This window comes from Mobula hypostoma, chromosome 11 (genome assembly GCF_963921235.1).
Source record: "Mobula hypostoma chromosome 11, sMobHyp1.1, whole genome shotgun sequence".
NCBI lineage: Eukaryota > Metazoa > Chordata > Chondrichthyes > Myliobatiformes > Myliobatidae > Mobula > Mobula hypostoma.
This window is the reverse complement of record NC_086107.1, coordinates 42,163,947-42,291,146: the sequence shown is the minus strand read 5'-3', so window position 1 is coordinate 42,291,146 and position 127,200 is coordinate 42,163,947. Positions and strand designations below refer to the sequence as shown.

Sequence of the window (127,200 nt, the reverse complement as noted above, 5' to 3'; positions counted from 1 at the left end):
GGTAAAAATAGCAAACCTTTCCCTGAAGGTTAACAGTGAACCAGATAAGTTTTAATGACAAATTTAAAAACTTCACAATTTGAATGTTAATAAATTTTCATTACAGAAACTATTTCATCAAATCCCAGTATACACAGTGAAATATAGGAAGCTTGCATTTTGATATTCCAATAAAAATATCCATATGGTCATTAGTTTCAGTCGTATTTTCCAAGTTCTTGTCCATTCTTTTCAGTGAAATTTTGACCCTTAGATTTATTTTGATTTTGTTCACAGTAGTGGTGTTGCCCTTGCAATAGGCTGCAAACCTGCCTTTTCTTCTAGAGTGTTTTGAATGCATTTCCATGACACTCTCTGCTCACAACCCTTACTTTACCCTGCTCATTTATTTTTCTCGTCTGCCCGCAAGTTCCAACCTGCTCTTCTCCCAAATCTTTAAATGTACTTTCCATCCTATCTTTAATAGATGCCTCGTCTTCCAATGCTCAGCTATTAATTTCTTGAGGTCTTCTCAATGGAAATGTTTGCTTTTCAGTGATATACTATTTAATGTCTACATTTCAATTTCCTTCACTACAGCACAGCTTTGAAATGTACATCAACATTTGTGGCATTCCTGAATTGACACACCAGATTAATGAAATGCAAAAAAAAAATTACTATTGCTTTCTGATATGGATCTGACCTCACTTAGCAACCTTTGATAATACCTTTTATCAGGTACTTCCAGTTGACTTTTGCATCACATTATCCTGAATTCCTAGAGGAAGGAACTGGATAGGTTATAAAGACAGGCTGGCAGCTAAATATAGCATCACAAATTGCATGCTGGTATGATCAATATTACAGAAGATCTGAAATAGATTTACAATTATAGCCTATACGTTAATGGCTATAACTTCTTTTAAGTAATCCTCAACTGAAAAAGATGTTGACTAACCACGAATTGCCAATGGTCTGTGCTTCACTCCGAATTGGTTAGTTTTACATTATATTGCACCCACATGAACAAAGATTTGTAATCAATGATAAACGTAAAAGAGTGCTGTAGCCTCATCTAAAGTGCATGCAGAGATTCAGTACTAAGAATTTACAAGGTTTTGCAGGGAGGGCACTATATTTGCAAGTTCAAACTTGTATGATGCATCTGAATGACTTTTAGGCAAATTAGGCCATTCTTGCACTAGAATGTCTCGTCTGAGACTAAAATATAATATTGCTCATCAATGCACTGAGGTATTGATCTATTTTTTTTCTGGATTTGTGAAGCCAAATACAAGTTATTAGGTCATTTTAAGAGTGTTGGATCCAAGAAAAATAAATGATGTTTGTTCCAACTATATGAAAGAGGAGAGGTTATGTTCATTATAACTGATCAATTTGAATGAAATGTAAATAGATGAATAAGGAGAGAGGAGAGAAAACAAAAAAAAACTGCAAATACCCAACAGGTTAGAGAGAAGCCATGAAGGGTAAAATTGAGTTAATGTTGCAGGTTGATGATGTTTCTTCCAGTTCTGACAACTTAGCTGGTTAGCTGAAATAATTGAATTTGTTGTTTAGTCCAGAGAGCTGTAATATGCCACAGTTACCTCAATTATGCCTCCTGTCACCATACTTCCTGAAACCATTCTACAAAATTTCCATTTGTAATATTTTACTTTTTCAGTAACTGGATTTTCTCCATTTCAGTTATGGTGTTATCATCTGTTCTAATTACTACATTTCTGTTTTGTGTGCCTTTCTTCCTGCACAAAGCAATTACAAGGTTCCTCTGGTTCTCAACTTTCACCCCACCAGCTTTCTTCATAACATCCATTTAGGGAATAGAACAGAGGTAAGTTCAAGTTTTTTGCCATTCAAATGAAACAACGCCTCTCTGGACGAAAGTACACAACACAAAGTAATATCACCACAAACAATTTAATAAATAAAAAGGTGCATCTACGACAGTATAACACTACTGGTGCTTCATTTTTGATGAGATCTGGGTGGGGACGTGGAGTTCAGTTGTCCCACGGCCTGTGGGAAGAAGCATTGTCCCATTTTAACCATCCTTATCCTGAAGCTATGGTACCTCCTGCATCATGGTAGGGGTCAAAGAGATCGTTGGACAGATGGGAGGGCCCTTCGTATGTGGTGTGCTGATAAATATCTTGGATGGGGGAAGAGAGACCCTGATGCACTTCTTGCAATCTTTTGTAGGGTCTTGGAGTAAGATGCCTTGGGATTCCTGTACAAATGGTGATGCAGCTGGTCAGTGCAATCTCATTGGTGTTCCTGTAAAAATTAGTTAGAATTGGAGGGGGTAGAGAGAGAACTTTCCTTTCGGAAAGTGGAGACGCTGCTGTGCTTTCTTGACTAAAGAGGTGGTGTTGAGGGACCAAGTGAGATCATTTGTTACATGTGCTCTTAACTCCATGTGGAAGCAGTTTATGTGCAATAAGGACTGCACTTGTCTAAAGTCCACAATCACCCCTGTAGTCTTGCCAACGTTAAGACTCCAGTTGTTAACCTCACACCATCCTACCTGCCGCTTCATCTCCTGGGGGAGGTGCTGGTGCTCAGCATCATGGAGCTAAGGATGTTGCTGCCAACATGGACTGACTGGTCTTTCTGTCAAGAGGTTCAAGATCAACTTATAGAGAGAGGTGTTGAGACACAACGAGGACAGTTTACCCACTGGCTTCTGAGTGATGATCATATTAAACACCGAGCTGGTCAGTAAACAGCATCATGGTGAATTAATTCCAGGTGGGACAGGACAGAGTGGAGTGTGGAGGCTATGACATCACCAGTAGACTGATCTGAGCAATAAGTGAAGCAGGAAGATGGGATTTAATGTGCTCCAGTGTAGCAGGAATTTGGGATTTAATGTGTTCCATAACCAGTCGCTCAAAGCACTTTATTATTGAGGTCAGTGCCTCTGGACTGTAGTCGTTAAGGCAGGTTACCATTGCCCTCTTGGGCACCAGGATAATGATGACTGCCTTAAGTCCTGCAGGACAGTGGGCTGTTCCAGAGAGATGGTGAAGGTGTCTGTTTGAACCTCTCTTAACTTGACTGTACAGCCCTTCTGCACATGACCAGATATGTTAACAGGCCCTGCAGCTTTACGTGAGTTGGACCTGGCTAGGGTCTTGCTCACGTCAACTGTGGCTAGCCAGAGTGTCTGCACCTCAGGGCCCTTCCTCACCAGCACATCACTCCATGCATGAAGTGTATGGTTATGCACTTTGGGAAAAGGAATAACGACACAGACTAGTTTCTAAATGGGGAGAAAATTCAGAAATTGGAAGTACAAAGAATCTGGGAGTCCTAGTGGAGGATTCTCAAAGGTAACTTGCAGGTTGAGTAGCTAGTTAAGGAAGGCAAATGCACGGTCAGTATTCATTTCAAGTGGATTTAAATATAAAAGCAAAAATGTAAGGGAGGTTAATGAGAACGATACCAGGGAAGAAAGTGTTAGCATACAAGGAGCATTTAACGGCTCTGGGCCTGCACTAGCTGGAATTTAGAAGGATGAAGGGTAACCTCATTAAAAACTACTGTATAATGAAAGGCCTGGAGAGAGTGGCCATGGAGAAGATGTTTTCAGTAGTGGGGAAAGTCTAGGGCACAGCCTCAGTAAAATAACATCTGTTTAGAACAGAGATGAGGAGAAATTTCTTCAGCCAGAGAGCGGTGAATCTGGAATTCATTGCCATAGATGTAGGTAGGCTAAGTTATTTGGTATGTTTAAAATGGAAATTGATAGTTTCTTGAATAGTAAGGGTGTCAGGAGTTATGGAGAGAAGGCAGGAAATGGGGTTGAGGGTGAAAATAAATCTGCCATGTATGCAATACTCCAGGTGTGGCCTAACCAGAGTGCTATAAAATTGCAAATAACTTATTGACTTTTGAACTCAGTGCCTCGACTGATAAAAGCAAGTATTCCATAAGCCTTCTTCTTTCTTTCTTTCTTTTCTTTCTTTTTAAATCTTTATATTGAGTAAGTATACAAAAAAGGTAAGCCATATAAACATTAATACAATGTTAAAGTATAATAAAATTCCAAAAGATAACAATACCAAAAAGAAAATACTACAAACAATGTAATTTAAGCATAAGAAACCAAGATAACATAATAGTATACTAGATTTTATATATATCAATGGAAAAAAAGAAAAAAAAAACCCCCAAAAAAACCCACCGTGCAGCTAACTAAAAGCAAAGCAAAGCAAAGGGCTAACTTGAAACCAAACAGAGTTAAACTTAAAATCACGTCCTCAATCCCGACCTCCATTAAAACAGTGAAAAAAAAACAAGAAGGGTAAATATTACATTAAATGAAAATATCGAATAAAAGGTCCCCAAATCTGTTCAAATTTAAATGAAGAATCATAAAGGTTACTTCTAATTTTCTCCAAATTCAAACATAAAATCGTCTGAGAAAACCAAAAAAGGTAGTTGGAGCATTAAGCTCTTTCCAATGTTGTAAAATACATCTTTTCGCCATTAAAGTAAGAAATGCAATCATTCTACGGGCTGAAGGGGAAAGATTACTAGAAATTTTAGGTAGTCCAAAGATAGCAGTAATAGGGTGAGGAGAGATGAGGAGAAATTTCTTCAGCCAGAGAGCGGTGAATCTGGAATTCATTGCCATAGATGTAGGTAGGCTAAGTTATTTGGTATGTTTAAAATGGAAATTGATAGTTTCTTGAATAGTAAGGGTGTCAGGAGTTATGGAGAGAAGGCAGGAAATGGGGTTGAGGGTGAAAATAAATCTGCCATGTATGCAATACTCCAGGTGTGGCCTAACCAGAGTGCTATAAAATTGCAAATAACTTATTGACTTTTGAACTCAGTGCCTCGACTGATAAAAGCAAGTATTCCATAAGCCTTCTTAACCACCCTATTGACCGGTGTAGCCACTTTCAAGGAGCGACGAACTTGGATCCCAAGATTTCTCTGCTTAGTAACACTTTTAATGGTCTTGCCTTTAACAGTGTACTGTCTCCTTGCATTTGCCCTACCAAGGTGTAACATTTCACATTTATCTGTGTAAAGCTCCATCTCCCATTTCTTTGACCATATCTGCAACTGACCTATATCACGTTGTATTCTTTGCCTATCTTCTACACTATCCACAACTCCTCCAATCTTGGTATTATCCACAAACATACTAAAACACCCATCTACATTTTCATCCAGGTCATTTCCCTCCAAATGACATGAAACTCACTGGTCTACAGTTTCCAGAATTTTCCCTTATTCCCTTCTTAAAAAGACATGCAAAATTAGCCACTTGCAGTCCTCCGGGACCTTGCCTGTGCCTAGAAAAGACATGAACATACTGGTTGTAGCCCTAGCAAAACTCAATAACCTGGGGTAAATTCCATCAGGCCCTGCGGACACATCTACCTTAATACTCATTAGAAGACCCAACACTTCCTCCTCTTTGATCTCTCAACACCCTAACACATTTATGCACTCAGCACTTATCTCCTGGTCTTCCACATCCTTTTCCTTAGTAAATACTGAAGTATAATACCCATTAAGGACATCACTCTCATTCTCCACATCCAAGCAAATTTTCTGTTCATTATCCATGAGTGGTCCTACCCTCTCCCCAGTTATCCTCTTGATGTATGTATAGAAAGCCTCAGGATTCACCTTAATCCTACTTTCCAAGGACTTTTCATGGCCTCTCCTGGCTTTCCTAATTCCCTTCTTGAGTTCTTTTCTGGTTTCTTTATAATCCTCATGTGCCCTGTTTGATCCCAGCTTCCAAAGCTTTACACACTTTTCCTTTTTCTTCTTGACTAAATTCATCATCTCTCTGGACATTCAACATTCTCTTATCTTTCCATCCCTGTCCTTCCTTCTAACAGGACCATACCTCTCCTGTACTTTGTGCAATTAATCTTTAAACACCCTCCAAATGTCTGATGTGGACTTGCCAGTAAAAAAAGATGTTTCCAAATAACTCTTCTTAGTTCCTGTCCAATGCCCTTGTAATTGTCCCTACTCCAATTTAAGTCTCCTTTAAGGATCATACCTGTCTTTAGCTATAGCTATCCTAAAAATTAAGGAGTTGTGGTCACTGTTCCCTAGCTGCTCAACCACTGAATGGTTGTGGAGACAGATATGGTACACTCTTAGAATGGTACACAGATGTACAGGTAATGGAAGTGTGTGTGTGTATATATATAGTCAGCAGGTGGGGTTAGCTCCACTGGGCATTTGATTACTAATGTAATTAGTCTGGCACAACATTGTGAGCCAAATGGGCTGTTCCTGTGCTGTACTGTTTCATGTTCTACTTCTCATGAATTTGTTTTTTACATTATTTCTCTTAAATTTGGTTTGCCCAGTTTATATGCAGATTGAAGCCCTCCCCTTAATAGTTTTACTCTTGTCACTTCATTTCCTGATTAATACGACACCCTACATTATCTAGACAAGTTCAGTCAATGTTCTTTGTTTTCTGCTGTTCCTTAGCTCTACCCAAATGGATTTTGTGGATTAATTTTCACTAACTTTATCTCATTCTCTACTGTTCCTCTTCCAGTCTGCCCATCCTAGAATTTAAAACATGTTGGAACATTTAATTCCCAATCTTAGTTGTTTTATAATCATGCCTCCATGACAATAGATCAGATCTTGTTTATTCTATTTCTGGCATTAGTTTGTCTAATTTGTTAAAAAATGTGTATATTTGGATAAAGAACTTCTAGTTTTGTTCTGTCATCATTTTTCTTTTCAAATTCTGAATACATGGAATTGAATTTGTTGACAGGCCTGCACTTCATTTCCTCTCACCAAAACCCAGTCCCCAAGTACATAATTTTAAGGCATATCTGCATGTGAATTTGATTCACAAGATGAAAGACTTCAGCATGTTTGAGCAGGAAGATCCTTCTTTCGCTTGCATTGGTGCTAATGCCCCATGAATTGAGACCCATTCTTCCCGCCACTCCGACCCAGTCCTCGATGGAGTAGGATTTGGAGAAACCTAACCATGTGTCAGTGGCCAGGCTGCTGCTGCTGCTGCCACTGCCAGAGAAGCGCTAAAACTTTTGCAGAAAACCTAGTTCTCCACTCTGGTGTGTTGTGCATTGGCAGGGCTGCCTCAATGCATGTAGACTCCCGAACAAGTCATTGGCAACTATGGCTCAGCTCACTTAACTATTGCTGGAGCTGATTTTCAAAGTTCAAAATAAATTTATTAACAAGCCACATATATGTCACCATTTACAACCAGCAGATGCATTTTCTTGTGGGCATACTCAATGTGTCCTCTTGTCCTAGACTTCCTCACCATGGGAAACATCCTTTCCCCCATCTACTCTGTCTAGGCCTTTCAACATTCAAAAGGTTTCAATGAGATCCCTCACTCATCCTTTTAAATTCCAGCAAGTACAGACCCAGAGCTATCAAACATCCCTCATATGATAACCATTTCTTTCCTGGAATCATACTTGTGAACCTCCTCTGAAACCTCTCCAATGCCAGCACATCCTTTCTTAAATAGGGAGCCCAAAACTGTTCACAATACTCAAGGTGAGGCCTCATCAGTGCCTTACAAAGCCTCGACATCACATCCCTACTCTTATGTTCTCGACCTCTTGAAATGAATGCGAACATTGCATTTGCCTTCCTCACCACCAACTCAACCTGCAGATTAAACTTTAGGATGTTCTGCGCAAGGACTCCCAAATCCCTTTGCATCTCAGATATTTGGATTTTCTCCCCGTTTAGAAAATAGTCTGTACATTTACTTCTTCTACCAAAGTGCATGACCGTGCATTTTCCAATATTGTATTTCTTTGCCACTCTCTTGCCCATTTTCCTAATCTAAGTCCTTCTGCAGCCTACCTGTTTCCTCAACACTACCTGCCCCTCCACCAATCTTCGTATCATCTGCAAACTTGGTAAGAAGACCAACTATTCCATTATTTAAATCATTGATAAACTACATAAAAAGAAGCGGACCCAACACTGACCCCTGCAAAACACCACACGCTGACAGCTAACCAGAAAGGGATCCTTTTATTCTCACTCACCAACTCCTACCAATCAGCTAATGCTCTGACCATGCTAGTAACTTTCCTGTAATACCACGGGCTCTTAACTCGGTAAGCAGCCGTATGTGGGGCACCTTGTCAAAGGCCTTCTGTAAGTCCAGAAATAGAACATGCACTGCATCCCCTTTATCCATCCAGAATAGAATCAAAATCAGGTTTATTATCACCGGCATATGACATGAAATTTGTTAACTTAGCAGCAGCAGTTCAATGCAATGTATAATCTAGAAAAGAAAATAATAATAATAATAATAAACAAGTAAATCAATTACAGTATACGTACATTGAATAGATTTTTAAAAAGTGCAAAAAGCAGAAATACTGTACATTAAAAAATGTGATGTAGTGTCCAAAGATTCAATGTCCATTCAAGAATCAGATGGCAGAGGGGAAGAAGCTGTTCCTGAATTGCTGAGTGTGTGCCTTCAGGCTTCTGTATCTCCTACCTGATGGTAACAGTGAGAAAAGGACATGCCCTGGGTGCTGGACGTCCTTAATAATGGACTCTGCCTTTCTGAGACACCGCTCCCTGAAGATGTCCTGGGTACTTTGTAGGTTAGTACCCAAGATGGAGCTGCTGAGATTTACAACCCTCTGCAGCTTCTTTCGGTCCTGTGCAGTAGCCGCCCCATACCAGACAGTGATAGAAACATAGAAACATAGAAAATAGGTGCAGGAGTAGGCCATTCGGCCCTTCGAGCCTGCACCGCCATTTATTATGATCGTGGCTGATCATCCAACTCAGAACCCCGCCCCAGCCTTCCCTCCATACCCACTGACCCCCGTAGCCAGAAGGGCCATATCTAACTCCCTCTTAAATATAGCCAATGAACTGGCCTCAACAGTTTCCTGTGGCAGAGACTTCCACAGATTCACCACTCTCTGTGTGAAGAAGTTTTTCCTAATCTCGGTCCGAAAAGGCTTCCCCTCTATCCTCAAACTGTGGCCCCTTGTTCTGGACTTCCCCAACATCGGGAACAATCTTCCTGCATCTAGCCTGTCCAATCCCTTTAGGATCTTATACGTTTCAATCAGATCCCCCCTCAATCTTCTAAATTCCAACGAGTACAAGCCCAGTTCATCCAGTCATTCTTCATATGGAAGTCCTGCCATCCCAGGAATCAATCTGGTGAACCTTCTTTGTACTCCCTCTATGGCAAAGATGTCTTTCCTCAGATTAGGGGACCAAAACTGCACACAATACTCCAGGTGTGGTCTCACCAAGGCCTTGTACAACTGCAGTAGTACCTCCCTGCTCCTGTACTCGAATCCTCTCGCTATAAATGCCAGCATACCATTCGCCTTTTTCACCGCCTGCTGTACCTGCATGCCCACTTTCAATGACTGGTGTATAATGACACCCAGGTCTCGTTGCACCTCCCCTTTTCCTAATCGGCCACCATTCAGATAATAATCTGTTTTCCTATTTTTGCCACCAAAGTGGATAACTTCACATTTATCCACATTAAATTGCATCTGCCATGAATTTGCCCACTCACCCAACCTATCCAAGTCACCCTGCATCCTCTTAGCATCCTCCTCACAGCTAACACTGCCACCCAGCTTCGTGTCATCTGCAAACTTGGAGATGCTGCATTTAATTCCCTCATCCAAGTCATTAATATATATTGTAAACAACTGGGGTCCCAGCACTGAGCCTTGCGGTACCCCACTAGTCATCGCCTGCCATTCTGAAAAGGTCCCTTCTGATGCAGCCTGTCAGAATGCTCTCCACAGAACTATAGAAGTTTTTGAGTGTATTTGTTGACATATCAAATCCCTTCAAACTCCTAATAAAGTATAGCTGCTGCCTTGCCTTCTTTATAACTACATCAATATGTTGGAACCAGGTTAGATCCTCAGAGATCTTGACACCAAGGAACTTGAAACTGCTCACTCTCTCCACTTCTGATCCCTCTATGAAGATTGGCATATGTTCGTTCGTCTTACCCTTCCTGAAGCCCACAATCAGCTCTTTCGTCTTACTGATGCTGAGTGCCAGGTTGTTGCTGTGGCACCACTCCACTGGTTGGCATATCTCACTCCTGTACGCCCTCTCGTCACCCCGAGATTCTACCAACAATGGTTGTATCGTCAACAAATTTAGAGATGGTATTTGAGCTATGCCTAGCCGCACCGTCATGTGTATATAGAATGTAGAACAGCAGGCAAAGCACACACCCCTGAGGTGCACCAGTGTTGATCATCAGTGAGGAGGATATGTTATCACTAATCTGCAGAGTTAGTGGTCTTCCGGTTAGGAAGTCGAGGATCCAATTGCAGAGGGAGGTACTGAGGGCCCCCTCTTGTATCATACTTGTGATCTCCGCAAAGAATTCCAACAGGTTCAGCAGGCAAGATTTTCCCTTAAGGAAACCAAGTTGTCATTGTCCTATCCTGGCCTGTGTCACCAAGTACTCCATAACCTCATCCTTAACAATAGACTCCAACATCTTCCCAACTACTGGGGTCAGCCTAACTGGTTAATAATTTCCTTTCTGCTGTTTCACTCCTTTCTTAAAGAGTGGAGTGACATTTGCAATTTTCCATTCCTCTGGAACCGTGCCAGATTCCAATGTTTCTTGAAAGATCATTACTAATGCCTCCACAATCTCTACTGCTACCTCTTTCAGAACCCTAGGGTGTAGTTCATCTGGTCTGGGTGACTTATGTTCCCTTAGGTCTTTCAGCTTTTTGAGCACCTTCTGCCTTGAAATATTAACTTACTCACTTCTCTTCCCTCACGCTCTTTAACAACTGGCATACTGCTAGTGCCTTCCATAGTGAGGACTGATGCAAAATACTCATTTAGTTCATTTGCCATCTCTTTGTCCCCTGTTATTATTTCTCCGGCCTCATTTTCTAGCGGTCCTATATCCACCCTCATCTCTCTTTTATTTTTACACACTTGAAAAAGCTTTTTCTATCCACCTTGATATTGTTTTCTAGCTTGCTTTCATAGTTCATTAGGAGGGAAAAGATAATTCTTTTAGTTGCTCTCTGTAGGTTTTTAAAAGCTTCCCAATCCTCTATATACCTACTAATTTTTGCTTTGTTGTATGCCCTCTCTTTTGCTTTTACATTACCTTCAAGTTCCCTCATCAGCCACAGTTGTACTCTTTTGCCATTTGAGTATTTCTTTGTTTTTGGAATATATCTATCCTGCACTTTTCTCATTTTCCCCAGAAACACAAGCCATTGCTACTCTGTTGTCATCCCTGCCAGCATCTCTTTCCAACTTACTTTGGCCAACTCCGCTCTCATACCTCTGTAATTTCATTCACTCCACTGAAATACTGCTACGTCAGACTTTACTTTCTCCTTATCAAATTTCAAGTTGAACTCAATCATATTGTGATCACTGCTTCCTAAGGATTCCTTTACCCTATGCTCCCTAATTGCCTCTGGTTCATCATGTAACACTCAATCCAGTATAGCTGATCCCCCGGTAGGCTTATCAACAAACTGCTCTAAAAAGCCGTCTCGTAGGCATTCAACAATTCACTCTCTTGGGATCCATTTCCAACCTGATTTTCCCAATTGACCTGCACGTCGAAATCTCCCAAAAGTATCATAACATTGCTTTTTTGACACATCTTTTCTATTTTCAGTTGTAATCTGTAGCCCACATCCCAGCTACTGTTTGGAGGCCTGTATATAGCTGCCATCAGGGTCCTTTCAACCTTGCAGTTTCTTAACTCAACCCACAAGGATTCAACATCTTCCAATCCTATGTCACATCTTTCTACTGATTTGATGCCATTCTTTACCAACAGAGGCACATGATCCCCTCTGCCTACCTTCCTATCCCACTGATACAACGTGTAACCTTGGACATTCAGCTCCCAACTACAACTATCCTTCAGCCACAATTCAGTGATGGCCACAACATCATATCCGACAATCTGTAAAACTGCAACAAGATCATCCACCTTATTTCTGACACTCCATGCATTGAGGTGTAACATTTTGCGTACTGTATTTGCTACCCTTTTTGAATTTGCATCCCTAATGCACTGATACTCACCCTGCTAGCTGCAATTATGACCTATCATCTGCCTGCCCTTCCTGACAGTCTGACTGCATGCTATCTTTGCTTTTTTACCATCCTCCTATCCTGAGTTCCTTTACTGAGGTTCCCATCCCCCTACCAAATTTAGCTTAAGCCCTGCCTGTGAGAATATTGGTCACCCCCGGGTTCAGGTGCAATCTGTCTTCTCCCCCAGAAGAGATCCCAATGATCCCAAAAAGCTGAAGCCCTGCTTCTCAGCTTCTCAGCCAAATCATCCTGTTTCTACCCTCACTGGCATGTGGTACAAATGGCAATTCAGAAATTACTACCCTGGGGGTCCTACTGCTCAGCTTTTTGCCTAGCTCTCTAAATTCTCTCTTCAGGACCTCTTTGTTTTTTCTTCCTATGTCAGTGATACCAATATGCACCAAGATATCTGACTGCTCTCCTTCCCTGTCCAAAATGCTGTGGATGCAATCTGAGACGTCCCTGATCCTGGCATCTGGGAGGCAATGTACCCTCCGGGTGTCCGGCTCATGTCCACAGGATCCTCTGACTATTGAGCCCCCTATCACAAGTGCTCCACTCTTCTCCCTCTTCCCCTTCCGCACCACTGACTCATGCTCAGTGCCAGCAAACTGGTTTCCGCGGCAGTACCCTGGAAGGTCAACCCCCACAACAGTATCCAAAACCGTATACTCATTATTGAGGGGAATGGCCACAGGGGTACTCTGTGCTAACTGCCAATTCACTATCCCATTCCTTCTCCTGATAGTCACCCAGCTACCTGCCTCCTGCAACTTAGGGGCGACTACCTCCCCTGTAACTCCAATCAGTGTTCTCTTCACTCTCCCATGCAAGACGATGGTCATCCAGCTGTTGCTCCAGATCCCTAACAGTTCAATGATGGAGCAAGTGAAGTTATCTCCTTTGGCTCTAGAGTTTGATGGTTGAGTGGTAATAACCGTTCCTGAAACTAGTGGTCTGAGTCCTGATAGAAGCAGCGAGAAGAGAAAATCTGCAGATGCTGGATATCCGAACAACACACACAAAATTCTGGAGGAACTCAACAGGTCAGGCAGCATCTATGGAAGAAAGTACAGCTGACGTTTCAGGCCGAAATCCTTTGGCAAGACTGGAGAAAAAAAAAAGATGAGTAGTAGCTTTGAAAGGTGAGGGGAGGGAAGACAGAAGTGCCAGGTGACAGGTGAAACTTGGAGGGGGAGGGATGAAGCCGAGAGCTAGGAAGTTGATTGGTGAAAGAGACAGAAGGCCATGGAAGAAAGGAGGGGTGGAGGAGCATCATAGGGAAGTGATGGGCAGGCAAGGAGATAACATGAGAGAGGGACAAGGGGATGGGAAATGGTGAAGGGTGGGGTGGAGGCCTTATTGGAAGTTTAAGAAACCAATGTTCATGCCATCAGGTTGAAGGCTATCCAAACGGAATATAAGATGTTGTTCCTCCAACCTAAGGGTGGCCTTATCCCGACAGTGGAGGAGGCCATGGATGGACAGATCGGAATGGGAATGAGAGGTGGAATTAAAATGGGTGACCACTGGGAGATCCCCCACGTTCTGGCAGATGGAGCACAGATGCTCGGCGAGTGGTCTCCCAATCTACGTCAAGTCTCACCAATATACAAAAGGCCACATCAGGAGCGTGAACACAGCAACAAAAGGCCACACCATGACACCCGATGTAGATTGGGAGACCACTTCCCCAAGCATTTATGCTCTGTCCGCCAGAACAAACAGGATCTCCCAGTGGCCACCCATTTTGATTCCACTTCTCTCTCCACTCCCCCCACCTTTCAAATCTACTCCTCAGCATTTGTTTCCCTCCAGTCCTGCCAAAGGGTTTTGGTCTGAAACGTTGACTGTATTTTTTTTCATAGATGCTGTTGACCAGAGATCATGTCCTGGGTGGTGGGGGTCACTGATGATGAATGCTGCTTTCCTGCAACAACGCTTCATGTCCATATGCTCAATGACGGGGATGGCTTTACCTGTGATTGACTGGGCAGTAATGACTACTTTTGTGGGAGTTTCTGTTCAAGGACATTGGTGTTTCCATACCAGGTTGTGATGCAGCCAGTCAATATACTCTCCACCACACATCTAGAGAAGTTTGTCAAAGTTTTAGACATCTTGCTGAATCTCTGCAAACTCCTAATGAACTGGAGGCTCTGCTGTGCTTTCTTCATAATCACACCTGCAGGACAGGTCCTCCAAAATGATAACACCAAAGAATTTAAAGATGCTCACTCTCTGCACCTCTGATTTTCTGATGACAACTGGCTCATGGACCTCTGTTTTCCTCCTCCTGCAGTCAATAATCAGCTCCTCGGTCTTGCTGACATTGAGTAAGCAGTTGTTGTTATGGCACCACTCAGCCAGATCAGAATCAGGATCAAGCTTAATATCATTGACATATGTACTGAAATTTGTTAACTGAGCATTAGCAGTACAATGCAATACATGATAATTTAGGAAAAAAATAAGTAAATCAATTACAGTAAGTATGTGTGTATTAAATAGTTAAAAATAGTGCAAAAACAGAAATAATAAAAGTGAGATAGTGTTCATGCGTTCAATGTCCATTTAGGAATCAGGTGGCAGAAGGGAAGAAACTGTTCCTGAATCACCGAGTGTGTGCCTTCAGGCTTCTGTATCTCCTTCTTGATGATAACAATGAGAAGAGGGCATGTCCTGGGTGATAGGGGTCCTTAATAATCGACACCGCCTTCCTGAGACATTACATCTTGAAGATCTCTTGGATACTACAGAAGTTAGTATCCAAGATGGAGCTAACTAATTTTACAACTTTCTGTAGCTTTCAATCCTGTTCAGTAGCACCCACACCCCTCCATACCAGACAGCGATGCAGCCTGGCAGAATGCTCTCCACTGTACATCTGTAGAAGATTTTGAGTGCCTTAGGTGACAAACCAAATCTCCTCAAACTAGCTGCTGTCCTGCCTCCTTTATAGCTGCAGTGATATGTTGGGACCAGGTTAGATCCTCAGAGATCTTGACACCCTGGAAGTTGAAATTGCTCACTCTTTCCTCTTCTGATGCCTCTATGAGGATTAGTTTGTGTTCCCTCACCTACCTCTTCTGAAGTCCACAGTCAGCTCGTTGGTCTTACTGACATTGAGAGCAAGGTTGCTGCTGCAACACTACTCAGCTAGTTGATATATCTCGTTCTGGAACGCCCCCTTGTCTCTATCTGAGGTTCTGCTAGTAACGGTTGGATCAGCAAATTTTTAGATGGCACTTGAGCTATGCCTAGCCATACATTTATGGATATAGAGCGAGTAGAGCAGTGGGCTAAGCACACATCCCTGAGGTGTGTCAATGTTGATCCTCAGTGAGGAGGAATTATTGTGGTCTTCCGATTAGGAAGTTGAGGGTCTAATTGCAGAGGGAGGTACAAAGACCCAGGTTCTGTACCTCATCGATCAGGGCTGTTGGAATGATTGTGTTAAATGCTGAGCTATTGTTTTTTGAATAGCATTCTGACACAGGTGTTTGTATTTGATCTAAAGAATGATGTGAAGAGCCATTGAGATACTCCTGTCGTAGACCTATTGTGGCATTAGGCAAATTGCAGTGAGTCCAGGTCCTTGCTGAGGCAGGAGTTGATTCTGGCCATGACCAACCTCTCAAAGTATTTAATTATCATAAATGTGAGTCCTACTCGACGATAGTCATTAAGGCAGCTCACACTACTCTTCTTGGACACTGGTACAATTGTTGCCCTTTTGAAGTGGGTGAAAACTTCTGACTGTCACAATGAAAGGTTGAGAATGTCCTTGAATACACCCGCCAGTTGGTTGTCACAAGGTTTCAGAGCCTTACCTGGTACTCCATCGGGGCCTGCTGTCTTACAAGGAGTTTACCCTCCTGCAAGACAGCCTGACGTTGGCTTCTGAGACAGATATCACAGGGTCACTGGCAGCAGCAGGGATCTTCACGGCTGTAGTTATCTTCTCCCTTTCAAAGCGGGCGTAAAAGGCGTTGAGCTCAGCTGGTAGTGAAGCATTGCTGCCATTCATGCCATGGGTTTCGCTTTGTAAGAAGTAATGTCCTGCAAACCCTGCCACAGTTGACATGCATCCAACCTTGCTCAGATTGGTTCTTTGCTCCTGAAATAGCCCTCTGCAAGTCGTACCTGTTTTTCTTGTACAAGCCTGTGTTGCCAGACTTAAATGCCACAGATTTAACCCTTGGCAGATGACGAACCTCCTGGTTCATCCATGGCTTTTGGTTTGGGAATATACATAAAGTTTTCATAGGCGTACACTCATCCACACAGGTCTTAATGAAGTTGGTACCAACTGCAGCATACTCGTCCAGATATGATAAAGAATCCCTGAATACTGTCCAGTCCACCGATTCAAAGTGCTCCTGTGCTTCCCTTGTCCATATCTTCCTGGGTCTCACTACTGGTGCTGCAGTCTTCAGTCTGTGCCTATACTCAGAGAGTCAAAGTACAGCCAGGGGATCAGACTTTCCAAGGTATGGCCGTGGAATAGCGTGGTAAGCACTCTTGATCTTAGTGGTCCAGTGTGTTGTTCCCTCTGGTACTACAAGTGATTTCTTGATGATAATTGTTTAGTGACTTTTTCAGGCTGGCCTGGTTAAAAATCCCCCAAAATGATGGTGAAGGCGTCGGGGTGTGTTATTTCTTGCATGTTGCTCACATCGCTTACATCATCTGGAGCCTGTTTGACATTGGCCTCAGGTGTTGGTTATCTGTCGTTTCTGACGATGACATAACCTGTGCGGAAGGAGTTTTATAGTGAAAAAGCCATTGCACTGGGGCAGTTCCACTCCCTCGGCCTCAAAAACCTTGGTCCGATGGTACAAAAAAAACATCACGACTAAAGACTTCCTCGGCTGTAGTGGATTACCATGATGCCTTCTGAGCCTTGTCATGCCTTTCACGCTCCATGAAGTGTGGGAGCACCACCTTCTTGGCCATTGCATCTTGCAGTTGGTCTCATCTGCCGAATTTACGGGAACTGACTTTGCATGTTGGGATAAGGATATCCTTATCTCACCGGGGTTGGAGGTTCCCAACTACCCTCACCTGGTTTAGCCCGCCTGTCGAAACAGTGTACTGGGATGTGGCCACTGTCGCATGCAAACAGTTACTCGGAGACACAGGTGAGAGCTGGGTGGCACGTGGGAGCCAAAGGTGCATGAGCACAGAGTACGTCAAGCCCACCACCAGAGGTGGTGCTCCTCCCATACATCGCTACCAAAAAGATAAATGTAATCTCCCGCGACAGGAAAAATGGATGGAAATTAAATGCAACAAAAACAGGGACATCCTGGAGGAAAACCTGATGCAGTCTGCAAGAGAACTGCAACTTGGGAGAAGATCTGTTTTCCAGCAAGACAATGACCCCAACCCATAAAGACAAAGCTACACAAGAAAAGCTTAAAAGGTAAAGGAAACAAGTAGGGTAGTTATGGAAAGTATGACAATTAAAGAAAAGCAAGTACTGACTCTTTTAAGGAATATAAAAGTGGATAGGTCTCCGGGTCCAGACAAGATATTCCCTAGGACTTTGAGGGAAGTTAGTGTAGAAACAACAGGGGCTCTGACAGAAATATTTCAAATGTCATTAGAAACGGGAATGGTGCCGGAGGATTGGTGTATTGCTCATGTGGTTCCATTGTTTAAAAAGGTTTCTAAGAGTAAACCTGGCAATTGTCGGCTTGTGAGTTTGACGTCAGTGGTGGGTAAATTGATGGAAAGTATTCTTAGAATGGTATATATAATTTTCTGGATAGATAGGGTCTGATTAGGAATAGTCAACATGGATTTGTGTGTGGAAGGTCATGTTTGACAAATCTTATGGAATTTTTTGATGAGGTTACTAAGAAAGTTGACAAGGGTAAAGCGGTGGATGTTGTCTATATGGACTTCAGTAAGGCCTTTGACAAGGTTCCACACGGAAGCTTAGTTAGGAAGGTTCAATCGTTAGGCATTAATATGGAAGTAGTAAAATCGATTCAGCAGTGGCTAGATGGGAAATGCCAGAGAGTAGTGGTGGATAACTGTGTCAGATTGGAGGACGGTCTGTAGTGGTGTGCCTCAAGGATCTGTACTGGGTCCAATGTTGTTTGTAATATATATTAATGACCTAGATGATGGGGTGGTAAATTGGATTAGTAAGTATGCAGATGATACTAAGATAGGTGGTGTTGTGGATTATGAGGTAGGTTTTCAAAACTTGCAGAGAGATTTAGGACAGTTAGAAGAGTGCGCTGAAAGATGGCAGATGGAGTTTAATGCTGACAATCCAACTGAGAATTTGTGGCTAGACTTGAAAAGGGCTGTTCGCTCACAAACCCCATGCAATCTGACAGAGCTTGAGCAGTTTTATAAAGAGGAATGGGAAAAAATTGCAGTGTCCAGATGTGTAAAGCTGATGGAGACCTATCCACACAGACTCAAGACTGTAATTGCTGCCAAAGGTGCATCTACTAAATACTGACTTGAAGGGCTGAGTAGTTATACAATCAATTATTTTGTAATTAATAATTGTAATAATATCGTATTTGTGAAGTAGGATGCCGTGCACAATCCTGATTTGATAGAGACAGACGTGAAGAAGCACGGAGGAATATCTGGAGAAACTTCTGAAATGCCTGCCTCGCTGCCACTGCTACTGTACGATCGAGAATCTCCAGAGAGAAGGCCCCAAATCCTCGGCCTTGCCTATTGCCAGGGCCGGCGTCAAAGCACTCGGCAGAGATGGTGCTTGTTGCATCGGTGTCGGAGAGCGGTCGGAGGCTCGGAGTTTTCAGACGGACTCGGAGTCGGACTGTGGTCGGATGCTTCTGGGATGCTGCATCGGCAAGTTTGCGGTGCTGGAGGTTTACCGTCTGCGTGAGATGACGGGACCTTCGACAGACTTTGAGATTTTACCGTGCCCATGGTCTGTTCTTATCAAATTACGGTATTGCTTCGCACTATTGTAACTATATGTTATAATTATGTGGTTTTTGTCAGTTTTTCAGTCTTGGTTTGTCATGTGTTTTCTGTGATATCATTCTGGAAAAACATTGTATCATTTCTTAATGCATGCATTACTAAATGACAATAAAAGAGGATTGCATGTCTTCATAATCTAATCTGATCTAATCTAATAAATTTCAACCAATTTGTAGAAATTCATTTTTACTTTGACACAACAGAGTCTTTTCTGCTGAGCAGTGTCAAAAAAGCCAAATTAAATCTGTTGTGATTCAATGTCATAAAACATGAAAACCTCCAAGAAGGTAGGATAAAAATTTTTATAGGCATTGTATTCATAAGCTAATAAGATAGATGGAGGAATATACAGCTCCAAGTGTGTTCTAGGCCAGATCTAATGTGACTGATCTAAACCAATAGCTGTACAGAATATTTTTTTAAATTAACTGAAAAATCACAAAAAGCAAAGGCAGCAACCAATTATTCCCTCTGGCCTTTCAATTTGATATGCATCAGATAATTGAATTGAGAGTGCCTCATATTATGTGCTCCAAGTGATTTATTTCAGCCTCCCACGCTTCTTTGTGTTGTAAAAGGTTAAAAAAACAAGAAATACAAGGAGTATTGCTCAACAATGGTTAGGCAGTCAAAGAGGAATGATCAATGGTTCTTGACTGAAGAAGGTACTAACTGAAAAAGGTTAATCCTGGAACAAACACAGATTTATGCTAAATGTTTGCTGCTTTTATTTAGTTTCAGAACACTGATAGCACTGGCAAAGCCAGTTAATAATGACATCTCAACTTGTGGCCATGTGGCCAAGTGGTTAAGGCATTGGCCTAGCGACCTAAGGGTCGTGAGTTCGAGCCCCAACCGAGGGAATGTGTTGTCACTTAATCACACATTGCTCTGCCACGACACTGGTGCCAAGCTGTATGGGTCCTAATGCCTTTCCCTTGGACAACATTGGTGTCGTGGAGAGGGGAGATTTGCAGCATGGGCAACTGCTGGTCTTCCATAGAGTGAAGACTTTCCAGGCGCAGATCCATGGTCTCGCAAGACTTTACTTTACAACTTACCCTTCAGAAGATGATGAGCTAATGAATGCACTCTCACAGTACCAGTGGATAGGGAGTTCCAGTCTTTAGCTGCAGCAGCAGTAAAGGAATGGTGCCATCCAAGTCAGGATTATGAACCATCTGAAGGAGAACCTACCCATCATAGAGCTATTCAAGCCCTCTTTTTGACCGAGTGAAGGAGAAATGCAGTAACTGGTACTGTAATCATGCTCATTTTCATAGCCCTATCAAAGAAGCACAATAGAATCACTGTAAAACCGCACAGATAACCAACCAATGAGCGAAGGACAATAAACTGTGTGAACACAAAGAGAATGATAATAATAATAAATAAGGAAAAAATATGGAAAACATCAATTGAAAAGTCCTAAAGAGTGAATCGATAGATTGTGGGATCAGTTCAGTCTTGGGGCAAGTGAAGTTATTCCCTTTGGTTCAAGAGCCTTCTGGTTGCTACTTCTATTTACTCACAGTATATTCCTGTCAATTATGTTTCCATGGAATATTTAAACAATTGTTTTACAGTCATTTTGAATTCATTTTCAGAGCTTCTGTTTGTCTTCCATAACTAATGACAACGTCGTGTATCTTTGACACTTCCTACTATTCATGCATATTTTGTTAACCATGTGCATACAATTGAATCAATCTATAAAGTAATTCCAAAAAATAGTTCCGGACTTGTCACGTATTGATTTCCAAAGGGAGCAATCAGGGTAACCCTGAACAATACCTGTAGCGGCAACTTGAACAAACCAATGCTGCTGCTGGTGACTGCACGGATAATTATCTCGTATGATGTGCCTTCTGATCAATCCAATGTTCCAAAAAGTCAAAGAAAGGCATTCACTCCTTTTTTAGCAACTGGTAAAACAACCCTGAAGCGATGAAACTAAAATTACCAATATTAAACATACTTAAGCGGGCTTAATTGAAGTTAAGTAGAATTAAGCGATGGCAAATATAATTAAGCGCAGTTAAGCGGAATTAAATGTTCAACAAAAGATATGACACCCAGCAGTCCCAGCTCTAAAACTAACCAGAATAAAGCATGAGCATGTAACTTATTCCTTCACTTTTACCACACACCCACCCACATGACCAGCTACCATAACAAACGCGTAACACAGAATACAATACAGATGAAGAACAGATGCATGGCTCCTACAATCTCAAAAGAAAATGGAATAATCTGCATTATTTTGTGTGTGTGAATTTAAGAACAATGGCCGATTATTCTCCTTTACTTTTCTCTTTCACCTTTATAAATACGTCAGATCATTAAACTGGGATTTTATATTGATTCAAGTCAGACTCCCGCAACTTCACACACAAAAAATGCTGGTGGATGCAGCAGGCCAGGCAGCATCTCTAGGAAGAGGTACAGTCGACGACTCAGGCCGAGACCCTTCGTCAGGACTAACTGAAGGAAGAGTTAGTAAGAGATTTGAAAGTAGGAGGGGGAGTGGGAGGGGGAGATCCGAAATGATAGGAGAAGACAGGAGAGGAGGGGTGGATCTAAGAGCTGGAAAGTCGATTGGGATAGAGACTGGAGAAGGGAGAGGATCATGGGACGGGAAGCCTGGGGAGAGAGAGAGAAGGGGGGAGGGGAGCCCGGAGGGTGGAGAGCAGGCAAGTAGTGAGAGGGACAGAGGGAGAAAGAGAGAAAGGGGGGGGAAATAATATATTAAATAAATAAGGGATGGGGCGCGAAGGGGAGGTGGGGCATTAACGGAAGTTAGAGAAGTCAATATTCATGCCATCAGGTTGGAGGCTACCCAGACAGAATACAAGGTGTTGTTCCTCCAACCTGAGTGTGGCTTCATCTTGACAGTAGAGGAGGCCGTGGATAGACATATCAGAATGGAAATGGGACGTGGAATTAAAATGTGTGGCCACTGGGAGATCCTGCTTTCTCTGGTGGACAGAGCGTAGGTGTTCAGCGAAATGGTCTCCCAGCCTTGGCGAGACCCGATGCAGGCTGGGAGACCGTTTCGCTGAACACCTACGCTCTGTCCACCAGAGAAAGCAGGATCTCCCAGTGGCCACACATTTTAATTCCACCCCTCCCCTCCTGTCTTGTCCTATCATTTCGGATCTCCCCCTCCCCCTCCTACTTTCAAATCTTCTTTCAGTTAGTCCTGACGAAGGGTCCTGGCCCGAAACGTTGACTGTACCTCTTCCTATAGATGCTGCCTGGCCTGCTGCATTCCAGCAGCATTTTTGTGTGTGTTGCTTGAATTTCCAGTATCTGCAGATTTCCTCGTGTCTCCCGCAACTTCAGGTGACAATTGCTGATGAAGCAAACCCATCAATTAATATGCAGTTTATCAGACAGAGGCAGACAGAATTTGGTTAAGTTATTTGCCAAAGACCAGGACAAGCTCAAATGAAGGTGATTAAAGTAAGTAAGCAGATTAATAATGTAAATTGGTATAACTGCAGTTATAAGCATTATATCTCCATTCCAAGTTCAAGAGAGTTCAGAATTAGCCAGTTAAGGCTACAACAAAACAGTATGCCTGCAGTTCAAGTTCAGAATTAGAATCTGACTCAGAATCGGGTCTAATATCACTGACGTACATCATGAAATTTGTTGTATTGCAGCAGCAGTATAGTACAATACATTAAATAGTGAGGTAGTGTTCATGGGTTGGTTCATAGTCTATTCAGAAATCAGATAGTGGACAGGAAGAAGCTGTTCCAAAAATGTTGAGTGTGTGACTGCCTCCTCTTTGATGGTAGTAATAAGGGGAGAGCATATCCTCAGTGATGGGGGTCCTAAGTGATGGACACTGCATTTAAGAGGCATCACAATTTCAGTATGTGCTCAATGTTGGACAGGCTGGTGCCCATGATGGAGCTGGCTGAGTTTTCAAACCTCTGCAGCTTTTTCAAATCTAGTGCAGTGGCCCCTCCATACCAGACAGTGAAAGCTAGTTAGAATGCTCTCCATTGCACGTCTGTAAAAATTTGCTTGACTCTTTGGTGACATACCAAATTTCCTCAAACTCTTAATGAAATATGACTGCTCTTGTGCCCTCTTCATAATTTCATCAATGTGTTGGGCCCAGAATGGATCTTCAGAGATGTTGACAACCAGGAACTTGAAACTGTTGATTCTTTCAATTACTGATCCCTCGATGAGGATTGGTGTATGTTCCCTTGACTTCCCTTTGCTGAAGTCCACAATCAGTTCCTTCGCTGTATTGACATTGAGTGCAAGGTTGAGGTTGTGACACCACTCAACAAGCTGATCTACCTTACTCCTGTACGCCTCCTCATCACCCTCCGAGGTTCTGCCAACAACAGTTGTGGCATCAGCAAATTTATGGAATCCGTTTGATCTGTACCTAGCCACTCAGTCATGAGTATAGAGAGAGTAGAGCAGTGACCTAAGCACAGATGTTCGAGGTGTGCGGGTGTCGACTGTCAGTAAGGAGGAGATGTTATTTCCACTCTGCATTGACTGTGGTCTCCAGATAAGGAAGTCAAGGATCCAGCTGCAGAAGAAGGTACAGAGACCCACGTTTTGAAGCTTGTTGATTTGTATTAAGAGGATGTTAATGTTGAACGCTGAGCTGTAATCAATAAACAGCAGCCTGACATAGGTATTGGTCTGATGGCATGAAATTCGATTTCTCGAACTTCCGGTGATTGCTATTTCACGTTTCTGCTTCTCTCTCACCTTACCTCTTCACCAGTCCATCACATCTCTCTGGTGCTTCTTCCCCTTCCCTTTCTTCCATGGTCATCTATCCTTTCCTATCATATACCCCCTTCTCCAGCCCTTTATCTTTTTCACCAATCAACTTCCCAGCTCTTTACTTATCCCCACCCCCTCTCCTGGTTTCAGCTATCATCTGTCACCTTGTACTTCTTCCTCCCCTCCCCTCACCTTCTAATTCTGACCTCTCCCCTTCCATTCCAGTCCTGATGAAGGGTCTCAGACCAAAACATCAACTGATGGATGCTGCCTGGTCTGCTGAGTTCTTCCAGCATTTTGTGCGTGTTGCTAGGTATTGCTCTTGTCCAGGTTGTCCAAGGCTAAGTTGAGAGCCTGGGAGATTGTATCCACTGTAGACCTATTGTGGCAGCAGGCAAACTGAAATGGGCTCAGGGCCTCGCTGAAGCAGATGATAATTCTGGCCATGACCATCCTCTCAATGCGCTTTGTCACGGTAGATGTGAGTACAATTGGGCAACACTCATGGAGTCTGCTCACCCTGCATTTCTTTGGCACTGGTGTGATTGTTGCTCTTTTGAAGCAAGTGGGAACCTCTCATTGTAAATTTCAAAGATCAAAGTACATATAATGAAATCCGAGAGGTAGAAGAGGAGAAGAGGTTAGCTAAAACATCTGGCCTGGCCAAACAAGGGGCTTGGACCTGTTGGGTAAGTGTTGAACAACGACATCTATCTTGGAATGTTCTGTGGCAGATGGAACCACTCCACATTTCTTTTCTATGCAGAGCAGCGTACGATCTGCTCCCAACACCTGCCAACCTCAGCACCTGGTATGAAGATAAGCTGGACAGGTGTGCTGCTTGTGGCGAGAAGGGAACACTTCAACATATTTTGAGTGCATGCAGAGTCAATCTTTCCAGCGGCGTGTACACTTGGAGACATAACAACGTTCTCAAAGTTGTGACAGAAGCGGTTGAGCAGAGAGTACTGCAGCACAACTTATCTCATGCCCCATGCTGCACAGAACATCGCATATCATTTGTGAAAGAAGGCTCCAAGTCAAGGGTGTACAGCGCAGGCTCACGATCAAGCATACTTTCTTCAGCCAATGATTTGTGTGTCAAGGCCGACCTGGACGGGAAAGGCAGTTTCCCGGAGCAAATAGCTTTCACCACATTGCATCCAGATATAATCATATGGTCTGACACCAGTAGAGAAGTGGTTATTGGTGAACTCACAGTCCCCTGGGAAGACGACATCGATGAAGCCCATAAGCGCAAGTTAACCAAGTATGCAGAATTAAGATCAGAGTGCAGAGACAGAGGGTGGAAGGTCTCATGCTATCCATTTGAAGTAGGCTGCCGTGGGTTTACTGCGTTCACTCTCCAGAAGTGGCTGCGTGACCTTGGCTTCACTAGAAGAGAGATCAAGTCAACCAGCAGGGTCAGCATGGGTGTGGATCAAGTACGTCCAGAGGGGCAGATAGTCAGACAGTGTATACATATCTCGCAAGCTCTTCAGTAGTTGCATAGACACCTGAAGAGCAGACTATCTGTTGGATGGAAGTGACCAACAACTCTGACAGAGGCAGATGCCAAGTTTTTAAGCTCACCAGTGGGAGGTGGTGCTTTAGCACTGCTGGCCCACCACCTCGAGGGAGTCTTGATCATAAGCGGGCCAAAACTCCTGAAGACAGGTGGCAGATCAACTGATGATCCCACTGGTGATGGCACAGGACAGTTAACATCTTAGTCCACGTGTATTTTGTAACTCTCGTCACCATATGCAACATTGAGTTTCATTTTCTTGTGGGCATACTCAATAAATCTATAGAATAACAGAATCAATGAAAGGCTGCCCAGCTTGGGCATTCAAGCAGAGTACAGAAAACAACAGTGGGAATACAAAAAGAAAGAAATAATAATAAATAAACAATAAATATCGAGAACATGAGATGAGGAGTCCTTGAAAGTGTGTCCACAGGTAGTGGGAACAGTTCAGTGTTGGAGTGAGTGAAGATGAGTGAGTTTATCCTCTCTGGTTCAAGAGCCTGATGGTTGAAGGGTAACAACTGTTCCCGGACCTGGTGCTGGTGAGTCTTCAGGCTCCTGTACCTTCTTCCTGGTGGCAGCAGCGAGAAGATGGCATGAATGGCCTGGGTGGTGGGCGTCCCTGATGATGGATGTTGCTTTCCTGCAACAATGCTCCATGCAAATGTGCTCAATGGGAGGGGGGGAGTTTACACGTGATAGACTGGGCCGTATCCAATACTTTTTGTAAGATTTTCCACTCAAGGGCATTGGTGTTTCCATTCCTGGCTGTGATGCATCCAATCAATATACTCTCCACTACACATCTACAGAAGTTAGTCACAGTTATAGATGCCATGCGGAATCTCCACAAACTCGTAAGGAAGCAGAGGCGCTGCAGTGCTTTCTTCATAATTGCACTTGCGGGCTGGGCCCAGGACAGATCCTCTGAAACACTTTATACTTTATTGTTGCCAAGCAATTGATACTAGAACGTACAATCATCACAGTGATACTTGATTCTGTGCTTCCCGCTCCCTGGAGTACAAATCGATAGTAAATATTAAAAATTTAAATTATAAATCATAAATAGAAAATAGAAAAGGGAAAGAAAGGTAGTGCAAAAAAACCGAGAGACAGGTCTAGATATTTGGAGGGTACGGCCCAGATCCGGGTCAGGATTCGTTCAGCAGTCTTATCACAGTTGGAAAGAAGCTGTTCCCAAATCTGGCCATACGAGTCTTCAAGATCCTGAGCCTTCTCCCAGAGGGAAGAGGGACGAAAAGTGTGTTGGCTGGGTGGGTCGTGTCCTTGATTATCCTGGCAGCACTGCTCCGACAGCGTGAGGTGTAAAATGAGTCCAGGGACGGAAGATTGGTTTGTGTGATGTGTTGGGCTGTGTTCACGATCTTCTGCAGCTTCTTCCAGTCTTGTACAGGACAACTTCCATACCAGGTTGTGATGCACCCTAGAAGAACGCTTTCTACAGTGCATCTATAAAAATTAGTGAGGGTTTTAGGGGACAGGCCAAATTTCTTTAGCTTTCTCAGGAAGCAAAAACTGACTGGAGTCAGTGAAGACATATCTATCCTTAAGCAAACCCTATTGGCTCTGCGTACCATGGATGAGGTCATAACTAGCTAAAAGCCAACCACTCCAATCCCAGAACATAATGTCAGCAAGACTAAGTCTTGTATTCAAGTTTGAGTTTTATATTAAATACAGTCTCAACCTTCCTGATATTATTTCATTAATGACATTTCTTCCACTATAAGGCTCTTGTTTGAACAAAAATCCATTCCATTTTCAATTCTTCAGCAACTGAAGCAGTCCAGTTCAGAACAACACGGACAATATTCAGGCATAGCAGCAAGAACACCAACTTCCAGCTTTACTGTCAATGGTACAGCCATCATGAATCCATCACTGACATCTTCAGCAGAACCTGGACTAGCTACAAAATATTGCATGTTGAAAAGCAGATCAGATCTTGGTCATCCCTTAATATGCCACTCAATTTCCCTCAAAACTTGTTCACTTTTAATAAAGCATGCATATGGAATGTGTGGTCTATTCTCAGTTTAACCGAATGATTGCAGCTCCACCAACATTTGGTCAAGGGTAAGTTTTTTTTTAATAAATGCAGAGTGGTGAGTGTGTGGAATGGGCTGCCGGCGAAGGTGGTGGGGGTGGATACAAAAGGGTCTTTCAAGAGACTCCTAGATAGTCACATGGAGCTTAGAAAACTAGAGGGCTATGGATAACCCTAGGTAATTTCTGAAGTAAGTAGATGTTCGGCACAGCATTGTGGGCCAAAGGGCCTGTACTGTGCTGTAGGTTTTCTATGTTTCTATGAGTGTGTTCCCACAAAATCATTCAGTTTCCCCCCAAAAAATGCCCTGGATGAACCAGCAGATGTGCAATCTGCTGAGGGCCAGATGAAATGCATTCAAGTTGTCCAGGTATGATCTCCGGAAAGACATCTTGCAGGGAAAGTGGCAATTCTGGACTAAACTTGAACGAAGAGGATGCTTGACAGTTGTGGCACAGCTTAAACACTATCATTTCTGATAATGCCTTCTCTGTTCGCTTTAAGCATCAAAATATGGAGCAACTATCACAAACTCCCACAGCCCCCCCACTGACGATCCTGTGATATCAGCCTTCAGGAGGGTGAATCCACAAAAAGCATCTGGCCCAGACGGGGTACCTGGCCAAGAGCTAAAGACCTGTGCCGATCAACTGGCTGGAGTGTTCAATGAGATCTTTAACTTCTTGCTTCAGCAGTCTGAGGTACTCACCTGCTTCAAGTATACTTCAATTATACCAGTGCCTAAGAAGAACGAGTTAATCTGCCTCACTGACTATTGTCCAGTAGCACTTACACCCACAGTAATGAAGTGCTTTGAGACATTGGTGATGAAACATATCAAATCCTGCCTGAGAAGTGACTTCGATCCACTCCAATTTGTCTACCGGAGCGAGAGGTTCACAGCATTTCCTTGGGTCTTCATTCAACCCTGGAACATCTGTACAGCAAAGGTGCATGCATCAAGATTCTGTTATCAATTACAACTCAGCCTTCAATACCATCATCCCCTCAAAACTAAATAATAAGCTTCAAGACCTTGGCCTCAATACCTCCTTGTAGATGAGCATTTCCATTTCTCACTTGCAGTCCCCAGTCAGTGTGGATTGGCAACATCATCTCCTCCATGATCTCCATCAGCACAGGTGCACCACAAGGCTGTGTACTCAGCCCTCTGCTCTATTCACTTTTCATTTCTGACTGCGTGGCTAAGCACAGCTGCAATGCCATATTTAAATTTGCTGATGATATCACTATTGCAGGCTGAATCAAAGGTGGTGATGAATCAGCAGTTAGGATGGAGATAGGAAGGAGGATCAACTACCTGTGGTGTACCAATGTATCAGTGACATCTCAATTTCACTCATGAAACCTGGAATATCTCCCATTTTACCCTCTACCTTTACAAGCTTTCCAGAGCCTACTGCAGTGAAGCATCCCCTCAGCATGATGCAGCTACCACCATGCTTTATGGTAGGGATAGTGTTTGGCTTGCGCCAAACAAGGTTTTAGTCTGATGACCAAAAAGTTCAATTTTGGTTTCATCAGATCATAGAACCTTCTTCCAGCTGACTTCAGAGTCTTCCACGCCTTCTGGCAAACTCTAGCTGAGATTTCATGTGAGTTTTTTTTCCTAACAGTGGTTTTCTCTTTGCCGCTCTCCCATAAAGCTGCAACTGGTGAAGCACCGGGCAACAATTTTTGTATGCACAGTCACTCCCATCTCAGCCACTGAATCTTGTAACTCCTCCAGAGTCATTTGAGGTCTCTTGGTGACCTCCCTCACTAGTCCACTTCTTGCACAGTCACTCAGATTTTGAGAACAGCTTGCTCTAGGCAGATTTACAGCTGTGCCATATTTTCTCCATTTCTTAACTGTACTCCAAGGGATATTCAGTGTCTTGGAAATGTTCTTGTATCCATCTCCTAACTTGTGCTTTTCAACAAATTTTTCGCACAGCTGCTTGAGTGTTCTTTTGTCTTCATGCTGTAGTTTTTGCTGACTCACCAGTAGTCGGAACCTCCCTGTTCTTCTGACTTAATGGCGATTGGCATTTCAACTTAAAGGTGCATTAATGCCACCAACTGGACTGGTATGTGGTGTAGAGAGTTGGGAAATAAACCCCCTACTGGTCTTTATCAAATGAAAACCAAATTACCCTCAAAACTGCTATAGATTGTAAATAATGAAAGATGATATTGTGAATTAATTTAAAGTCACCTCCATTAGTAAAGTTTTTAAATGAAAACTATCAACACCCAAAGATAGTAGTACAGCCTGTATTTGCATTGTTTCAACCTTATATGCTTCACTTTGTAAAAGAATGTGTTCAACATAATGATGACAAAACCTGTGTACCCCAGAGCATTGTTTTTCTACAAGATACAAAGAATAATTAAGGATAGTATACCTAATTCTAAGTCAAGTCAATATAATTTCTTCCCTTCTGTTTTATACCCTTCTCCCATCAATCCAACAGTTTTATGTATTCTGTAACAGTATCTCCACTTATGCCCATTTGTCCCAGAAGTCTTGCCATAATCCCCTAATTCTTAGCCCCACCAAGCCCTTAGCTTCTGATTTGCTAAGTGGAATAGCAATAACCACAATTGAACTTTTAACAGCTTTTTGGCCAAACAATCAATTCAATCATTCCCCTCAACTCCTCTATGTGCAGGGTCCCATAAGAAGAGAAACATGTAAACCAATACTTTGAATTATGAAATAAAGTTTGATGAGATTCCAGCGGTAAACCTGACCTACTGCTAGAATGACCTGCTTTAAAACTAGTCAAAACTGAAAAAGAATCTGAACAAATTACAACTTTGCAAGGAGAAATTTCCTCCACCCACTGTAAGCCCAAAATGATGGCAACAGTTCTGCTATGTGTACTGATAAATAGTTAGTAAGACTTTGCTTTATTCTTACCAGTAATTCAGGCACAAAAACAGCCAAACCAACATTCTCAGTTAAATTATCTTTTGATCCATTAGTAAAAATAGTTAACCTATCACAATTATTTTCCTTAACATATTGATGAACCAACCGACTCAGGCATATCAGGATCCTTGGACTTCGTTAAATCATGCAACCTAACATCAACTTGTCATTGGAAAAAACTACCAGGTGCACATTGCATAATCCAGCAAGCCCATATTCCTAGCGTGGTAAGAACCCAGCCACCCAAAACTAAAAACAGTCTTCCAACACACCTTTAACAAGGTTATCATTTCTCTGCCCCCTAAATTAATCCAGTATGTTAACAACAACTTCAGCCTCTGCAAGTGTTAGGGTAATTGTTCCATTTCAACCAGTAAAGCTGAAACAGGAGAAGTTCTCACTGCACCATGACAGTCTTAAAGCCTGTGCTTGTATCACACCCAAACATTTTCAGTTTGAAGATGAGGCTGATCCATAAACCACACAGCCATAATCCAGAACAGATCTAATTAAACAAATATAAATGATCAGCAGAGATTTTCATGTAGCACCCCAAGAATTCTCACATAGACACAGAAGGATATTTAATGCCCTTTCCACTTATCAATTATTTTACTGATATTATGCCTCTATGTCAGCTTATTATTCATTCACATGCCAAGAAATCTTACCACTGACATTTCATCAAGAGTTTGACCATATAATTTCAAATTAACTGCAGCCTTTCTCCTATTAATGCCCTTTTTAATAGGAATCACTTTCACTGCAGTTTGATGAATAATGGGACATAACCTTTTATTGCAGATATTCACCTCATCCTCATTTTTAAGCCCAGACAGATGTTCATCACGTAAAGCCTCAAACTTCTCCCAATTTGCTTTATGAAAATTCTACCTCCTAAACCCAAGCTTATAAATATAGGAAAATGATCACTCCCCAGTTTTTCATCTCCCATGATATCCTACTCACTTACTCCAGCCAGAATGTTGGAAACTAAAAGTTAAATCTATAGCAGTTTCAGAACTATTATGACCATTAAACCTCGTACCCTTCCCAACATTAAGACACACAAGATGGGAAATATCTAAAAATTCTTCTACAACCAAACCATTACCAGCATTCTGTGAACAACCTCACAGCGAACTATGTGCGTTAAAATCCTCACATCGTACACCCCTAGTGAGCCAGAGCTACATATGCTTTCCAACAAATCAGTCAAAAACTTTCCACAATTTACCATTTTAATACCCCTACCTGTTGAATCAAATACTTCTACTAAAAGTGCCTCATATACTTCATTCACATCCACAACTCTAAATCTTATCCCTTTTGTTATAAAACTTGCAATACCGCCCCCTCTACCAACTAACCTATCACGTCTAATTACAATATAATCCTGCAAAGAAAAACTTAAATGTGGTAACAACCATGTTTCCTGAATACATATAACATCGGGTGGATTTGATAAACCAGAAATAAGCTTCTTAAAGTCTTGACCATTAGAAATTAGGCTTCTCGCATTCCACTGCAATATTCGTAATTCATTTTGTACCTTCACAAGGAGACTGAAATACAGATATCTCACCCATCAGAGTTTTATTTACAGTTTCCCACATAACACCAGTTATACCCAGGGGGTACTTATTAGCCGCTTTCACAATAATTTTAATTTTCTCAGTATTACTGTCTAAGCAGTACAATTCACCACATCCATTATTAACATCTCAAGTTTCAATTTATCAACTAGTAAAGTATTTTTAGTAATTATGATGCCAACATATAGCCTCTAATTTCACATTCTGTTCTCTCACTGGTAATACTTTATCAACATTCAGTTTAACTTTTTTGCAAGACCTCTGCGTAAGACGCACCCAACTTGTTGAAGTTCAGCTGCCTTCTTAAGCACTCCACATCCTCTATAAGCTGTACTATGTTCTCCTCCGCATTTACAACAATCAAAACTTTACACCTTCACAATCTTCACACTTGTGTTCCCTACCATCTCAGTTTCCCATGACATACTGCTGCAACATGTCCAAACCTTTGACATTTGTAACATCTAAGTGGGTGTGGAATATAAGCTCGTATATTATAACTAACATACCCCAAACTAACTTCATCAGGAAGCTTCACCTCATCAAAAATTAATACAGATAAACTATCCAACCTTTCCCCGTGTCTGACTACTCGCAATCTCTTTACTTCCTTAACTTTGCCTCCCAATAAATGAAATTTAACCTCTTCCATCGAAATCTCCACCAGAACACCATTATAACACCCCTAACACCTTTGTTTTCTTTAGGTAATATAGATACTATCTTTTTGCCAAGTTAAGTCTTCAAATGTAATGCCTTCTCACATTCTTTCTTATCCTTAAAAATGATAAATACATTATCTCCTCTTAAAGTATGAGTACAATTTATATTTCCAAAAGCAGATACCACCTCTGTAGTTAATTTAATGGGATTGATAGAAGAAAGCTGTACCAGGTGGAACTTAAACAATACTTTGAAGTCTTTTTTTTTCCAAAATATCCCACCATTCCTCTCTATCACTTGAAATTATTCCAATATTATGTTTCTTTTTCCATTTACCAGCTCTAGATTCAGCTTCATTATAATCTCCTTCCCCCAACCCACACTCACTCGAATCCTCCATTTGCAGTTTCTTTTCCAGATCTTCCCCCCTATTTGAACCCACACAATTTTTCCAACATCCCTACACCATTCACAGCCAGCACCAGGAAACACCACTCCTCTGAGCTAACCACTGCCATCACCCAGCCCATCTGGTCTTCCAGATACAGGTGTATTTTTTTCTACAATCAATTGAAACACCTTGACTGCACACAGGTCTCCAAAAACAGATCTCCTTTTAACTAATTATGTGACTTCTAAAACCAATTGGCTGCACCAGCGATGATTTCGTGTGTCATATTAAAACGGGTGAATACTTAAGCGATCAATATTTTGTGTCGTATATTTGTAATTAATTTAGATCACTTTGTAGAGATCTGTTTTCGTACTCAGCCGAAAGAGTCTTCTTCTGTTGATCAAAAAAGCCAAATTAAATCCTCTGTGTTTCAATGTTGTAAAACAATTCAACATGAAAACTTCCTGGGGGGATGAATAGCTTTTATAGGCTCTGTATATACACATGGTTAACAAGATCTTTATGAACACTGAAACGTTGAATGTATCAGAAATATAAAAGAATTCTTTATCAATATTTACAAAGCATGAGATAGCAAAATCATTTAAAATGTTCAGAAAGAATCTATGTTGTGGTTAGGGTGAATAATTAACAAGATAATCAACCACCAAGGGGATAAAATTCATAATTACATAAACATTTTAGAGAAAACAGCCATCAACGCTCTTGGGGAAATTGATTAACAAAATGAATAACGGCTAATAATTAAATTTAAAAAGGGAAATAGAAAAGTCTGGAAATGTGTTATAAATTAGCTTAATATCAATTCTAGAAAAAATACTGGAATCTCTTCTAAAAACATCTAGAAGGTAAAAATATTCTGCTGCTGTTTTTACATCACCAACCCTTTGCCCATATTGTTTCTTCCAGTGTGTGTTCTGGTGATTACTTCCCGCAGGAGACAAGCTCCTACTGCAAGCATGTAGTTTAATACTGTATCTGCATGATTGGTTGTGTTTGTAAAACATTTGACAAGCAATGAGATGCCATTCTTTCAGCTCACTGTTGTCAAATGTATATGAATTGCTTCAAATTTGACAACAAATCAAAAGCAGGGAGGAGCTGAAAGGCAATTATTTAGGCATTCAAATGTGGGAATAGTATTCCATAAAGGACTTTATGGAACTATTGCATAATTATTCATTCATTACAAAAATGATTTGGACTGGAAAGGGTAACATAAAAGTCCAAAATAGGTGAAAGATTTTCATTTGGGGTGTAAACTGAAGGTAATTGATAAAAGGCATTGAACTTCCAGAACAGATATGCAATTCACAGATGAGCTTTAAGTCAGAATGAACCGCATGTTTTGAGAGAAGGAATTAGGAATACACATGCTTCATGGAGCCTGTGTGCAAAAGGGGCCAAGGAGCTGAGCATTCTGCAGCTGCAAATACAAAATTACAATGTAGTCATACAAAGTAAAAAAGCCTTCAAAAAAAAAGAAAAAAAATCATATCATTGTGGTTTACTTCTTGTGGATTGGAATGGAAAAGTGAAGGTTTTATTGAATATATAGAAACTTGCACTGACCATAAGCATGTGCCAGTGCAAACATTATTTATCAAGCTCCTAACAGAATTCAGAGAGCATAAAAATCATGAACCACAAAAAAATGAGGTTATTGTTAAAGAGAAGACCTGAGGGGAATATTTATCAGACTGTAAGTGTTTGAGAGGAAAGAAAGAGAGGTTTCCATTTGCTGAAGAAGCTGGAGCTCAGGGTCATAGATAGCAGAATGTTGTCAATAAGTCTATTTTATCCAAATTTATACAAGTAGTGTTCAATGCAGCAGCAGTTCAATGCAATACATAATATAGAAGAAAAAAAACAAAATAAAATAATAAAAAAAGTCAATTACAGTATACATATATTGAATAGATTAAAAATAATGCAAAAAAATCCAGAAATAATATATATTAAAAAAGTGAGGTAGGTTCAATGTCCAGTTAGGAATCAAATGGCAGAGGGGAAGAAGCTGTTCCTGAATCGCTGAGTGTGTGCCTTCAGGCTTCTGTACCTCCTCCCTGATTGTAACAGTGAGAAAAGGACATGCCCTGGGTGCTGGAGGTCCTTCATAATGGATGCTGCCTTTCTGAGACACCACTCCTTGAAGTTGTCCTGGGTACTGGATGATAATGTGGTAAATTAGATCACCAAATTTGCTGATGACACTAGGATTAGGGGTGTAGTGGACATTGAGGAAGACTATCAAAACTTGCAGTGGGATCTGGACCAGCTGGAAAAATAGGCTGATAAATGGCAGATAGAATTTAATTCAAACAAATGTGAGGAGTTGCACTTTGGGAGAACCACCCGGGGTGGGAATCACACAGTGAGCGGCAGGGCACTGCAGAGTTTAGTAGAACAGGCATCTGAGAATATGGACCCATAATTCTTTGAAAGTGGTATCACAGGTAGATAGGGTTGTAAAGAGCGCTTTTGACACATGGGCCTTTATAAATCAAAGTACTGAGTACATGAGTTGAGATGTTATGTAGAAGTTGTATAAGGTGCTGGTGAGGCCTTATTTGGAGTACTGCGTGTAGTTCGGGTCACCTACTGACAGAAAAAATATCAATAAGATTGAAGAAGTATAGAGAAAATTTACAAGAATGTTGTAGGGACTTGAGAAACTGAGTTATACGGTAAGGTTGAGTTCTAAGTGCAGGTACATGGATGGGAGTGTTTGGAGGGTTATGGTCCTGGTGCAGTCCGATGGGGCTAGGCAAATTAATAGTATGGACTAGCATGGACTAGATGGGCTGGAGGGCCTGTTTCTATGCTGTAGTGTCTTAGGACTCTAAGCCTTGAGTCTGTTCTTTCCCATGCACAGTACAGATCCACCTGAAGGGGCAGCACAATGGTACAAGGGTAGGAATGCGCAAAGGTGTGTGTCCTCACCATTGAATCCAGAGCCCATGAAGTCTCATGCCATCAGCTCAGGCACAGGCCAAGAAGTCTACTCCTGATAGTTAGCTACTGTCCTCCCTCAGGTGATGAATCAATGTCGAACAACACTGGGAAACACTGAAAGTACAGAATCCATTCTTCAGTGGTGATGTGAAACCACCTTGAATGATAAAGCAGCTAGACTGGTTCTCCAGCAAGCAGTGAGTGAACAACCAGAAAAGATAAGCAACTTATAAAGTGACAGAAAATATGAGCAAGAGTGGTTCCTCTGAGCCCACTCTGTTAATCAACATGACCATCCAAATTCAGTACTCCGTTTCTGCTTTTTGCCTCTATCCCTAGCCCCTTCTCACTCTAACAATGGTATCTAACTCCTTGAATGTATTTAGTGATTTGTCTTTCTGTCATAGGGAATTCCAGGAGTTCACCAGTTCCTGGGTGAAAATCGTTCTTCTAATCTCAGTCTTGAATAGCTGAACCCGTATTGTTAAACAAGATCCCTAGTCCTGGACTCTCCTACCATCAGAGCCATCCTACATGTTCACTCTGGTTAGAGTTTTGTTGTTAATTAGATCCCCTCTCATTATTCTTATAAACTCCAGTGACTAGAAAACAAATTGAACTAATGTCTCTTCAGTCCTGTAATCCTAAGTCTTCATTTAGAATTCCCTCCATAGGAAGAACATGCATCTTCAGATAAGAAGCACAAAACAGCATGCAATACACAAACAATGGTCTCACCAAGGTGCTGTGTACGTGAAGCAGGGCAATCCCACTCTTATACTCAAATCCTGTGAAGTCAAACCTTCCACATCTCCTGAGGTATCCACAGGCTTACCTTCAGTGATTGGTGCACAAGTAGATCCAGGTTCAATTTATCCCCAGTCAGATGTTAATCTACCTTCCTCTTATTGACACCAAAGTTGAGAACATTACAGTTACTCTATAACACTGCAACTCCATTGTGTCTGCCCACTCCTTTAAATTGCCCAATTCAAGTTCCTCTGCCACTCTACATCCTCCTCAAGGTGCACTGTCCCAACTAGATTTCTGTAATCTGTAAACTTGATTTTACATTTAGTTCTTTCATCCAAATTGTTAATATGCATAGTGAATAGCTGGGATCCCAGTACTAATCCCTGCGGTGGCCCACATCACTGTCTGCTGATCAGTAAACACTCCTTTATTACTATGCTCCTTGTCAAGTGTACTTAACTTTGTCCTCATCAACCTGCCTGGCCTGCACAGGCAGGCACCCCCCGGACTCCACCCAGCTAACAGGAGTCACCTTCTACTGGTTTCCAAGTCACCTGCAGCCTATTTAAACCCAGTTCTCATCCACAGCCCATGTTGACTTACACAAACCAGCCAAGCTCAATCAGTTGCTCCTAGCCTTCAGTTGCCTTGGTGCCGTGTTGTGCTAAGTATCTGTTCTCTCTTGCTTTGCGGCCCCTCATAGCTTGTTATTTTGCAGTTAATTATTTTAAAAGTGATTGCTCATCGCTAAATCGTGTCCGCTGGTCTACGTTTGAGTCAAGTCTCCTCTACATTTCCTACCACAGTCTATGTATGGCAGATGTATCTGTCTTCAATTGTATTAATAAAAATGATCACTGTGTCATCCATTTGGAGCCAAAATGCTGTATTGACATTGAGAATACCCTTGATTGTGTTGCACTGCAGACCAATTGTGCCAAAAGGGGGTGGATTTGGAATAGGCGTGCAGGTTCCAACTGGGATATCAGAGGCACAGGGGACCACCAGGAGCAGTATAATCTGCAACCTGTATCCTCATGGCCATCACATTCCTCTCTCTGTGATTGTTCTCAATCAACGTGGTTGAGTTAGCATTTCAAAAGGCATGCTAGGAGCAGCACCTGGCATCCATAAAATGAGATGCCAATCCGAAACTGTAATTGTAAATTTAAAGGAATATTTCTGTGCAGACCAGACTGCTCCCTGTAAACTACAGAAGCCTTCAACAAATAAAAAGAGCACCCAAAATGTGTAGATTTGCAATAGTTGTCTTCAAGAATTTTACCTTGTGACTTAGTTTTGACTTGTTGGAAGTATGGCTGGTCATGAGAAAGAAGAAAGAACACTCTCTGGTGCATGGATTTCTCATTGTCTTCAACTCAGTGTGACCTGCTGATTGTGGAATTTATTTATTCTGCAAGCATTGTGAAAATGGTCTTTCAGAAATATCCCTGTGTGCCTTGTCCTTATGTTGCCCATTTAAAGCATCTGATAGACCTCCAGAACCCCATTTTGCCCCATTGTTTCCTTAACTGTGTCATAAGGGGGCACTGGTGGCGGACCCAAATGCAAGACACAGACACTGAAGTACGAGGAACCGGACTAGGAGTGTCAAGGAAGCAAGGGAAGTGGGGAAGAAACAACACTGGACAAGACACAGGCCCTGGACGAGGCTACGATACAGGGCCTGGGTTAGGACTTGACTAGGAAAGCGAAACCAGGACAAGGAACTAGGAACTTGGAACCTGAACAAGGACTCCAAACCAGAGACTGGACAGGGACCTGGAACCTGGGTCTTGACTCGTGTTCGGACTCCGGATCTAGGCTAGGACAAGACGTGGCAGCACGTCACGGGACTCCAGGGCAGGATGAGGACACGAAGCTCAGATTTGGACTTGGGAGACTGGAACACAGAACCTTGATCTTGGGAGACAGGAATGCAGAACACAGAACCTTGGTCTTGAGAGACAGGAACATGGAGCACAGAGCCAGGACCCCTCCTTGGGAACAGGACATAGGGCCAGGACTCATACACAGAATGCTGAACACGATGAGACGGTTCCTAACACAGGGTAGCGTCAAACGGCCGGACCTACCTAGCGAAGGCGTGGACACGGTGATGGTTCCCAACACAAGGTAGTGGCAAATGACTGGACCCACCAAGTGAAGGCGTGGACACAGAGACGGTTCCCAACACAAGGTAGCGGCAAATGGCCAGACCTACCTAGCGAAGGCGTGGACACAAAGAGACAGTTCCTTATCTAGACACAGCAAGGCTCCGGTCTTGCTCCAGCAGTAGAACTTGACAGCGATACAGACGACGACGCAGACGAGGTTGCAGGCAAGTCTTCAGGCAGGGCTTCAGGAGGAAGGAGAAGGGGAGGGAACAGTCCAGCAACTGAAGCTGAACCCGGGAGCTGTTTATGTAGCCAGCCCAAAATGAGAATCATGTGCCTCAATTAAGGCACCAACAGAACAAGGGAAAATTGGAAAACTTGGAATAAGGATTGATGGACTGGTCCATGAACCGGAATGCGGATTTCATGGACCGGACCATGACAAACTGCACATTTGGATTTGGTGCATTTTCCTCAAATCTGTTTTAGCTAATCTAATTCCAACTAAGAAGGTTTGATCTTTCACCTCTGGTTGTTTATAAACTGTGACAGTGTCAGATAAGCAAAGGTTTCTTTCATCTTTTTAGAAGACAGAGGGACAAAATCATTCATAGCATCCTTCCTGATTACTGTCATGTTAATCTTACCATGTACACCTACAGATGATGGCCACATGGAGAATAAAGTTTAGCATTAGCCAAACTGTATATTTATATTGTCATTCAAAAAAAATCTTATACCTTTCAAATTTTAAATCTGGTGAGGGTGAAGCAGAATGAAGATCCTGGCCTGGAATTTGCTTTGTAATGAAGATGTTTCTGTTATCATTTTCCCTCATGAAACTTGAAACTGAGAGTAAATTCTGGCGTCTATACTTGTTCTGCCAAGCTTGGATATCCTGTAGTTCTTGGTGCTAAGCTACTCCTCCACAGGATTTGAGCTGCAGTCTGTTCAGATGCAATGAACAATTTGGGGTGAGAGTCAACTGCCTGATCCGACTGTAAAAAATCTTAAACCTTTTTCTCATTAGATATTGCTTTTTATTATCTGTACTGAGTCACAATTATTGTTGATCAAGCTCTGTAACCACCATTTGAAATGTGAGGATTTATTCTCTCAGAACTACATTTTAAAAATTACTGACTTTTAGAATCAAAGATTATTGTTTGTTTCACTTTAAGTGTTGAGTTATACTATTTCCTTATGCATGAACCCTATCCATCATTTCATTTTGCATACAATGGCTAACATGTACATTTTGATTAATATGTGAATTTTAATTGCAAATATTACACCCTTGTTTAGAAAAGAGTGTTGGGATATAGTCAATTACGCGAGACATCCGTTTAACCACTGTGATGGCGAAAGTTCCAGAAATAATAGCCAGAGGGAAAAGAAATCGGTTACTTGATGAATGTGGATTGTTGGAGAAAGACAGCAGAGATTTGTTTTGGGAAATAAAGTCATTGCAATTTCAGGGCGAATGCATTTGCCGAAAGTTAATGGTAGCTGTTTGACAGCGAATTGTTACCACTCATTCCTGCAAGTGCAGGCAAATTCAGGACTTCACCATGTACGCCTCGAAAAGCAAAGTCGCAAATTTTCAGATATCACCGAACAATCTGTCGGTTCACTCTGCTGCCAAGAAGAAAGATTTCTCGGCGACATTCTCTGATTTATCAAGTACTCCCTTATTTTAAATGTAAATTTTAAATATTCATGTCAGTGTGGATCCTTACACCTTATTTTCTGTTGTAACCGGTGGACCGTAATTTATAGACAGAAACATTCGGCCGACAGATTTGACTCCTATTTAAAGCGCGCTTAAAGTTGATCACAAATCTTCTGTCCAAACTTGATTGTATAATCCTGTAAGGGACACGTCTTTTAGCACAGATCTTTCACTAAATTGTAATGACTCATGCCCACTGTTTAATAAAATTTTCAACATGACAATGCAAGTCCCGCGAAGAGTATTCTCAGTCTTTAATAATCACATTACTCTGGTGTTAATGGAAAAATTGAATCATTTTATTCCTCTCTGCTGAGACTTGATTGTGGTGTTTATATTAGGTAGAATATTATCACATCTCCGCTGCTGACATGCGTTTGCAATGCATATTATACTAATACTAAGTAAGGTATTATCTTTTAACTTATACCTAATGAAAACCAAGCTTCGCGACCCTAGTTCACTGGTCTCGTGTGCATTGAATTTGTCTCAATTATTGGTGTAAATCCATATAGAAAAACAAAAGAAAAACTCACCTGGTTTGTTCGGTGTCGGGTAAAATTAATGCATTCAGAGATTACCAAGGCCGTTATTTTAACTAAATCGCGACAAGTATTTGAAACAATACTCAGTTTCAAATGTAAAAGAAAGCCAAATTCTTGAAATGGAGTTTGGCATTTCGATTATTAGTACTTTTTCAGATGTTGCTAATCGTTATCGGAAGACCACCGAATTAATTAATCATTCCTTCCGTCCCCCCTGCCCCCATTACACGGATATAACCCCTTCAGCAAAACAATTTTCCTTTGTGGCACCTTTATTCGGAACGTGCATTCACACATGTTGAAGAATGCCATTGTTTCCAACGTTTAACTTGTAGATCCTGGGAACTGACATAACGGAGCGAGTGCTCTTAACAAAATTTAATTCGTATTTGGGGAAATGAGTGAAAACATTTCTTGCGCTGATTGGGAGAATTTGTAAAGAAGACGGGGAGAAATCTTTGTGGCAGAGCGATTGCTGGAGGACGCAGACTAATTAACAAAAGATCCAAGGGGAAGATACGAAGGTATTTTACCTGGTGAGATACCCTGATCTGGAAAACACTGTCTTAAAGGCTGGTGAATGCAGAAATCATCCCAGTCTCCAAAAAGGGATTGCAAAACGAAATTTGCAGGGCATTGTGGGAAGACAGGACAGGATGTATTGGCAGTGCTTTTTAGAAGTGGTGTGGGCACAGTGGGTGATCTGAACTCAAGCGTTATGAACTTTAAGTATTCCTCAGTATCGGAATGAAAATCGGACTGCATCTGTAAAAGGCGGGCCATCGGCTTAAGTAAATCAAGACTCAATCACTGGAGGCGAAGTTTAACCCGTTGGTAGAATATAATGACCTGTTGACCACGATCCGAAATGATAGCATGACTAGGACATTAATGCAAGCGGTTCGTAAAAATTATTAAGAGCGAGATGGAGAACAAAATCTAGAACTTTGGGGAAAAACACAGAATAACAAAAATAATAGAGATTTGTCATCATATTATCATATTCAAATACAAAGTTGAAATGCAAAAAGTCATCTATATCTACAGGTGTAAAACCAAAATGCAGCTTTCTAAAATATATCACCCAGGCAGCTGTTTCAGGGAGCTGAGCAAAAAAAAAAGTAAAATAATGGATGAGTGCCCAACAGATTTATTGGAAAAATGGTAAGATGCAGATTATGGATAAAGACGGAAAATGATGAGGCAAATGAGAGGGATTAATAGATAGCAGTGTTGTCAGCGCACGATGGAAAGAATGATTTCCTTCTTTACCGAATATTTATTAACGCTGATGTAAATCTGAAATTAACATCAGATCACGCAGGACGAAATCAGTTACAACACTGATTGCTGATTCTAATCAGTTACATTGCGACACAGGGATTTTTTTTGCATTCACTGAAACCAACATGGACTACACTCGGTCCTTGCAACAAGGTTTAAAACAGCACCGATGAGGAGTAAAATGGTCGAGTAGAAGCAATGTTAAACCTGTATATTTGATTTGGGAGCGTGTTGAGTTCAGTTCTGCAATGCTGGAGTGGATGCTCTGGTTGGAAGTGTGTGAATATTCAGCAGCTCATTTGCATGTATTAACATCCCCCAAGAGCGCCGGCCATCATTTGCCCGCAGTCGGCGTTCCCATTTGCTCTGTGGCGGCTCCGCAGTACCGGTGCCTGCATGCTGTCGCATCTGCCTTATGAGTCGCATCGCTTGACCACATCCATTGGTGCAATTCGATAAAGTTTCTTTTTCTATCCAGTAGCTGTCGGTGTAGGTGAAATTTTGCCGCCCTCCTCCTCCTCCTCCTCTCTCTTTCGCTCTCTGTCTCTCTCTTCCCCCCCACCCCCTCTCCATTCCTTCATCCCCTTCTTCGTGCCCCAGCAGCTCGCTGTGCCGCTGCGGGAAAGCGTCGCTGGGAAGGTCGGTGTGAGACGGCCGAGGCTCGGGCGCAGGCCCAGGCCTGGTTACCATGGCAGCCGCCAAGGACGGAGTGGTGCAGGAAAAGTACAAGTTGGTGGTGGTGGGCGGTGGCGGCGTAGGCAAGAGCGCTCTCACCATTCAGTTTATCCAGGTCAGTGCGTGGCGACATTAATCCAGCCCGTGGCTTCGGCCTACTTCGCGAGTTGCGTGCGAGGCGGAGATCTGGGTGCGGGCTCCGCAAGGCAGAGCTACCCACACGTAGGGACGGTGGGTATCGTCTTAACCCCGCATCTCGCCTCCCCCCTGGCGGCCAGTTCTTTTGCTTTTTGCTTGGGGTTTGGTCTCCAGGGGTCACAGGCCGCTGCACTGTTTCTACATAAACTAATGCACAACTTCAGTGAGTCAGCGCTTCTTGGCAAGGAGTTTACAAATCCTTGTAAGATAAAATCAAATCCATCTCTCACTCCTTTTCACTTCCCCTTATTGGAGTTGTTGCATTTGATTTATGATTCTGTTCATGACCTAGGTCCGAGCCATGTTGGTTTCCAGAGTGTGAGCACTTTGGTTACAATTTGTAAGTAGTTTTTAAACTGGTGTTCAACTAGCCGATTGTGGAATCTGTATTGGATCTCACCCAGCTATTTTATAAGGTTATAAAAGTTTTCGCTATAAACAGCTGCTATTGATTTGTTTTATTCAGAATGGAATTTAATCTACTGGTTGGTGATCCTCTTATAATCTCACGTAGACGGTGTAAAATTTGCTCCCTTCATGGCAAGTATGCGAGAAGTCGAATATCATTGTGGTTTATTTAAATACAACAAGTGATTGTTGTATTTCTGGAATTGTGATCGCCGGTTCTCTGAAGTTGTGTTCATGAATGATCTAACATTAGTATATTTAGGAAAATTAATAGTTATTGAAGTATAAGTCTTGAGCGGACAAATAACGCATCCTCTATACAAGGGGTACAATGTGCTGTTTTGGGCGGCTAGAGGAAGACATTTGTTCGATGCTTTAATTCAATAACTTGAAACCTCTTCTAACTTTTAGACAGCTGCTACATTTCAACCGTTGTTTACAACTGTTAGCCATCTTCCAGCTGTCACGTTAAACCTGTCCCTGACGTCCAATCACTTTAGTCTGGAGACATTTAACAGAACTGAATTTGATAGTAATTCAGTTTGTTTGTAATTTGTAGCATTGTTTGTAGTAGATTTGTGTGATAATCATAGACCTCTCCAATATAGTTGAAAGATAACCTATTAAAGATGTTGCACACAACTAGTTAACTTAATAGTATTGTAAAATGGACATCCATGGTCTCAATGTTGGTAAACTTTGAATGTCCAATTTATTTCTGGAAAAGGAAATTAAGCAGTTCATCTTTTAGATTGCACAGTTCATGATCACCACTGAATTTTACTCTTCCATCTGCCGGCAGACAACAGTGAATCAGAAGTTTAACTAGTGAAGATGGACTTTTGTGATTTTTATTAATTATGGTGGAATTTCTTGAGTTTACTTTGGTTGCAGGTTCAACCTACTTAAGACCAATCAACATCCACAGAAAAATGGTTGCTTGATTGGGATACATGTGTTGTGAGTATGCACTGTGGTTTACAGTATAGAATCAAGGAAATGTATTGGAGCACCTTCTTAAAGATGACATAAATAACATGACTTACATTTTTGATTTCTATAGGTCCATTTGTAACATCTCAATCTCTCTCTCTCTCAATCTCTCTCTCTCTCGATCTCTCTCTCTCACATTCTGATGGGCAAATACCCCTTTTTTTCTGGTTTGAAATCCTGCCCACAGTCCACTCTGTAGCTTAATTTGCAATACTCATGGAATACTTAAACAAAATTTAATTCAGCAAGACAGTTGATTGCCAGTTTAAGGGCAGCTATGGAGAATATTTGCTGACATCTATTACAGTGTTTTTTTAAAAAATGTTGAATGTTGGTGAAAATTCCATGAGACTGAAAGTTATAAAACTGGCTCTTTTATGCAAAATAAAGAGAAAGGCTGCAGGTTAGTGGAACACTTGTCAAAAGAGAAATTTTGAAGGTATTACAGTAGGTCACTTGGAAAAATTCAAGCTAATTGGAGAGAAATAAATTTGTGAAGGGAAAGGAATGTTGATTTATTGGAGCTCTTTGGAGAAATAACATACTGTGGAAAAACGTAGGATTTGTGAATGCCCACAGAGATCTCCAGAAGGAATTTGAGGTGATGTATTGAAGGCCATGATAGTGATTTAAACGTTTGTGGTGTTGGAAGCAATATATTGGCATGGTTAAAGAATTGGCAGGTTTATGGGTCAGAGCAAGTTCCCTATGTTCCCGGTGCGGCGGCCTCTATGTTGATGAGACATGACATGGATTGGGGGACTGCTTTTTAGAGCACCTTCCATCCATCTGCAAAGGGAGGATTTTCCTGTGGCCAACTACTTTAATTTCACTCCCCATTCCCATTCTGACATGTCAGTCCACGGCCTCTACTGCCCTGATGATGCCACTCTCAAGTTGAAGTAGCAACGCCTTGTATTCTGTTTGGGTAGCTTCCAACCTGATGACATGAACATTAATTTCTCCCACTTCTAATTTCTCCCCTCTCCCCTGTTCTCTTTTTCCATTTTCCCATTCTGGTTCCACTCTTGCCCCTTCTTTTCTCACCTGCCAATCCACCCTCTTCTCTCTCTCCCCCCCCCCCACCCCCACCCAGTGCTCATCCACTTTCCCTTTTCACTTTCTTCACCTATTAGGTTCCTTCTTCAGCTCTTTACCTTTCCCACCTTTCACCTCCATGCTTCCACTTCATCCTCCCTACCATGCCCACTTTCTTCCCCCTCAATTGGCTTTACCCATCACCTTCCTGATTGAAATAACAGCAAGCTGTGAGGATTAGAAGTATTTGAGAACTGATGAACTAGAGTTTCAAAAGGACAAAAACAGTAAGTTCTTAAGGAGCAGGGTGGGGGAGGGGAAATAAAATTCATTCAAAACAGATTGATTCCTTGGCATTTCAGATGTTGAGAGATATTGGGGAATGCAGTGAAATGGCACTGTGTTGGATGTTGACCGGGATCTTATGGAAAGGTGAAATAGGCTCAGGGGCGCATTTGGTGGCCACTGCTACTAATTGTGACATTAAAAGATTGCTTTTGTCATTTAGCTTGTTTGCATTTTAATTATTATTTAAAAGATGCATCTTAGGGGTGCTATAAACATTTTTAATGTTGAAATATTTATTTCATGGGAACAATTAAACCCTCGTGCTGCTAGGTGCTTTTGATACACGGACAGTCTTTTGTTTCTTTTCTTCTATATTGACAGTTTATCTGCTTCCTGCGTTGTACTAAATTCAAAATGCTGTTACCTTGCTCTTCATTTTGCATCAGGCTATTAATGATTTTCTGAACCTTTCTCTCTTCTATTCTCCCGTTTCCATCGTGAACCCACTGCTTCCTACAGCTATCTCAGCTTCTTTGCCCTTTCTGCTTTCTCTAAGGACTCCATTCTGTTCTCCTAGTTTCTTCATTTGCTCTGAAAGCTTCCACACTGACTTTTTATGTACCTCCTTTACCATGACTGTTCTCTATCATAGTTGATGAGGCTCATGAATGTCTGTCCTTTATTTCTTGAACTCTGCTCAGTCCTTCTCCCAGCTAGAACAAGAACAGAGTTTCCCTTATCTTTGCGTTCTGCCCTAACATTTGGCAGATCATTCATCATTATTATATACCATATCCAATGGGATTTTACCACTGGCACATTTCACGTTCTCCACCACCATTCTGAAAAGACTTCTCTGAAGGTTTCCTGATCCACAAACTATTCCTTCTCTGCCATGGCACTTTCTTTTGCAGCCACAGGAAATGTAACACCAGTCCCTCTGCCTTCCTTCCCATCTGGCGTTCCAAGTCATCCTTGCAGGTGTATCAATAATGGATTTCTTCCCTGCTGCAAAAGCAATCCCAATATAGTTAACTGGAGTATCGTTGAAGTCTTTGTTAACTTCTCAAAAGAAAGCAACTGAAGAAATTGGATATTTGGGAGGTTAGAAGAGCAAAGAGTAAGGAGATAGGGTAGATGTAAAATTGTTTCTATCAGTAAGGCAGTCTTGAGTAGGGAGTGTAGTTAATATGTTAATAAGATGGTTATTCTTGCAGAAGTTGGTAAATAACTGAGACACTGTACTGAAGTGGCTAGTTCATTGGAGCAATTTAAAGAGGATTTGGATATATTTTTGATAGATGAGTGAAATGAGGGCTCTCAGGTAGAAGAGGCGATGAGGCCTTGGGCATATCATAAGAATATTAAATGGTGGGATGGGCAACTTCCGTTTTCCTTGTGTGGAAATATTTTTCCTGTAGTGTGATAAATTATAACTGGAGCGAGCTTGATCAGATCCTAGGTTTGTAAGCCGAGCAAACATTGCCAGTACTGCCAGTTGATTTTGGGACTTTGACTGAGACGCTTAGTATTTTCCCTTATTCATTTGAAGCACTTTCCTGGTAGGTTGACTTCTCTGAAGTTGATCATTGCTGCTTCATAAACCATGTGCTTGTTAATGCATTTAACGTATTGACCTTTGAGCACTTCTGAACTTTAGGCTATTTGGTTGCATTTTGCCATCAATATGTCATTGTGGAAGGGATTAATCTTTTTCCAGACTGTTGGTTAGCTTTTTATTATTTGTGGAGATGCTGTGCATTGCAGCTGGTTGGTACAGAATATTCCTCTTGCCTTGAATGAAATCCTTTCATGATAAATTTTTTGGTGAGAAGCTCTTTGTGCTTTTATTGTATGAATAATTTGACCTAAGTTCTAGTGGGAGATGTGCCAATTCTCAATTGACTTCAGTGGTACTTAGTGAAAGAAAATGAACTTCTGAAAAGATGTGACTGGCAACGGAAGGGGTAAGATAACTCCATTATAGTTGTTCATCTGTCTGAAAGCTTGAATCCAGGGTCCAGTATTCTCATGGGGAAAGATATTGGCCTTGTGGCAGCATTTTCAGTCTAAGATCTTGTATTTGTTGGTTTTTTCATTGCCCAAATGAGGGATGTCAGAGATGTTTGCTTCTATAATGGGTTCTGATGACCGCTGGACTGGTCACCATTTCATAGAGTCTGTTATCTTCAGCATCTTGGGTCTTAAACTTTAATGGTCAGGTTAAAGCAATGATGCTAAAGGACTTGAGGTTAATTCTACTCTGCTTTGCAGTCATCTGAATCATTTCTATTCGGAGCTACAGTGTTCACAAGTGACTGGTATGGCATGGTCTCTACCTTAACTGTTTTGTCTTCACTATAGAAAACAAACCTATTGGTGAGAATGACTTGGAGGTTCAAAATTAAATGCATGTTTGTTGGATTGGAAACATTTCAGGAAAAAAATTGTTAAATGACTAGCATCAAGGCTGAAGGGGAATCAAAAATCTGATGGCTGGTGTAAAGTGAGCAGGGGATCCAGCAGTGAGCTGTTAACAGAGTTGACTCTCCAGTACTGTCACTCCTATCTACCTTCTTGCTGAGAGCCAAAAATGAAGTACAAACAACCAGTTACTGCTGAAAGGAGCACTTTGAAGAATATTGTTTTTAACCTCTCGGATCACATGGTTGTGGTGCAGTTGGGAAATGTATGTCTTGTGGTTCAGAGTATCATAATAGTTCAGAGGGTCTCTTCCTGTTGTTGTAACAGCTTATTGAAGCCACATTCAATTATTATAGGCCGACTTTAGAAGGATTGTGAAAAAGTGTGTTTAAATGTGTTTCAAACCTTCAAAATGTTGGGTGTTTTATTTTACTGAAAGGTAATTAATGATTACCTTTAATATCCAGCTACTCATGGAAAGCTGAATCACAAGGGGTCAAGTTTTTTTTTAAATCAAACTCGCTTTTTAAAAAACTTTAAATAGAGATTTGAGAGCTGGTTAAATTTTATATACTGAGGGTTGGACTTAGTTTTGTGGCCCAGTTGTAGCAGAAAATAAAAATGCTTGTAACTTTATTCAGCTAGCCGATGATGGAAATTAATTTACTTTAATCATTTTTTAACATTGTATTTTCAGATTTAAGTATTGATTCAATTTGTCTGTTTATTTTGTGTCATTGTTTATCTGTATTATTATAATTTTGCACTTGTAGCTCCCTGGTAAGCCTCAGGCTCGCTCAGCTCGCTTCCGTCTAGGGGGAGCAGCCTTTGGCCCCACCAAACTGGGTAATCAAGTTTGTGTGGATTTTGTGATGTACCGCACCCCGCCAAATAACAGACACTACACCATATGTGATTAAATGATTACACTTTATAGATCTTACTGGAACTATGTCATTAATAGATAAAATATAAAAGGAAAGGGCACCAAACTTATCAAAGTTCAACCACTTTGTGCACAACAGTTGGAGCTCAGTTAACGGAGACTTCTTTCCACCATTTGATCCCCTCCGACCCCCTCGACCCGCTGCCTGGGACCAACCACGGTGGTCGACCAGATGCTCCACACAGGTCTTGTCTTTGTCTCCTCTCCTCGCCGAAGACCCTGGGCCTCGGACTCCTGCTCAGGGTCGGTCCTGCCGCCCAGGATCACAGCATTGCGTCTCCTCTATCTGTCCCCATCGCGCCCTCTGCGCCAAAACCCACGAAACACAATAGCTTACAGACACACAAGAAAGAATAACATCTATTCCAATTGGTTCATTCCATCTTTTATCAGTAATATAACCCAAACAAGCAGAGAGAGAGAGAGAACTTGTATCGCAGTTATTATTACAGAAAAGCCATTTTAATTATAACATAACAAAGAAGCCATTTTGTTAGCCTTTGCAGTAACATAAAAGAAGAAACCCCCTACACTCTTCCCCCCCGCCCCCCCACCAAATCATGTCCTCATGACTTCTAAGTAACTCGCCAACCCTTCCTGCAGACACAAAAACTCAATCCAGGTACAAACAGTCACATTGCTCCCCAAAGAGTAGACCTTACGCCCTTTTCCACGGGCACTACATAGGCCAACCTATCTGGGAGTTTCCTAATCCTCCGAGACCTCCGTACCCCTTCACCTAAACCCTTCGGGCTTGGATACTACTGGGGATACCTCTGGTCTGCTTGCCAAATCCTCTCTCAATCTCTCAATCATGCCCCACTGCAACTCGGAGCCCTCTGTCCCGTGTCCATTGCCCTGCTTTTCCTTCAGGGTCCTGCTGTAACCCAGGCTACCCACAGCTAGCCCTCCCCACTACACCTGACAGTGGGAGAAGGGCCAAAAGTCTCCTCCTCAATCGAGGGGAAGTTAGTGAAAGGCAGCATGTACCACACATCCCGCACATCATCCTTCGAAGCCGTATTCTTCCTCATTCCCTCAATCGGTAGCTGCTGTTTGATTTTCTCCAAACTGAAGCACTTAGCCTGGGCTGCCTCTGCAGCCTCCTGCAATCGAGACATCAGCTTCTTCTCTGACTCCTCCAACTCTCGCCCCAGTCTCAGCAGTTCTGACTCACGCTTCGTGTCCATCTCCATCTGGGACGCAATTATACCACCAGCTTCTCCCAATCTGTTCTGGGTCGATTTCTTGAGTTTCTGCTGATCCTTTCGAAGGTTGGTCATTGTTTTGTGTCTCTAGATTAATTCATCAGTAAATGACCGCAGTTTCGGATCGGAATTATGTTTCCCCGTCTCCACTTTGACGAGTGTGAACTCCAGTTCTTCAATGGTTGTCCGGGGCTCCGGCACCCTCCTCACATTATAGTCCCCCAAGGTGAATCCAAACCCTAGGTGATTATCCACATACGCCAAAACTCCAAACACCTCCACATCCCCCCATGGTCTTCCCCATGCCCCACGGGAAGGTTGCAGGGACTCCGAATATGCCCTGTGGCACCTTTTCGGTTCGGAAGAACCCCAGGGGACCTATAACAGCCGTCTTCTCCTTGTCGGCCTCACTCATTGGGATCTGGCAACATCCACTCCTCAGATCCAGCACGTTAAACCACGTCGCACCATACAAACAGACCATAGCATCTTCGGCCCTCAGGGCCGTATTCTGGTCAATGACAGTGCGCCTCTTCAGAGTCCTATAATCCACATACACGGTGCCTATTTCTTCCACGGCTACAGGGTCCAGTCGCCGCGACCTCTCTCTCACCGAGGTGTCTTCAGCGGTCAACTCCTCTCCTTTGTGGTATTTCAGAGCGTCCACTAAGAGTGTCTCACCCTCAGGTACTTCCCCCAGGCTGTACCACAATTGGCTCTCATTTAAATACGGTACCGGCCCAAGGCTGCTACACACGTCCTCACAAGCAGCTTGAAACTCTGGGTGCACAGACAATGTCCTCATGAGCTCCATTTTCACTGACCAATAATCGTCTTCTGGATAATCACTGGCACTGGTACCCCAAATCTCAAGTGCCCTTAAGGTTGTCAAGGGTAAATGCTTCGGAAACCGGTTGTAAAACAAACTGTACAACAACGACCTGCGCCCCAGTGTCGAGCATAGCTTCCATCAGTCCGTAACGACACACTGGGGCGTGGTCCCTCTAAGCCTTCAGGAATAAGGTCTTTTCCTTTCGGAAGTTCCTTGGTGCATTGCTGGGAACGTGCTCCCCCAGAGACCCCAAGCTGTTACCCCACTGGGCCTTCACTAAGTTTCTCGACCCTCTCTGATCAGCTGAACAACTGAGGGAGGGGCTGATCCCCTTAAATAATCCCTCTGGCACTGCAAGCAATTTAGCTGCCCTCCTAGCCAGAGAAGATACACTAAAGGCTTTTCCCCAATCTCCTGACACAGGTATGGAAAGACCCCCAGATGCTGCATCTTGCTTCCAGTTGAACCAGATGCATTTCCTCCCACTTTCAGATAACTGGCAGCTGTCACTATGGGGTAATTGAACCTGACAGTTCTAACACAGTCAATAGCCCGCCTACTCAAACTTTCAAACTAACAGTTGAGAGATCCGCTCCGCCTACGTCTTGTACGCCTCCGCCCCTTTATGGGTGGACATTATCCCAAAAGCCAGGTGGAGCCTGCCATAGCAGGAACATTTATTCGCAGATACTAACTCCGAATCAGACCACTCTTTCCTCTCTCTCCTAACAGTATGGACAGCCCATGGTTCCGCCTCACCTGGGGCACCAATAGACACTGGCAGTCCCACCACCAACTTGTCAGCGCTAGTCTGAACTCGAACAAAGACCTCCAGGGTACCAACAGCCACTCCACCCAACACACAGTAATAACCAGCAATCCCACAGAGACGCACATTACTAACCGCAATCCCACAGAGACACAGCAGCACTGATTTAAACAGGGCTATCATACAGCACCCCACTGAATCAAATCCATGGACGAAGCCCCCAGATGTAGCCCCCTGGTAAGCCTCAGGCTCGCTCAGCTGGCTTCCATCTAGGGGGAGCAGCCTTTGGCCCTGCCAAACTGGGTAATCGAGATTGTGTGGATGCTGTATGATGTACCCTACCCTGCCAAATAAGACACTGCACCATATGCGATTAAATGATTACTCTTTATAGATCTTAATGGAACTATAATTAATAGAGATAAAATATAAAAGGAAAGTAAAAGGCGCCAAACTTATCAAAGTTCAACCACTTCATGCACAATAGTTGGAGTTCAATTAACGGAGTTTTCTTTCCATCATTCAATCCCCTCTAACCCCCTCAATTCGCCGCCTGGGACCAACCACGGTGGTCGATCAGATGCTCCATGCGAGTCTGTCTTCGTCTCCTCTCCTCACCGAAGACCCTGGGCCTCGGACTCCCGCTCAGGGTCGGTCCTGTCGCCCAGGGTCACAGCACCACGTCTTCTCTCTCTCTCTGTCCCCATTGCGCCTTCTGCTCCAAAACCCGCGAAACACAATAGCTTACAGACACACAAGAAAGAATAACATCTATTCCAATTGGTTCATTCCCTCTTTTATCAGTAATATAACCCAAACAAGTTGAGAGAGAGAGAGAGAACTTGTATCGCGGTTATTATTACAGAAAAACCATTTTAATTATAACATAACAAAGAAGCCATTGTGTTAGCCTTTGCAGTAACATAAAAGAAGCTCCTTACACACTCATTCATCACTTAAGTTCTCCAAATGCAAGTGAACCAAAATATCTGTTAGCCCATAACTATATTTTCACACATAGCTTGCAGAATATGTGATGAATTATTTCCATAATTCAATGTGATTTAAGAGGAAACGTGGAACTCTGCCACTTATTACACAGGGTAGTTAAAGGTGGCCCTTAAATTTGCTTTTCAGGAGTTGCTTGATTTTTCCATTAATGCTGATGATTTATTTGAAGATTTTGTAGTTAAAAACACATGACAGTCTATCAGGAAGAAGGCTCAGCACTGAAAGTGATTCTGCCAGTTGGTGTTTCATTGGTTTTCTTTTACCAAGACTTAAGTTGCTTGGTTGAATAATAGAGACCACTTTGAAAATATCTCCAGGTTGACGTGACTTCTGCTAAATGTTCCCTCAGATTGAACAATTAAAATTTATTTTTACCTACAAGATTTCAGTTCATTTTAATTTTATACTTTCACAATTCTGCTCAGTGCATCCTACGCACAAATAGTATTACTTAGTCCAGTGGTCCCCAACCTCTGGGCCGCGGACTGATACAGAGCCGCAAAGAATGCAGCGGTAGCCAGAACACACTCAGCACATCTTTAAGAAAAAAGCTGAAAAAAACAAGCTAATTAATTAGGTGCTGGGCGACGCAATCGCCTCTGATCTGGGCCAACATTTACGCGCCGGGCGGCACCTAATTAATTAGCTTGTTTATTTCGGCTTTTTCCTTAAAGATGTGCTGGGTGCGTTCCGGGCACCGCTGCATTCTTCGTGGAAGTGTATTGGTCCGTGGCCTGGAGGTTGGGGACCGCTGACTTAGTCTACTTACAAATGTGCACAAACACTAAAATTGTTATTTGTCTTTTTGTGTGTTTGGAGTTGGGTTGGAAAAATTATTTTTTTTGAGTGGATAATGATGATTTGTCTTGCTATGGATCAAAAGTTTAAAATGAAACAATTTGAGGACTATTTTTGGCCATCTACAATAGGAATTGTGAAAGGAGCAGGCCATTTGGACCCTTTGGAGCCTGCTACTATCATTAATTAAGTTATGGCTGTAATTCCACTTGAGGTTCATTTCTCTGCGGTGTTCACTTTTCTTGATTCTAAAATAATGAGGAATAAGTTACTTTTGCTTTGAATGAATGCAGTAATTGACCAAAAGCTCTCCAAGATGGAGAACTCCAATGATACACCATTTTCTTGAATAAATTTCTCATATTGGTCTCAGATTGTTTAGTCCTTATTCTAATGATGTCTACAAGTTCTTGATTATTCCTTGAATTAACCTTTCGTTTTTACTGGCTTAGTCTATTCAGTCTTTCCCTCTTGGGATAAATCTGCTATCTCACAAACCAGTCTCGTAAATCTTAATTGCACTCCCCCAATAGCATACAGATCCTTTTGAAGTAAGGTACACAATACTCCAGGTCTGTTCACAGCAAGGCCATTTTATTTTTAAGTTGCACTCAAATTTTCTTGCAGTGAAGACCAACTTACCAAATGTCTTCCTAATTGCTTGCTACATACTCATAGAGCACAATAGCACAGAAACAGGTCCTTCAGCTCATCTAGTCCATGCTGAAATGTTCTGCCTAGTCCCATCAACCTGCAACTGGACCATAGCCCTACGTACCCCTCCCATTTATGTACCTATTCAAACTTCTCTTAAATATTGCAGCCAAACCTGCATCCACCACTTCCACTGGCAGCTTGTTCCCCACTCGCACCAGCCCCGAGTGAAAAAGCTCCCACCAGATTCCCTGAGCGTTACGGTATCATAGCAGTTAGTGCACCATTATTACAGCTCAGGTGTTGGAGTTTAGTTCCGACTGTCGTGTGTATGGGGTTTGTATGTCCTTCCCATGAAGCACATGGGTTTCTTCAGTGTGCTCCTGTTTCTTCCTACAGTCCAAAGATGTACCTGGTTAGTTGGTTATTGTAACCTGTTTGATGATTAGTCCAAGGTCAAATTGGTGGGTTGGCAGTGTGGCTAGAAGGGCCTATTTTGCACTGTATCTCTAAATAAATTATTTCATCTTTAACCCTTAACCTATACCCATCATAATTTTGTACATCTATGTCATATTTCCTTTTATTCTGTCATGTTCTGGGGAAAAGTCCAAATCTAATCAACCTTCTCCCATACCTCAGGTTCTCAAGTCCTGGCAATGTCTTCTAAATTTTTTCTGCACTCTTTCAGTCTTGTCTTTCCTATAGGTAGGTGACCAGAACTGCATAAAGATACTCCATATTAGGACTCAACAATATCTTCCACAACATAACATCCCAACTCCTGTACTCAATATCCTGTTTTATGAAAGCCAGTATACCAAAAGCTCTCTCTGCGACCTTTTCTACCTGTGATGCCACTTTTCTGAGCAAATACACATGGTTGTTATGGACAGTCATAGATGAGTGTGTCCCCACAAAATCATCGGTCTCCCCCAACCTTGAATGAACCATGAGATCTGAAATCTGCTGAGGGCCAGATCAGTGGCATTTAGGTCTGGTGATAAAGTAAGATACAAAAGGTCCAGGTATGATCTCCAGAAAGCTATCTCACATGCGTAGTGGCCACATAGTTGTATCACGACCTAATATGGAAGCACCAGGGCTCTTGAACAGAAAATCTGACAAAAATTACTGGATAAAGCCCAGTCCGTAACAGGTAAAGCCATAGAGCACATCTACATGCAGTGCTGTTGTGCTAATGCAGCATCCACCATCGTGAACCCCCACCATCCAGGTCATGTTTCTTCTCACTGTTGCCATCAGGAAGGAGCCTCTGGACCTATGCCACTAGATTCAAGATCAGTAATTACCTCTCATCCATCAATCTCTTGAACCAGAGGAGATAACTTCTTTCACCTTCACTCACCCCATCATTGAAGAGTTCCCACAACCTGTGGACTCACTTTCAAGGACTATTCATCTCATGTTCTCATTATTTATTAATGTTCTTATTATTTCTTAACTACCTGTTGTATTTGTAGTTTGTTTATTTGTCTGTCCTGTTGGGTGCAATCTTTCATTGATATGAGAGATCAAAAAAGTTATCTCCACAAGAAAATTTGTCTCAGGGTTGCATATGGCAACATATGCACTTTGATAATAAATTTACTTTGAACTTTGAGTTATGGAGCTGCATTCCCAAATCTCTCTGTCCTATCGCTCTCCTCAGTGCTTTGCTGTTCTCTGTGTAAAGTCCTACCCTGGTTTGTCCTCCCAAAGTGCAACACCTTATACAGTACCTATAAAAAGTATTCAAGCCCCCCAGGAAGTTTTCATGTTTATTGTTTTGCAACATTGGATTTAATGTGGGTTTTTTTTACACTGATCAACAGAAGGACTTCAGTGTCAAAGTGAAAGCAGATGTCTACAAAGTAATCAAAATTAATTATAAATATAAAACAAAAAATAATTGCATAAATATTCACCCCCTTCACGATGCATACCAAATTATCACAGGTGCTGCTAATTAGTTTTAGAAGTCACATCATTAGTTAAATGGAGATCACCATTTGCAGTCAAGGTGTTTCAATTGATTGTACTAAAAATACACCTGTATCTGGAAGGTCCAACTGCTGTTGAGTCAGTATCCTGGCAAAAATGACACCATGAAGACAAAAGAACACTCCAAGCAACTCTGAAAAGCACCACAAGTCAGGAGATGGATACAAGAAATTTTCCAAATCACTGAATATCCCTTGAAGTACAATTAAATCAATCATCAAGAAATGAAAAGAATATAGCACAGCTGTAAATCTGCCTAGAGCAGGTCATCTGCAAAAACTGAGTGACTGTGCAAGAAGGGGATTAGTGAGGGAGGCCACCAAGAGACCTAGGACAAATCTGGAGGAGTTGTAAGCTTCAGTGGTTGCGATGGGAGAGACTGCATACAACAACTGTTGTCCAAGTGCTTGACCAGCCACAGCTTTATGGGAGAGTGGTAAATGGAAAGCCATTGTTGAAAAAACTCACATGTAATCTTGGCTAGAGTTTGCCAGAAGACAGGTGGGAGACTCTGAAGTCAGCTGGAAGAAGGTTCTATGGTTTGATGAAATGAAAATTGAGCGTTTTGGCTATGAGACTAAATGCTATGTTTGGAGTAAGTCACACACTGCGCATCATCAAAAACACACCATCCCTACTGTGAAGCATGTGGTGGCTGCATCATGCTGTGGGGATGCTTCACCGCAGCAGGCCCTGGAAGGCTAGTGAAGGTAGAGGATAAAATGAATGCAGCAAAATACAGGGAAATTCTGGAAGAAAATCTGATGCAGTCTGCAAGAGGACTGCGGCTTGGGAGAAGATGTTTTCCAGCAAGACGATGACCCCATGCATAAAGCAAAGCTACTCAGGAATGGCTTAAAAACAACAAAGTTAATGTCCTGGAGTGGCCAATTCAGAGCCCAGATTGAGAATTTGTGGTTGGAATTGAAAAGGGCTGTTCAGTCATGATCCCCATGCAACCTGACAACTTGAGTTTGGTTAAAAAAAAATATTGCAGTGTCCAGATGCGCCCAGCTGATCGATCTATCCGCACACTTAAGGCTGTATAGGTCGACCTTCACTAATCCGGCACCATTGGGACCTGAGGAGTGCCGGATTAGTGAAAATACTGAATTACAGAAGGATCACATTAAACATAATCAGTGCCGGATTATCGAAGAAACCGGATTACACGTAGTCGGAGTAGTGAAGGTCGACTGCATTTGTTGCCAAAGGTGCATCTACTAAATACTGCCTCGAAGGTGATGAATACTTGTGCGATCAATTATTTTGTGTTTTATATTTGTAATTAGATCACTTTGTAGAGATCTCTTTTTGCTTTGACATGCAAGTTTTTTGTTCATCAGTGTCAAAAAAAAAGCCAAATTAAATCCACCGTGATTCAATGTTGTAAAACAATAAAACATAAAATCTTTCAAGCGAGTTGAATACTTATAGGCTCTGTACTTGTCTGCATGACATTCCATCTGCCATTTTTTTTTTATGGACCATATTTCAGTTGGTCCAGAACTTACTCCAAGCTTTGATTCCACTGGACAGAAGATTTTTTTCAAGTGTTGCTTCCTCAGATTTTTGTGGTTATTATAGATGGCTTGAAATTGAACACAAATATATTTTCAGACAACTTGTATTGGGTAGGAGTTTTGAGAAACAAGAAATTAACTTTTACTGAATATAATCCATTTAATTGCATAATGGTGCTGATGCTTTGCAATAGTACAGCTCAGCTACAAATATTGAGTTTACATTTGTACTCTGCGTCCGAAGTTTCTTGCTTTAAGTGTTCAATGATAATCAGCCAGCATTAATGAATTGCAGTTGTCCTGATACTGTTGCTCCATGACTGCGAAGTCCTGGTTAAATCTTTCACCGTGCTCGTCACTGACTGCGCCAAGATTTGCAGGGAAGAAGTCTAAATGGGAATGCAGAAAATGAATCTTTAGTGACATGTTGCAGTTCATGGTTTTGTATGCTTGAAGCATGTTGTTAATCAGCTGCACGTAGTTTGGTGCTCTGTAGTTGTCAAGAACATTTTTAACAGAATCCTTGAATGCCTTCCATGACTATAGTTTTAATGGCATTTGATGCATATTAATTCAACATTGTTAATTTGGATATTAAGATTTAATTGTAACTTTAGTTAACTGTTTCTGTAGCACTTATTCCAATCTGACCCAGCCTAACAAACATTTTTAATTTTCACCCATTTCACTGAAAAATTTTAAAATGTCTTATATATTGCAAACTGTTTTCCTTCAAAATAGCAAAACTTAACCAAAGATCATATCATACTTTTAAAAAAAATTCTGTGTGTTTCTATTCTGCAGCGAATTGCTTAGAGAGCAGAATGGTTCAACATACTAAAAACTAAGTTGGTCATTCTTTTGGCATGTAAATTATATTTTTCCATCAGCTACTTCTACTTTATTTTCTGCTAATCCAATTTTGAATCTAATTTGCTACCTCATTCTGAGTGCCAAGCGACTGAACTTTCTTAAGCAGCCTCCCATGCTGGACTTGGTCAAAAGCCTTGCTAAAGTCCATGTAGACATTGCCCACTGTCAACTTTCCTCGTAACTTCCTCAAAGCTCTATAAGATTAATTAGACACAACACACTGTGCACAAAGTCATGTTAACTACCTTTAATCAGACTGTCTGTCCAAGTAATTAAGTATCCTGGTACCGTCCTGTTGATTACTTTCAAGTTTGCCCACTACTGACATCAGGCTCACTGGTGTATAATTTCCTGTCTGAAAAGAGGATGCTGTCTAAGTTGCATGCCATCTTGGTCAATGTCTCCCATCCACTACATAATGTACTGGGTGGCCACAGGAGTACATTCAGCCAGAGATTCATTCCTCCGAGATGCAGCACAGAGCATCATAGGAAGTCATTCCTGCCTGTGGCCATCAAACTTCACAACTCCTCCCTTGGAGGGTCAGACACCCTGAGCCGATAGGCTGGTCCTGGACTTATTTCATAATTTACATATTACTATTTAACTATTTATTACTATTTTCTATTACTATTCTATTACCATTTATTATTTCTATGACTATTACTATTTCTATTACTATTACTATTTATTATTTATGGTGCAACCGTAACGAAAACCAATTTCCCCCCGGGATCAATAAAGTATGACTATGACTATTATTTGTAGAGATAGTAATTAGTTGATGTATCTTAGACAGTATCTGTGTTTTTGGAGAAACCTACCTGTTAGCAGAAATTGGATTTCCCTCAAGGTGCAAGGATGGACCAAGAGGAGTCTCAAGGAAGTTCTGTACTTGAAATTGATGATGCAATCTGTTTGAATGTTTTTATGTAGCCAATATTTGTGAATTGTTTGGAATATTGGTTGTCTGAAGTATTTCCTGTTGAAGTATATTTGTGAATCATTTACATTTTAGACCTAATCAATCTGTGCCCATGTCTCTGAGCTATTTCAATAATTACCGTAGCTTATTGGTGCAAAAGACGGTTTGTTTAATGAGAACATTTTTTTGTGTCTCAAAATCCATTTATCCACCTTTGTTAAAACTCGGGTGAAGCAAAGTGATCCTCGGGTGAACAACCATTTGGGTGAACGTCACTTTTAATTAGTCATTGGAAATGGTTTTCAATTTTTCATATTTAACTTCCTCTTTCCTTTATGAACAAATGCTCATGAATAGGCCATGCATGCTGTAAAGTCTACTTCATGCACTGATTTTGCTCACATACTTGATATTTAATGAGATCTGTGGGTGAAGCAAAGTGATCCTCTGCCTTTCAAATAAAATAATTGTGCTTAATTTTTGTGACTAATTTTTTTTTCTATTTGAAATGGTTTGAGAAGCTGTAATAAATGATGTTATTTAGATTTGAAATTGAAGTGCCTTGACTATGTACTTTTGTGGAGATTATTTGATTGCACTGGATATAGTTTTACTGGCATTTTAACTTTATAAATTCAACAATGTGAATTTAGATGCTAAGATTAATTGTTATTTCAATAAACTGTGTTTCTGTAGCATTTATTCCAATCTGACAGCTGAACTGTTTTAATTTTCATCCATTTCAGTGAAGAATTTTAAAATGAAGTGTTATCGTAAGCTGTTTTCTTCAAAATATCAAAGACCATATCATACCTATTTTAAAAAGTCAGTGTGTTTGTATTCTGGAGTGAATTACTTAGAAAGAATGGTTCAACATTTAAAGAAAACAAGTTGCTCACTTGTTTGGCATGCAGATTATTTTTTACACATACTGGTCTTACACATTTTAAAAATGAAATCAAAAGTTTGCGATCGTCATATGCAATCGCTCGAACCTCTTCACTAAAACTTAGTACAAGTGCATTTCTGGTTTAGTTGTCCTTCAGTTACAACATTAATTTTGCCATAATTTGGATATGTACAGTGAATACAAGTGTTGTATTCTTTGCCTCTGATATTTTTGGATGAAGCAGCTACAAGATGGAATGCTTTAAAGTATTCTTAAGTTTTGTACTACACTGGCAAAAATGCTGCAGTTTAAATAAAAACCCAAGTCTGAGTGATTTAAAAAAAAATTGATACAATTAACTTTCAAAACAAAATATTTCAATTGTATTTACTAGCAACATTCAACATTTTGTCCATCATAATGCATGAAACTATTTTGCAACTTGCCACAATTAATTGAACCCTGTTGTTTATGTGTGCACTAGCTAGTGTGGGATACCACAATTTAAACAAAACAGGCAGATCAGAAAAAAATGTGCCGAGCTTTATTAAAACTACAAAAGCACTGATAACTACAGTGGCATGCAAAAGTTTGGGCATCCCTGGTCAAAATTTCTGTTACTGTGAATAGTTAAGTGAGTAGAAGATGAACTGATCTCCAGAAGTCATAAGTTAAAGAAGAAACATTCTTTTCAACATTTTAAGCAAGATTAGTGTATTATTTTTGTTTTGTACAATTTTAGAGTGGGGGGTGGGGAGGAAAGGAGCACCATGCAAACATTTGGGCACCCCAAGAGATTTGAGCTCTCAGATAACTTTTACCAAGGTCTCAGACCTTAATTAGTTTGTTAGGGCTATAGCTTGTTCACAGTCATAGTTAGGAAAGGCCAGGTGATGCAAATTTCAAAACTTTATAAATACCCTGACTCCTCAAACCTTGTCCCAACAATCAGCAGTCATGGGCTCCTCTGAGCAGCTGCCTAACTTCCTGAAAATTAAAATAAATGATGCCCACAAAGCAGGAGAAGGCTATAGGAAGATAGCAAAGCGTTTTCAGGTAGCCGTTTCCTCAGTTCGTAATGTAAATAATGTATCGGCAAGTTTGTGGTGCTGGAGGTTCATGGCAGGAAGAGTTTTTCTTCCTTCTACCGTCTGCGTGAGATGATGGGACTTTCGAGAGACTTTGAACTTTTTTACCATGCCCATGGTCTTTATCAAATTACGGTATTGATTTGCACTGTTGTAACTATATTACAACATTCTGTGGTCTTTGTCAATTTTTTTTAGTCTTGGTTTGTCTTGTGTTTTTGTGATATCATACTGGAGGAACATTGTATCATTTCTTAACGCATGCATTATTAAATGACAATAAAAGAGGACTGCGTGTCCTCTTAATCTAATCTAATTAAGAAATGGCAGTTAACAGGAATGGCTGAGGTCTGGAAAACCAAGAAAACTTTCCGAGAGAACTGCTCATAGGATTGCTAGAAAGGCAAATCAAAACCCCTGTTTGACTGCAAAAGACCTTCAGGAAGATTTAGCAGACTCTAGAGTGGTGGTGCACTGTTCTGTGCAGCGACACCTGCACAAGTATGACCTTCATGGAAGAGTCATCAGAAGAAAACCTTTCCTGTGTCCTCACCACAAAATGCAGCGTCAGAAGTTTGCAAAGGAACATCTAAACAAGCCTGATGCATTTCAGAAACAAGTCCTGTGAAGTTAAAATAGAACTTTTTGGCTGCACTGAGCAAAGGTATGTTTGGAGAAAAAAGGGTGGAGAATTTCATGAAAAGAACACCTCTCCAACTGTTAAGCATAGGGGTGGATCGATCATACTTTGGACTTGTGTTGCAGCCAGTGGCACGGGGAAGAATGAATTCGATTAAATACCAGCAAATTTTGGAAGCAAATATCATACCGTCTGTAAAACAGCTGAAGATGAAAAGAGGATGGCTTCTACAACAGGATAATGATCCTAAACACACCTCAAAGTCCACAATGGACTACCTCAAGAGGCGCAAGCTGAAGGTTTTGCCATGCCCCTCACAGTCCCCCGACCTAAACATCATCGAGAATCTGTGGATAGACCTCAAAAGAGCGGTGCATGCAAGACGGCCCAAGAATCTCACAGAACGAGAAGCCTTTTGCAAGGAAGAATGGGCAAAAATCCCCCAAACAAGAATTGAAAAACTCTTAGCTGGCTACAGAAAGCGTTTACAAGCTGTGATACTTGCCAAAGGTGGTGTTACTAAGTACTGACCATGCGGGGCACCTAAACTTTTGCTTTGGGCCCTTTTCCTTTTTTGTTATTTTGACACTGTAAAAGATGGAAATAAAAAAAGTAATCTTGCTGAAAATATTGAAGACATATATCATCTTTAACTTTGTCTCTTGGAAATCAGGTTATCTTTTACTCGCTTAGCTATTCACAGTATCAGAAATTTTGACTGGGGTGCCCAAACTTTTGCATGCCACTGTAAATGCTATTGATCAAGAGTCGGAAGTGATGTGTGAATTTAAGTGTCCAAGGGGGGAAATCATAGCTGTGTATCCAAAACCTATAATTTTGTTTTATGCGTTCCTTTCTCAAGAAATAATTAAACATACGCCTCAATAAAACAGTACTCAAAAATGTAACAGTTCAAGTTTATAAACTGTGTAACTGATGTTGAAACAACTGAATTCTCAACAAAGAAAGGAAGTTTTCTAAGAATATATTTCAATACTAAATGGAAAAACTTTGAAAACGTTATAAATATTCAGTCTATCGGGAAAGAGCTTTCTGATCATCCCTTCTGAAACATTGTACTCTGTAACGGGAAAAAAATGATATATAATTAAAGTTTCTTTTACATCTGCATATTCACAAAGTCTTGCTTTTAAAAGTTGTTGTCATCCCAAATTCTACACAACTCTGCTGGCCTTGCCATTTCCTACTTACCCATTACTCAACTCTAGCATGTTACCTCCAAGGATTTTGCCACTTGTTGAGGGCTTGAGTAATGGGGAGAGTTTAGCCAAACTAGGTCTCTAATCCTTGAGGGATGAACTTACAGAAATGTTTAAAATTCTGAGCGGTATAGATTAATGTGGACAGCAAGTCTTTTTCCCCAGGTTAAGGGAGTTCAAAACTGTGGTGGGGGGGGGGCATACTCTGCATCTTATTTGTCATTGGTTGCTCACTTTTCAATGCTGATGATGAGGAATTATTGGGTGGAAATGTAAACTTTTTCTCCACTTCATTGCTGCTAGTATTGAGTTTTGCCAGTACTATTTTGGTGCAGCATGTACTTGCAACTCTGGAAATTGTAGCTGAAACAGAACTGTACTGAGAAAATGTGTCTTTATGAAAGGGAAATGGTGTTTGATTAATAACCTGGAGATCCTTCAAAATCTAGCAATCAAGGTGGGCAAAGGGGAGTTTGTAAATGCATTGCTTTTGGATTTTCAGAGCGTGTTCATAAAAAATGTAGCTGTGCAAGTTCTGGCATCTGTGTTTGGAAGTAATATATTGGCAAGGGATTCTCTGACTTATGGAAAATGGGAAAGGTAGAATTGATCCAGAGTTTGGGGATCCTGAGGCGTAAAATAGAAGCTGAAATGTAAATATAGTAAGTAGACCATAAGATAAAGGAGTGGAATTGAACCCTTTGAGTCTGCTCTACTATTTCATCATGACTGATCCAGTTTCCCTCTCTGTCCCAATCTCCTGCCGCCTTCCTGTATCCTTTCATGCCCTGACCAACCAAGAATCTTATCAACTTCAACCTTAACTATATGTAAAGACTTGGCCCCCAAAGCCACCTGTGGCAATGAATTCCACGGATTTGCCACTCCCTGGCTAAAGAAATTACTCATCTCTTTTCTAAAGGGACGTCCCTCTATTCTGAGGCTGTGTTTTCTGGTCTGAGACATTTCCACCATAGGAAACATTCTCACCACATCCACTCTATTGAGGCTTTTCAACATTTGATAGGTTTCAATTAGGTCACCCCTGCAGTCCTCTGAATTCCAGTGAATACAGGGCCAGAGCCATCAAACGCTCTTCTTATGTCAAGCTTTCCAATTCTGGAATCACTTTTGTGCATTTGCTTTGAACCCTCTACTTGTGAATGCAATATTATGTTGGGTATTAATTGGAAAGGGAGATGAGGATAAAAAAACAAATTCAGCTGCAACTTTTGAAGGTGGTAATGGGACCACAGCTCAAGTGCAGGTCTCTATTTGAGAAAGTACCCCTTGCTTTGGAGACGGTGCAGAACAACATTCACTGGATTGATGCTGGGATGAAATGGTTGATGTATGGGGGGGGGAAGAAAGGTTGACTATGCCATCCGAAGGTAGAGCGTTCCTATGAAACGGTTCGTAAGCCGAAATGTCGTAAAGCGAAGAAGCAATTACCATTTATTTATATAGGAAAATTTTGTGAGTGTTCGCAGACGCAAGAATAACCTGCCAAATCATGCCAAATAACACACAAAACCTAAAATAACAGTAACATATAGTAAAAGCAGGAATGATATGATAAATACACAGCCTATATAAAGTAGAAATAATGTATGTACAGTGTAGTATCACTTACCGGAATCGGGACAGCGCCGAGCACACTGATGATGGTGTGTTAGACTGAGTCAGAGGTTGGGGTGGAGCAGTGGCCCCCACCCTCCGGGCCACCAACCCGATACCGATTGGCGAAGCATGCAGGGGTGCAGCGGTAGCCGGGAGCACACAGCACATCTTTAAGAAAAAAGCCGAAACAAACAGGCTAATTAATTAGGTGCTGCCCGGCACGTAATTGTGGGCCCAGATCAGTGCCGATTTCCGATTGCGTCGTCTCTAATCTGAGCCGACAATTACGTGTCAGGCGGCACCTAATTAATTAGCCTGTTTATTTTGGCTTTTTTCTCAAAGATGTCCTGTGTGCCTCCCAGCTACCGCTGTATTCTCCATGAATCGGTATCTGTCCGTGGCCTGGGGGTTGGGGTGGTGGGACACCGGGGTGTCATCTCGTCATCGTTTGTTTCCATTAAGGCAGGCAGGTCATCTTCTATCTCTGCCCACCTGGATGTCGAAGGTCGAGATTCGTCGTCTGCTGTGGCTGATGTGGAAGGCTTGCTTGACTGCTGAGCCTCGCACATTTTTCTATCACGCAGTTCTTTGTAAGGACTCAAACCATCTTGCAAATATCCCCTAAACCTACGTACCCTTTCAAAATTAAAGTCGTACTTTATCATTGCAGCGAAAATCTCACGCAGTTGAAGTTCAGTTCGCTACTGCATTCGGTTTCGATTGTTCTTGCAATTGCATCAGCTCTTCATCTATCAGATCTTGGTCATGGGATGCCAAAACCTCTTCAACATCATCTTTGTCAGCTTCCACAAGCCAAACTCACTTTGTCCTTACTTCGTTCACCACGATTGAAACACTTAATTATGTCTAGTTTTACGCTAAGTGTAACACCCTTACGAGCTCTTTTAGGCTTTTCCGATACCTTAGAACCCATCTTGCAAATGACTGCTCACAGGCACGTGTTTAAGCAATGCCGGTGAGAATGCCATTGCGAATCCGGGGAGAGCGGCTGCTCGGGGCGCGCGCTACCTTTTATCATGCACTGATTTTTTTCACGCGCTGCTTTTTTTCGTAACAGTGAAAACACCTTCTGAAAGCAAAAACGGTACTATTGTAGGTCTTTCATAATAGTGAGGTTTTAAAGCGAATGTTCAAAAAGCGGGGGACACCTGTAGTTGTAACTGTGGATGGCTGTTTGAAATCGATGGCAGATATGAAGCCAATGGCAGGGCTGGATCCAGGTAATTGATGAGGTCAACTCTGACAGTCTGTGGAGGACCCAGCTCCATCAAGATACTGTGCTACGACTGTAGACTGTTCAGTGGGCTTCACATCAACTGAAAGTAATGGATATGTGTTATTGTTCGTCCTTCGTAGTCGAAGATGACCATGGCTTCAAAGTTAAATGGGAGATCGGTGGCTGTGGGTCTGGAGGTGACTGATGAGGCCAATCCGGGCCCTGAAGGCTCGCCCACATGTGGGACACAAGTGGGTGGGTGCTGTCATGGCAGTGGATGCTGCTCGGGCCTTGCGCACAGCACGCTTTCGTTGCGCCTGATGATGCACCTGACTTCAGCTGCACAGGCTCCTGTGGTGATCTTGCTGCGCCAAGCTGGACGGTCAAGGGCAAGCGTCTCCCACGTGTTGATGTTGACACCCAGGCCTTTGAGGGACGCTTTCAGGCAGTCTTGGTAACGTTTCTTCTGCCCCCTGACTGAGCGCTTGCCCTGACACAGTTCTCCGTACAGCAGCTGCTTAGGCAATTGGCTGTCTGGCACTCTGACCACATGTCCAGCCCACCTAGCTTGGGCTTTCAGCAGGAGGGTGTAGATGCTGCAGAGCCCAGCTTGTTCCAGGATTTCCGTGTCGGGGACTTTGTCCTGCCACCTGATGTGGAGTCTGCGGAGACAGCTCAGGTGAAAATGGTTGAGCTGTTTGGCGTGTCTGCTGTAGACAGTCCAGGTTTCGCTGGCGTAAAGGAGGGTGGTAAGGACCACTGCACAGTAGACCTTCAGCTTGGTGGTAAAGCTGAGTCCTCTCTGCTTCCAGACATTCTCACGGAGTCTCCCAAAGGCGGTGCTGGCTTTGGCAATCCTGTTGTTGACCTCAGCATCTATGTTCACTGCGCGAGAGAGTATGCTGCCCAGGTAGGTGAAGTTGTCGACTGCCTGGAGGTTCTGGCCCTTCATCGTGATGCGCGGCTCCTGGTATGGCTTTCCTGGGGCAGGCTGGTACATAACTTGGGTCTTTTTGGTGCTGATAGTGAGACCGAAGTTGTCGCAGGCTTGTGAGAAGCAGTCCATTTCACACTGCATCTCCTGTTCTGTGCTGGCGTTGAGTGCGCAGTCATCAGCAAACAAGAAGTCTCTGATGACAGTCTCTCACACCTTTGTAACTGCCTGCAGGCGCCTAAGGTTGAACAACCTGCCATCAGTCCTGTATCTGACGTGGATTCCTTCTTTGTAGTTATGGAAGGCATCTATCAGCATGGCAGAGAATAGCATACTGAACAGAGTCGGGGCAAGAACGCAGCCTTGTTTGACGCCATTTCTCACTGGGAGGGCCTCCGACTCGTCGCCGTCATCCAGAACTTTCACCATCATACCGTCGTGGAACTGCCGGACGATTGTGATGAACTTGCTGGGGCAGCCAAACTTCTCCATGATCTTCCACAAGCCTTCTCTGCTGACCGTATCGAAAGCCTTGGTTAGATCGACAAAGGTCACGAAGAGGTTGCTGCGTTGCTCCTGGCATTTTTCTTGGAGTTGGCGCGCAGCAAAAATCATGTCCGTGGTCCCACGTTCAGCACGGAAGCCGCACTGGCTTTCTGGGAGCAGACCTTGCTCAAGATGTTGGAGAAGGCGGTTGAGCAGGACACGGGCCAGAATCTTCTCCGCAATGGACAAGAGGGAGATGCCTCGGTGGTTGTCGCCAGACTGGTGGTTGCCTTTCCTCTTGTAGATGTGGACTATGCTGGCATCCTTCAGCTGTTGCGGGACCTGTCCCTTTTTCCACATGGACTGGAAGAGTACAGTCAGCTTTTACATCATGACAGGGCCTCCTGCTTTGTATACCTCAGCAGGGATTGCATCGGGTCCTGGCGCTTTGCCACAGGAGAGTTGCTTCACTGCCTTCCTGACTTCATCTACTGTGGGGAGGGTGTCGAGGTTCTTGTTGATCTCTACCTGGGGCAGGCGGGCAATGGCCTCGTCGTTGATGTTGGCAGGCCGGTTAAGGACGTTGTTAAAGTGCTCAGCCCACCGATCCAGAATCTGCTTCTTCTCTGTCAGCAGCTGCGTCTCATTTGCGTTGAGGAGAGCTGAGGAGCCGGAGGACTGGGGTCCGTATACAGCCTTAAGTGCATCGTAGAAGTGCTTTATGTCGTGGCTGTCTGCATAGCCCTGGATTTCATCGGCCTTCTTGCTGAACCAGCTGTCCTGCATCTCGCCAAGTTTTTTCTGCACCTTTCTTCTTGCGTTGGTAAAGGCATCTTTCTTGGCTAGCGATGTGGGGTCGTTCTGATGCGCTCTGTAATGTTGATGTTTCTCCGTTAGTAGTGCCTGTATTTCTTCATCGTTCTCATCGAACTAGTCTTGGTTTCTTCGGGTTGCTGGTCCGAGATGTTCGAGGGCGGTAGTGTAGACAGCGTCTCTGAAGGCCGTCCACCGTTCCTCTACGCTGGTCCCGTCTTCCTGTGATGTGTCTGGCAGTCTGCCTTCAAGGTCATCGACAAATTCTTCTGCAACCCTGCTGCTTTTCAGCTTGGAGACATTCAACCTCTTTGCAGTCTTCTGCCCTTGGGTCTTCTCATGGGCAGAATGCGAAGCCTGAACTTGGACACAATGAGGCGGTGGTCGGTCCAGCAGTCGGCACCACACATGGCTCTCGTCACTCTGACATCCATCCTGTCCCTCTTCCTGGTGATGATGTAGTCAATCAGATGCCAGTACTTCGAGCGTGGGTGCATCCATGACGTCGTCTTACGGGTGGGTAAGCGGAACAGGGTGTTGGTGATGACAAGGTCGTGTGTGGCACATGTCTTGAGCAGAAGGCCGTTGTTGTTACACTTGCCAGTGCCGTGTCTTCCAATGATCCCTTCCCAGGTTTGGTAGTCTGTCCCTACTCTGGCATTGAAGTCCCTGAGAACGATGAGCTTCTCTGACTGTGGGATTGCTGAGATGAGGGCGTCTAGTTCTTCATAGCACTTGTCTTTAATGTCATCTGGGTTGGTCATGGTGGGAGCATAGGCACTAATCAGCGTAGCACTCTTCTTGTTTGCAAGTGGGAGCTGAAGTGTCATCAGGCGGTCGTTGATGCTCTCTGGGTGCTTGGTGAGTTTACGGGCGAGGTTAGAATTAATGGCAAATCCCACGCCTGCTTCTCGTCGTTCAGCACTGCTGCGACCGCTCCAGAAGAACGTGTATCCACCACTACGTTCTGTCAGCTGGCCCTTGTCTGCTAGGCACGTTTCGCTGAGAGCTGCTATGTCCACGTTGTAGCGAGCTAGCTCTTTTGCAACCAGTGCAGTTCTTCTCTCTGGTCTGTCTGCCTTGATGTTATCTCGCAGAGTTCTCACGTTTCATGTGCCAAGGTTGAGCACCATCACTTTCTTCCGCGTTGGGTTTGAAGTCATGACTTGCGCTTGACTTGGATTAAAGTGAGGGAGAGTTGCGCAGGTCGTCAGCCTCACTCTCTCGTCCCACCTATCTGGACCCAGTGGCAAGACATAGTCGAGATGGCTGGAGATAGGTCAGGATGCAGTGGATGGCCAGCAGGGTTCTGTGTGTCTCACTGTGCCCTCTTACCGCTGCACGACGCATTGCTGAGAATTGCCTTTCTGCCTGTTGAACTAGTGATGGTTTCTTCCGTGCAGTCCACCGAATCCAGGCTTCACACGCTAGGTAGACAAGCCCTGAGTGTTGTGGGTCTACGGCGGTTCTTGCGGCGTGTTCGCAAGCCTCCCTACCCATTGTTGGACATCCTCATCTGCCTTTGCAGCCGTTGGGAGATGTCTCCTCTTCTGCCTGCTCCGCCGTTGGGATGATCACCTAGTGGTGTGGTAATGACACCACCCCCTCACTTGTTTTCGCCCGCTAGCTGCTCCACCTTCGCCAGGTCCTGCAGCTGCTCCCGACCGTGCCAGGTGGCGGGGGCGGGCGGCGGTGGTCGCGACGAGCAGCAGGCCAGCTCTAGGCCTCAGGCCTCGCCCCCTCCGCCCGCCGCCGCCTCGCCTTATACCTGTATAATAGGTCCAGTGTCAGTTTGGCGGCCTCAGACGGGAGTCTCGGCGCTCACGACCCGGTGTCGGCTCGACCTCGGCCGGGTGTCTCGGCGCTCACGGCCCGGTGTCGGCTCGACCTCGGCCGGGTGTCTCGGCGCTCACGGCCCGGTGTCGGCTCGACCTCGGCCGGGTGTCTCGGCGCTCACGGCCCGGTGTCGGCTCGACCTCGGCCGGGTGTCTCGGCGCTCACGGCCCGGTGTCGGCTCGACCTCGGCCGGGTGTCTCGGCGCTCACGGCCCGGTGTCGGCTCGACCTCGTCCGGGTGTCTCGGCGCTCACGGCCCGGTGTCGGCTCGACCTCGGCCGGGTGTCTCGGCGCTCACGACCCGGTGTCGGCTCGACCTCGGCCAGGTGTCCAACCGATCGGTGTTCAGTATGAAGAAGCATCAATTGCTCAGTCAGGGTAGAGCGTAGTAGATAGCAGTTGCCTTAGGTTTCCTTCATCTTTGTTAACCTGAGGCTCTTAGACTTCATGAAGAACAAATTCATTCCTGAGATCTCCTTCACAGCACATGCTCCCTTCTATTGTGGGTATATTCTCCCAATCAAGGCAGGTGTACATAGATGCATATGTAATGTAAGCAATACACACATGCTGGAGGAACTCAGTAGGCCAGGCAGCATCTATGGGGAAGAAGGTATGGTTGCTGTTTCAGGCCAAAGTCCTTCAGCAGGACACTATACTTTTCTGTACATTTTTCCATGGATGCTGCCTGGCCTGCTGAGTTCCTCCAGCATTTTGTGTGTGTTGCTCGAATTTGCAGCATCTGCAGAATTTCTCTTGCATATGTAATGTACATGGATTTCGTGTCCCCCCCCCAAGGTATCTCATTATATAGATTCAAATATTCCAGAATCTGAAATACCTCAGGTTTTAAGCATTTTGGATAAAAATTAAATTCTCAGCCTGAACATGTTTAAGTTTAATAAAATCCAGTAAAAACTCAATATTTCTACCTCATCTGTCTGTTATTTCCAAATGGCAAACAATTTCTAAAACACAAAGGATTTCCAAAACACAGGTACAATTTCTGTAAGCTAAAAAGATTTACCAGTGAGTTGCAGATGATTGAATCATCTGTTGCAGGAATTGAATGCAGAGGATTAGAATCCAGTTCACCCTATCTTTCGCATGCTTGGTGTTCCTGGACTCCTCCTAAAAAGCCTGACCGCTCTCTTGGGTGACTTCTCACGCAGAGTATTTTTTTCATATACCTTTTTGCACAAGTGATCTAAAAGCTTCTGTGGACAGAGTTTCCAGATATCCCCAATTAATGCTGTGAAGCTGACTCTTTGAACTTTCAGACTTTTCAAAGATTAGTAAATCAGCTGTTTGATGTGATGGTATCAGTCTGGTCAGTAAGCTTCCTTGCATTTTCTTACACTGCATCTCTTGAGCAATTTGTCTTTTACTGTGGGCCAGTATCCTTTCTCTATAGACAATGCTGTATGTTTGCAAAACTGTACCTATAACTTCAGACTGATTATTACTTTCCATTTGCATTAAGAACTGAAGACTGGCTGTCACTTGTGATGGGAAGCTAAACAAAGAATATTGGTTGGAAGTTTAACTTATTCAAAAACAACTCTTGATATTTAGAAAGCTGAGCTTGGCAAAAAGGCCCCCTGGCTCTAGACTGTGAATATCCATCACAAGACATCCCTCTATTCTGAGGCTGTGCCCTCTGTTTCTAGACTCCACTATAGAGTACATAATTTCTAGACTCTTCACTATAGGAGACATCCTCTCCACATCCATTCCTTCTGGGCCCTTCAGTATTTGATAGAATTCAATGAGATTCCCCTTTATTCTTCTGAGTTTCTGCACGTACAGGTCCAGAGCTGTACGTTAACAGTTAACAGAGCTGCTCCTTGTACGTTAACCCTTTCATTCCCATAATCATTCACATGAACCAGGTCTGGACCCTCTCCAAAGCTAGTATATCTTTTCGATAAGGGAATACTCCCAAGTGCGGTCTGCCCAATGCCTTATGAAGCCTCAGATTCAAGATCGTTTAATGTTATTTCCAAAGGAGAACAAAGTAATTGTTACTGTGGATCTGATGCAACACAGAAGATAAAGAACACCTTATTTTAAAAATCACGATAAATATAAATGCATAAGAGCTTGTATACATGATAGTATGTTGATAAAGTTCAGGGCACATGGGTACCTGTATGTGGGGTGTCTGTACATAAGGAAAACTGACAGGAAATAATAAGGTAATGGTGGGGTAGTGGGTGGAAGTGTTGATCAGCCTTACTGTTTGGGAAAGTAACTGTTTTTGGTTCTGGCGTGGATGCTATGTCGCCTCCTCCCTAATGGGAGTAGGACAAACAGTCCAGGATCAGGATGGGTGGGATCCTTTATGATGTTACTGGCCCTCTTCCATCACTATTGTTTCCATGTCCTTGATAGCAGATAGGCTGGTGGAGGTGATGTTAGACAGTTATTACCCATTATAGAGCCTTCCTGTCTGTTGCAGTGCAGTTACTGTACCAAGCAGTGATACAATATGTTAGAATGCTCCCTACTGCACAACTGTAGAATGACATGAATATGGATGTGTATAGACCAACTCTTCAGAATTGTGGTGGGTCGTGTTCATTGTATGGAAGTGCAAATTCATTCATTTGGATCCAAGTAAAACAAATTGAATTGCATTATCTAGTGTTGGGGAAACAGCCCTGGATGAACTGTGGATTAAACAACCCTTTCAGAGATTATGTACTAGAATAGTGTTATAAAAAATGATTATTAAAATGTAGCTTATTTCAAGGAAATCAGTGTTTAAGATAAGTCGTATATCCAATTTGCTGGTGTTTTATAGACCCCATCTAGCCCAATGCATACTGATTTTCAAATTTCATATTTCACTTTTACTTCATAGCAAAGGTGGCCAATTTAGGCTTCAGATTTCAGAGGCATTACAGGTACAGTACAGATTTTATTAAATGATACTGAAGGTTGAAGGATTAAAATCAGATTATTTGAATACAGATGCTATGTAAAATTAATGTGAATTGTTATTTGATAAGAGGTATTTGAAGTGATTTGAGAGGTTTGATAGATATACTTTATTAATCCCGAGGGAAATTGGGTTTCGGTACAGCTGCACCAACCAAGAATAGAGCGTAAATATAGCAATACAAAAACCACAAACAAGGAAAATATTTGATACAGGGAAAATATCTCTACTGAGGATTCAGAGATGAAGACTAATTTAAAATTAAACCTGAAAACAAAATACTGCAGACTCACGCCCCCCCCCCACTCTCACCTGAAACATTAACTCTCGTTTTATTTCATACTGATGTGGCCTTTTGCCTTGTTTTAAAATTAATGCTGCACTCTTCATGAGAAGTCACACATTTTCACATAAAAGGGAATTTACTGGATATCCAGACTACAGCTCAGCCTTCAACACAATCATACCCTCAGTTCTAATCTAAAAGTTCCAAAGCCTAGGCCTTTGTTCCTCCCTCTGTAACTGGATCCTTGACTTACTGGGATACCACAGTCTGTGAAGATAGGAAATAACATCTCCTCTTTGCTGACGATCAACACCAGTGCACTTCAAGGATGCATGCTTAGCCCAGTGCTCTACTCTCTACACCTACAACTGTGGCCAGGCCCAGTTCAAACACCATCTATAGATTTTCTGCTAACACAACCAAAATTTCTGATGGTGACAAGGAAATATACAGGAGCGAGGTAGATCAGCTGGTTGAGTGGTGTCACAGCAACAACCTTACACTCAATGTCAGTAAAACTAAGGAATTGATGGTGCATTTTAGGGAGGGGAAGTCAAGGGAACACACACCAGTCTTCAAGGGATCAGCATGGGAAAGGATGAGCAGTTTCAAGTTTCCAGGTGTCAACATCTCTGAGGATCTATCCTGGACCCAACATATTGATGCAATTGCAAATAAGGCATGGCAGCAGCTACTGTACATTTCATTCAGAGTTTGAGGAGAATTGGCATGTCACCAAAGACACTGGCAAGTTTCAATAGGTGTGCAATGGAAAGCACTCTAACTGGTTGTGTCACTGTCTAGAAAGGAGGGGCCACTGCACAGATCAGAAAAAGGTGTAAACTCAGCAGGCTCCATGGGCACTACCCTACCCTGTCATCTGGGGCACATTCAAAATGTCATGCCTCAAAAAGGTGGCATCTGTCATCAAGGATCCCCAACACCCAGGGCATGCTGCCTTCTCATTGCTACCATCAAGGAGGATGTACAGGATCCTGAAGATACACACTTAATGTTTCAAGAACAGCTTTTTTCCCCTCCGCAGTCATATTTCTGAATGGGCAATGAACCTATGAACACTTACTCTTTTTTCCCCTCTTTATACACTTTTTTATATATATCTACTGTAATTTAAAGTTTTTATTGATGTGTATTGCAATAACATGCTGGTGATATTAGACCTGATTCTGATTGAGATGCATCAGGATTGAATGGTGGACTAGATTTGATGGGCTGAATGGCCCTTTTCTGCTCCAGTGTCTTCTGGTCTTATTCCAGGATCTAGTATTTCTTGAAAGATAATTACTAATTCCATCCCAATCTCTTCAGCTACTTCTTTCATAACCCTATAGTGTCACCCTAGGTGACATCTACTTTCAGATCTTTCAGCTTCCCAATTGCTTTTAATTAATAGCAAGGAATTTTTTGATACCATTTATTTTTTAAGTCTGTGTAGTAAAGAAATAGAAATTGGGGCAATTCAAACTTTTGTTTACTGTTATTACCGATTGACTGTACTTTGTTCACTGTTCAGTTTCACTTTCATTATATATTTCATTCTAATTTGCTTTATTTTCCTATCTACTCTTGTTTCTTTGTCAATTATTGCAGTGACATTGTGCTACCTACATGTAGCAGTGGATGACATGTATTGCACATCCCAGCTGAATTAGAGCAGTTGCATGGAGGTTGTGCAGGGTTGAATTGGACGCTTGAAGATTTACTGCTGTATTTGGTCATGTATTTGAATGCGGGTTTGCTGTATATTTAGATTATTTCCTTGTGATCTAATAATGAGTCAGCTACAGCTTTATCTTAGTGGGTGTCATTCTTTTAAGATTGGAATTGGTCTGTCTCTTGAGTGTGAATTTCTTAATAACTTGAAATAAGAACTACATGCAAGGGAATCTCATACTTGGATTTCAAAAGGAAATTTGGTAACGTCCTGCTGAATGCTTCTGATTTTTTAAAAATCTGTTTGCATGAAAAAACCTGCAATACCTCCTATTCCTTATAAGAAATTCTTTCCACAAAAGTCTTTTTTTTTGCACCAAAGAGCAAAAAGCAACTTGCTTTCTTTAGCTAAATGTGAGTTCAATGTTTGGAAAGACAGATATAAAACTTTAAGATACATGTGTACAGTACTGTTAGGAAAATTGGGAAGCAAGATTTTTGTTTTGTTTGGTTAAAGATGGAAATTGGAAGACTGTCCAAATTACCTGCTTCTCCAAAGCATGAGGGGATCTTTTTGGAGAATCTGGCACTCAAATATACAATGGGTGTCAAGTTTTATACTTCAGATTCCCACTAAATATGCTAGAAAATGTTGGCATTTGCCCAAGTAAGTTGTTATTTTTGTGTGTGTGGTATGCTAAGTTTCAATTATTAATCAGTTTGGCACTAGTAAGTAATTTGTACGAGTATGCTGTAACATTTCTTTAAACTTCAAGTTGACATGCACTTCTACTCCTCTCATCATATTTCCCTGATTTGCCGTTTGGACTGTCCTCATCAGGATTTAGAAAACTATAGAAACCATAGAAAAACTACAGCACAGAAACAGGCCTTTTGGCCCTTCTTGGCTGTGCTGAACCATTTTCTGCCTAGTCCCACTGACCTGCACACGGGCCATATCCCTCCATACACCTCCCATCCATGTATCTGTCCAATTTATTCTTTAATGTTAAAAAAGAACCCGCATTTGCCACCTTGTCTGGCAGCTCATTCCATACTCCCACCACTCTCTGTGTGAAGAGGCCCCCCCTAATGTTCACTTTAAACTTTTCCCCCCTCACCCTTAACCCATGTCCTCTGGTTTTTTTCTCCCCTTGCCTCAGTGGAAAAAGCCTGCTTGCATTCACTCTATCAATACCCATCATAATTTTATATATCTCTATCAAATCTCCCCTCATTCTTCTACGCTCCAGGGAATAAAGTCCTAACCTATTCAACCTTTCTCTGTAACTGAGTTTCTCAAGTCCCGGCAGCATCCTTGTAAACCTTTTCTGCACTCTTTCAACCTTATTTATATCCTTCCTGTAATTTGGTGACCAAAACTGAACACAATACTCCAGATTCGGCCTCACCAATGCCTTATACAACCTCATCATAACATTCCAGCTCTTATACTCAATACTTTGATTAATAAAGGCCAATGTACCAAAAGCTCTCTTTACGACCCTACCTACCTGCGAAACCACTTTTAGAGAATTTTGTATCTGTATTCCCAGATCCCTCTGTTCTACTGCACTCTTCAGTGCCTTACCATTAACCCTGTATGTTCTACCTTGTTTTGTCCTTCCAACGTGCAATACCTCACACTTGTCTGTATTAAACTCCATCTGCCATTTTTCAGCCCATCTTTCCAGCTGGTCCAAGTCCCTCTGCAGGCTCTGAAAACCTTCCTCACTGTCTACTACACCTCCAATCTTTGTATCATCAGCAAATTTGCTGATCCAATTTACCACATTATCATCCAGATCATTGATATAGATGACAAATAACAATGGACCCAGCACTGATCCCTGTGGCACACCACTAGTCACAGGCTTCCACTCAGAGAAGCAATTCTCTACTACCACTCTTTGGCTTGTTCCATTGAGCCAATGTCTAATCCAATTTACCACCTCTCCGTGTATACCTAGCGACTGAATTTTCCTAACTAATCTCCCATGCGGGACCTTGTCAAAGGCCTTACTGAAGTCCATGTAGACAATATCCACTGCCTTCCCTTCATCCACTTTCCTGGTAACTTCCTCGAAAAACTCCAAGGGATTGGTCAAACATGACCTACCACGCACAAAGCCATGTTGACTCTCTCTAATAAGTCCTTGTCTATCCAAATGCTTGTAGATTCTGTCTCTTAGTACTCCCTCCAGTAACTTACCTACTACCGACGTTAAATTTACCGGCCTATAATTTCCCGGATTACTTTTCGATCCTTTTTTAAACAATGGAACAATATGAGCCACTCTCCAATTCTCTGGCACCTCACCTGTAGTGACATTTTAAATATTTCTGCCAGGGCCCCTGCAATTTCAATACTAGTCTCCTTCAGGGTCCGAGGCAACACCCTGTCAGGTCCTGGGGATTTATCCACTTTAATTTTCCTCAAGACAGCAAGCACCTCCTCCTTTTCAATCTGTACAGTTCCCATGATCTCACTACTTGTTTCCCTTAACTCCATAGACATAATCCTGTAACATTTCTTTAAACTTCAAGTTGACATGCACTTCTGCTCCTCTCATCATATTTCCCTGATTTGCCGTTTGGACTCTCCTCATCAGGATTTGTATGTCTTGGGAATAATTCTTTCTTTCACATGATTTGCTCACATCCCCATTTGATCACCCAAGAAAAGCTTTTAAAGAAACGTTGCGTTTTTGCTTGGCACTGATGACAATTTAGGATAATATTTTAAAGATGTATTTGAGCAATTTTAGTTTTTAAGTTTAGATTGGGTGAATAGTTGCCAAATTGCCTCGTGCTGTTAATTGCATGAATGAGTCAGAAATGAAGTTGAGATGTTTTTAAGTATAGTGCTAACCTGATTTTGACCTTTCTTTAAAATCTTTTTGCCCAGATGATTATGCAGTTGGTAGTTTGAGGAAAGGCAGAATATTTAGTTATTTAGCATATATTTTAATTTAACTCATTATGTTACATTATTCATGATCTTCATTTTGATTGTTGGCTTCCTGACTATTCTGGTAAATGTGCGAGGCTGTGTGTTACTGGTGTTCAGATTAAGACTTTTTTTATTTCCAGTGAATTTCTCCACTTTTTTTTGACAGGATGGCATTAATGAATTTTTTTTTTGAACAAGTTATTTTGTTCACACAATGTTGTGGGCATGTAACTCCTGAATAATTTGCTGTTGAGATCTATTTTTTTTATATATGTTGATTTGTTTTCACCCAAATTATCTGATGATCAGACTGGGTCATGATTCAGAAATTCCTGTCTGTTCAATGTATTTGTTCAAGTATTGATTCTGTTTGTGAAACCTTAAATATATCATAATTCACATCATATTTTGCTTCAACTTAGTTTTGATGTGAACTTAATGCAGCACAAAAATTTAATTGTATTTCAGAAACTATCAGAATTTATTGGTATGATGTTGATAGATCCTTCATGGTGCCCTGAGTACTGTAGCATTCATCTATAAAACAAATAGTTTCTGTTAGTGTGCAAGAACATGCTTATTGCTACTAATTGAGAAATGTTGCCCTTACTAATGCCTGGACTGGTGATGGAGAGTTTATAGGAGGAAAAAAATTTTAACCAGGCAATCTTGTATATTATGAATTTTAGAATTATTACTGTTGCATAGAATGTGACTGAAGAAAATGTATATTTTCAAGTTGTCCTTTGCAAGAAAATGCATGTTTCATTTCAGCTTAGGTCTAATTTAAAATATGTAAAAGACATTATCCTCATAAAGATAACTGCTACTTAATTAATGCTGTAGACGAGGAGTAAAGAACTGGAATACAAGTTGGTTATACAATCTTAACTAGTTCAAACTTGGATATATTGATTAGAAACTTGCAGGCTAGTTGGGGGTGTAGTGCAAAATAGTGTTAAATTTAAATATAAAAAATGCAAAGCAATTTTCCCCTATTTTGACATGACATGTGATTAATCTAGAAGAACACAACTATACTTTCAGAGTTGGAAATAATAAGAGGATCTTGGGAACAAATTTGAAATCTTGAGTACTAGATAACGTAGTGAATTTCTTATTAAAAACAAGAATGATACATACAAAATCTAAGATGCCTATATTTAGAACATATTGGAGATACCTTTTTTAAAAATTAAAAGTAATTAGTTTGGCCCCCAGGCTTTTTAAATTGTCCAGTGATATAAATTAAACTGTTTGAGAAGTTATTTATGAGATTCATTTTATTTAAAATGCATTTCTTTTTACTAAGATTAGACTGGATGCAACAGTAAAATGGAGCCACAGCAAAAATAATCTTTTGAAGTCCTTGCTTGCAGTGTTATATATTTGGCATGTACTATTGTTTTATTTTTCAAAAGTTTGTTTGATTCCAATTTCAATTCAATCGTGTATAAGCTAGTTTATCTCTAGTCCTTGTGACTTTATTTTACAACTGCTCTTGCATTTTTGCCCTTTCCATTACTTTGCTCCACTTTCGAAGATTTGTAGACAAAATAAGCTAAAACATAGCAATATAGCTTCTGAGCATGGATAATTGTTTAATGTAAAACATTTTGATTAGTTTGCATTGTATATTGCATTTTTAGTGCTCCATAACTCCTATTTTATATCAGTTTTGCAAGTGTTTCTTTGGCTACCAAATAATGGTTTTTCTCCATGGTTAATTGTGAGATATGGTTGCCATGATGAAATCGCTGATAAACTGGTATAAGAAATTCCCATAACCTGGTTAGAGAAAGTTTGCTGCAACACTAATCCTGTAAACTCTGTCTCGGAGACTGATGTCAGAACATCTTTTAAGAGGGTGTACTTGCTGGGGCATTGAAAATCCAAGCCAGACAACGAGCTACCTCAACAACCACCATCCAGCTGCACTGACAGCTACTGTGATGAAGTGCTTTGAGATGTTGACCACGGTTAGAATCAACTCTTGCCTAAACAAGGACCTTGAGCTGCTGTAATATGCCTATTGCCACAGTGGGTCTGCAGAGAATGCAATCTCACTGGCTCTCCACGTGGCCTTGGATCACCTTGATGATAGTAATACCTACGTTAGGCTACTTATTGATTTCAGCTCAACATTCAGCTCAATGATATACTTGGTTTTAATTGACAAGCTCCAAAACCTGGTCCTCTGTATCTCATTCTGCAACTGAATCCTTGACTTCCTTACTGGGAGATGACATTCAGTGCGGACCAGAAATAACATCTCTTCCTGGCTGACCACAAGGATCTCTGCTTAGCTCACTGCCCTACTCACTATACCCATGACTCCATGGCTAGGCAGAGCTCAAGCACCATCTGTAATTTTACTGAAGTCATATATTGTTGGCAGAATTTCAGGTAGTGATGAGGAAGGGGTACAACCGGTTGAGTGGTGTCACGATAATAGCCTTGTATTCAACATCAGCAAGACCAAGGAATTGACTGTGAACTTTAGGAAAGAAAAGTTGAAGGAGTGCACACCAGTTTTCATTGAGGGATCAGCAATGGAAAGGATAAGCAGTTTCACGTTCTTGGGTGTCAACATCTCTGTGCCCAACATATTGGTGCAATTACAAAGAATTCATTATAGCAGCTGTATTTCATTAGAAGCTTGAGGTGTCGTGGTATTTCACCAAAGACTAGCAAATTTCTAATGATGTACCGTGGAGAGGGTTTGCATCACTGTCTGGTATGGAGGAGCCACTGCACAAGATCGGAAAAAGCAGAAAGTTGTAAACTCAGCCAGTTCTATCATGGGCACACACCTTCCCAGTATAATCACCTTCAAAAGGTGATGCCTTAAAAAGACGGCATTAACCATTAAGGATCGCCACCACCCAGGACCTTCCCTCTTCTCATCGCTACCATTATAAAAGTAGTTCAGGAGCCTGAAGACAGACACACTCAATGTTTCTGGAACAGCCTTTTCTCCTCTGCCATCAGATTTCTGAATGGACCATGAACTCATGGACACTACCTCCCTATGCTTCAGGAGAGAGGAAAATGACAAATGTCTTCCATAGAAGGATATTGCTGTGAGTTTTTGTAAAAACTCATAGTTTCTCTACTCTTGGACAGTTTCCTTTATTGTTTGTGCAGTCAATGCATTGCAAACATTATGCCAGGATGTGGTTAGCTTAACGATATGTATTTGTTTTACAAGGTTGTTGCATTTACAAGGTTGTCTGCAGTTACAATTTCAATTGAAATTTGTAATACAGAAATTCCAGCAGTCGACTGAGTACTGTGGGTTACTAAACAAGTATGCTGTTGCTAGAAGAAAGAAAGTTTTAAAAATCACATTCTTAAGTTTTGGAGTCATTCAATTGTTTGTTACGTTTCTGTGGCAGGGTATCATTTGTGTCAACGAATATGGCAAAGAGATCTTCTATCCTGCTGATGGCAAATTAGAAATACTGCTCACTGTTGGGGTGGGATAGAATGTTTTGTGTAAATTACAGCATTGAATAAGGTTTTGTAAAGGTGGGAAAATATCAATTACTATTCTATGAGGCATGTGAGTGTAAAGAATAAATTGAAAATGCATTGTTGAAAAAGTCATGAATTGCAAATTAATGCAATTATAGTGTGAAAGATAACATTATTAATCACTGCCAGTGCTGAGAGTTAAGATACAATCTTGGTGCGGAATGAGCCAGCTGTCAGGCAGTTGTTGTAATAGACTCAAAGGCCATTTTTGTAACTTGTCTATACCAGTTGTTTGAATCGAAAGTGCTTGAAGATGTATTACATAATAGATGTTGAATTGTACAGTGCTGAAGAAAGAGTTGGATATTCTGTAGTTCAGTTGATCTTTGCATGATCTGTATTTCAGATAAACGTTTGATATCTCCTTGCCCAAGAAGTATGTTGGGCCATACCCTCCTAATATCCAGACCTGCATCTGGGTTTTTTTTGCACTACCTTACTTTCCATTTTTCTATTTTCTATTTATGATTTATAATTTAAACTTTTAATATTTACTATGGATTTGTAATCCAGGGAGCGGGAAGCGCAGAATCAAATATCGGTATGATGATTGCACGTTCTAGTATCAATTGATTGGCGACAATAAAGTATAAAGTATAAGTATGTTGCAGCCTTTTGTTTTTTTTTAAAAATAAGGTACTTTGCTAAAGAAAACTTAGCGCTTTTTACCTGTCTACACATTTAGTGATATGTGTGCAAGGTTGGTCAAATAAAAGTACATAAAATAAGTTATTTTAAATAACTGCTTGTTCAGGAACTGAAAAATAATTGCTTGTCCATTTTCATTAACCGTGAAATCTATTTCCAGACTAAACACTCTCCATAAAGGTTTGAGAAATATAACTGAAGGATGGTTTATGCTTCTGTTCCTGTTTTGTATATTTTTAATATTCCACTTTGGAATACCGTCAGAATCAGATGACGTGTGAAATTTGTTGTGTTGTGGCGGCAGAAGAGTACCAAGACAAATTATTAAAATAGTACATAAGAGGAATAGGTAGTGTTCATGGGCTATTTAGAAATTTGATGGCAGAGTGCAGGAAACTGTTACTAAAACTTTGAGTGCAGATCTTTAGACTCCTGTACATTCTCGAAGGGCAGCTGAAGTTCCCCAACCATATCGCAGCCACCACCCTGCGACCAGGCATTGTCCTTGTGTCTGAGTCTACTAAGCAGGTGGTGTTGCTGGAGCTGACAGTCCCATGGGAAGATAGCTTGGAAGAGGCCTTTGAAAGGAAGCTCTCCAAGTACGCAGGACTGGTCAGCAACTGTCAGCAGGCTGGATGGAGAGCGAGGTGTCTCCCAGTGGAGGTTGGTTGTAGGGGATTCGTAGCACGTTCTTTAGTTAGAGCCTTCAGCATTTTGGGCATCGAGGGAGAGAGGAAGAGGAGAGCCATCCGCAGTACCACTGATGCGACAGAGAGGGCTTCAAGATGGCTGTGGCTCAAAAGAGGGGAGCCATGGAGTCATAAGTAGCTAGTCAGCTGGACACAAGCTGGGGTCTGATCAGCCCCGGCTGGGTCACCTGGAGGAGGTTGTATGATGTTGAAAGACCCGAAACACCCGATGATTCCAGGAACATCACTGAAGATGTGTCCAGAAGCATCAATAGATGTATGTACACAGTCACAGTCACTAATGGTAATTATGAGAAGAGTGTTTGACCTGGATGATGAGGGTCCTTAATGGATGCTGCCTTTTTGAAACACCACTTTTGAAGATCTTCTCTCCAACCCCCCCCCCCCCCACCAAATGGGGAGGGTTGTACCTTTGGAGTTGCGGAATCTCCAACTCTTTGCAGCCTCTTTTGATCTTGCATATTAGATGTCCCCTACCAGGCGGTGATACATGCTCTCCACTGTACATCTGTAGAAACTTGGTGACATATCTGATCTTTTCACTCTCCTAATGAAGTATAGATGTTGTAGTCTTTTGTGATTGCATCAGTGTGTTGGGGCTTGGTTAGATCCACTGAAATATTGATGCCTAGGAACTTGAATCTGCTTGTCCTTTCTGCCATTGACCCCTAAATGAGGACAGGTATGTCTTCTCCAGACTTCCCCTTCCTGAAGTCTACAGTCAATTCCTTGGACTTGCTGACGTTGAGTAATAGGTTGAATGCTATCACCTCTTGTAAAGTAAAATCAAGTAAAACCTCGCTTCCAGATGAGCCCAATACCTTCTATACCATCAAAACTTTAAGGAAGCATCACAAACTCCCACAGCCCCTAATGATCCTGTGATTTCATTTTCTGAGGCCGACATATGAGCAGTCTTCAGAAGGGTGAAACCTTGAAACGCATCTGGCCCAGATGCTTTAAGTACTGAAAACCTGTGCTGGGGCTTGGTTAGATCCTCTGAAATATTTAATCTCTCGCTTTGGCAGTTTGAGATACCCACCTGCTTCAAATAGCTTTCATTTGTACCTGTGCCAAAGAAGAATGTGGAAACCTGCCTCAATGACTATTGTCCAATTGCAGTTGCATCCATAGTGTGAAGCGTTTTGAGAGGTTGATGAAACATATCAACTGCTTGAGAAGCGACTTTGATCCACACCTATTTGCCTACTGGTGCTCCAGATCCATAGCAGATGCCATCGTATTGGTTCTTCACTCAACCCTGGAATATCTGGACAGCAAAGATGCATGCATCAGGATGCTCTCTCTTGTCTACAGCTTGGCATTCAATACCATAATTCCCTCAAACTAATCAATAAACTTCAAGACTTTGGCCTCAATACCTTGTGCAGTTGGATCCTCTATTTCCTCACTTGCAGCCCTAGTCAGTTCGGATTGGCAACAACATCTGTCTCAATCAGCACAGATGCACCACAAAGCTGTGATTAGCTCCTGCTGTACTCTCTTTGCACTTAGGATGGTGTGTTTAAGCACAGTTCCAGTGCCATATTCAAGTTTGCTGATGATGCCACTGTCATAGGCCAATCGAAGGTGGTGACGAATTGGCATATAGGAGGGAGACTGAAAATCTGGCTGAGTGGTGTCACAACAGCAACCTCTCATACCATGTCAACAAGAACCAAGGAGCTGATTATTGACTTTAGGAAGAGGAAGCCAGAGGTCCATGAGCCAGACCTCATCAGAAGATCAGAAGTGGAGAGAGTGAGCAACTTTAATTTCCTCTGTTATCATTTTGGAGGAACTGCGCTGGCCCACACACAAGTGCATTACAAAGAAAGCATGTCAGTGCCTCTACTTAGTCACTAAGTCACCAAATACCCCCATCACCCAGGATATGTCCTCTTCTCATTGCCATCATCAAGGAGGAGGTACAGGATATATCATTCCAGTTAATTGGGACACATCGGTATCAGTACATTTTGGCTGATTTAAATGGCTGCCCCAAATTGACCGAAGTTTCGTGGAATTAGTTATCATCCCGTGTACATTGCAGTGTTTTTGACTAAAGGACAAAATCAGTGGAGATGCATAGTACAGATAATGGACTTTAAAGTCCTTTTTTTAAAGTTAAGATAAAAATAAAAGTCACTGCGCTTTTTTAAAAAATCAGTGTCCATTGGCCCAAATAAATAAAATATAACACGTGCAACACACACAAAATGCTGGAGGAACTCAACAGGCCAGGCAGCACCTATGGAAAAAAAAAAGTACAGTTGTGATTTCCATAGATGCTGCCTGGCCTGTTGGGTTCCACCAGCATTTCATGTGTGCTGCTCGGATTTCCAGCATCTGCAGATTTTCTCTTGTTTGTGAATATATAACACGAGCACACGCAACCTTCACTATTTAAAAAATTTTGCGCTGAGCACGATGTTGTCTATCGGCCACACAAGTACTTGTGACTGACACTGGCTAGAATTGAATTGACTTTCTTACATCCTTCACATACATGAGGAGTTATGTTAAGTACATTATGTCTCTGTCTAGGTATACAATGTGCAATTATAGTAATTTATAATAAATAGAACAGTCAATGTAACATTTGAAATACACTCAAATCAGCATGATTTAATCTGTCTGATGGCCTGGTGGAAGAAGCTGTCCTGGAGCCTGTTGGTCCTCGCTTTTATGCTGTGGAACCGTTTCCCAGATGGTAGCAGCTGGAATAGATTGTGGTTGGGGTGATTTGGGTTCGCAGTGATCCTTCGAGCCCTTTTTTCACACCGGTCTTTGTAAATGCCAGTTCACATCAGCAGATGCTCTGGGCTATCTGCACCACTCTGCAGAATCCTGCAATTAAGGGAGAAACAGTTCTGCAACAGTCTCCTGTCCCAAATAGACAAAGGGAATTGCAGATATTTTTTCAATTTGTTTTTGTTCTTCGAGATGTCCCGTATAAACAGCTGCCCTGATTAACTGATGGACCTATTAACTGGAATCCACTGTACATTTGTAATTTATAGATTTCTATGTATTCCACTATACTGCTGTCACAAAACAACAAATTTTACAAGATATGCCAGTGGTACTAAACCTGCCTGATTCTATCCCAAAGACCTTGCATGTCTCTCAAAGAACTAAGGTGAAAACTAACGTTATTGATTTTGTAGGAATTTTTTTTTAGATGGTGTTTATGCAAATAAACATTCATCAGAATTGGGGCAACATTCAAATCCAACATTGTAGTGCTGTTTACTGTGCATTTGCAAATTATTGTTTACTAATAAGCTACTTTATAGTGGATTTGTAATTCCTTTTAAAGGAGGTAATAGAGAAGATGCCATTTGTTTAATCTTCACTTCTGTTGGTTAGTATTTTCTGATTAGCTTTTAAATTATTTTCAGAATTCTTTTACTGATGGCATTGCTTTCTAAACTGATATCAAGCAGTTTGGAGTGTATATGTCAGGCTTTTGGGATGCTGCCATTGCTGTAGGTGTGGTTTCCTTCCTGTAATTCATTTGTTATGAGCTATTGCTCAGCTTGGATTCTGGAAGCAGTGCCATTCATTTTGCTGTGCAATATTAGTTATTACCTTTCATTTAATTTGGCAAGAAACTTGAGTATTAACAAAAATCTGAAAAATTGGCCAGAATAACATTACCCCATGGGAAAAATTTTGGAGTAATTGAACCTGGTTGTGTGAGCTCTTTGAATAGACCTGTAAATTTGTTTCAATTCATTTGATAGCAAGAAATGGCAAGCCATTTAAGTAATCAAGTCACATATGTTTAGGTCCACATAAATGGGAATGTTGTCTCATTGAACAGAATTGAAGAATAGTGCTTTTTTATGGACAAGGTGTGGATTTCAGTAATTGGTCATTTAAAAATCTCCATCCAAAACTTTTAATTCTGTTTTTAAAGTTTTAGTGAGGCACTTGAACCTACAGTTGCATCAGCATGCATGTGTTCAAAGTTTCTTGTGCCCATTTCCAGCAATAGGCTTTTGAAATATTCTCTCATCTGAAGTTTTAAACATTTTGTTCTTGCAGCTTTTGCTCAGTATAATAATTGGGGTATTTGAATTCTTGTGATCAGAATCCGCATATACCATATACAGCAGAAACTTGAATGGTTGAATGCTGCCCCAATAAGTTGCTGGACCCTTGATCTAATTTGCTACCACTCTACTGAAGATACAGACCCATTTCCTTCAAAGTAAATGGTACTTTTGAAAGTAAAATTAATCAATAAGCAAAAGCTACTAGTGTGTTTGTATAATACTAGTCGTTATAATTTTCAAGATGGCTTCCATCAAACGTTAACCATGGTTAACTTAAGTTTTCACTGTTCTCCTTCCATCTCAATTAAAAAAAAATTGGAATGGCATTGATTTATGAATTTTTAAAAAAAAACTGGTTACTAAAATTGCAGAAAATAAGTGTGTTTGGCAAAGTGGTATTCTGTGCTTGATCAGATTCCTCATTCCTGATATTGGGACTAATAATTGGGGAATTAGAATTCAAATAGCAGAATGGTTGCCAACATGCTAGTTAATCTGCAACAGGTTAATGAGTTAATCAGTGTTAATTGAGAGAAATTTCAACTATTAAATCGTACCAGCTCCACTTAACTCAAAACACCTATTGCAGTACAGTACTTGTGTACTGTTTTGGATTGACAACTGTATTAGAGATTCTTAAATCTTTGAACCCTTAAAATGAGATGTCTAATTTCTGAAATAAGCTGTCATTATAATAAACTGACAGTTGAACTGCATGGGAGGGGAATAAAGTTACAAAACTTGTTTGCATTCAAGCAACCATTCAGTACTGCAAATTGCAGACACCTTTAAGATACTTTGTTTCGTCCAGCATTGTCCGTTGCTTAGACTGTGGCATTCCAATGGTAGGACAACAGTACCATGCAGGATGTTTGAAGCTCTACCAATTTCTAGATGCAAACATAGAACTTGCCTTGCTTCTGTTGCAGCAATAAGCCATTACTAACAAACTGTCCATTAGTGTGCACTTTCTGTTCCTGAGCCTACCGTAGTCGATCTTACACCTGGCCAAACAATTCTCCCTGCATTTCCATAAGCGCAGCAGGAACCATACCTCAACTGTGCTGGGGAATCTCTAACTGCTGTATGTTTGACCACACAATCGGTTAAGTCCGTCTAATTTTACATTTGAGTACGTAATTTACTTTGTATACTGAACTGACAAATTGTGTGTTTGGATTCAATCACTTAAAAAAATTTTGTATTACGTTATTACTATGCATCCTGGATTTGGTTATTTTATCCATATAAACAACTCAATTTGTGATTTTTAAAATTTTGGTTTTAAAAGCCATGTCATGGAGATAGAATGGTAAGAAGTTACTGTAATATAAGGGTGCAGGTAAAATTTCAAATACAGTGTATTCCGGTTAATTGTGACACATTGGGACTAGAGCATTTTGGCCTAATTAAGTGGCTGCCAGTTGGCCAGTTTCATGGAAGTAGTTAGGTATAGTTTTTTTTAAAAAAAAAACAAACTACCATTTAATTGAGTAATAAATTATCTATTTAAATGAAATGCAGAGCAAATTAGAACATAGCCAATACTACTACAGTACTACAAAACTGTATTGGTTCCTAATAATGGAGGAATTCATCCAGTGTATGTTATGGTGTTCTTTTGATTAACTGTAAGTTGATCAGCGCAGACATCTAGTGCAGATAATGGACTTTAAAAATTCATTTTAAAAGTCAACATAAAAAGCAAAATAATCAAAAATCACTGCTTTTTGGATCAGCATCCATTGGCCCAAATGGATAACATAACTAGCACACGCAACTGGTGCATATGCACAAACACCTAGTATAGATAATGGACTGCCTTCATGCAATGCTTTTGAAGATTGCATTCTCCAGATCGTCAATTTCATAGTTGTAACATTCAAGATGGCTGTCGATTCCTTCAAATTCTTCATAGTGCCTAACTTGTCGAAGGCGTGAAATCATTTCATTTTCACTCCCTGTCATTTTTGGCATCTTCAAGCCTCAATGCTGGAAACGGCAGTGAGCAAAATAGTTCTGAGTTGACTTCCTCATTCCTTGCCAACTATCAGTAACAAAAATTACTGTTTTGAATGAGCGCGCACACACACACATACTTTAAAATCGGTTAGCTTTAAGCATGGTGCGGTGTTTAACAGCTGTGCAAGTGCACACGACTGTTGCTAGTTAGAAACTGTTTGGCAACAGTCTCCTTTGAGAAATAGAATAAGGCTAAAACGGTAAACACTTGCTTTCAAACTCCAAGTTAAATATGTATATTTAAGCAGTCTTAATATTGATCCAACCTAAATTAAACCTCCAGAACTGCTTGCTTGCACTATATTGAAATAATTTGCTACTCTTTTGTATGCTTGTATTTTTTAATTTAAAGTTTCCATAAATTGATAATATTTAAAGTTAGAACGTGGTGACTAAATTAAGTAACGTAACATGCAGTTAAATGGCTTAAAAGGTAATGGGGAGAAACTTTGTTGCAAGCAAAAGTGGGCAATGGTTTCTGATTATTGCTGCATTGCTTTATTTTGGGGAAATGGGATTTGGACTTGGTCCTGCAGGATTGAAAGTGAAAGTTGTAATCATCTAATTTCTTGTGTAGATATCTCTGGGTGAGTCTGTAAAAATGACAGTGATTTTGACAAAGGGTGTATAATACAATAAATGATATGTACTGTCAGCTTTGCTGCAATGTGGTGGCTAAGCTACAGTCTTTAGAAACACTACAGCACAGTATTTCTAAAGACGCCAATGTTATAGCAACCAGCATGAGAGCTGTGTAAGGCTGAAAATGTAATTGTCTACTTTTATCTATTAAAATGCACCAAAAAATTGGAAGAGGTTTGGAATGCGGGAGTGGGATTTTGGTGGTTGCTGAAATTCTGGCTTGTGTAAATGAACACTCTAAATTTTCCTCTTTCACAGTCTTATTTCGTTACGGATTATGACCCTACAATTGAAGATTCCTATACCAAACAGTGTGTTATTGATGATAGGGCGGCAAGATTGGATAGTAAGTATCCTAATGTCGGTAAGTCCTTGGGTTTTGTAGGTTGATCATGGGAAGAACTTTTAAGTTGTCAACTGAAGCCTGACCCATTCCACCAACTGTTCTCCCCATGGTCATGTAAATTCTTTCCTTTTGGCTATTTATCTAACTCCCCTTTGAATGCTGCAATTAGTAGTTCCACTCCCTTCTGTAATCTTCAAAAAGCTTTTACAGTGGAATGCAGTGTAAATAATATTTGGTTAAAGTGTGTGTGGCTGGTAGCTCATGTTTGAATTGGAAACTGGCTATTAGTTATATCCACCCTGAATTCTCAGGACACAAGTTTGAGAGATGATGGTCAGAGGCTAGGTCATCTGCTTGTGCTGCCATTAAACAGTGAGCTTGGTAGAAGAGCTTGTAGATACATACTTTATTGTACAGATATACAAATATTAGAAGAGAAGTAAGAAGGAATAAAAAAAAGTTACCTCAGTCTAAAAGGAGGGGGTCATCATTTCCCCGAGTATGTTGACTCATTATAGAGCCTAATGACCGAGGGTAAGAATGACCCCATATAGCGCTCTTTGAGTAGTGCAGTTGTCTTAGTCTGTTACTAAGAGTGCTCCTCTGTTCAGCCAAGGTGGCATGCAGAGGGTGAGAAACATTTTCTAGAATTCTCCGGACTTTCTAGAAGGTCCTCAGTGAAGAAGATTGATATAGATTTTATGCTGAGGGCTGGTATAGGAATAGACCCTGTAGTAGAATGGTGTCTGAAATTAGCTAGTGAAAAAGTGCTTTAATTAAGGTTTGTTATTGTTAATGATTCTATATATTAAATTGCTCATGTTTTAGTAACCTATTTGAAACTTTGTATTCTTAAGATTTTATAATCGGAACCAGGACTAAACAGCTATCTGTAGAATCGTTATTGTTCTGTTAAAGGTTGATGGGGCCTTATGTTACAATGCCCAAAACTGTGTTGCAGAAGGAGGCTGTTTTGGCCCATTTCAGCCTATTACAACTCGCAGAGCAATGTGATTTCCCAGCTCATTTTCCCTGAAGTGACTAAGTTACTCTGAACTGGTAGAAGCAAAGCACTTTTTGGAAGCCAGTGTGGAGAACTTGCAAATTCTGTTGGCGGTCAGGGTTGAAACAAAGTTGCCAGAGTTGAGAGGCAGTTGCTTTGCTAGTTCTACACTTAGCTAGTTTGCTACCTTCCCTAAAACTGCTCAGAACCTCGGGCATCTGTTGGTTGTGGAAGGTAAGCTCATTCAGTTCCTAATGTCTGGCGGTTGGGCAGGGCTGGGCCTATATATTGGAGAGAGAACCGAGGCTGGAACTGTAAACCAAATTTTGACCGTATATTGCCATTTCTGTGATCATGAATTTGATTCATGTAATTGACTTCCCATATTTATTGTATCAAAGCATAGTTTACTTAAGTTTCCTTGGCTGAAATCCTTTTAGTAATTTGCCATTTAAGAAAAATGATGTAAAAGTCTCGTTCATCAAGGGAAAAGTTTCTTGGACACCCCCACTTACAATTCATGATTTATACAGTGCAGTTACCATTTCTTTTTAGTGTTAAGGAAATCTCATTTTGTCCAGGCATTGGATGTGTGGTAATGATTATTGCAGTTCATTTAAAAACCAATAAGCTGCAGATTCTGGAAATTGGAAAACAATGAACATCTGAAGAGAAATGAAATCCATGTTTCGGTGAACAATCTAGCATTACAACGTCTTGCACTTTGTATTTTATCCATTGTTTGTCTTTCAGCTAATCTTGTGAATTTTCTTTTTGTCATTTAGTTTTAGACACAGCAGGACAAGAAGAATTTGGAGCCATGCGAGAGCAGTACATGAGGACAGGAGAGGGTTTTCTGCTGGTTTTCTCTGTTACTGATAGAGGAAGGTATGTTTGAAACATGGTGTGGAAGAGAAATCGTGTGGATTTTCAGAGTGTACCAAGTTTAACTTGATCTATAAAGTGTAGTATTTATTGGACTACCATTAAATCTTGCACTAGCTTGTAATCTAATGACAATAAGTTGATATTGATATTAGTTGATGAGTAGCTTCAAATTAGAGGTTTCCACTTAATTGGGTCAAATTGGGACCACTCCATTTTGGCCTAATTAAGCGGCTACACTGATTAGCTGAAGGTTCATGGAAGTAGTTAGAAAGGTATTAAAAAGGACAAGCTGATGTTTAAGTATTACCCCACAAAATACTGAAGGAATGTTGCAGGCCAGGCAGCTTCTATGGAAAGAGTACAATTGATGTTTTGGGCCAAGACCCTTCAGCAGGACTGGGGAGAAAAGATAAGAAAGAAAGTGGGGGGAGGGGAGGAAGAACCACAAGGTGATAGGTGAAACTTGGGGGGGGGGGCGCGGTAGTGGGGGAAGGGGTGAAGTAAAGAACTGGGAAGTTGGTGAAAGATGCAGGGCCAGAGAAAGAGGAATCTGTTCAAAGGCCATGAAAGAAGGAGAAGTGGGAGATGATAGGCTGGTAAGGAGATAAAGTGAGATAGGAATGGTTGGGGGGAGGGTTATTCCTGGAATTTCAGGAAATCGATGTTCATGCCATCACATTGGAAGTTACCCAGACTGAATACAAAGTGTTGCTCCTCAATCTGAGTGGCTTCATTGCGATAGTAGAGGAGGCTACGAACTGACATGTCGGAATAGGAATGGGAAGTGGAATTAAAATGGGTGGCCCCTGGAGATCTAACTTTTTCTGGCTGATGTAGCATGGATGCTTGAAGAAGCAGTCTGTGTCGGGTCTCACCAATATACAGGAGGCCAAACCAGGAGCACCGATCACAGTATATGACCCTCACATGCAGGTGAATTGTCGTCTCACCTGGAAAGACTTTAGGGCCCTGAATGGTAGTGAGGGAGGCGGTGTAGGGGCAGGTGTAGCACTTGTTCTGCTTGCAAGGATAAGTGCCAGGAGAGAGATCAATGAGGAGGGATGAATGGACAAGGGAGTTGCGTAGGGAGTGATCCCTGCGGAAAGCTGAAAGTGAGGGGGAAGGTAAGATGTGCTTGGTGGTGGGATCCTGCTGAGGATGGTGGAAGTTCTGGAGAATTATGTGCTAGATGCAGAGACTGTTTGGGTGGTAGGTGAGGACAAGATGAACCCTGTTCCTGGTGGGGTGGCGAGAGGATGGGGTGAGGGCAAATGTGCGCAAAATGGAAGATTTGTGGTTGAGGGCAATGTTGATGGTGGAGGAAGGGAAGCCCCTCTCTTGGAAGAAGCACATCTCCAACCTGGTGAAGATGATGGTTTGCCTTCTTGCAATGCTTTTGATGATTGTACCCTCCAAATCTTCGTTTTCATTGTAATATTCAAGATGATTGTTGACACCTTTAATTCCTAACTTGGAGTAGTGAAATCATTTTATTTTCACTCCTAGCTGTTTCTGGCATCTCCCAGGTTTCAGTGGTTGAAACCGTGGTGAGCAAAACAGATCTAAATTGTCGCACTGCTTATTTCTCACCAACTATCAGTGACAAAAATCACTGCTTTTTGAACACAAGCACATGCAACTGATGCTATTTAAAAACTGTTCAGCATGGTGTAATGTCTAACGGCAGCACAAGTGCAGAGAACTAACGTCAGTTCAAAAACTTTGGCAACGGTCTCTTGTCCCAATTAAGTATCCCAAATAAATGAAGGGAATCCTGGCTCTTTTCTCAATTTAGTTTCTGTTCTTTGAATTGTCCCAATGAACAACTACCCTGATTAACCATAGGATATAGGAGCAAAAGTAGGTCATTTGGCCCATTGAGTCTCTTCTGCCATTCAATCATGTGCTGATCCAATTCTTCCTGTCATCCCCACTCCCCTGCCTTCATCCCATACCCTTCGATGCCCTGGCTAATCAAGAACCTATCTATCTCTGCCTTAAGTACACCCAATTACTTGGCCTCCACAGCCGCTCGTGGCAACAAATTCCGCAGATTTACCACCCTCTGACGAAAGTAATTTCTCCGCATCTCTGTTCTAATTGGACGTCCCTCAATCCTGAAGTCACGCCCTCTTGTCCTGGAATCCCCTACCATGGGAAATAACTTTCCAATATCTAATCTGTTCAGCCCTTTTAACATTGGAATGTTTCTATGAGATCCCCACCCTTCATTCTTCTGAACTCCAGGGAATACAGCCAAGAGCTGCCAGACGTTCCTCATATGGAAACTCTTTCATTCCTGGAATCATTCTTGTGAATCTTCTCTGAACCTGCTCCAATGTCAGTAAATCCTTTCTAAAATAAGGAACCCCAAACTGCACACAATACTCCGTGTGGTCTCACGAGTGCCTCATAGAGCCTCAACATCACATCCCTGCTCTTATATTCTATACCTCTAGAAATGAATGCCAACATTGCATTCACTTTCTTTACAACTGACTCAACCTGGAGGTTAACTTTTAGGGTATCCTGCACAAGGACTCCCAAGTCCCTTTGCATCTCTGCATTTTGAATTCTCTCCCTATCTAAATAATAGTCTGCCCATTTATTTCTTCCACCAAAGTGCATGATCGTACACTTTCCAACATTGTATTTCACTTGCCACTTGATTGCCTGTTCCCCTAAACTATCTAAGTCTCTCTGCAGGCTCTCTGTTCCATCAACGCTACCCAGTCCTCCACCTCTCTTTGTATCATTGGCAAATTTAGCCCAATGGCCCAATTAAATGGAATCCACGGTATTTGTTCTAATTGTTTGACTTCATATTGAATAATGAGACCACATTTAACTTGTTAACTGGTGATATTCCCTCCAGCAGAATAGTGAGCATACTGTAATTTAAATCACTAATTATTTTATCTTGATGGTGGAGGGAAGACATGAAATAATAGCAATCATAAATTTGATCTGTGGTCATCATCCTTGTGCTGTGAATGTCCAAGAGGTATTGTGAAGTCAGCTCCAAAGGCTGAAAATCAAAATAACTGCAGATGCTGGATAAACGGAAAGGTACGTCGCATCTGGAGTTTCTCTGGTTAGCGGACGATTTTCTTCCACGCCTCTCTGACGTAGTGGGGAACTGCGTACGAGGCAAGTTGCAGCAGTGGTTTGCTATTGCCTAAAAAAACTGAAAATGTTAGAAATGCCCAACAGTCAGGCTGCATCTGTGGTAAGAGAAATAGATGACATTTCAGGACATTTGGGGGAAACATGGCACACATTTTTTTTCATAAAGTAAAAGTAATAACATACAGGGAGGAGAGGGAGCATCAGTCTCCAGAGTATAATCCTAATCCTAATCTCCCTGGATTTATTTTATGTGAGAAATATCCTCTTTCTCCCCACCCCTCACAATTTAACAAGATTCTTTTGTCTCCTTCCCAGTACTGATGAACAGTCAGATCTGAAAAGTAATTGTTTTCCCATAGATATTCCTTCGCTTGCTAAGTATTTCCAGCATTTTGTTTATATTCTATTATTCGAAATAATGTGTTTTCATTGTGATCCCCAGTTTTTTGATCAATTATTGCCTGCCCATGTCCATGAGTAGGAACACAGTGCACTATGTTCTGTGTTTTGTTGCAAAAGTCTTTGAAATCAATTTTGTCTACTGAATGGCTCATTCATTCCCCAATTCTTTGGCACGTCAGGCTCAAAAATTCATACACTCCGTGCCACTTTGTTAGGTACACCCTGTTCACCTCATTAATGTATATATCTGATCAGCCAGTCATGTGGCAGCAACTCAATGCAGACATGGTCAAGAAGTTCAGATATTCAGACCAAACATCAGAATGGGGAAGAAATGTGATCCAAGTGTCTGACCGTGGATCAGTCAAAACAGTCTCTGCAGCTCAGGGAATGGTGTGAAAGATGATAAAACACTCGGTGAGCTGCAGTTCTGTGGGCGAAAACTGATCCAAGCTGATGGGAAGGCAACTGTAACTCAAATAATCAGCCGAATTAACCAAAATCCACTGTAACATGAAAACAAGGTATGAAATTGGATATAATGGAAACAGCATTAGAAATATTTGATTTTAAATGGTTGATGAATTTTGAAGATCTTTGCCATTGTATGATCAAAGCCAGAAATACTTGTGTTGTACACATTACTTTTCTGATTCACCAAGTTGGCTTTAGGAAGTGAAGTGCATTGTCCAGGAAAGTCCCTGCTTTGATCAGTTTGTGAACTTGGGAGCAGTTAAATAAATTTGAGTTTGCAATTTTGTTTTTGCTGTTAATGAACAGATTTGTTAAGTGTTAATTAGTCATGTTGATTGTCACTTGAAAATCACCTGAGTTAACCTTGTTCCCCCAGTCCTATCCAAAATTACTCAGTCATTCACAACCCCCACTGTCATTCACTTAAACTCAATTGGGCTGAGAGATATTGGCTGGTGCTTGTGAGGTTTGCGGCATTGACTCCTTGAGTTTTCTTGGATTATCATACTTCAATCAGTGGAGAAATCTAGTAACCTATTGATGTCATCACATATATTTAACACAACAAATGAGCATGTTGAGAACATGTTGATTTTTTTTTTGAAAAGCAGTGGAGGTTTGAATTCACTTCAATTTAATGTTCCATGCACATTCTAAATTCCATTAGGAATTCTGATTTGAGAATGCCATGTCCTAACATATGGCTGGTCTTTGGAAAAGCAAGTGGTTAATCTTCCAGTTCTTTTATATCCAGTGCTTGTAAGCTGGCCTGAAACATGATTTCCGTTTTCTTTTGTGTGCGGTAGTTTACTCAATGTTTTGCTTAGGGAAATTAAATTCTGGTAGCCAACACTTGGTGATGTTCTTTTAGTCATTTTGGAAGGTGATTTATTTTCTGGTCTTGCCTGCAGTTTTATCACATGAAATAGGTTCAAATGAGGAAAGTACAGTAAAATTTGGAAACCTTTTAAGTGGTTATGTGATAGAAGAAGAAGAATGGCATTTGTGAATCAAACATAATGAAACATCATACAAATTTAGCAAAAGCTTTTGAAAACCCTTGATCATTTTTCAGGGGTCAGATCGAAAATGGGACTGGTGTGAATCAGATTAATTTTTTCTTTGAGAAGAATATAAATTTGTGTTAGACTCTTGTCAAATTATATTCAAGGTATTTTTCTTTTACAGTTTTGAAGAAATTTATAAGTTCCAAAGACAGATCCTTCGAGTGAAAGATCGTGATGAATTCCCTATGATCCTTGTGGGTAATAAAGCTGACTTGGAACATCAAAGGCAGGTGAGCACCAGGAAGTGACCTGGATTTTTGTGATGCTGAACAGTGAGGTCAGTAAAAATAAAAGCTACCTCCTGGGGTTATTGATTTCTGTGTTTTGACTGATGTGTAGCTTCCTGACATAAGCAGAAATGTCAGAAGGATTGAAACATCAGTCAAAATGCTAGAACCTTTTTTGTATAAAATTTAAAATTAAGCTCTTTGTATTTGTCAGAGTTTGTGCTTTCATGAATTATTCTAAACCATCAGCACTGTTTGGTTCTTTTAAGTGCTCAAAAATAGAATTAATGCCCCAACTTGCTATGCAGCGCTATTGAGATAACAATTTAATTCTGACAATGGAAGACATCTTTTTTATATTAAGTTAATCATTGAAATATTTAGTATAGAGGAATATTTAAATACTTAATGAAAATAACAGTATATTTTGTAATTTAGCTTCACCAAAATTAAACTTTGCCATTTTAGTCTATAAAATTCTGACGTTAATATTTTGCTTTGGCTATGACTGGTTGATGCCAGTTATCATCATCATGTTCACTGATTTATTTTTAGGGATGGAAACCTGTCATACTCAGTTGGTTTAGTGTATGTGCCTGCAGACATAATGACTTTTTAAACTGCCCACTGAATGTTCCAAGAAGCTATTGAATTTAAGATCAATTAGAAATGATAACTGACTTTCTGTGCCTGCATTGCCCATTGCTGTGTTTAACCTGCTTTTTGTTTTGGCTGTTTGGGATCCTGAATTCTCAAGGATGATGAAACTACTTTCCCAAATGGGATTGGGCAGCAAGGATGCATGTGAGGGTAGTTGCTGATATTTGTTGGTATTTTTATTGTCTAACTTATCCTTTCTAACTAATTGTCCTTCCTATCCTTTTGAGAGGTGATCTTAAAATGTACACTTTTTAAACATCTATTTAGGCTTCAGATTCAAGTAGGTAAAATCGAATTTTAACATTTTTCGTAACTTGACAACATTCTGCAAGGGCATACGTATCATGGTTGATGTATTCATAGAAGGATTTGAAGAGGATTTTATTATGCTCTGCTTTTGGTGATCCTTAGCTAGGGGTACTTCCCTGTTCAGAGCAGTGTTTTAAGAAAATTAGTATTTTGGATCTTGTAGGTGTTGAATATAATTACATGAACTGAGTAGTTCAATTATTTTAACTTTGCTGTAAGTATTATTGTAATTATAGTAGGATAACTGTTTTTTGGATTTGACTGGAAAAGTTTGTTCAATAGGTAATGCTTCCACTGGGCTAACTGAGGGGGGGAGGGGAAGGAAGATATTGACATAAATACTCATCAGAAAAAGCATAAAGGTCTTGCTTTATTAAAATAGTGGTTAATACAATACTAGGAATTCTTATAGAGAACAATGGAAACCTCCCTAGTTTCATAGTTGCAATGCATGTGCTCAAATTTCTTCCCTTCTGTTAATTTTTAACATTTACTATGAGTAAATTTTTTTTCAGTTGATCAGGCACAAACTATTCATATTTTTTAAAAAATAGTTTCAACTGTGGCTGAATTTTGTCTCATTTTTATAAGCTTAACATGCGTTTCAAGCTAGGTTGTCTCTGGGTGCTGAGTAACCCTTGTTATTATCATGTCATGGGTGGTACAGTAGCCTAGTGATTAGCGTAATGCTTTACAGTGCCAGCTATCAGGAAAATCTGGGTTAATTTCCTGCCACTGCTCTTAAGGAGTATGTAGATTCTTTCCATGACTGTGCATGTTTCTTCCAGTGTTTTGGTTTCTTCCACTTTCCAAAAAGACGTTTAGGTTAGTGTTAGTAAGTTGTTGGCATCTATGCTGTCGCGAGCAGCATGGCAACTCTTGCAAACTTGCCCCCAGGACATCGTAAATGACGCAAATAATGCATTTCACGGTATGTTTTAATGTACATGTGACAAAGCTAATTTTATCTTTTTTAAAAACTGAGCTATTTGGGCTTTTTAATAATAAGTGCTTTGCATCAGTGATAGGTTTGTCAGGAAGTTTTGAAGTTATCCAATTTTACTGAACAATAGAAATACTTGTTTGCTTGTTCTCATGGGTACAACTGTCATGTTGAATCATTATATAGTTTGTTCCTTTTGTGAGTAGCATTATTAGTATTGTTGGGACTAGCAACATTCCTGTTCACAGAAATTGAAGTGAACAAGAAACTTGCAAGTCAGCTGATCAAGCCTGTGTAAGCAGGATTACTGCATGGATTTCTGATCTAAACAGAGTGCAGTCTAATGTAACTATATTAGGTTTTCTTTGTTCAGTTCTGTTTATGTGGCAGGCTATGTTTTTAAAACGTTGTATCTCTTCAAATAGAATCTTTGCAGTTTTGATCTAGTTTTGTTCTAGCACAAGGCCTTAATGTCTATAAACTTTGTGAGTCAGTGTTTTGTCATGATTCAGAGTTACAAAGCAAATAGTTTGCAAATTTCAGCAATCAATCACCCAAGTTTTTCCCTGAACATTTACAATATAACTAACAATCTTGTTACTTGAGTATAACAATGCAGAAAACCATTTGCCCATCAGCTCCATGCTGCTGTCAGTGGAGATTCCATTAATCACATTCCTCTTGTTCAGAATTATGTTTTTATCACTGACCAATGTTGTGAAAATTGTTTTGTGGCAGCAGTACAGTGAAAGACAAAAATTACTAAGTTATAATAGTACCGAGGAGTAATAGTGGGGTACTGTTCAAAGGTTCATGAACTGTTCAGAAATCTGATGGCAGAGGGGAAGTTGCTCTTTCTAAATCTGAGCGTGGGTCTTCAGACTCCTGTACCACCACCATTAAGAACAAGGCATGTCCCGGATGGTGAAGGTCCTTAATAGATGTTGTCTTCTTGAGGCATCGCATTTTGAAGATGTGCTCAATGGTGGGATGGCTTGTGACCATGGTGGAGCTGGCTGAGTCTTCGAAACGCTCTTCAGCCACTTTTGATCCTGTGCATTGGTGCAGTAGAAAAGTAGGTTAAGCACACAGGCTTGAGCTGCACCAGTGTTGTTGTCAGTTCGGAGGATATGAATTTATTACCAGTCTGCACAGACTGTGGTCCCCTGATAAGGAAGTCAGGAATTCAGTTGCAGAGGGAAGTACTCAAGCACACATCTTGAAGTTTGTTGATTGGTAATGAGGAGAAGACAGTGCTGAACGCTGAGCAAATGCAATCTCACTGGGTTTCCAGGCAGCATCTCTAGGAAGAGGTACAGTTGACGTTTCAGGCCGAGACCCTTCGTCAGGACTAACTGAAGGAAGAGTTAGTAAGAGATTTGAAAGTGTTTCAAATCACTTTCAAATCTCTTACTAACTCTTCCTTCAGTTAGTCCTGACGAAGGGTCTCGGCCTGAAACGTCGACTATACCTCTTCCTAGAGATGCTGCCTGGCCTGCTGCGTTCACCAGCAACTTTGATGTGCGTTGCTTGAATTTCCAGCATCTGCAGAATTCCTGTTCACTGGCTTTCCATTGCTTTTGGAGCACCTTGACGACAACAAAATATGTCAGACTGATGTTTATCAATATCAATGTGGTATTCCACATCATCCCTTCACTACCAATTAACACAGCAAATTAATTCTAGCCATGATCAACTATTAAAGTACTTCATTACAGTAGATGTGAGTGCTATCAGTGATAGTTGTTGGGGCAGCTCATCCTGCTCTTCTTGTATAATTGATGCCCTTTTGAAGCAGCTGGGAGCCTCTGACGGCAGCGGTAAGAGGTACAAGATGTCATTGAACACTCCAGCCAGTTAGATGGCACAGATTTTCAGGACACTACCAGGTATGCTGTCAGTAAATGTGCCTAAGTTTTAACAAAGGGGATAAAGTTGACTAGTGGTTAGGTATAGATTGTATGCTGTGTGTGCACTTCCCTTGATCATTATAGTGCACTAAGAGTTGTGCAGATTTTAATCTGATGATACAAAGTACATCTACTTTGGTGTGATGATATTCCTTAAACATTTGCTATTCGACCTAATATATCCTTATTGCCTTTGGTGAGCAGAGGCTCCTCAGTCAAAGAAATCCAAATGCTAAAACTAAAAATTTAATTGATGTCAGCTTCACTCTTGGGGATACGTAGAACTGCACAGCACAGTCTAGGAAGTTCCCATGTATTGCTGAGAATTAATTTGCCAGTTTACTTCATGTTGGTATCTTGAAGGGGAGATTCTATCCAAACTTAAGATGTCTGCTGAAATATAGAAATATAAATTGTAATTGACATTGGCTTGCACATATTGGTCATAGAATACTATAGCACAGAAATGGGCCCTCTAGTCAGCTCATCTAATCATGGTACACTATTAACCTGTCTAATCTCATTGACCTGCATCCCGACACTTGTCCTCCATACCACTTCCATCCATGTACCTATCCAAATTTCACTTCACTGTTGAATTGAACCTATTTGTTGTTAGAGGTAACCTTTAAAATGGCTCAAAATTTACAATATTAGACCCCTAAGAGCAACAGATTGTAATGTACTGAGTGGAAATGCTGCAAAATGTACATTACCTGAGTTCTTTTCTCAATTATGGATATTCTTATTCATTGGAAAAAGAATGAGGGAGGTAGATTGGGGGATTGATATCCATATAACTAGCTTAAGCATGTGAATGCTGCTAGTTATACTTCCCTCTGTGCTTTAGATTCCATTGACTTCAGAGCAGAATGATAATGAAAGTATAACTGACAAATTTTTTCCTTCCCCCACTTGTATTCAGCAGTGATGACTAAAGAGTGTTAACACAATATATTTTGACTCTGTATAAATTGACTAGTAGATATAGCGGTCCAAATGGGTGCACTGGTTTAAACCAGTGGTCCCCAACCACTGGGCTGCAAAGCATGAGCTACCGGGCCGCGAGGAAATGATACGATTTGGCGATGTTACACCATATGAGTCAGCTGCACCTTTCCTCATTCCCTGCCACGCCCACTGTTGAATTTGAACGTACACGAGGTCATCAGGCGGTCATTAACCTATAACTACTTGATGAGTAAAAAACAAACATTGCTTTAGAGTTTCTTTGGAAGAAGTGGTAGCAGACATAAAAGGCCTAACGATGATGATAATGCAGAGACAGCTGAGGCTGGCACTGCAAAAAAAAAGCTTCCTTCAACAGAAAATACAAGTTGTACATAAAATATGGCTTTATTGCGACCGGTGACTCGCACGCTCCAAGCCCTCTGTGTGTGATATGTGGAGACAAGCTGTCTAATGAGGCAATGAAGCCCTCCAAACTGCTTTGGCACCTTCAGTCTAATCACCCTGCACTTAAAGACAAACCCGTTGAGTTTTTTGAGTGGAATAAACGTGAGCAAGCGGGACAGAAGCAAGTGCTGAGAGCCTCCACCTCCACAAATGCTGCTGCTCTGAGAGTGTCGTACTTAGTGGCTAGCCGTATTGCTAAGGCTAAGAAACCTTTCACTGTTGGTGAAGAATTGATTCTGCCTGTTGACAGAATTGAAGCATTACTTCCCAACCACAAACGACCCAAGACGTGCAAAGGAATGGGTCCGTGACCCACTTGTGAATGCCCCGAGGAATTATCCATGTCAGCGTGGGAAGAAGATCAATTCCTCAAGCTTGCAAATGACGGTGGGCTGAAGAGTACGTTTGACGTAACATCTCTCCCGGCATTCTGGATCAAAGTCAAGGCTGAATATCCTGAGATAGCCACGAAAGCACTGAAAACATTGCTTCCATTCCAACATCATATCTGCAATAGTTTTCTGCAACGAATGCAACGAAAACTAAATTGCGGAATAAACTGGACATAAGGAACCCCTTTCGAGTATTGCTTTCTCCCATCACCCCTTGATGGGACCGTCTTGTTGCAGGGAAACATGCCCAGGGCTCCCACTGATTCAGCGATATTGGTGTGTTGCAATGATTTTATATGTTCATATGAGGAAAATAAGCGCTGTTTTTAATACCCAAATGTTACTTTAAATGTTATGATGCTATTGACTTGTAAGTGACTTATAATTGACTTATCACTATATTCATGTGAGGAAAATATGCGCTGTGTGTTTAATATTAAATTCATTAGATAAACCTTTTTAGAAATGAAATTGAGTGTATTAGCTACTTGTAAGTGACTTATAGTTGATTTATCACCTATATTCTGGTTGTGATTAACAACACCCCCCCCTCCCCCCCCCGGGTTGGCTGGTCCGCAAGAATATTGTCAATATTCAACCGGCCCGCAGTGCAAAAATGTTGGGGACCCCTGGTTTAAACACCATTCTAGCAGGGATGACAGTGGAACAACGATGGCAGTTATTTCTGGGAATAATACAGAAGTTGCAGGACCAGTTCATTGCAAAGAGGAAGAAAGATTCTAAGGGGAGTAAGGGGCGACCGTGGCTGACAAGGGAAGTCAAGGATAGTATAAAAATAAAAGAGAAGAAGTATAACATAGCAAAGCTGAGCAGGAAGCCAGAGGATTGGGAAACTTAAAGAGCAACAGAGGATAACTAAAAAGGCAATATGGGGAGAAAAGATGAGATACGAAGGCAAGCTAGCCAAGAATATAAAGGAGGATAGTAAAAGCTTCTTTAGGTATGTAAAGAGGAAAAATTAGTTAAGACCAGAAACGGGTGAATTTATTATGGGAAACAAGGAAATGGCAGATGAGTTAAACTGGTACTTTGGATCTGTCTTCACTAGGGAAGACACAAACAATCTCCCATATGTAATAGTGGCCGGAGGACTTAGGGCAACAGAGGAACTGAAGGAGATTCACATTAGGCAGAAAATGGTGTTGGATAGACTGATGGGACTGAAGGCTGATAAATCCCCAGGGCTTGGTGGTCTGCACCCCAGGGTACTTAAGGAGGTGACTCTAGAAGTGGTGGACACATTGGTAATTATTTTCCAATGTTCTATAGATTCAGGATCAGTTCCAGAGGACTGGAGGGTAGCTACTGTTATCCCACTTTTTAAGAAAGGAGGGAGAGAGAAAACACAGAATTATAGACCAGTTAGCCTGATATCAGTGGTGGGGAAGATGCTGGAGTCAATTTATAAAGGATGAAATAGCAGCACATTTGGATAGCAGTAACAGGATCGGTCCATGTCAGCATGGATTTATGAAGGGGAAATCGTGCTTGACTAACCTTCTGGAATTTTTTGAGTATGTAACTATGAAAATGGACAACGGAGAGCCAGTGGATGTAGTGTATCTGGACTTTCAAAAAGCCTTTGATAAGGTCCCACATAGGAGATTAGTGGGCAAAATTAGAGCCCATGGTATTAGGGGTAGGATACTGACATGATCGTAAATTGGTTGGCAGACAGGAAACAAAGAGTAGGGATTAACGGGTCCCTTTCAGAGTGGCAGTACCGCAAGGCTCGGTGCTGGGACCGCAGCTATTTACAATATACATTAATGATTTAGATGAAGGGATTAAAAGTAACATCAACAAATTTGCACATGACACAAAGCTGGGTGGCAGTGTGAAATGTGCAGAGGATGTTGAGATAATGCAGGTTGACTTGGACAGGTTGGGGGAATGGGCAGATGCATGGCAGATGCAGTTTAATGTGGATAATTGTGAGGTTATCCACTTTGGTGGCAAGAACAGGAAGGCAGATTACTATTTGAATGGTGTCAAGTTAGGGAAAGGGGAAGTACAAAGAGATCTTGGTGTCCTTGTTTATCAGTCACTGAAAGTAAGCATGCAGGTACAGCAGGCAATGAAGAAAGCTAATGGCATGTTGGCCTTCATAACAAGGGGAGTTGAGTATAGGAGCAAAGAGGTCCTTCTGCAGTTGTACAGGGCCCTGGTGAGACCACACCTGGAGAATTGTGTACAGTTTTGGTCTCCAAATTTGAGGAAGGACATTCTTGCTATTGAGGGAGTGCAGCGGAGGTTCACGAGGTTAATTTCGGAGATGGCGGGACTGTCATATGTTGAAAGATTAGAGCGACTGGGCTTGTATACACTGGAATTTAGAAGGATGAGAGGGGATCTGATGAAACATATAAGATTATTAAAGGATTGGACATGCTAGAGGCAGGAAACATGTTTCTGATGTTGGGGGAGTCCAGAACCAGAGGCCACAATTTGAGAATAAGGGGTAGGCCATTTAGAACAGAGTTGAAGAACTTTTTCACCCAGAGAGTTGTGTATCTGTGGGATGCTCTGCCTCAGAAGGCAGTGGAGGCCAATTCTCTGGATGCTTTCAAGAAAGAGTTCGATAGAGCTCTTAATTATAGCGGAGTCAAGGGATACGGGAAGAAAGCAGGAACGGGGTACTGATTGTGAATGATCATCAATGGTCACAGTGAATGGCGGTGCTGGCTCGAAGGGCCGAATGGCCTACTCCTGCACCCATTGTCTGTAATGGGCTGGATTCCTTTTGCCTCAACTTTATTTTTTGAACATGACATTTTTCGAACATAATCCTCAAGATGATTTTGAATAACTTTATTCTGTCTTCGCCTGTTCATGGTTTCAAGTGTGTGGTTACTGTTGTGTTCCCTACTTAAAAGCAGTATGCATAAGTGTCCTTTGGGGTACAATTCTGCCAACAAGATGAGGGATATTGTAAGTAAAGGGAACCCATATCTGGAATACATTGTAAGTCGTTGGATCCTTGAATTTTTCTGTATGTTACTGGAGAGTGTTTTGCATATGGAGGCCACTTGGTTATTTGAACCTTATGGTGAAGTACATTGTGATATTTTATAGTGAAGGTATCATTTAAATAAAATTTCATTTTGCTGTTTGAATGGGCTTACGAGGTTGAGTTAATTAATCTTGTTAAATTCAGAGATTTGAAATTATTCCTTTCCAAAGCTAATAGATGGAATAAAATCTTTTTTGCGTCCAGTGCTGTTTTTCCCCCTCAGAAACACATCCTTAAGCATTTACTTGGAACTTTATACATCTGCTCAGTTTTGCCCATTAAACAGGTGTTCTTCAACCTGTGGGCTGTATGTGGCCCATTCAGTACACAGCAGCCCATGTGACATCCTGTTTTAACAACAAAGATCCATGCTTGCAATTTCTTAGAATGGAGCTGCTACTTATTGAAAATATAGGCATTTGACAGTGTTTAAATCACTAAATAAAGGATATTAATAATGTGCACACCACTTTTTGCTTCTGCATATTCACTTGAGTATAATGTATTGAGTTTTAAGTTGGAAATCACTGTAAAACTAACCTTTGAATGTATATGTATGCTTAGCAGGGTAAATTTAACCTTAATCATCAGTAACTACTACTACGTTGACTCAGGCCTAGGGGGCTGGCGTCGGGCATAAGGCATCAGTAAAAAGATGGAAAATGTGATTAAGTTGTACTTGCTCACTAAGTTTTAGTTCAGATTTTATTAGCTTTTTTTGTCACTTGACCTGCATTGCAGCCTTGATACAAGTGCAGACCAAAGACCTGAATTTGAGATTAGATGAGTAACTGATTTTGATACGAAAGAAACTTTTTAGCAAGTGTAGCATCATAGACTCTTAGTAAGACTGCAGTCAGAAAATATTCTGGTGGCTGGAATCTCAACACAATCCTTCATGCGGGGTGGGGACAAATGGAAGTTAGCACTGATCGAATATTTTCCACTTGATGAATGTATTTAACTAACAATGCAGACTGTCTACCATCTATACTGTGCATTGCATTTACTCACTAATGTTGATTCAATAACCCTTTCAAACACAGATACATAGTCACAGATACATGGGAACAATATTACCTGCAAGTCCCTTTCCAAGTCTTAGCCACTTGGAAATATCCTTTCATTGTTCCTGGGCCTAATACCAGGAATACATTATTTGGCATAAGCACTGTAGTGACTGACTACCATCATCTAAAGCTAGTTAAGTAATGTTATGCTTGCCACAGTACCCATGTGCAGAAAAGGAAAATGTGAATGCATAACTTGTTATTTTGATCTGTTTCTGGGATTCAGTTCACAATTTTACTAAGTACTACTTCTGTTCTCCAGTATATGCACTTGCTCCAACAAGTGAACAGTTTTGTCAGTGTTGTACTGTGCACAGACTTGGCATATTTAATGTATCTTTCATTTGCAGATAACGACAGAGGAAGGGCTGCAACTTGCGAGGCAGCTCAAAGTAACATACATGGAGGCTTCAGCTAAAATTCGTTTGAATGTAGACCAGGCTTTTCATGAACTAGTTCGAGTTATAAGGTAGGAATAAATGATGATGTATGTAAGGTATCTTTCCCTTGACAGGGATATTTGTGAAGCAGGTAAAATTACACTGGAAGAGATGTCAATGTCAATTGAAATCCTTCCACAAGTTTTGTATAAAAAGCTGTTCAGATTTAAGATTCTGATTTTGGATTTAATTTCTATTTTTTTAAAAAAATGTATTCTATCACCTCTGTGTATAAGGTTCCTGGAGCAGCTTGATTGATTAAGCCCTTCCTTTTGGATGATACTAGATTTAAAATTGTCTGCTGCCTTAGTCTACTATGGGCACCACAGCAGTGTAGCGTTTAGCTTCAATTCTGACATCCTCTGTAAGCAAGTTTGTATGTTTCTTCCTATGTGTGTGTGCGCACGCGCACTTGTTTCTTCAGGTGCTCCACTTTCCTTCCACAGTCAAAAGACATACTGTTTAGAAAGTAAATTGGTCATTGTAGATTATCCTGTGATTAGGCTAGGGTTAAATCAAAGGGTTGCTGTACATCCCAGCTTGAAGGGTTAGAAGAGCCTGTTCCACACTAAATAAATAAAGTGAAGTGGTAATCTAGAAAACCATGTGTTGTCCCCTCTATTGACTGGACAATAGCCAGTGATATGCATTGATTTTAATGTAGAAAGTGAACTAATGAATTTTGGAATGAAGAATTAGGAGATGCAATAAGCAAAATGAAACAGTTGCTTTATGGTGTAGGTTGTGTGCACATATCATTAAAGGTAGGAGTTGGTAAGGCTTTTATGCCTGATCCCATGTATTTTCAGTAAAGATGTGGAAGTCCAAACCCAAGCTGATTGTACAGTTGAGCACCACACCTTATGCACGCAGTCATTTCATAAGTGACTTACCAGAATAGCATTACTGATAATGAAGCTTGCTTATCTGGAATAATTTATGAAGCTGAGGTTAATACTGAAGTTTAAGGAAAACAAGATAGATTATGGGGAGATTTAATAAATGAAGTTCTCAGAAATGGTTTTGATAATGAAGGCTATTTTTACTAGTAGAAGACTGGTTAACAGATGATGCAGATTCAAGATTTTCTAGAGTATTAGCAGGGAAATCAGTATTTTTCGGTGCATTAAACTGTACCCTGGACTGGACTTCCTGAAGTTGTGCTGTAGATTGATTCATACATTTTGGAAGAGTATTTGATGCATTTTGAGGGGATATGTAAGGATATAAGGAAATAGCGAGGACAAATTGGATTTGGTTTCAATATCCTGCCCTGGCCACATTAGGATCCACTTTTGTTTAGCAATTGCTCATTATTTAAACAGAAACCTGCTTTCACTTGAGCAGAAATTAACTTGCTTATTTTATTTCCCTGCAGGAGATTTCAAGAGCAGGAATGCCCTCCTTCTCCTGAACCATCACGGAATGAAAAAGACAGTAGTGGCTGCCACTGTGTTTTAATCTGAGAGATGCTGGTTTGTCTGCTCTCAACAGCTGCCAAACCACCTGCCCCCATTTCTGCCTTCAAAAAAAAACATTTGTGTCAATCAATATTGCCTCTTTACTGCATGCTTACGATTTGGTCGCAGATTGCCTTAGTCTAATTTAAAAAAAAAGCTGGCTGTGATGTGCACTTGATTGGGGAGGGGCTGGTGGGGACATTTTGTCACCTCTCTTGCCCCCAAGGCAGGAGGTGAAGTTTAAGGAATATAAACACTAAGGCTGCTACTTAAATGTCATATTTCTATTTGTTTCAGGAATGATATTTCTATTTGATAGGAGAAAAAATTCAGAATGTAGAAAATTGATTTGAGCTAATTTGCCTTGAAGTGTTTAAAATCCATGCTTACATGTCTTGTCCACAGTGCCATTTAACTTTTAATGCTATAATTATGCGTTAATCATTATTGTACATAAGGATCCATGATTTCCAAGAAAATTAACTGTCATATGATAAGAGAAGGGCAACAAGGAGGCGTGAATTTGTCATTTCTTTGCCCTGGATAAAATACATAGAATAAGCCTTAAATAACACTTGTTGGTAAGAGTCTGAGTTTTGTGCAATGCTGCAGTTTGTTCCAGTGGCCAAATCCAGTCAGTCTACTGTATTTATTTTAAGCAGTCCAGAGAGATTTTTGGGAATCAATGTGGCCAAACACCTGTGATCTCACTGGATATGAACATTTTTCTTTTGTTTTGTTTTTTTTAAACCAATCTCACATCATTGTTGAGGAGTTCCAAGTCTTCTATTTGTCTTCCTTTGATGTGACTGTATTTTGGGATAAGGGATTCAAAGTGCTAAAGTGTAGTTGTTTTTCCTCATGTTATATAAAGAGATGGGATTGATTCTTCCATTGATGAAGATGATTAAATGTTTTTCTATATACTTTTATACATTATTTTCTTATCAAACTAGTTAACAAGTATTTTTATATGTTTGTAAACAAATATGCTTTCACAGCATAACTTGTGTATATGTAAAGATGAGTATTTAATTCTTGCATTTCACTTTTAACTGACAAACTTACAGGTATAATTTACAGAACTGTGGTAATATTTTCCTAAATATCCTCATGGCAGCTGGGTGTGCCTAGCTATGTCTGGTCATGTGCCTGCAGAATGTACCCACACAGACATTAGCATGCTCAACTATACAGAATGCTCTGACCAGGCATTTCAGAAGGTGGATCTGTTATGTAAAAGTTCGGAATCTGATAAACTCGTGATTTTTTTTGGGTTTGACTGTGAGTACAAGTTCAACGGATGAATAACTTGGTTTGTGATTTGTCCTTTGAACTGGATCGCTGGAAAGATGCACACAACAATCCTGATACTGTCTCTACATCAACTCTTTGAAGTTTGATCCTACTACAGCCTTGTATAGCTTCTGGTGCTAGAATAAAGGTTGATTAATTTAGTGGAAGACTTATTATTTTCTCTGTGCCTCCTTTGCCTTGACACTTAATTATTAAATTTATTAGTAATCATTGACTAAAAAGTGTCTTGGTGCCTTTTCCTATCTTCAAATGAATTGCTGTCACTCAGTGTACTCTATCTTGAAGTTTGATTGTAGCATTGTTAGTATGCTATTTTCATAGTCATGTAATATTTCACAAAAGTTGGATGCATTGTACCTTTCAGATGGAATGTGTTCTTTAGTAGTGTATTGTCTGTTTGCACAATCTTGGTGGGGGGGGTGGGGGCTAACTGCTTGGCTTTTAATGTTGGCATTAGTTTGGACTGGATCAATATCAGATGAACAGCTGAGGGGCAGGTACATACAAAAATAGGAAAATGAAATCAGTCCAGTGGACAGTGCAGGCATATGGACATAAAGCATGTGGAAGAAGTGTGAGACTAAAATGCATCTAATGCAAGAAGTTGGGCTAGTAAAACTGAACTTAGCATTGGGGATATGATATTGTTGTCAGATGTGGTTGAAAGGACAGCATTAGCAACTCAAAATTCCAGGGTATAGTATCTTTGGTGGTGTAAAAGAAGAGGTGGTATTGTTATATTTTTAAGGAATGTTATTTCAGTAATGAGTGATATCCTCAGAGTAAAGCCATATAGGTGGAACTAAGGAACAAAGAGGCTAATTGCTTTGCTACGTATTTTACTAAATGTCTCTTAATGTTCGGAGGAGCAGTTATGTAGAAAAGTGGCAGATAGGAGTAGGAGTAAGATTAATGTGGTTATAGTGGTACTGGGATGGATTTTTTTGAGTTGTGAGAGGAGAGCGTTTTTGATCCAGTACCTAGTCCTAGGGAAGGGACTGTATTGGACTTTGGAGAATGTAGCTGAGCAAGTGATTGAAGTGGCAGTGGAAGGACTGCTTTTTGGAGATGACAGCCATTGACATAGTTAAATATAAAGAGTAAGTGTAGTTGTGAGAGAAGGTTGATAGCAATATCATAGACAAGACCCAGTAGAAGCAGGCTGGATGCACCTGCAGTTTTAAATTTGCTTGTGACATGTGAAAGGACAGCAAGACATTCAGCATTCTTTGGACAAAGATTGTGGAGGGTTGGATGAAAAGTAAAAAGCATTGTTGTAACTGTAGAAAACAGAAAATGAGGAAATCCTGCAAGAGTATAGAACATGTTTGAGGGTGATGTTTTTGGTTACAAAACAACATTGAGGTTTAAGAGCTGTAAAATATCATTGGTAGATGTGATTAATGAAAATCTCGAAGTAATTTAAGGGCAAAATGATAACTGGGGAAAAAGTAGGGCCCATTAGGAGCAAGGAGTGGTAAGTACCTGGAATTAGAAGAAAGATGAGGTTTTCAATGGATGCTTCTCTAATAGTTGGGTGTTCAGGGAAGAGGATTGTGAAATTTGAGAATATTTTTATCAATCAGGAGGATGTTTTGGATGTCTTGGAGGTTAAAGATGGATAGACCCAAGTCTCTAAGATGTAAACAAAGCTATTAATGGAGGCAAGTGAAGAGATAGGTGTGGCCATGACAGCTTTTAAATCTCGTTGCAGGTAAGGTGGCACATGACCAGAAGACAGCAATTGTGGTACCATTTATACAAGGGCAGCAGGGATAAGGTGGGTGCTTAACAGACTTGTGATTGCTGTTCCCTCTAAGCTGCAGGACTGCGCAGTAACTAAAATGGTCCCACGCACGTAGCCTTTGTTATTGCGCAGCTGGAATTAGATGCAGCTAGAAAAAGTTTACGAAACATGAAAGATTTTTGTACTGTATTTCATTATACCTTTCAATTAATAAATAAAATCAAAAGTGTATGATTCTTCAATTTTCATTCTAAATATTCATAGTATGCATACAGTTATTACAAAAAAAATTTAGAGTGCCACGTGGTTTTCAGGTTATTTATATATTTAAAATAAAATCCTACTCAGAGCAACGGTTGGTAGGTGCAGCTGTGTGTGTGTGTGTGTATAATGACTGATTCTTATGTCAAGAGTTGGGAAGTTGAGAAAATGAGGGACAAGGTCGATGTAATCTTGGAAAGGCGGGGATTAATCAAAAAATACTCAAGATGTTTAGGAGTGATCCTATCTCTCTAGCTTGTTTGAATTATTCGAAGGGATGACAAAGAATGGAGGGCATTGCAGTTGTACTTTACAAGGTCTTAAAGACTTAAATTCCATTTGGAGAATTGGTCCAAGGCAAACTGGCAAATTTATATCCAAAACTGGCTGCGTAATAGATGGAGGGTAATGATGGAAGGTAGACTTTTGCTGCTTTGATGCCCGGGGCCAATATTATATCCCAGGTATTGTACTTGGGACCCTTATTTGTATACATTTTGGCAATTTGAATTGAAAACCATAAATGGTGATGTTCACACTGAAATTAGTGGTTTCAGTGATGGTGGTGCAGGTCTTTTGGCACTCTGACCTCCTTCAGTTAATACACTGAATATGGGATGTTAGGGTATGATTGGGAAAATATTGGTGAGGCAGTACTTGGGGAAATTGTATGCAGTTGTGTCAGACCTGCTGTTAGAAAAGATGCCATAAAGCTGGAAAGAGTGCAGAAAAAATTCAAAAGGAATGGAGGAACTGTTGAGATGTTGGACAGGCTAGGGCTTAGTTTTCTTGGCATGTAGGAAACAGATGTTATCTTGTAAAGGTGTATAAAATCATGAGGGGCATAGTTATGGTGACTGCACATAGTATTTTTTTCCTCACGGGTGGGGAATCAAGAACCAAGAATCAAGAGGCCATTGGTTTAAGGTGAAAGGGGGAAGTTTTGATAGCAAGTTGAGGGGCAACTGGTTTTACACAGAGGGTAGTACATATGTAGAACAAGCTGCCAGAGAAAGTGATTGAAGTCAGGACAATAACAACTTAAGAAGCCTGTTGGACAAGTACATGGAGAGAAAAGATTTAGAAATTTATGGACCAAAAGCTGACAAATAGGGTGAGCTTGGATGAGGCATCTTGTTTGGCATTGACCATTTGGTCTGACGGACCTGTTTCCATGCTACAGGACTCTACGAACTCTCCATCAGTTGGTAAGATGGGCAGACCAATGAAAGATAATTAAATCTTGATAAGTGTAAGGTAAAGTACTTTGTGAGGAACAATAAGGCAAGGACATACACAATGAATGTAGTATTAAGCAGTTCAAAGGGGAATAGATAGTAAACTTCCTTGAAACAGAGTTATGGAAAGCAAGTGCGTCAAAGGTTAGACTAATGGAAAAGAAGTTTAAAAAATCTTATCAAGAACTACTTAGCTCAGAGAGTATTTGGAAGATGGAACATTCTGCCTGTGTCTGTCAACATTGGAGAAGTATTTAGACCAGTATGTGAATTACCTGTACATAGAAGCCTGTGGATCAAGTGTTGGTAAAAAGGATTAGTATAGATGGGTCCTGGATGGGATGTGGTGGGATGATGGGGCGGTTTCTGTCATTTATCTATACTTTCACATAATACTGTAATTTACAAACTAATGCGCAAGATACCAATTTACCTATTGAATATGTGCTACTTTGAATGTTGGGCATTAGGTCCTGCTCTTCCTCCAATGTCCTGCAAATTTTGTTATTTGCAATGTATCCAGTTTTTAAAATGTTCAATATGAACATACTGAAAACATTAGAAAGTAGAGCAGGGTTAAACCATTTATCTTTTTTTAAACCCTGTTCTGTTTTGGGTGAAATGGTGACATATGTGGCTTCCTCCACAGACAGACTACAAAGGATCCAGAGCAAGCTATCTAAGTAGATATGTTATTAGCTCATGGTAAGCAGAGGTTGATATTGGAAGGTTTGTTTTGGACTGGAGGCCCATGACTAGTGGTGTCCTGCAGGAACTGGTGCTGGGTTCATTGTTTGTCATTTATATAAATCATTTGGCTGTGAATGTACAAAGTATGGTGAATATGTAGGTACCACAAAAATAGATGATATTGTAGATGATGGTTATCAAAACTTCCAGCGATCTTGATTCTTCAACTAGGCAAGTGGGCTGAAGAATGACAGATGTTCAAGTCAGGCAACTTCTGCTTCTATCATCCTTGTCTGCCTCCATCTATCATGTCTTGTGACTCCACCCCACTCCCTCCCCTGTCGAGATCAATCTTTTGTTTAAACCCCTTCTCCCCACCCCTCTCCTCCTGTCAGTTAACTAATCACTGAATTTCTCCAGCAAATTGTTTATTTTACATTCAGTGTAGGAACTGGGGTGGTGTAGTTATACAAAATATTGGTGAGGTTTTACATGAAGTATTTTGTACATTATTTTATAAGATGTCATTAAGCTAGAAAGAGTGTCATGAGGATTTGTGAGAATGTTTGTGGGACCCGAGAGCTTGAGTTATTGGGAGAGGTTGGGCAGATTGTGACTTCATTGTCTGGAGCATTTGAGATTGAAGGGCAATTTTGCGGAGGTGTATAAAATCTTGAGAGCCATAGGGTTAATGCACTCAGTCTTTTTCACATGGAAAGGGAACCAGAAACCTAGAGGACATGGGTTTAAGGTGAAAGGGGTATGATTTATTTAAAAAGGAGCAGAGGAACAGCAACAACTTCACAGGGGTGGTACATGTATAGAATGAGTTGCTGAAAAAAGTGGTGGAGGCAAGTCCAATAACCTTTTTATATTAAAAAAAAAAGAAAATGTTTGGACAGGTACATAGATAATAAAGGTTTTAGCAGGGTGAGCCAAATGCAGACAAATTGGACCAGCTGACATGGGCATCTTGGTTGGTTGGCTGGCATAGGTAAGTCAGACTGTAGGGTTGATTTCTGCATTACTGTATTAGTCTGACTCTTTAAAAACCAGTTCTGTTAAGGAATTATTAAATCCATTTCTGACACATTTTAAGACATTAGGTTTTGGGTCATAAATTGCTTTTGCACAGTACAATTCACTTAGCTTTTGACCATTACTTTTGGTCTCTGGCCTTTTGCTTAAGAACTTGCCTACTGGTTTAAAAAAACACTGCATAGAAAACGGGTGTCAGATTTTGCAGTGTTTTAAAAAGATAGATTATTAGCAAGAATGTAAGTATGTAAATGATATTGAAGGAAAAGACTTGGATGATTTGAAGGGTAGTTTGACTATAAAGAAAGAACTTGGATCCAGTATTTGGTGTTACAGCTGTCTCTGGCCCGTTGTTAAACTAGTGTGCCCCTGATGGAGTCCAGTTGGGCATCACTAACTTCCACAGGTCTCCCACTGTACAGGCGGGGAAGCCTCTCCACTATTCTTGCCTCATTTTACATCTGGCACATGTACAATAGTCTTCATATTGATTGAATAGATGATATTGGGGGAAGGGAAGGGGAAATGACACGTTATTTTTCAAATATTTACAATGCTTTCAATTTTTATTATGCCAGTTTCAAATGTGAAAAAATTAATCTTTCTAAATGTTACTGATTGTAACACTTCTGACTAAGCAGTTTCTTGGGGGGGGCGGGGGAGGCCTTGCCTTGTCAGTGGGTTTGTGAATATATCGGTCTGCTACTTCAGATACAGCTTGAATTCTGTACTGGGCCACGTCAAAATACTGAGAAGTATGTAGTTGCTGGAAGGCTGGATTGAAACTAAATTGAAATAAATATGGCAGGTAGTTGGGGCTTTTGGGCCTCTGGCGTATCTGCCCTAATGTTTTCCTGCAATTTCAGCAAAGTTAATGTTGACTAGGGCAAAGGAATACTGCTAAGATATCTGTTTCATTCACCTGAAAGCAGACAAGGCTGACAGCCTTGCTCAACAATCTATTTCAAGTGCACTCTATTCTGAAAGGAAGTTTTAATGAATATTGAGAGTTATGATTGCTATAATGTGTTTCGAACCCTGAATTTCCTGATTCTGATGAAATTCAAGTAGCATTAATTCAAGGTTGAATCTTATAAGTATTCTGTGTGAAGTGTTGTCTGTGCTGGAGTTTAATTTATTCTTGGATAACACCATAAAGTTATTTGGTTTGTTTTTCCAGATTTAAAAAAAAAACTTCTGAAAATTTATAACCTCTGTGTAGACTGGTAGAGCAAGACGAAGAATTAGTGCTGTGTTCAACCTGGAAGCACTGATTACTTCAGGTGGCCAAATATGGACATTTCTTTATAAGCAAGAAATAAATGGCCCCTATTTTTCTGCTTTGGATGAGAAATAAATTTGAATTTGGCTTTTGTGCATCTGTTAATTTTAACCTCGTGGAAGATGCCAGTTTGGTTGTCAATGACAATCCTTTCACAGTTTTATAACTGTTAGTTACATTGGAGAGAATCAGATCAACCCCACCCATGAAATAGGGGAAATGTTTGATAGTTGAATAAGCCACAGCACCTAATGTGAATTTGTCAAAAATTTAAAAGTAGTTAAAATTATTGCAACAAAATCCTCAACCCTTAAGAGGGCATTTAACACAATTTGTTCAGAAAAGGCATGACCTGAAGCTAACTCCTTGTGTCCTTTGTTCAAGTGAGAATAAATGCTATTTCAATTTCTTGTGGTTTTTTCTCCTGTGTAATGTCTGTGCATTCTACAATCCAAGCTTAGTTTCGAAAACACTGGCAAAGTAGGGAACTTCTGTGATCACAAATGTAGCACTGTAATCTGCAAGTCAAAATTGTGATGGAATGCTGCTCCAATCAAATGCATGAAGTGCAACACCATCCAGGACAAAACAATGCTTGATTGGTACTCCATTCTTCACTCGAACTTTAAGATTTTATTGTGACAATTCAGTAATTTCAGTTGATGTCCTTCCCTGTATTTAATAATCCTGTATTACTGAATGCACATTTCTCAGGTTAAGGTAGCTGTTTGGTGAGGGAGACTTGTAAGTCAAGTGATCCATTAGAAACCACTAAGATAATAATCATTGCAGCAAGGTGCTCTATAATTATGAGTACTTTAATACAAAGTCTTAGATTTGTTCCATTTTTCCGAAAATGATTCTCTTCAATCACATAACATTATTGAAAGCCATGGAATTATAACAAGCATGGATTTTGGGGCATGTCAAAAATTGAAAATTCTGTGTTGAGTAACTTGATAAAAGGAAAAGCTATGATGCTGATCTTTGATCTTATCCCAGAATATGCTCCTTTGATCAGCAAAATTGAAGAAAAAGCAGATAAGTAATCATCTGTCCATCAATATCTGTCAGCTTCCTCACTGAACTTTGCTTTTTATAAATGCAAAAAAAAATTGCATGTTTGTTGAATATGGGTGGCAGAGGGGTAGGTTTGTTGATGTTGGATAAATTTAAATCATAATTCAAATGAAATAGCAATTGCTTGTTAAACTTTTGGAATTTGATAACCAAAATCCCTCTACTGTGGTTGATGGAGCCCACATTTCCTGCTTACAAGATTTCTGCTCTCACTTAACCCACCCCAACACTCCAAACTGAAGAGAGATTTCACTAGCCTGCACCTTTTCCCATTCTAGCCACCACATGCAGCACATTATCCATTATATTTTTGTCAGCTGCACCAGGGATCCCAGCACAGCAGGCACAAGCGCTGTAAGACGTGTTTTCACATCATCTCATAAGCTTGTGGGGATCAAAACAGATTTAAGGAAAGGCAAAGATTTGTGTGCACATCCTCCAATCTTGTCGGCTGTATTAAATGCTTCCAATGTGGCTTCCTCTACATTGTTGAGGTCAAGTGCAGATGAAGTGGCTGATTTTAAGATCACTTGCACTCTGGTTGCAATATTTGTCTCTCTTCTCCCCTCCCCCCCCCCACCACTCGTGGTTCCGTTGACTTCCAAATGACAGCTGCATATTGCAGCCATTGCATCCCCTCCCCGATCTGATTCCATCTTCCCATTGATACCTGTTGATACAGCATTTCATTGATAAATGAAAAAAATTAGCTAGATAAATGAGAGTTAGCTAGACCTTATTTTAAATTGTTACTGAAAATTCTTATATGTGGCTTTAGAAGTTGATTAAATTATTTTGATGCGTATTAATTCAGTAATTACTTTTCAAAAGAAATCTGATCGCAAGTACAGGCCTGCACTTATGGTGTTTCAGAAATGGTGTAATAACCAGTGTAACTACCTCATCTCTAAAGACTTTGCATCTTTTATCACTATATACTTGTCTTCCACAGTACTTTCCGGTGGGGGGGGGGGAGGAGGAGAGACGGACAAATTTGAGTAAAAATTTATATCACAAATTAAAGGTATGTTTTCTCTGTTTAGTGCACTTAGCTTTGTGTTTTCAATATTTGGGAAGTATATAAATTCTTTCTTAACATTTTCAGGACATTAACACTACTGAAGGACATTCTTTACTGAACAGCATCCTCTAGTGGAAACAACAGGAATTCTGCAGATGCTGGAAATTCAAGCAACACACATCAAAGTTGCTGGTGAACGCAGCAGGCCAGGCCAGACTAGTCCTGAGGAAGGGTCTCGGCCTGAAACGTCGACTGTACCTCTTCCTAGAGATGCTGCCTGGCCTGCTGCGTTCACTAGCAACTTTGATGTGTGATCCTCTAGTGGAATATGCACAAATACTGACCTGCTCTTTACACTATGATCAATGCAATTGGTGTTTAATTTAAAACTAACAACTGTAGCACTTTGGGTGGGGGCAGTGTCTTCATTATCCAGAGCTATTTTTCCCAATAGTAAAGGGCATGCCACTCTCCGTGGGTAGGAATGGCATACTGAACTGTAGACAACACGTTTTGGATACGCGAGACTGCAGATGCCGAAATTTGGAGCAACAGTCTGCTTGCTGGACGAACTCAGCAGGTCAAGCGGCATTTGAGAAGAATGACATTGTCGATATTTTGGGTTAGAGCTCGGGTTTAACAGATAGCATATTTTCAGTTCTTGACTTAATTTAACTTAATGAAGCATTTTTTTCCGAAATTTTGGAATTTTTTTTTTCCCAAAATTGAGGTATGGTGTCGAGAGCTGTAGAATTTTATTTATGGGATCTGGTCGTCACTGGGAAGGCTCGTAGCACTTACCAAAATCACCATTAACTGGTGGTAAGCACGTTTATATGACGAACATAATCCTATTGTGCTAGTCGCATGTGTCTGCAAGCAGAGTGTGTGATTGACAACCCTAATAATGTACAAGATGCCCTCTATCCTGGCCTTCTGAAAACGGTCAAATTTAAATTGCTTCTCATACACCTGAAGTTTAAAAAAAACTAGTCTGCGACTTGCTCGGGCGCTAGCAAAGGGCAGTTAAATCTCTATCCTTAAATTTTGGCGTCATATTAACTACACTAGGTAAGGACAGCGAACATCTGCTGTCAATGACATTTTTGAGCTTGCAGGTGACTTTTTACAGAACAACGTTGCATTTAAGAATTAGAAAGAATTTACATTCCTCTACTGTAAGGTTTTGAATTTGCACTTCTTGCTTATTTTGTTTTAATTAACATTCAAGTAATGTAACCACCATAGGCATTTGTAAAATGGGAATTGCCTAGCATTGAATGTGTTAGTTTTAACAATGGCCGCAGTACTTTCTATCATAGGTAGAGAAAGGCAACATTTGTAAATACTAAATTTGGTTGTTTCCTATTGGACAGAAAATGGATTTGGGTAACCCTTCATCAAAACTGAAGGAGGAGAGATTAAGTGACATGAGGCCATCCTGCAAGATAGAAAATTGTGAAGTACAGATTTCAGATTTTTTTTTTGTTTTACATTACCATGGTACTCTTTGTCACACCAGCAATCCTTATTTCATCTCTCCTGTCTCTATTGCAACATAAACCATCTTTTGTTCTTTCTTGTCCCTCCTACCAAGAACTTGGTTTATTGCCTCAAACTTCATAACTCCAGCTTTTTCAGTTCAGAAAGGTTATGGGCATAATGTTTTTTTCACTTATTTATCTTTTCAATCAATAGAACCACTGGTCCACATGCTTCGCGTGTGGAGGGGGGAAGAGAAACATGTTAGTATCTTTCCCCACGTTACCTGGCAATTGGGATAGAGACAAATTGTTTCATTAAGTAATTTTTGGGTTTCTTCAAGGAACAAAATACAGCACAGTTCAGTTTAAACATGAGCCTTATCTGATAAAGCTTGGGTAAGAAAAGGGATGGGGTCCTGAAGAGAGAATGTAGGGACTCGGGTAGAAAGACGAAAAGTAGGATCTCAAGGGTAGTATTCTCTCGATTGCTACCTGTGTTACGTACTACAGAAGGTAACAAGAGGAATGTGTAGCTGGGGAATTGGTGTGGGGTAGGGGGCATGGTTTGATTTCTGGATTATTGGGGGGTTTTCTGAGGAAGGTATTAAATGCATTAAGGATAGGGGGAACCAACATTTTTGGGAGCAGATTTTCTAGAGCTGTTGGGGAGGGTCTAAACTAGCTGGGCCGGATGGTGGAAACCAGAGTTAGAGGGGAGTTGGTGTACAGGTAGGTAGTATATAGAGTTTCTGTGAGGAAGGATTGGCAGTTGATGGGGCAAAATTTGCAGTTAGTGGGAAGGGTTGAAGTGGTCTAATGCAAAATATGTCAGGACAAGGGTGAAAAACTTGGAGCATGAGTCCATCTTTGGAACGATGATGTACCAACTTGGCCGTCTCAAGGGCAGGAATGAATGCTGGGTGTACTGGGGTTTAGATGTTTCAAAAGCAATGGAGAGTGTAAAAGAGGTGGGAAAGTTGCATTGCTACTCAACCATAGTATCACTGCTACAGAAAGGGAGGATGTCATGGAGGAATTGTCTACTCAGTCAGTGTTGGTGGAAGTCAGAAACAGGAAGGGAGCAATCACTTTGAATATTCTATAGACCTTTCCCAACATCATCAAAAACACTGAGGAACGGGTGGAGAGTACTTAGAGATACACCACAGAATAAGCCCCTTGAGCCATGCCAGTAGCAACTCCAAACTTAACCCTAGTCTCATCACAAGATAATTTGTAATGACCAATTAACCTACTAACTGGCAAGTCTTTGGATTGTGGGAGGAAACCAAAGCACCTGGAGGAAACCCACACATTCCACAGGGAGGCCGTACAGGCGCCTTGCAGAGAATGCTGGGATTGAACTCCGAACTATGACGCTCCAAGCTGTAATAGCAACGCACTAACTACTATGTTACCATGACAATCATGCAAAAATATTGGGTTGGTTGTCATAGAGGACTTCAACTTCCCTAATACTGATTGGCACCTCCTCAGTGCAGAAGGTTTGGATGGGGTGGAATTTGGTGGATATGTCCAGGAAGGATTCCTGACTCAATATGTAGACAGATCGACTAGAGCAAAGGCCATATTGGTCTTGGTACCAGACAATGAACCAGGTCAGATGATCTCAGTTATCTCAGTGAGAGATTATTTTGGAGATTGACCACAATTCCATGGCCTTTATTATAGCCTGGAGAGGGATAGGAGCAGATGGCATAGGAAAGTATTAATTGAGAAAGGGTGGAAATATGCTATTAGGCAGTAACTGGGGCCATAAATTGGGACCAGAAATACTTGGGGGAAATGCACAGCAGAAATCTGGAGATTGTTTCGAGAGCATTTGCTTGGGTGTTCTGGATAGGTCTGTTCCATTGAAGCAGGGAAATGATAAGGTGAAGGAACTATAATTAAGAGGTGTGGAACATCAAGTCAAGAGCATGAAAGAAACTGAATGTTTAGGAAGCAAGGGATAGATATGGGCTCTATAGAGTTACATGGTAGCCCAGAAAGAGCTGAAGAATGGGTTTAGGAAAGCTAGAATGGGGCATGCGAAGGCCTTGAATGCAGGATTAAGAAAACTCCCAAACTGTTCCACATACATGTGAAGACCAGGAGGATAGCTAGAATAAGGGTAAGACTGATCAGTGAAAGTAGAGAAATTGTGCTTTGAGTCAGAGGAGGTGGGGAGGTCCCCAAAAACACATTTTGCTTCAGTAGTGAGAGGCACAGCATAAAACAGGGAGATATGTTTGAACATGTGAATTTAAGAAAGGGGATGTGCTAGAATGCTTGAAAAAGCATATCCTGGGGCCAAACAGGATATACCCTGTTACTATGGAACATGAGGAAAGAAATTGCTGCACTTTTCACTTTTCACAGAGAGAGTGGTGGGAGTATGGAATGAGCTGCCAGACGAGGTGGTAAATGCGGGTTCTTTTTTAACATTTAAGAATAAATTGGACAGATACATGGATGGGAGGTGTAGGGAGGGATATGGTCAGTGTGTAGGTCAGTGGGACTAGGCAGAAAATGGTTCGGCACAGCCAAGAAGGGCCAAAAGGCCTGTTTCTGTGCTGTAGTTTCTATGGTTTCTATGGATCTTTGTGTCCTTGCTGGGCACAGATGTAGTACCAGATGAATGGAGGGTGGTGAATGTTATTCCTTTGTTCAAGTTAGAGATAACCATGGAACTGATAGATCAGGGAGTCTTACTCCAGTGGTAGACAAACTACTGGAGAGGATCCTTGGAGACAAGATTTTCAAGTATTTGGAGAACTTTAGTCTGGTTAGGGTTAGTCAGCATGCCTTTGTGAGGGGCAGGTCATGCCTCATGAGCCTGATTGCATTTAGTCACATCCTCAAAAAATTTAATGATGAAGTTAGAGCAACGGATGTAGTCTAAATAGATTTCAATATGATGTTTGATAAGATTCTCCATGGTAGGCTCATTAAGAAAGGGGACATGTGATCCAGGGAAAATTGGCTGTTGGATATAGAATTGATTTGTCTATATAGGGCAGAGGGTGAGCCTAGCAGATGGACAGTATTCTGCCTGGAATTTGGTGACCAGTGGTATTCCACAGGGATCTGTTCTAGGAGCCCAGCTCTTTAAGATTTTTATAAATGACTTGGACAAGGAAATGGAAGGGTGAATTACACAGTTTTCAGATGACACAAAAGTTGGTGGAGTTGTGGATAGTGTGGATGGTTGTAAAGTTGAAAAGGGACATTGAGAGGACAAAGCTAGGCTGAGAAGTGACCGATGGAGTACACCATGTAAAGTGATCGAGTTTGAAGGCAGAATACAGGATTTTTGGTAGTGTGGAGTAACAGAGGGATCTTGGGGTTAATGTCCTCAGAAAGCCTACATTAAAAGCTACTTAAGCTTATGTTCAGCTGTCTCCACCTTTAGCTTGCTGGAGGTTTTGTCCGGTTTTGTCCCCTTTAAGGTAACTTGAGATGATTTAATATGTTACATGAGTGCAAATTGTTGTATGGCCCAAATGCATGAGACCTATGAAACAGCACATTGCATAATCTTGTATTTGAATCATCACAATCCACTCAGTGGAATATACTTTATTAAAAAGCCCTAACCCCAATTTCTGTATTTACAAATTTTAATAAAAGGCTATCTGAATTCAAGGTTTAATTATGAGGAGAGTTTATGTTATACACAGGGCTGTAGTCTATAGAATTTGGTTGGAAAAAGTGATTTTTTAAAACCTCTCTCTCAAGAAATCAAAATGTGCAAGTTAGATCAAATTTCCTCCCGTTCGGACTGGCAGCATAAATATAAAGTTCAGAGCTAAATGTTTGACTTTCCCCATGGGCCACACCAGGGAACTACTCTCATCATCTGTAATATCAAATCTAATTCAAGCTGTGTTTGAATCAACCACCTCTCATTACTTTAAACTCCAAGACATCTTCATGATTTTTACTCAATCTTTCCCTATAAGACCATTATACTTGCTACATATCAATCTAGTAAGCATCAGCTGTTCTGCTTCAAAAGCCAAGAATATCTTTCCTTCAATATTGGATGTCTTATGAGGATAGGTTGAGTGAGCTGGGACTACTTTTTGGAGTGATGAAAGATGAAAAATGACTTGATATAGGTATACAAGATAAGATCAAGTGGACAGCCAGATACTTTTTGTCCCCCCAAGATAGAAATGCTAATATAAGGGGTCATAAAAAGAAAGCAGGATCTCCCAGTGGCCACACATTTTAATTCCACATCCCATTCCCATTCTGATATGTCTATCCACGGCCTCCTCTACTGTAAAGATGAAGCCACAGTCATGTTGGAGGAACAACACCTTATATTCTGCCTGGGTTGCCCCAAGCTGATGGCATGAACATTGACTTCTCAAACTTCCGCTAATGCTCCACCTCCCCCTCGTACCCCATCCATTATTTATTTATATACACACATTCTTTCTCTCTCTCTGTCCCTCTCACTATACCCCTTGCCCATCCTCTGCCCCCCCCACCTTTTCTTTCTCCCTAGGCCTCCTGTCCCATGATCCTCTCATATCCCTTTTGCCAATCACCTGTCCAGCTCTTGGCTCCATCCCTCCCCCTCCTGTCTTCTCCTATCATTCTGGATCTCCCCCTCCCCCTCCCACTTTCAAATCTCTTACTAGCTCTTCTTTTAGTTACTCCTGAGGAAGGGTCTCGGACCAAAAACGTCAACAGTACCTCTTCCTAGAGATGCTGCCTGGCCTGCTGCGTTCACCAGCAACGTTTATGTGTGTTGCTTGAAATTCCAGCATCTGCAGATTTCCTCATGTTTGGGTCACAATTTTAAGGTGACTTGAGGATTTGTAAGGGGATATCAGAAGTAGGTCTTTTTCAGGCAGGTAAAATGTGCTGCTAGGATGGTGGTAGAGGCAGATATGTTGGGGACATTTAAGAGACTCAAAGTGGCACATGAATGATAGAAAAACAGAGGGCTATGTGGGAAGGAAGGATTAGATTGATTCTTAGAGTAGGTTAAAGTGTTGCCACAACATCGTGGGCTGGTGGTGTGGTGCTGTATTATTCCGTGTTCTATAAAGAGACCAGAAGAAGACACTGCTCCAGCTGTGGTCTTACTAATGCTCTCAATGGTTATTGCAAGATTTCCGCACCATCTTCTCTTGCGATAAAGCCAACTTTCCACTCGCTGCTTTAATTAGTCATGCCTTTTTTTTTGGTTATCAAAGGACATTCAGTCCTTTCTAAACATCAAAATGCATTATTCTCATTTCATTTTAAATAATTTGGTGGATAACTTCACATTTTTCTCTCATTGTGGTCAATCAGTGATTATTTTGCCTACTTATTTTTGCAGGCCAATTTTCACTACAACTTACTTCTGACCCCTGTATTGCCAATTATAAACTTGAATCCACTAAGTGAAAACTATTAATGCAGATTGTAAACAGTGGAAGGTACTGCATTTATCCCTCATGCAGCCCAATGTTTACACTAGCTAAATTGGAAATGATCTGTTTATGTTAATCTCAGATTTATCCATTAACCACCCTTTTCATGTGACAGTTTTAACTTTAATACCATGGGGCCTTTCACCAGTCCAGTCCATGCTGAAATATTAATCTTCTTATCTTCCCAGTAGGTAGGTGACCAGAACTGCACACAATACTCCAAATTAGGCTTCGTCAATTTCTTATGGAAACATCGACGTAACATCCCAACTCCTGTACTCAATACATTGATTTATGAAGGCCAATGTGCCAAAAGCTTTTTTTATGACTCTATCTTCCTGTGTCGCCACCTTCCAAGAATTATGGATCTGTGTTCCCAGATCACACTCTTCAGTGCTCTACCGCTCACTCTAAGTCTTAACATGGTTTGCCCTCCAAAGTGCAACACCTCCCAATTGTCAGCATTAGATTCCATCTGCTATTTTTCCAGGTGGTTCAGATATCGCTGCAAGCTTTTATAGCCTTCCTCACCGTCCACTACACCCCCAGTCTCGGTATCATCCACAAATTTGCTGATCTAGTTTACTGCATTATCATCTAGATTGTTGATATAGATGATAAACTACAGCAAACCTAGTACCAATCTCTGTAGCACACCACTAATCACAGGCCTCCAGTCAGAGAGGCATCTATCTGCTACTTCTGGCTTTTCCCATGAATCCAATGTCTGATCTAATTTACTCATCCTGAATGCCAAGCAGCTGAACTAACTTGACCAGCATCCTATGCTGAGGTTGATTATTGATATATTAGTTATTGAAATATTAGTTATATACATATGTTCAACTAATATCTCGCTGGTTACATCTTCACAGAGCCCCAGTAAATTTGTTAAAAATTATTATCTTTTTGGCTTAATCACGCCGTAGTTTTAAAAAAATTATACTTAAGCAAATCAGACTTCCAATGGATCAGCATATTACACACAGAAACTAAAAGCATTGCAGAAGAAGACCCATTTAATAAAAAGATTCTTTTGTAAAGCAAACTGATGGAAAACATGTACAGGTGTAAATGGATATAGCAAGATATATTTGCATATTTTAAGAATGTCTTCATGCTTCTAGTTTGATAGAATGTCAAATATTATTTCTTCAAATTGTT

At 41.1% G+C, this 127,200-nt stretch overlaps 1 protein-coding gene across 2 annotated transcripts; it reads left to right on the top strand.

Moving 5' to 3' along the window:
* The first annotated feature begins 42,049 nt into the window (after positions 1-42,049).
* rras2 (RAS related 2) lies at positions 42,050-112,810 on the top strand. Of its 2 annotated transcripts, none has more exons than XM_063061896.1 (6): positions 42,050-43,248; positions 90,526-90,613; positions 92,402-92,504; positions 97,698-97,806; positions 107,891-108,009; positions 109,359-112,810. In XM_063061896.1, the coding sequence occupies exons 1-6, from the start codon at positions 43,147-43,149 to the stop codon at positions 109,444-109,446; spliced, it is 609 nt and encodes a 202-aa protein (XP_062917966.1). In that variant the 5' UTR covers positions 42,050-43,146; the 3' UTR covers positions 109,447-112,810. The 2 variants fall into 2 exon arrangements, with proteins under 2 accessions (XP_062917966.1, XP_062917967.1); XM_063061897.1 differs by lacking the exon at positions 42,050-43,248 and adding an exon at positions 47,304-48,025.
* Positions 112,811-127,200: the final 14,390 nt, after the last annotated feature.

Bases quoted from the DNA above. Each gene is read 5' to 3' on its own strand.
- rras2 (XM_063061896.1), top strand. From the start codon at position 43,147: ATGGCAGCCGCCAAGGACGGAGTGGTGCAGGAAAAGTACAAGTTGGTG. The intron at 97,807-107,890 runs GTGAGCACCAGG...TTTCATTTGCAG, and splicing joins ACTTGGAACATCAAAGGCAG to ATAACGACAGAGGAAGGGCT. The intron at 108,010-109,358 runs GTAGGAATAAAT...ATTTCCCTGCAG, and splicing joins GAACTAGTTCGAGTTATAAG to GAGATTTCAAGAGCAGGAAT.